General features: G+C 43.5%; 7 protein-coding genes across 10 annotated transcripts; 4 read left to right on the top strand and 3 right to left on the bottom strand.

The window, feature by feature from the left end:
* Positions 1-7,066: 7,066 nt before the first annotated feature.
* On the top strand, positions 7,067-22,492 carry LOC106569401 (cytochrome P450 2J2). 2 transcript variants are annotated; one of them, XM_014140737.3, is made up of 9 exons: positions 7,067-7,543; positions 15,484-15,646; positions 15,747-15,896; positions 16,101-16,261; positions 17,286-17,474; positions 19,633-19,771; positions 21,025-21,209; positions 21,465-21,606; positions 21,812-22,492. In XM_014140737.3, the coding sequence occupies exons 1-9, from the start codon at positions 7,367-7,369 to the stop codon at positions 21,988-21,990; spliced, it is 1,485 nt and encodes a 494-aa protein (XP_013996212.3). In that variant the 5' UTR covers positions 7,067-7,366; the 3' UTR covers positions 21,991-22,492. The 2 variants fall into 2 exon arrangements, with proteins under 2 accessions (XP_013996212.3, XP_013996211.3); XM_014140736.3 differs by having other exon boundaries at positions 7,070-7,543; positions 19,630-19,771.
* A 14,443-nt stretch (positions 22,493-36,935) lies between these two features.
* fzr1b (fizzy/cell division cycle 20 related 1b) lies at positions 36,936-44,865 on the top strand. Its single transcript, XM_014140738.3, has 13 exons — positions 36,936-37,242; positions 37,617-37,775; positions 38,005-38,106; positions 38,279-38,470; positions 38,580-38,662; positions 39,847-40,030; positions 41,594-41,659; positions 41,834-41,936; positions 42,601-42,782; positions 43,077-43,310; positions 43,575-43,679; positions 43,987-44,079; positions 44,192-44,865. The coding sequence occupies exons 2-13, from the start codon at positions 37,701-37,703 to the stop codon at positions 44,231-44,233; spliced, it is 1,461 nt and encodes a 486-aa protein (XP_013996213.3). The 5' UTR covers positions 36,936-37,242; positions 37,617-37,700; the 3' UTR covers positions 44,234-44,865.
* LOC106569400 (importin-13) lies at positions 44,831-63,979 on the bottom strand. Its single transcript, XM_014140734.3, has 21 exons — positions 63,651-63,979; positions 62,867-62,992; positions 62,042-62,715; positions 61,754-61,894; positions 61,416-61,557; positions 61,036-61,202; positions 60,667-60,787; positions 54,255-54,402; positions 53,915-54,096; positions 53,740-53,766; positions 53,478-53,612; positions 53,109-53,240; positions 52,855-52,935; positions 52,482-52,619; positions 52,177-52,273; positions 48,952-49,004; positions 48,561-48,627; positions 48,408-48,466; positions 46,313-46,402; positions 45,781-45,962; positions 44,831-45,561 (listed from the first exon to the last, which is right to left on the bottom strand). Exons 1-21 carry the CDS (start codon positions 63,723-63,725, stop codon positions 45,462-45,464), a joined length of 2,937 nt encoding a protein of 978 aa, XP_013996209.1. The 5' UTR covers positions 63,726-63,979; the 3' UTR covers positions 44,831-45,461.
* A 506-nt stretch (positions 63,980-64,485) lies between these two features.
* On the top strand, positions 64,486-68,680 carry LOC106569405 (uncharacterized). Its single transcript, XM_014140742.3, has 5 exons — positions 64,486-64,688; positions 66,114-66,440; positions 67,158-67,691; positions 67,805-67,962; positions 68,106-68,680. The coding sequence occupies exons 1-5, from the start codon at positions 64,622-64,624 to the stop codon at positions 68,154-68,156; spliced, it is 1,137 nt and encodes a 378-aa protein (XP_013996217.1). The 5' UTR covers positions 64,486-64,621; the 3' UTR covers positions 68,157-68,680.
* Positions 68,681-71,857: 3,177 nt separating this feature from the next.
* LOC106569406 (glutathione S-transferase 3, mitochondrial) lies at positions 71,858-75,400 on the bottom strand. Of its 3 annotated transcripts, none has more exons than XM_045694241.2 (6): positions 75,286-75,400; positions 74,278-74,409; positions 74,090-74,163; positions 73,909-73,966; positions 72,251-72,323; positions 71,858-72,155 (listed from the first exon to the last, which is right to left on the bottom strand). In XM_045694241.2, exons 2-6 carry the CDS (start codon positions 74,392-74,394, stop codon positions 72,025-72,027), a joined length of 453 nt encoding a protein of 150 aa, XP_045550197.1. In that variant the 5' UTR covers positions 74,395-74,409; positions 75,286-75,400; the 3' UTR covers positions 71,858-72,024. The 3 variants fall into 3 exon arrangements, with proteins under 3 accessions (XP_045550197.1, XP_013996219.1, XP_045550198.1); XM_014140744.3 differs by lacking the exon at positions 75,286-75,400 and adding an exon at positions 74,935-75,077; XM_045694242.2 differs by lacking the exon at positions 75,286-75,400 and adding an exon at positions 74,769-74,923.
* A 6,073-nt stretch (positions 75,401-81,473) lies between these two features.
* On the top strand, positions 81,474-96,691 carry LOC106569407 (leucine-rich repeat-containing protein 52). The gene is made up of 3 exons (XM_014140745.3): positions 81,474-81,934; positions 82,098-82,728; positions 94,906-96,691. The coding sequence occupies exons 1-3, from the start codon at positions 81,881-81,883 to the stop codon at positions 95,250-95,252; spliced, it is 1,032 nt and encodes a 343-aa protein (XP_013996220.3). The 5' UTR covers positions 81,474-81,880; the 3' UTR covers positions 95,253-96,691.
* A 9,968-nt stretch (positions 96,692-106,659) lies between these two features.
* LOC106569408 (protein zyg-11 homolog) lies at positions 106,660-136,632 on the bottom strand. The gene is made up of 14 exons (XM_014140747.3): positions 136,343-136,632; positions 135,566-135,734; positions 134,515-135,326; positions 134,163-134,306; positions 133,826-134,002; positions 112,778-112,842; positions 112,544-112,643; positions 112,294-112,344; positions 111,024-111,185; positions 110,894-110,941; positions 110,117-110,317; positions 109,963-110,015; positions 107,503-107,600; positions 106,660-107,278 (listed from the first exon to the last, which is right to left on the bottom strand). Exons 1-14 carry the CDS (start codon positions 136,343-136,345, stop codon positions 107,088-107,090), a joined length of 2,274 nt encoding a protein of 757 aa, XP_013996222.2. The 5' UTR covers positions 136,346-136,632; the 3' UTR covers positions 106,660-107,087.
* Between the last annotated feature and the right edge of the window lie 6,696 nt (positions 136,633-143,328).

Genomic DNA, 143,328 nt, shown 5'->3' with positions numbered 1-143,328 from the left:
CAACCTCTCCCTCTCTCTCTCTCTAAGTAAATGAACGACATGATCCGGAAATAGGGTTCCAGCAGGAGACGTTGGGAAAGAAAATCCCTCCATTACACAAAGAGGAGGGTGGGAATGAATGTCACAACCCGCTGTTCTCCTCCTGTGTCTGGTCAAATACAACCATATATCAGCTAGAATCTCAGACATAATGACGCTTTAACTATTCATCTAAACCTACATTTTAAATCAAACCATTACCTAATTATTATAAGTCAAAGTCATGTTTATAAGAATTATGTTTTTACAAGTTTTTGTTGTATGTAGGACATGTCTGTAACTCAATCACACTGCTTACACAGCTCCTTGTGGGATAAATAAAGTATTTTCTCTCTCTCTCTCTCGCTCTGTATATACACTACATGACCAAAAGTATGTGGACACTCGTCAATCATGGGCATTAATATGGAGTTGGTCCCCCCTTTGCTGCTATAACTGCCTCCACTCTTCTGGGAAGGCTTTCCACTAGATGTTTGAACATTGCTGCAGGGACTTGCTTCCATTCAGCCACAAGAGCATTAGTGATGTCGGGCAATGATGTTGGGCGATTAGGCCTGGTTCGCAGTCTGCGTTCCAATTCATCCCAAGGGTGTTCAATAGGGTTGAGGTCAGGGCTCTGTGCAGGCCCGTCTAGTTCTTCCACTTATCTTGACAAACCATTTCTGTATGGACCTCCCTTTGTGCACAGGGGCATTGTCATGCTGAAACAGGAAAGGGCCTTCCACAAAGTCGGAAGCACATAATCGTCTAGAATGTTATTGTATGTTGCAACCGAGGGCAGATGATTTTTACTCGCTACGCGCTTCAGCATTCGGCGGTAGTGTTCTGTGAGCTTGTGTGGCCTACCATTTCGCGGCTGAGTCGTTGTTGCTCCTAGACGTTTCCAATTCACATTTTACATTTCACAATAACAGCACTTACAGTTGACCGGGGCAGCTTTAGCAGGGCAGAAATTTGACGAACTGACTTGTTGGAAAGGTGGCATCCTATGAATGTGCCACGTTGAAAGTCACTGAGCTCTTCAGTAAGGCCATTCTAATGCCAATGTTTGTCTATGGAGATTTCTCGATTCTATACACCTGCCAGCAATGGGTGTGGCTGAAATAGCCGAATCCACTAATTTGAAGGGGTGTCCACATACTTTTGTATATATAGTATATGTAATTTGGATAGTAGTGATGGCCGGTGGGTCACTCACCACCATACCTTTTACATAAATCAGTTTTATCACGTACCCTAGATGTATTACATATATGCCACAATGCTGCGCTGACAAGGAGTGAGTGTCTGTTTAATGACATTGCACTGAGGTTATCTATAGCCTCTGAGGGGTCAAGGGTCATCTCCACAGGGTGCACAACTGTCTACTAATAGGTGGGCTAGGGGGAGAGGCAATTCCTCAGGGCGCTGAGTAAATGTGTTTGGATTGGGTGTTCGGTCTGACGGAGAGAGGGGGTGTGGTGACGACAGGACTTGGGCTAAAAGGTTAAATCTGGGGTCAACTTTATAACCAGGGTGTTATCTGGCTGTCCTGTCAGCTGTCAATCATTCTCACTCCATGCCATGACAGGAGCATTGACCTATAGCTTTATATTTGGATAAAGTGAGTGGAGAGGGTAAAGGGGCGAGAGTAGAGATAGCATATAAATGTACAGTGTATCTCTACATGGTGCGATTCTATACTGCTGATGTCCTCTCCAATATCTCGAGAACTTGGGAACATCATCAGGTTCTGTTTTGGAATGGCCCCAGCAACCATAGCATTTCACTTGATGTTTATTCAATGGCCAACAAATAGCCTGTTAAATTTGTATTTAAGTTTTTTATTTCACCTTTATTTATAATATAGCAAGTATATGCATATTCTAGTTACTGGGTAGGATTAGTAACCAGATTAAATCGGGTACATTTTTTTATCCAGCCGTGCAAATACTGCCCCCTAGCCCCAACAGGTTAACTTGGCTTTCGAAGACCTTAGAAAGACAGGGTAGGATAGATATAGGTCTGTAGCAGTTTGGGTCTAGAGTGTCACCCCCTTTCAAGAGGGCGATGACCGCGGAAGCTTTCCAATCTTTGGGAATCTCAGACGATATGAAATAGAGGTTGAACAGGCTTGTAATCGGGGTTGCAACAATTGCAGTGGATAGTTTTAGAAAGAGAGGGTCCAGATTGTCTAGCTCGGCTGATTTTTAGGGGTCCAGATTTTGCAGTGCTTTCAGAACATCAGCTATCTGGATTTGGGTGAAGGAGAAATGGTGGGGGCTTTGGCGGGTTGCTGTGGAGGGTGCCGGGCAGTTGACCGGGGTAGGGGTAGCCGGGTGGAAAGCATGGCCAGCCGTAGAGAAATGCTTGTTGAAATTCTCAATTATAGTGGATTTATCGGTGGTAACAGTGTTTCCTAGCCTCAGTGCTGTGGGCAGCTGGGAGGATGTGCTCTTATTCTCGATGGACTTTACAGTGTCCCAGAACTTTTTTGAGTTTGTACTACAGGATGCAAATTTCTGTTTGAAAAAGCTAGCATTATCTTTCCTATCTGCCTGTGTATATTTGTTCCTAACTTCCCTGAAAAGTTGCATATCATGGGGGCTATTCGATGCTAATGCAGAACGCCACAGGATGTTTTTGTGCTGGTCAAGGGCAGACAGGTCTGGAGTGAACCAAGGACTATATCTATTCCTAGTTCTACATTTTTTGAATGGGGCATGCTTATTTAAGATGGTGAGGAAGGCACTTTTAAAGAATAACCAGGCATCCTCTACTGACGGGATGAGGTCAATGTCCTTCCAGGATACCCCGGACAGGTCGATTAGAAAGGCCTGCTCGCAGAAGTGTTTTAGGGAGCGTTTGACAGTGATGAGGGGTGGTCGTTTGGTCGCAGACCCATTATGGATGCAGGCAATGAGGCAGTGATTGCTGAGATCTTGATTGAAAACAGCATTGGTGTATTTGGAGGGCGAGTTAGTTAGGATGATATCTATGAGGGTGCCCGTGTTTACGGATTTGGGGTTGTACCTGGTAGGTTCATTGATAATTTGTGTGAGATTGAGGGCATCAAGCTTAGATTGTAGGATGGCCAGGGTGTTAAGCATGTCCCAGTTTAGGTCACCTAGTAGCAATAGCTAAGAAGATAGATTGGGGGAAATCAATTCACATATGGTGTCGAGGGCACAGCTGGGGGCAGAGGGTGGTCTATAGCAAGTGGCAACAGTGAGAGACTTGTTTCTGGAAAGGTGAATTTTTAGAAGTAGAAGCTCGAATTGTTTGGGTACAGACTTGGATAGTAATACAGAACTCTGCAGGCTATCTTTGCAGTAGATTGCAACACCGCCCCCTTTGGTAGTTCTACCTTGGCAGAAAATGTTATAGTGAGGGATGGACATTTCTGGGTTTTGGTGGTTTTCCTAAGCCAGGATTCAGACACGGCTAAGACATCCGGGTTGGCAGAGTGTGCTAAAGCAGTGAGTAAAACAAACTTAGGGAGTAGGGTTCTAATGTTAACATGCATGAAACCAAGGTTTTTACGGTTACAGAAGTCAACAAATGAGAGCACCTGGGGAGTGGGAGTGGAGCTAGGCATTGCAGGACCTGGATTAACCTCTACATCACCAGAGGAACAGAGGAGAAGTAGGATAAGGGTACGGTTAAACGCTATACGAACTGGCCGTCTAGCACGTTCGGAACAGAGAGTAAAAGGAGCAGGTTTCTGGGCACGATAGCATAGATTCAAGGCATAGTGTTCAGAAAAAGGTAAGGTAGGAAGTGAATACATTGGAGGTAAACCTAGGCATTGAGTAATGATGAGAGAGATATAGTCACTAGCGACGTTTAAACCAGGTGATGTCATCGCATATGTAGGAGGTGGAACAACATGGTTGATTAAGGCATATTGAGCAGGGCTAGAGGTTCTGCAGTGAAATAAGACCGTAATTACTAACCAGGACAGTAATGGACGAGGCATATTGATATTAGAGAGAGGCATGCGTAGCCAAGTGAAAATCTGGGTCCAGTGAGTGGTTAGGCTGGCTGGGGACACGGCGATTCAGACAGTTAGCAGGCCGGTGCTAACAAGCTAGCAGATAGCAGGCCGGGGCCAACAAGCTAGCAGTTAGCAGACCGGTTTAGCAAGCAAGAAGTTAGCAGACCGGGGCTAGCAAGTTAGCAGAAGGGCCTTTGGGGGACGTCGCGATGGAGGTAAGTCTGTTTTTGCCTCTTCTTGCGGTGACGTCGATAGACCAGTCGTGGATTAGTAGGGTTCCAAGTAGCTCTAGGTAGCTAGCAGGCCGCGGTTAGCAGAATGGGCCTTCAGCGGACGTCGCGCCTGATGGGCCTGTTGGAATCCTTGGGCAGATTATGTCAGAATTCCAGTCGTAGAGGATTGGCGGGGTTCCGTGCCCCGTACCGGCAGTAGAAGGGGTCCGGATATTGTAGCCCAGGAGTGGGCTTCGGTGGTAGCCCAGGAGTCCTAGCCAGGTTAGCTTCAGGCTAATTGGTGCTTGCTCCGGGATGGAAACGCTAGCCAGGACTAGTCACCCGGGATTGTGGTTAGCTAGTTGCGAAGATCCAGATGAAAATGTTCAGAGTTTGCGGTAGGAATCCAGGGATATGGAGAGAAAAATAATAGGTCCGTTATGCTCTGGTTTGAGTCACGTTGTACGGACTGGCGAGAGCTTTTCGAGCTGAAGGTTAGCTGATGACTGCTAGCAGTGGTTTGCTGACTGATATCTGGTAGGTAGTTAGCTGTCTAGCTTCAGTTGAGGGATTCCAGATCCGAAGTAAATAGAAATACTTTAGAAAAAAAAACAGATCCACGCCACATTGGGTGGGGCTGGTTGCAGGAGAGTATTTAGAAGTTTAGGAAGATTTATTTAGTTAGGAAGATTTATTTAGTATTTAGAAGTTTTAAAAAGATATGAAGAAAAATATATAAAACCCCAAACAGCAAGCAATGCAGATGTAGAACCATGTTGGCTAGGAAAAACGCCCTAGAAAGGCAGGAACATAAGAAGAAAGGAACCAGGCTCTGAGGGGTGGCCAGTCCTCTTCTGGCTGTGCCGGGTGGAGATTATAAGAGTACATGGCCATTTAAACCCAGATTGTTCTTCAAGATGTTCAGACGTTCATAGATGACTAGCAGGGTCAAATAATAATCAGTGGTTGTAGAGGGTGCAACAGCTCAGTACCTCAGGAGTAAATGTCACTTGGCTTTTCATAGCCAAGCATTCAGAGGTCAAAACAGCAGGTGCGGTAGAGAGAGAGAGAGAGAGAGTCAAAAACATCAGGTCCGGGACAAGTTAACACGTCCAGTGAACAGGTCAGGGTTCTCTAGCCGCCGGCAGAACAGTTGAAACTGGAGCAGCAGCACGACTAGGTGGACTGGGGACAGCCAAGAATCATCGGGTCAGGTAGTCCTGAGGCAAGATACTAGAGCTCAGGTCCTCCGGGAAGGAGAGAGAGAGCGAGAGAATTAGAGGGAGCATACTTAAATGCACACAGGACACCAGATAAGACAAGAGAATTACACCAGATATAACAGACTGACCCTAGCCCCCCGGCACATAGACTATTGCAGCATAGATACTAGAGACTGAGACAGGGATGGGTCGAGGGACACTGTGGCCCCGTCTGACGATACCTCAGGACAGGGCCAACCAAGCAGGATATAACCCCACCCACTTTGCCAAAGCACAGCTTTTGATGATCATTGGTTGGGGTCGAAGCAGCTTATTTGTTGTGATTGCAAATGTAATAAGATGGTGGTCCGTTTCTCCAGGATTATAAGGAAAAACATTTAGATCCACAATATTTATTCCACGGGACAAAACTAGATCCAGGGTATGACTGTGGCAATGAGTAGGTCTGGAAACATGTTGGACAAAACCCACTGACTCGATGATGGCTCCGAAAGCCTTTTGGAGTGGGTCTGTGGACTTTTCCATGTGACTATTAAAGTCACCAAAAATGTGAATATTATCTGCCATGACTACAAGGTCCGATAGGAATTCCAGGAACTCAGTGAGGAACGCTGTATACGGCCCAGGAGGCATGTAAACAGTAGCTATAAAAAGTGTTTGAGTAGGCTGCATAGATTTCATGACTAGAAGCTTGAAAGACAAAAACGCAGTGATTTTTAAAAGTCTTATTTCAATTTGCTGTCATAAATGTTAAGCGAAAACAAAACAGAGTAACTTAAGAGGGGGAACTACACAACCACTAAATCTGGCGAAAGGGAACCCAAAGTCACTGTAATTTGGGAGTGTGGTTAACCGCTTTAAATAATGGATGGTTTTTCTGTTTAGCCTTAGGCGTTGGAGCTGAGGTCATATGCAAACAAGGCACAGCCTAGGTCACAGTTTTTATATGCTGAAATATAACTAAGGGACAGATTCCTTGCTCACTTTTTTTTCTCTCTCTCTCTTTCGCTTATGCATACACATTCACCTAGTGCACACACTCGTTCGCACACATGCAAGCACACGCATATTCCTGATGAGTTTTCCCCTCTAATACTGCCACCTAAATATTTTCTTAACTCTTCTTGAACTGCGCTGTTGGGTTAAGGGCTTGTAAGTAAGCATTTCACTGTAAAGTCCACACTTGTTGTATTTGGCACATGTGACAAATAAAGTTTGATTTGATTTGACCTCCTGGTTCAGAGCTCTAAATTCAACAGAGAGGAAGTCACCATCATTCTAGAGATAGAGTGCCACCAAGTGGTAGGATTTGAATATGCATGGGTACATGTCTGCAGGTGCCTCCTCAATAGAACTTTGTGAAATCGCCCATAAAACTCCATGGGCCCAAAACGTGAAAATCTTCCAACGTATAGAGGAACCAGACAAGTATGTATACTATTGTATGTTTTTCTGTAGTGCACCCATTGAAAGGAATCAAAAATAATCTTTGCTAATGGAACTTTTCCCACTTTCTCTTTTCCTCCTTACTTTCCCTCCTTTTTCTGCCATTCCTGTTTCAGTGTTGCTGGCTGTTTGTTCTGCAGCTCTTACATAAGGGTTTGAACTCCTGAATAGTTGGCAACAAACTACTGAAGGAAAGGACAGAATAAATAAAAGAGGGAGAAATAGAGAAAAAATAAAGAGGGGAAGGGGAGTAGCACAAGCAAATATTTAATTACGGAAAGAGAGGGAGAGAGAAAGAGAAACCTCAAATATCATAAATCTTTAAGTTAATTTCGGATTTGATTCGAATAGCAAAACAAAACTCTGGCTTGAAAGAATTTAAACCGGAGGTGAACTTTGGAAGGAGCATGCTGCCAGTGTCCCACAGCCTCCTAGTGTCTGTCACAGTCCTGCTGTAGCTGCCTCCTACCATGCTACTATCTCTGGATTGTCTGGACCTGAAGAGCTGCCTGCTTGTGATCTTTCTGTTCCTACTGCTGGTGGACTTCCTGAAGCACAGAAACCCACCTGAGTTCCCTCCTGGACCATGGCCTCTACCTTTCCTGGGAAATGTCTTCATTGGGTTTGGCTACCAGGACATCGACAAGGTAACAGTTGGATACTATATTACACGGACTTATACCTTAGGCTATACGGTAATGACATATACAGTACCAGTCAAAAGTATGGACACATCTACTCATTCCAGGGTTTTTCTTTCTTTTTACTATTTTCAACATTGTAGACTAATAGTCAATCAATCAATCAAATGTTTTTATAAAGCCCTTCTTACATCAGCTGATGTCACAAAGTGCTGTACAGAAACCCAGCCTAAAACCACAAACAGCAAGCAATGCAGGTGTACAAGCACGGTGGCTAGGATAAACTCCCTAGAAAGGCCAGAACCTAGGAAGAAACGTAGAGAGGAACCAGGCTATGAGGGGTGGTCAGTCCTCTTCTGGCTGTGCCGGGTGGAGATTATAACAGAACATGGCCAAGATGTTCAAATGTTCATAGATGACCAGCAGGGTCAAATAATAATAATCACAGTGGTTGTCGAGGGTGCAACAGGTCAGCACCTCAGGAGTAAATGTCAGTTGGCTTTTCATAGCTGATCATTCAGAGTATCTCTACCGCTCCTGCTGTCTCTAGAGAGTTGAAAACAACAGGTCTGGGCAGGTAGCACATCCGGTGAACAGGTCAGGGTTCCATAGCCGCAGGCAGAACAGTTGAAACTGGAGCAGCAGCACGGCCAGGTGGACTGGGGACAGCAAGGAGTCATCAGGCCAGGTAGTCCTGAGTCATCATCCTAGGGCTCAGGTCCTCCGAGAGAGAGAAAGAAAGAGAGAAAAAGAGAGAGAGAATTAGAGAGCATACTTAAATTCACACAGGACACCGGATAAGACAGGAGAAAAACTCTAGATATAACAGACTGACCCTAGCCCCCCGACACAAACTACTGCAGCATAAATACTGGAGGCTGAGACAGGAGGGATCAGGAGACACTGTGGCCCCGTCCGACTATACCCCCAGACAGGGCCAAACAGGCAGGATATAACCCCACCCACTTTGCCAAAGCACAGCCCCCACACCACTAGAGGGATATCTTCATCCTTACCATGCTGAGACAAGGCCGAGTATAGCCCACGAAGATCTCCCCCACGGCACAACCCAAGGGTGCGCCAACCCGGACAGGAAGATCACGTCAGTGACTCAACCCACTCAAGTGACGCACCCCTCCTAGGGACGGCATGGAAGAGCACCAGTAAGCCTCTGACTCAGCCCCTGTAATAGGGTTAGAGGTAGAGAATCCCAGTGGAGAGTGGGGAACAGGCCAGGCAGGGACAGCAAGGGCGGTTCGTTGCTCCAGTACCTTTCCATTCACCTTCACACTCCTGGGCCAGACTACACTCAATCATAGGACCTAATAGTGAAGACATCAACACTTTGAAATAACACATATAATCATGTAGTAACCAAAAAAGTGTTAAACAAATCAAAATATATTTTATACAGTTGAAGTCAGAAGTTTACAAACGCCAAATAAACTCAGAATAAAAAGAAACGTCCTCTCACTGTCAACTGCGTTTATTTTCAGCAAACTTAACATGTGTAAATATTTGTATGAACATAACAAGACTCAACAACTGAGACATAAACTGAACCAGTTCCACAGACATGTGACTAACAGAAATGGAATAATGTGTCCCTGAACAAAGGGGGGGTCAAAAACAAAAGTAACAGTCAGCATCTGGTGTGGCCACCAGCTGCATTGAGTACTGCAGTGCATCTCCTCCTCATGGACTGCACCAGATTTGCCAGTGTTTGCTGTGAGATGTTACCCCACTCTTCCACCAAGGCATCTGCAAGTCCTCCGATCCAACAGGTCCCAGACGTGCTCAATGGGATTGAGATCCGGGCTCTTCGCTGGCCATGGCAGAACACTGACATTCCTGTCTTGCAGGAAATCACACACAGAACGAGCAGTATGGCTGGTGGCATTGTCATGCTGGAGGGTCATGTCAGGATGAGCCTGCAGGAAGGGTAGCACATAAGGGAGGAAGATATCTTCCCTGTAACGCACAGCGTTGAGATTGCCTACAATGACAACATGCTCAGTCCGATGATGCTGTGACACACCGCCCCAGACCATGACGGACCCTCCACCTCAAAAATCGATCCCGCTCCAGAGTACAGGCCTCGGTGTAACGCTCATTCCTTCGACGATAAATGACAATCTGACCATCATCCCTGGTGAGACAGAGCCGCAACTCATCAGTGAAGAGCACTTTTTGCCAGTCCTGTCTGGTCCAGCGACGATGGGTTTGTGCCCATAGGCGACGTTGTTGCCGGTGATGTCTGGTGAGGACCTGCCTTACAACAGGCCTACAAGCCCTCAGTTCAGTCTCTCTCAGCCTATTGCGAACAGTCTGAGCACTGATGTAGGGATTGTGCGTTCCTGGTGTAACTCGGGCAGTTGTTGTTGCCATCCTGTACCTGTCCCGCAGGTGTGATGTTCGGATGTACCGATCCTGTGCGGTTGTTGTTTTTTATTTTTATTTTTATTTCACCTTTATTTAACCAGGTAGGCAAGTTGAGAACAAGCTCTCATTTACAATTGCGACCTGGCCAAGATAAAGCAAAGCAGTTCGACACATACAACAACACAGAGTTACACATGGAGTAAAACAAACATACAGTCAATAATACAGTAGAAAAATAAGTCTATATACAATGTGAGCAAATGAGGTGAGATAAGGGAGGTAAAGGCAAAAAAGGCCATGGTGGCAAAGTAAATACAATATAGCAAGTAAAACACTGGAATGGTAGATTTGTAGTGGAAGAAAGTGCAAAGTAGAAATAGAAATAATGGGGTGCAAAGGAGCAAAATAAATAAATAAATACAGTAGGGGAAGAGGTAGATGTTTGGGCTAAATTATAGATGGGCTATGTACAGGTGCAGTGATCTGTGAGCTGCTCTGACAGCTAGTGCTTAAAGCTAGTGAGGGAGATAAGTGTTTCCAGTTTCAGAGATGTTTGTAGTTCGTTCCAGTCATTGGCAGCAGAGAACTGGAAGGAGAGACGGCCAAAGGAGGAATTGGCTTTGGGGGTGACCAGAGGGATATACCTGCTGGAGTGCGTGCTACAGGTGGGTGCTGCTATGGTGACCAGTGAGCGGAGATAAGGGGGGACTTTACCTAGCAGGGTCTTGTAGATGACCTGGAGCCAGTGGGTTTGGCGACGAGTATGAAGCGAGGGCCAGCCAACGAGAGCGTACAGGTCGCAGTGGTCGGTAGTATATGGGGCTTTGGTGACAAAACGGATGGCACTGTGATAGACTGCATCCAGTTTAATGAGTAGGGTATTGGAGGCTATTTTGTAAATGACATCGCCGAAGTCGAGGATCGGTAGGATGGTCAGTTTTACAAGGGTATTTTTGGCAGCATGAGTGAAGGATGCTTTGTTGCGAAATATGAAGCCAATTCTAGATTTAACTTTGGATTGGAGATGTTTGATGTGAGTCTGGAAGGAGAGCTTACAGTCTAACCAGACACTAGTTGTCCACATATTCTAAGTCAGAACCGTCCAGTGATGTGTAGTGATGTAGTAGTGATGCTGGACGGGCGGGCAGGTGCAGGCAGCGATCGGTTGAAGAGCATGCATTTAGTTTTACTTGTATTTAAGAGCAGTTGGAGGCCACGGAAGGAGAGTTGTATGGCATTGAAGCTCGTCTGGAGGTTAGTTAACACAGTGTCCAAAGAAGGGCCAGAAGTATACAGAATGGTGCCGTCTGCGTAGAGGTGGATCAGAGACTCACCAGCAGCAAGAGCGACATCATTGATGTATACAGAGAAAAGAGTTGGCCCAAGAATTGAACCCTGTGGCACCCCCATAGAGACTACCAGAGGCCCGGACAACAGGCCATCCGATTTGACACACTGAACTCTATCAGAGTAGTAGTTGGTGAACCAGGCGAGGCAATCATTTGAGAAACCAAGGCTATTGAGTCTGCCGATGAGGATGTGGTGATTGACAGAGTCGAAAGCCTTGGCCAGGTCAATGAATACGGCAGCACAGTATTGTTTCTTATCGATGGCGGTTACGATGTCGTTTAGGACCTTGAGCGTGGCGGTAATCTGTTTGTTGACTTGGCTTTCAAAGACCTTAGAAAGGCAGGGTAGGATAGATATAGGTCTGTAGCAGTTTGGGTCAAGAGTGTCCCCTCCTTTGAAGAGGGGGATGACAGCAGCTGCTTTCCAATCTTTGGGAATCTCAGACGACACGAAAGAGAGGTTGTACAGGCTTGTAATAGGGGTTGCAACAATTTCAGCAGATAATTTTAGAAAGGGTCCAGATTGTCTAGCCCGGCTGATTTGTAGGCATCCAGATTTGGCAGCACTTTCAGAACATCAGCTGACTGGATTTGGGAGAAGGAGAAATGGGGAAGGCTTGAGCGAGTAGCTATGGGGGGTGCAGTGCTGTTGACCGTGGTAGGGGTAGCCAGGTGGAAAGCATGGCCAGCCGTAGAAAAATGCTTATTGAAATTCTCAATTATAGTGGATTTATCGGAGGTGACAGAATTTCCTATCCTCAGTGCAGTGGGCAGCTGGGAGGAGGTGTTCTTATTCTCCATGGACTTCACAGTGTCCCAGAACTTTTTTGAATTTGTGTTGCAGGAAGCAAATTTCTGCTTGAAAAACGTTTCTCCCGCTGTACCTGTATCGATAAGTCGTCACTCTCTTACTTTTATAAAGACATCTGGCATTCCAGACTTTATTCACCGTTTTATTTCTTCACTGCGAGGACGATCAGCTGTCCATCCTGTCTCCCTGTAGTGCTGTCTTAGTACGGACATTGCAATTTATTGCCTTGGCCACATCTGCAGTCCTCATGCCTCCTTGCAGCATGCCTAAGGCACGTTCACGCAGATGAGCAGGGATCCTGGGCATATTTCTTTTGGTGTTTTTCAGAGTCAGTAGAAAGGCCTCTGTAATGTCCAAAGTTTTCATAACTGTGACCTTAATTGCCTACCGTCTGTAAGGGTTAGTGTCTTAATGACCGTTCCACAGGTGCATGTTCATTAATTGTTTATGGTTCATTGAACAAGCATGGGAAACAGTGTTTAAACCCTTTACAAGGAAGATCTGTGAAATTATTTGGATTTTTAAGAATTATCTTTAAAAGATAGTGTCCTGAAAAAGAGACGTTTCTTTTTTTGCTGAGTTTACATTTAAACTTTTTTTTTTTTACATTTAAAAAGTTTATATTTCCATTTTTCACAATTCCTGACATTTAATCCTAGTAAAAGTTTCCTGTCTTAGGTCAGTTAGGATCACCACTTTCTTTTAAGAATGTGAAATGTCAGAATAATAGTAGAGAGAATTATTTATTTAAGCTTTTATTTCTTTCATCACATTCCCAGTGGGTCAGAAGTTTACATACACTCAATTAGTATTTGGTAACATTGCCTTTAAATTGTTTAACTTGGGTCAAACATTTTGGGTAGCCTTCCACAAGCTTCCCACAATAAGTTGGATGAATTTTGGCCTATTCCTCCTGACAGAGCTGGTGTAACTGAGTAAGGTTTGTAGGCCTCCTTGTTCTCACACACCTTTTCAGTTCTGCCCACAAATGTTCTATAGGATTGAGGTCAGGGCTTTGTGATGGCCACTCCAATAACTTGACTTTGTTGTCCTTAAGCCATTTTGCCACAACTTTGGAAGTATGCTTGTGGTCATTATCCATTTGGAAGACCCATTTGCGACCAAGCTTTAACTTCCTGACTGATGTCTTGAGATGTTGCTTCAATATAGCCACATAACTTTCCAGCCTCATGATGCCATCTATTTTGTGAAGTGCACCAGTCCCTCCTGTAGCAAAGCACCCCCACAACATGTTGCTGCCACCCCCGTGCTTCACGGTTGGGATGGTGTTCTTCGGCTTGCAAGCCTCCCCCTTTTTCCTCCAAACATAACGATGGTCATTATGGCCAAACAGTTCTATTTTTGTTTCATCAGACCAGAGGACATTGATCCAAAAAGTACGATCTTGGTCCCCATGTGCAGTTGCAAACCGTAGTCTGTCTTTTTTATGGCGGTTTTGGAGCAGTGGCTTCTTCTTTGCTGAGCGGCCTTTCAGGTTATGTCGATATAGGACTCGTTTTGCTGTGGATATAGATCATTTTGTACCCGTTTCCTCCAGCATCTTCACAAGGTCCTTTGCTGTTGTTCTTGGATTGATTTACACTTTTCGCACCAAAGTACATTAATCTCTAGGAGACAGAACGCGTCTCCTTCCTGAGCGGTATGACGGCTGCGTGGTCCCATGGTGTTTATACTTGTGTACTATTGTTTGTACAGATGAACGTGGTACCTTCAGGCATTTGGAAATTGCTCCCAAGGATGAACCAGACTTGTGGAGGTCTACAATTGTCTTTCTGTGGTCTTGGCTGATTTCTTTTGATTTTCCCATGATGTCAAGCAAAGAGGCACTGAGTTTGAAGGTAGGCCTTGAAATATATTGTAACGGCCGTCGTCAGAAAGAGACCAAGGTGCAGCGCAGGATGTGTTCATCATTAGGAATTTTAATAAATGAAAGAACACTACAAACGAAACACGAAAAGAAACGACAGCCAAACCGTCCTGTCAGGATTAACTCTACACAGAAAACAATCACCCACAAACCCCAAAGGAAAAACAGGCTGCCTATGTATGACTCCCAATCAGCAACAACGAACTACAGCTGTTCCTGATTGAGAGCCACACACGGCCAACCAAAGAAACAAACCAACATAGAAAAATAAACATAGAACGCCCACCCATGGAAAACCCTGGCCTAACCAAAATAGAGAACTAAAAACCCCTCTCTGTGGCCAGGGCGTTACATACATCCACAGGTACACCTCTAATTGACTGAAATTATGTCAATTAGCCTATCAGAAGCTTCTAAAGCCATGATATCATTTTCTGGAATTTTCCAAGCTGTTTAAAGGCACAGTCAACTTAGTATATGTAAACTTCTGACACACTGGAATTGCGATACAGTGAATTATAAGTCAAATAATCTGTCTGTAAACAATTGTTGGAAAAATTACTTGTGTCATGCACAAAGTAGATGTCCTAACCAACTTGCCAAAACTATAGTTTGTTAACAAGAAATTTGTGGAGTGGTTGAAAAACAAGTTTTAATGACTCCAACTTAAGTGTATGTAAACTTCCGATTTCAGATTCTTCAAAGTAGCCACCCTTTGCCTTGATGACAGCTTTGCACACTCTTGGCATTCTCTCAACCAGCTTCATGAGGTAGTCACCTGGAATGCATTTCACTTAACAGGTGCCTTGTTAAAAGTTAATTTGTGGAATTTCTTTCCTTCTTAATGCGTTTGAGCCAATCAGTTGTGTTGTGACAAGGTAGGGGTGGTATACAGAAAAAGCCCTATTTGGTAAAAGACCAAGGCCATATTATGGCAAGAAAAGCTCAAATAAGCAAAGAGAAACGACAGTCCATCATTACTTTAAGACATGAAGGTCAGTCAGTCAGTCATTTCAAGAACTTTGAAAATTTCTTCAAGTGCAGTCGCAAAAACCATCAAGCGCTATGATGAAACTGGCTCTCATGAGGACCGCCACAGGAAATGAAGACCCAGAGTTACCTCTGCTGCAGAGGATAAGTTCATTAGAGTTACCAGCCTCAGAATTTGCAGCCCAAATAAATGCTTCATAGAGTTCAAGTAACAGACACATCTCAACATCAACTGTTCAGAGGAGACTGCAGGAATCAGGCCTTCATGGTAGAATTGCTGCAAAGAAACCACTACTAAAGGACCCCAATAAGAAGAAGATACTTGCTTGGGCCAAGAAACACGAGCAATGGACATTAGACCGGTGGAAATATGTCCTTTGGTCTAATTTGAGATTTTTGTGTCCAAACTGTTGACTGGTACTGTACATACAACATGAAATAATTCAAGGCCGATCAATTTATGCAAATAATGTTTTGTTTCTTGTTACAAAGATCCTTCTTTAAGTTTTTCTGCGATTGTTTTTAGGTTGCTGAACAGTTCGGCAATATTTTCAGCCTTCGGTGGGGTGGGGAGAAGGTGGTGTTTGTGTCTGGGTACAAGATGGTGAAGGATGTTTTGATGACTCAGGGAGATAACTTTTTAGACCGACCTGCATCCCCTCTCTTTAGTGATGTTTTCAAAGACTGTGGTAAGATCGGCTATTTACATTTTCATATATAATTTCACTCACCATTGTTACTGTTTAATTAAAATTATTTTCAAGTAACCATGCATCTCTATTTCAAAAGGAATCTCTGTAAGTAATGGATACAGATGGAGGAGGCAACGGCAGTTCTTGGTGGCCCACCTAAAACACTTTGGTGAGGGGAAGAGAACCCTGGAGCTTCATGTGCAGCAGGAGTGTAGCTTCCTGTGTCAGGCCTTCCAACAGGAAATGGGTGAGCTGCTGTAAACAAACCAATCCCAATTTACAGTGAAAAATATTAAAATACGATTTCTGGTTGTGACTTTACAATACAAATTAAGAGTCTTCAGTGCATTTTCCTTATTCTTGTAACTGTACATTGTGCATTTCAAGTTCTACGTAATACAAAGTTAACAAAGTGTCTACTTAAGAACAGTACTTAAATGTAACCCAACAGGAGGGCCCTTCAACCCCCAACTCATAATAAACAGTGCTGCTGCAAACGGCATTGGATTCTTGGTGTTTGGAAAGCGATTTGACTACAACGCTACAGACTTCCAGAACCGTCTGCGACTGAGCAAGGAGTCCATGCTATTGATAGGCAACCCTCTGGTTCAGGTGGGTTCCCCTGTGCTGATGAGATGATGCAACAAGGCTATAGGAGGAGGATGGGCTCATTGTAATGGCTGGAATGGAATAAATGGAATGGTACCAAACACATCAAACACATGGAAACAACTTGTTTGACTCCGTTCCATTGATTCCATTCCAGCCATTACAATGAGCCAATCCTCCTATTGCTTCTCCCACCAGCCTCCTCTGCTATATGCAGCTCAGTAAAGTGATACACGTATTAGTTGTGTTTACCATACACCATACCTTCTCATTAGCCCCTAGTATACATCTGACATTTTTCTTTGAAGCACAACTTCAGGATATATAATTATCAAATCAAAAATCAAATCAAATGTATTTATATAGCCCTTCTTACATCAGATGATATATCAAAGTGCTGTACAGAAACCCATCCTAAAACCCCAAACAGCAAGCAATGCAGGTGTAGAAGCACGGTGGCTAGGAAAAACTCCCTAGAAAGGCGAAAACCTAGGAAGAAACGTAGAGAGGAACCAGGATATGAGGGGTGGCCAGTCCTCTTCTGGCTGTGCCGGGTGGAGATTATAACAGAACATGGCCAAGATGTTCAAATGTTCATAGATGACCAGCATGGTCAAATAATAGTAATCACAGTGAACAGGTCAGGGTTCCATAGCCGCAGGCAGAACAGCTGAAACTGGAGCAGCAGCACGGCCAGGTGGACTGGGGACAACAAGGAGTCATCATGCCAGGTAGTCCTGAGGCATGGTCCTAGCGCTCAGGTCGTCCGAGAGAGAGAAAGAAAGAAAGTGAGAAAAAGAGAATTAGAGAGAGCATACTTAAATTCACACAGGACACCAGATAAGACAGGAGAAATACTCCAGATATAACAGACCGACCCTAGCCCCCGACACATAAACTACTGCAGCATAAATACTGGAGGCTGAGACAGGAGAAATACTTCAGATATAACAGACTAACCTAACCCTAGCCCCCCCGACACATAAACTACTGCAGCATAAATAATTATGTCTCCTTTTTCTCTTAGCTGTATGATGTATTTCCATGGCTGTTCAAGCGTTTGCCTGGGCTGCGTTCTGGTCCCCATGTGACGATTCTTTCCAACTATGCAAAGATTGTGCCATTCCTGAGAAAAGAAATAGAGAAACATAAGAAGGACTGGGATCCCTTTGATCACCAGGACTACATTGACTCCTACATCGGCGAAATAGACAAGGTGATGCCTGTATATCAGTTTGTTTGTCTGTGTATGTACAGTATATTGTCACTTTTATTGCCTGTGCAACATGTTCAGTCATGAAATTAACTTGAATATTGACTTGCCATCTTTAACCTCTCTGGGCTAGGTGGGACGTTTGCATCCCACCCTAGTCAACAGCCAGTGGAATCGCGTGGCGCGAAATACAAATACCTAAAAAATGCTATAACTTCAATTTCTCAAACATATGACTATTTTACACCATTTTAAAGACAAGACTCTCGTTAATCTAACCACATTGTCCGATGTCAAAATGGCTTTACAGCGAAAGCAAAACATTAGATTATGACAGGAGAGTACCCTGCCAAAAATAATCACACAGCCATTTTCAAAGCAAGCATATGTGTCACAAAAACCAAAACCACAGCTAAATGCAGCACTAACCTTTGATGATCTTCATCAGATGACACTCCTAGGACATGATGTTATACAATACATGCATGTTTTGTTCAATCAAGTTCATATTTATATCAAAAACCAGCTTTTTACATTAGCATGTGATGTTCAGAACTAGCATACCCACCGAAAACTTCCGGTGAATTTACTAAATTACGCATGATAAATGTTGACAAAATACATAACAATTATTTTAAGAATTATAGATACAGAACTCCTTTATGCAAACGCTATGTCAGATTTTAAAATAGCTTTTCGGCGAAAGCACATTTTCCTTATTCTTGTAACTGTACATTGTGCATTTCAAGTTCTACGTAATACAAAGTTAACAAAGTGTCTACTTAAGAACAGTACTTAAATGTAACCCAACAGGAGGGCCCTTCAACCCCCAACTCATAATAAACAGTGCTGCTGCAAATGGCATTGGATTCTTGGTGTTTGGAAAGCGATTTGACTACAACGCTACAGACTTCCAGAACCGTCTGCGACTGAGCCAGGAGTCCATGCTATTGATAGGCAACCCTCTGGTTCAGGTGGGTTCCCCTGTGCTGATGAGATGATGCAACAAGGCTATAGGAGGAGGATGGGCTCATTGTAATGGCTGGAATGGAATAAATGAAATGGTACCAAACACATCAAACACATGGAAACAACTTGTTTGACTCCGTTCCATTGATTCCATTCCAGCCATTACAATGAGCCAATCCTCCTATTGCTTCTCCCACCAGCCTCCTCTGCTATATGCAGCTCAGTAAAGTGATACACGTATTAGTTGTGAGTACATAGCTCGGCCATCACAGGCTAGCTAATTTGACACCCACCAAGTTTGGGGCTCACTAAACTCAGAATTACTATTAGAAAAATTGGATTACCTTTGCTGTTCTTCATCAGAATGCATTCCCAGGACTTCTACTTCAACAACAAATGTTGTTTTGGTTCCAAATAATCCATAGTTATATCCAAATACCTCCGTTTTGTTTGTGCGTTCAGGTCACTCTCCGAAGGGTAACGCGCGAGCGCAATTCTAAATATTCCATTACCGTACTTAGAAGCATGTCAAACGCTGTTTAAAATAATTTTTTATGCTATTTTTCTCGTAGAATAGCGATAATATTCCAACCGGGCAACGTTGTATTCATTCAAAGACTGAAAGAAAAAAAATGGAGAAGTCTCGTGAACGCGCATCTCAGTCTCACTGTCCCCAGGCTGACCACTTACAAACTCTGCTGCTGTACTTTGCCCAGAGACAGCAGACACCCCATTCCACTTTCTGGCGGCTTTAGAGAGCCAATAGAAGCCTTAGAAAGTGTCACGTTATAGCACAGATGCTGTATTTTCGATAGAGATGCAACAGAAGGACAACAAATTGTCAGACAGGGCACTTCCTGTATGGAATCTTCTCAGGTTTTGGCCTGCCATATGAGTTCTGTTATACTCACAGACACCATTCAAACAGTTTTAGAAACTTTAGAGTGTTTTCTATCCAAATCTACTAATTATATGCATATTCCCGTTTCTGGGCAAGAGTAGTAACCAGTTTAAATTGGGTACGTTTTTTATCCGGCCGTGAAAATACTGCCCCCTAGCCCATACAGGTTAATGGTCTCAACAGTCATAAAAGCTTTTGACTACTGCCATGGGCCTTTTAGGTACAATATCTGAGACAGTTGATAGCAATGTTTCATCCTGTCCTTGTATTTGATAATACCTCCTTCAGAAGAAGAGGGACATCGAGGCTGGGTTCCATTCAGAGAACTTGGTGTACTGCAGTCTGGACTTGTTTGAGGCTGGAACAGAGACCATCACCAACACTTTACGTTGGGCTCTGCTCTACATGTTGAAGTACCCTGATGTTCAGGGTAGGTATAGTGCTCTATAGAATAGAGTCATACAGTGAGCTCCAAAAGTTTTGAGATAACAACAAAAAATTGTCACTGTTTTGGCTCTGAACTCCAGCACTTTGGACTTCAAACGATATAATTGCTATGAGGTTAAAGTGCAGACTGTCCGCTTTAATTTTAGGGTATTTTCATTCATATCGGGTTAACCGTTTAGAAATTACAACACTCTTCATACATAGTCCCCCCATTTTAGAGGGCCAAAAGTATTGGGAGAAATTCACTTGTGTATTAAAATAATAAAAAGTTAAGTATTTGGTCCCGTATTCATAGCACGCAATAACTACATCAAGCTTGTGACTCTACAAATTTGTTTGATGCATTTGCTGTTCGTTTTGGTTGTGTTTCAGATTATTTTTTGCCCAATAGAAATGAATGGTCAATTCATTTCTATTTCTATTGTGAATAATGATGAGAAAGTTAGACTCACAAATATCATACCCCCAAGACATGCTAACCTCTCACCATTGCAATAACAGGGGAGGCTAGCATTTGTGTGTGTGTGTGTGGGGGGGTATGATATTTGTGCGTCTGCAACGTTCTCACTCATCATTATTCACAATTCATTGAGGAATATCTGTAAGCATGGTAGCATCCACATGAATGTAGACATGTTTAGAAACATATTCTATTCTTATTTACAATAAAAGTGACTCCAAAATTACATAATACATTATTTACCATTAATTTCTATTGGGCACAAAATAATCTGAAACACATCCAAAATAAACAGAAAATGCATCCAACAAATTAGTACAGTCACAATCTTGATGTAGTCATTGCATGCTATGAATATGAGACTAAATACTTAAGTGAATTTCTCATAATACTTTTGGTCCCCTAAACTGGGGGGACTATGTACAAAAAGTGTTGTATTTTTCAAACTGTTCACCCGATATGGATAAAAAATACCCTCAAATTAAAGCCGACAGTCTGCGCTATAACCTCATTGTATCAAATCCAAAGTGCTGGAATACAGAGCCAAAAAAAGGAATAATTATCTCTGTCCCAATACTTTTGGAGCTCACTGTATACAGTATATCCAATTCTTAAAGCTATGCTATACACCAACCAACCTACAAACAGCCTCTGAATAACTAAGCAGCTACAGCCAACCAACAAACAACCACTTTCTGACCAAACAGCACATCAACAAAACTAAGTTGAGTCATAACTGAGTTCTAAGCCATTTGAATCCCTCTTCATCTTCCCAGAGAATGTCCAGGAGGAGATCAAAAGTGTGATTGGCCAGTCTCGCCAGCCCTGCCTTGCTGATAGGGTGAGCATGCCCTACACAGACGCTGTGATCCACGAGACACAGAGAATGGCCAACATACTGCCTCTCAATATCAGGATGTCAAGCAAAGATGCTACCATGGGGGGATATTTCATACCCAAGGTGAGATAGACTGTACAGTATCACCTAAATTCATTTCTCTGTCGGGGAGTTAGAAGATATGCTCATTTGTCCTGAACTTCCGCACTTTCTTTAGTGCTGTTTTAATGCGAGAGCTCTGGTGAATAAAATGTTGTGTATTTGTTACATTATGGAAAATACCACCATCCCATGGAAGTGATGTTTACATTTTTTGTTTGAAGTTCTATGGTTTCAAAAGGTTATTTCAAGCATGCTTTCTCATCATCCCCTCCATAGGGCACTAAAGTGATAGTCAACCTCTCCTCAGTGTTACGTGACCAGTTAGAATGGGAGACGGCAGACCACTTCAACCCACAACACTTCCTGGACGTGCATGGTCACTTCCGGAAAAGAGAGGCTTTTTTCCCATTTTCTGCAGGTCGGTCCCTAGATTCAATTTCATCCGCTCTTGCTCTAAATTCCACCCACATACAATGTAGCTCTACTAACTCTACTCTAGCTTTCACAAAATGGAAAAAACCAGCCTGCCTACAAAGCCTGTGTTATGTGATACAGTAGCAGTAATAATAACTCTGTCCCTGTACCCTGCGTATACCCGTTTCTCTCCCTCTCTCTGCTCCTAGGAAAGAGGGCTTGTCTGGGGCAGTCGCTGGCCCGCATGGAGCTCTTCCTCTTTTTCACCTCCCTCCTCCAGAGGTTCACCATCTCTTCATCCCCTGGAGAGGAACCACCAAGCCTGGAGCCCCAGGGAGTGGCCATCCAGTCCCCTAAACCCTTCACTATCTGTGCCTCCACATGGTGATGGATCACCACCACTTTAGTTCCGTTTTGGAGAAGAAGAGGAATACATTTTATTGTCCATTTTCCTACAGTCCATATGGAAATCTGTCTTTTTGCTTTTAACCCTACCCCCTCCCAAGTCAAACACACACACCCTCGAGGGGTTGGAAGCACAGGGTCAGCCATGGTGCAGCGCCACTGGAGAAGTTTCAGGTTAAGGGCACAACGGCAGTTTGTATGATACACTGACTTACTGAGCACTGTCTGCATGCTTAACATAATGCATACACAGTATTATAGTTACAGTGCCCCCACTTTCTTAAAGGTCCAATGCAGCCATTTTTATCTCAATATCAACTAATTTCTGGGTAACAATTAAGTACCTTACTGTGATTTTTTGTTTTCAATTAAAATGGTGAAAAATAAACATAGCACCTTAGCAAATAGCAATTTCTCAAGCAAGAATTTTGCTGTTATTGGCAGAGAGGTTCTCTTATTCTCTTTCTTATTGGTCTATTAACTAATTTACTGAATGGTGATGTCACCATGGAAAGCCAAAACTCTCTCCCACCAAAACAGGCTGAAATTTCAGGCGGTCTTTTCAAACAGCTCTCACACTAAAAGGGCATTATCATAATTTTCACAATATCATCCCAACATACATAAATCACATTATTGACTGCAATGGGCCTTTAATAGTTTAATTCAGGGGCGCAAATTTCACTGGGAACAGCTTCAATGTGCCCACATTCTGAAATTACATTTTTGTTCCCCCAGTTTTATCATTGGAATGTGATACAAAATGAGGCAACGGTGTGTTTTAGGACCATGCGGATGCCTCCGAGCGGTCGGATAGACTTTTTGGAGTGTTTATCCGACTGGATAAAAAATATAATAAAAAAAAGTTGTCCCCCCCACTTCTAAAACCAAAGTTGCGCCCCTGGTTTAAGTAATTTGTACTTTGAACCTAACCCTTCTAGCATTTTGAAAATATCCAGTCTTACAGCATTGTTTGATTAAAGTCACAATTCTGTACAACAGAACAAATGTATGTCTTATTTACATTTCATGCTAGTTCATCTCGTGTGATCACTTCAGCTATTCGGACAGCACAAGAATGGGGCTCCACAAACACAGGTGCTCTGGACTTTGGCCATCACTGATCAATCCCATGTGATTCTTCTGTATGGCTCTTTATTGGTTTCTCTCCCTCCAATCAGTTTGATAGTGGAGTTTTGAATCCACCGACCCCAGCAGTCATTGAGGAATCTGTAAGTGGGAAAGAGGGACGGTTTATTCTTTTTAAAAAGCATAACGTCACGGTTTACATTTTTTTTCAAGGATTTTACTTTAACCTTGATCTTCCTTCTGTTTTTAAGCCACCCTCACCATGTTACTCCAGTCTGTGATGGAGGGACTGGACATTAAGGGTATACTGGTGTTCCTCTGCATCTTCTTTCTGGTCACTGACTACCTAAAGAACAGGAAGCCCGCCAACTTTCCTCCAGGACCACGAGCTATGCCTCTCATGGGCAATTTATTTGATATGGATGCTAAACTCCCTCACATGTATCTACACAAGGTGAGAAGGCGTTTACCCTTTCAAGAGCTTTTTATTAGTTGAAAAAATAAAATGAGAGATACTGTGAACACAATGACTAGGTAAGGAAAGTGTATTTCAATCGAGGACAGGCTAACTGAATGAAGAACAGAGACAAAAGGCAAGTATAAACATTTATTAAAATAGTTGGGGAAGGGCCTCGTCTCTGGGGGATTATCCTGAGAGCCAGATGCTTTGATCGCAGGTCGCCATATGTGGGGAAGCTGGCATCGAAACTCAGAATACCTTACTGATAGAACCAACATAAAGTGTCTTAATAGGGTGTTGGGCCACCACGAGCCGCCAGAACAGCTCCAATGTGCCTTGGCATAGATTCTACAAGTGTCTGGAACGCTATAGGAGGGATGCGACACCATTCTTCCATGAGAAATTCCATCATTTGGTGTTGTTGAGGGTGGTGGAAAACGCTGTCTCAGGCACCGCTCCAGAATCTCCAATAAGTGTTCAATTGGGTTGAGATCTGGTGACTGAGACACACACACACTTTAAACCCCCTATGCTCCTTTGAGACCCCTCTTTCAAAGTCACTGAGATATCTTCTAGCCATGAGGGCCAAAATAATGGGTAACTGGGCTTTTTTTATACTTTTTTTTTTATAGGTTTTTCCTCATTGAGATAACATCTCTTTTCCAAGAGAGACCTGGTCCAATAGCAGCAGGGGAACAATGTTTCAGACAAAACAACTTACATACACTAACACAACATTAAACAAAACTATAAACACACATACAGTACAACAAAAACATTTTATGTTAAAAACACGAAAGTCTTGACTAAAAACAGCTGGCCTAAAAACAATTGCACTCTATGATATATACATCAAATCAAGTGTTTAAACTCCACCAACGAAACTAGATCATCACATTTTAAATGTTCAGGAGAGAATTCCAGGACCATGGAGGTGAGTAACTAAAACTATTTCTACCATGACCTGTTCTAATTTTTGGTACTGTTAGAAGCAAATGAGAGTGGGACCGTAATTGGTATTTATTTACCACCTGACTAAAAAAGAACAGAGATAAAATGGCATTTTACCCAATATGGCCTTATAAATCAGGGTATACCAGTGTTTAAGCCTACGCAAGGTCAATGACGACCAGCCAACAGTGCTGTAGAGATCACAATGATGTGTTAGACGTTTCTGATTTGTCATGAACCTGAGGGCTGATTGATACACTGAATCAAGTGCTCTCAGGGTAGTGGCTGAGGCCTGCATATATATAACATCACTAAAATCTAAAACTGGCAGTAATGTACATCGTACCAGCTCCTTCCTGGCCTCAAAAGAAAAACAAGCCTTATGCCGGTAATAAAAACCTATTTTCAGCATGAGCTTCTGTAACAGTGTAGGTTCCGTCCCTCTCTTTGCCCCAACCTGGGCTCGAACCAGGGACCCTTGCACACATCAACAACTGACACCCCACAAAGCATCGTTACCCATCGCGCCACAAAATCCGCAGCCCTTGCAACGCAAGGGGAAACCCTACTTCAAGTCTCAGAGCGAGTGACGTCACTGATTGAAATGCTATTAGCGCGCACCACCGCTAACTAACTAGCCATTTCACATCGGTTACACTTCCTTATCAAGTTCTCTACATGCACAGTGAAGCTCAGCGTATCATCAACCCACACACCCAAATATTTGTACACTTTAACTTGCTCTATAGTATGTCCAGCCAATGTAGCAATGACATGATTAGTAACATGCCTGGCATTTGAAAATACCATGCATTTTGTTTTACCTGAATTTAGAACCAGCTTTAAAATCATACAGATTCTGTTGTATGATGTTAAATGCTCTTTGGGCATCTTCAAAAGCTAAAGATAAACTACTACCACTTGAATAAAGAACAGTATCATCTGCATAAAAATGAACATCTGCTGTTTCAATAAGATCCCCAATGTTGTTGATATACAAAATGAACAACAGTGGGCCCAAATTGGAACCTTGCGGAACACCTGAGCGCACCTCTATGGACTCAGATTTACAACCATCCGCCATTACACATTGTGTACGGTTTGATAGGTAATTTATAAACCAATCTAGAGCATGACCAGTAATTCCACAACATTTTAACCTTTGCACTAACACAGCATGGTCCACAGTGTCAAAAGCCTTCGACAAATCAATAAAGACAGACGCACAATGTAACTTCTTATCAAGAGCACAGTGGATGTCATTTAAAACCTTCAATGTTGCTGAGACAGTGCTGTGGCCAGACCTAAAACCTGATTGCATTCCATTTAAGATGTTGTTTTCTTGGAAGTAGGCCTTTAGCTGCCTACTAAGGACTCCAGTACCTTTGACAGTACAGACAATTTTGATATGGGTCGATAGTTGTCAAGTAGCGAAGGATCTCCACCTTTCAGGAGAGGCAGTACAAAAGCAGATTTCCATAACTTGGGGATTTCCTTAACATAAAGCGCGAGGTTAAAAATACATGTTAAGGGGGAGCAATGATGTCTGCAGCTAGGTGTAGGAAGCAGGGTCTAGTTCATCAGGGCCATGGGGATTTTTTCCATCAATTTCTTTCAGGGCTTTACACACTTCTGAAACAGAGAAGGATGAAAAGGAGAACCTGGTGAAGGAGTATACAGGGATGTCAGGTAAATTCATAAGGGGCACAATTATACCTTTGACCTTTTCAAATAAACTGCCTTTATCTAAAAAAATGCTGATTCAAGGCTTTCAGAATGGAGGTTCTCTCAGTTACAATCTGTGTGTCTACCAACAATTATTTAGGAAGCTGTGTATCTTTTTTGCACTCCAAACCCTTCACAACTTGCCAACATTTGGATGGATTACTTAAATTATGTGAAGTAGATTTCAGGTAGTGGTTGGCTTTCAATTTACGGATCATAGCCACACCCATATTTCGAAGACGTTTAAAAGCCATCCAATCATCTGCCAAATCAGTCCCTCTTGATTTAGCCCACATAGCATTTCGTTCCCTTATGATTTAAGTTCCTTAGTAAACCAAGGGTTCTCTCTGCCATTAATCCTGAATTTTTTTAAAAGGGACATGCCTATTGCATACATCCTGGAATGCGTTGTGGAAGTAAGAAAAGGCTAGTTCAACATCAGGGATTAATTCCATTATATTCCATTCAATGCTAGATATATAATGTAAAAAACCTTGAATATCAAACCGCTTCCAGTTTCTTTTCGTAATGACACGTGGAGATTTAGGAATTTTACCATCTCTTACACAGACAATAGCACGGTGATCACTTATGTTATTTGCAAAAATACCAGAAGCATTAAAACAATGAGTATTGGTTAAGATCAAATCAAAGAGGATATTTTATATTCAACCTAGTTACACTGTTGACAATCTGAGTGAGATTATAGGTATTGCATAGGATTTTGAGTTGATCAGAGCTAGATGTTAATCAATCCTGATTCAGATCACCCATCAGGACAAACTCAGAATTGACATTCTGTGATAGGAATTCGAAAATACAATCCAGAGAGCCAACAGTAGCAGATGGAGGTCTATAACAACAAGATACAACAATATTTAAAGATGAGCCAAGGTTTAGGTTCAAAGACAGATATTCAAATTGCTTAGGTTTAGAAACAGAAGTCAGAACGACCACCGAGAACTTGTCTTTTATGTATACAGCAACACCACCACCCGTAGATTTACGATCTGTACGAAAAACATTGTAACCATTTATGCCAATATTTTTGTCTGTAACAGGTTTTTTAAATCAGGTTACAGAAAGCATAAATACATCAGGGTCGGCAGTTTTTATCCATATATTCACAAAATCAAGCTTCGGCAGAAGACTGCTTACATTCATATGAAAAAACTTCAGGCCACTCTGACTACTTAATTCGGCAGGGGTAACAATATCAGGACCTGGGTTAGACTGCACATTTTCAGACAATAGAAGCAGCAAGATAATGGAAAGTCTAGATCGAGGGTTACAACATTTGGATTGACAGACAGCACTTGAACGAGAATCCATAGTCACCAGAGTCTTTAACGTAACATATTTCAGGAGATGTGTAAAGTCCAGAGGCATGGTTAAATACCAAGAGAACAGTCCTGACATGTAAACGCAAGAGTCTGATTTCTCCAATATTGTTTGGGAGAAATGTGCATAGTTCTCACGTGCATTTCCGGAGCAAGCGTGGGGTTTCTCACAATACTCGAGGGAGAAACAATCATATATTTCCTCATTCACAGTGCAACGGGCTCTAAAAATATCGGCAAAATTGTAAAAGCCCAACAAAATGAACAACAGCATCATGTTTGTTTATTGCCCTAAAAGTCACTCATCTAATAGTCCAACCACTGATCAATAAAAAGTCAGCGATGTATGCGTATGTGAGAGAGAGAGCGAGTTTACTGAAACATTCTCATTTAAAACTCACCACCCCCCCTTAAAAATTAAACCAAAAATACATCCCGTAATGCATACATGTACCATACTCACCTTTCCAGCTACCACATGATACAAACCAACATCACAATACTCAAAACAATACCCACTCCTACAACCGTATATCCAAAACATCTTCCCCAGCTATACAGACAGCCCCCCCAACACACCATATCTCCACACTTTTTATCATTTTATAGAACTCACACTCAACCCTAAGGCGCGCAGAGACCATCCCATTAAACAATAGTAAAGGGTCTGTTATCCCCCTACCTTTGACCCTGTTCCTCCTTGTTAGCCAAATAGCTAACTTTGCCTGAGCAAACAGAAAATTCAACAAAACACATTTTCCCTTCTCCTTACTTGAATACCTGTATCCCATTATAAACACCCCAACAGTAAAGACCACCCCCAACCTCTCACACAGACATTCCAACAGAGACATTAGTGACATTAACCTAGTGCACACAGAAAACACATGAATCACAGTTTCTTTCATTTTACAGAAAGGACACCCCTGCCCGATTCCCGGTTCAACCCGTGCCAGCCAGCTGTTAGTGGCCAGGGCTCCATGAAGGACCCTCCACTGGAGGTCCCCTGACCTCTTTGGTACTGGGGGTTTGTAGAGCCCCCTCCATCTAAAACCCACCATACTCTCTGCCCCACATACCCCCTGCCACTGATGCGCCTTCACTCCTGTTAGGCTCCTAATATTCCTAACCTTAACGCAGAGGTTGTAGAGGGCTTTACCTCCCACCCCTTCAAACTCCCCCAGGCTCGGAGTGTTAAGATCTAACAAGTCCTCCAGACCCCCTTGCCAGTCTCCAGTCTCTGCCGTCACCTGCAGTGGCGGAAAACCTGGTGGCCCCTCTCCCTTTGGCTGCTCAAACATCCCCCTTACCGGCTCAGACAGTGCCTCCTGGACCTCCTCCAGGAATCCCTCCAGCAGCCTAAGAGACGTTATTCCTGTTTGCTGTGCCAAGACTTCCGGGCTTTTCCACCCCTCCTCTCCCAGCAGTCTCAGGTCACCCAGCCTTTGTACACCCCCTGCCATCAGTTGCCTCTGCAGGGTGGCCGACAGGACCGATCGCAAAGGAATGGCTGGGTTGTGGAATATAGGCTCCTCCCACACCCACAGCCCAGGCTCCACACCCCCTTCTCGTATGTGCCTTAGCAGCTGCCAGGCCCTCAGCATTGCAGAGTAAAAATCTGAGAGACCTGCTGTACTCAGCCTCTCCAGCTTCATGAGGAACAGCTGCCGGTCCAACCCTAATCCGCCAGCTCTCCTCAGCAGCGCGCATGCTGGTTCCCTCCAGCCAACATCAGTATGGTACAGCAGTCTCTGCACCGCCTTTAGCTGGAAAGCAGCCATCCTGCTCTCCAGTTCCACCAGGCCCTGTCCTCCTTCGTGGACGGTCATGTACAACACTGCCGCCCTCAGCCAGTGATGGCCCGACCAGAAGAAGTCCACCAGCTTGCGTTGCAGGTCTGCGAGCAGACCGGCGGGGGGGGGGGGGTTGAGGACAGCCAGTTTATGCCACAGGGAAGATGTCACCAGATTGTTAATTATCAGCACCCTCCCTCTATATGACACTTGGGACAGGAGCCACCTCTACCTGGCCAGTCTTGACACCACTGCCTGTGACAGCCCCTCCCAGCTCTTCCTGACCCACTTCTCGGAGCCCAGGTACACCCCCAACACTAAGCCCTTCACAACCCCACTGCAAACCCCCTGGAAGCAGAGGAGGAGCCCTATCCCCCCATGCCCCACATAACAGAGCTTTGCTCTTGCCCCAGTTCACCTTAGCTGATGAAGCTCCCTCGTACACCTTCAGACTGGTCTCTAGTGCCTGCATATCCTGACCATCCCTGACCATCACAGAAACATCATCTGCATACGCTGACACTGCTATTCCTGTCACCATTTCCATGCCTGTCCAGCACACTCCCTGCAGCCTCCTGAGTAGCAGTCCTAAAAAAGGCTCAATGGCTAGTGTGTATAACTGCCCAGAGAGGGCATCCTTGTCTAATCCCCCGTCTCACCCAGACTGGCCTACTGAGCCCCCCTTCCACATTAACCATACATGACGCCCCATTATACAACAGCTTCACACATGTCAAAAAAAACTCTTCCCAAACATCACATTAAACAGATAGTCATGGTCCACTCTATCAAAAGCCTTCTCTTGATCTAAAGAGACCAGTCAAAAGTTCACATTAGAACCTCTCGACAAGTCCAACATGTCCCTAATTAAGAACAAGTTGTCCGTGATTGAGCGTCCCGGTACACAATATGTTTGGTTCTTATGTACTATCGAGTCCAAATGGGACTTCAGTCTGTTAGAGAGGACCTTGGCAAATATCTTGTAGTCCGCACAGAGTAATGCCACAGGCCTCCAGTTCACACAAGTCCCCTTTTTTGGGCAGGAGAGTCAGAGCCGCCCGACGGCAGCTCATCGGTAACTCTCCTACCCCGACGCACTCACGCAAAAGAAGTCCTGTCCAATTATTCCCCAGAATTTTTTATAAAACTCCACTGGGAGTCCATCAACCCCCGGTACACGACCGGGGACACCTGGGTTACGGCCTCTGCCAGTTCATGGGACAACAGAGGAATGTCATTTTCATCCCTCTGTGCCAGAGAGAGCTTAGGGAGTCCTGCGAACAAGACCTGAGCGTACAAAGGATCACACACTTCTGCCCTATACAACTCAATATAAAACTCCACAGTCCGCTCCCGCATCTCACCCACCACAGAGGTCACCCGCCCATCAGACAGCCGTAGACAATGCATACCCTTGGCTTCACTGCTCTGTCTTTCCAAACCAAAGAAGAAGGAGCTGGGAGCATCCATCTCCTTGAGCATGGAGAATCTAGCTCTTACAAGTGCTCCCTTTGCTTTAACCTGGAAAAAACTGCCCAGGGCCCTGCGTAATTCAGCTAAATTAGCCTGGAGGCCTACATTGCCTTGCCCCACCATCTGTACCTCCATCTCGCTAATACACCGCTCTAGTTCCCCCAATACTCTCCTAGCCTCTGAGGATGAGAGAGCTGTGTACTGTTGACAGAAAAGCCAAATTTGGATCCCACCATTGGCTCAGACTCATACTCCTCTCTTCGCTGCCTCCACCTTTCCCAGAAGGTCTGGAAACCTGCGCAAAAAGTGGCATCTTGTAAGAGCTTTACATTGAACTTCCAATAGGATGCCTGCTGGGGCCCTGGTGAAATAGACAGCCGAGCCATGGTTATGTGATAATCCGAAAACCCCACTGGGAGAATGGTAGCGCCCAACAGCCTATTGCTCCGATTCCTAGACATATAAAAATGATCAAGTCGGGCTGCACTCACCCTAGCCCCAAAAACCTTCACCCATGTGTACTGTCTTGTGTTTGGATGTTTAGTTCTCCAAACATCCACTAGGTCAAACTGATTAATAATGTCCCTTAACACTCCCACTGACACTGAATGAGGCTCCTCCCCATTTCTGTCTTTTGTCAAATCCATTGTACAGTTCCAGTCCCCTCCGACCACCAGCGTCTCCTCAGGCGCTACCTGTGAGAGTTCCTGTCTAAGACTCCCAAATAGAACCCCTCTTTCTCTCCCTGTGTTAGGCGCATACACATTTATAAAGACAAAACCCATGTTGTTAATTTCTGCTTTAACAACAAGGAGCCTACCCCTACACACCTCCTTTGAGGAGCAAATTTTTACAGACAGACCCGGTGCAAAAAGGACTGCCACTCCTGCACTAAGATTTGTCCCATGGCTCAACACACTTGCCCCTTTCCACCAGAGCCCCCAATCGACTTCATTCAACACATCGCTATGTGTTTCCTGCAGAAACAGCACCTGTACTTTTTTTGTTTTACATATTCACCCAACACGCTCCTCTTTCCCGCATCTCTGGCACCATTTACATTGAGCGAGCCTATCTGTAGAGTCTCCATAAGAAGTGGGAGAAAAGCCAGCAGAGAAAAAGACCAATAGCAAAGCTCAAAAAGCCCCAGTGTCAGAAAGAAGTTATACATCTAAACAGTGTCTGAAGGTAAACCCTTACGCACTGTTGTGACCCACTTCCTCAACCTAAACCGTTTCCTGGGTGAGAGGACACCATGCCCCTCATTTTTTACAGCATGTTGTACTGATCGTACAAACTTTCTTGGATCAGAGAAGAAAGCCTCAAGATTAACTTTTTTCCCTTTGGTCTCATTCAGGAACCTTGTCAGTTCTCTCAATGTATACTTAGATCCCTCTGCTTGACTGGCTGTCAGCTCCAGGCCCATTGAAGAGGAGTCTGAAAAAAATAACTCCTCATCCTCTTCCTCACTTTCCTCCTCATCTCTATCTCCCACCCTGAACACTTGCCCTTCCTCTCTGGTCAGGGCATCCCCCCCAGCAACAGGCAAAGTTTCCATGGTGCCTTTGACCACACCTTTTTTCCTTTTCCGCTTGACACCTTCATCCCCCCTAGTCTCTTACACTTCCCCACTATACTCTCCTCATCCACTAGCATAACCTGACTAGACCCAGCATCATCTACACCCCCCTCCATAGCATGACTAGGCCCAGCCTCAGCTACCCCACCCTCCATAGCATAACTAGGCCCAGCCTCAGCTGCCCCACCATCTCTAGCCTGACTAGACCCAGCCTCAGCTACCCCACCATCTCTAGCCTGACTAGACCCAGCCTCAGCTACCCCACCATCTCCAGCCTGACTAGACCCAGCCTCCGCTACCCCACCATCTCCAGCCTGACTAGACCCAGCCTCCGCTACCCCACCATCTCTAGCCTGATTAGACCCAGCCTCAGCTACACCACCATCTCTAGCCTGACTAGGCCCAGCCTCATCTACACCACCATCCCTGGCATGACTAGGCCCAGCCTCATCTACACCACCATCCCTGGCATGACTAGGCCCAGCCTCATCTACACCACCATCCCTGGCATGACTAGGCCCAGCCTCATCTACACCACCATCCCTGGCATGACTAGGCCCAGCCTCATCTACACCACCATCCCTGGCATGACTAGGCCCAGCCTCATCTACACCACCATCCCTGGCATGACTAGGCCCAGCCTCATCTACACCACCATCCCTGGCATGACTAGGCCCAGCCTCATCTACACCACCATCCCTGGCATGACTAGGCCCAGCCTCTGCTGTCTGCATCTCATTGCCCCCTGCACTTTGACCTCGATTTCCCCCACTGGCACTTTTACCCTCACCTTGTCTACGGCCTTTATGTGGGCACGCAAAGCTCTTATGCCCCAAATCCCCACACTCAAAACACCGTAGACTGTCTGTACTGGCAAACCCTGCATAGAGCCCCTCCCCATGCCTCACTTTAAACTGCACATTTAGCTGTTGCTCATTGTTATTCAGGAACATGAACACTTGCCTTCGGAACGAAACAACGTGCTTAACGGCATCTGCCTGAAAACCTGCCGACAGTGCAGGAAAACCGCTAGCAAACTTACCAAAACGACACAGCTCTTTCCTGATTTGATCGTCCGTAACAAACGGAGGCAAATTTGCAACAACCACTCTTGTCGAAGGGGTAGAGAGGGGCGAAACTGTCACCAACACATCCCTTACAAAAATTCCGCTAGCAATTAGTCTACCAACCAAATTAGCTCTTTTCATGAACACAACCACAGCTTTTTTCATTCTAGAAGCAGAATGTATAAATTCAGCTCCTACCTGTTCACCGACCGCGAGCAGAACCTCCACCTTAACTCCATTCTCAGGAACACACCTGAATCCATGCCGTATCGACAGCGTCTCCTCCACGCTAGGCTGAGAAGCCATCGCGCACACCACACCTTCCAAACCCCAGGAAACTCTGTCCTCTTCCACCCTAACTTTGTAAAAAAGACTGTGGATACCGCTAAAACAAATATTGCGTTAACCGTACACCATAGAAAAGAAAAGACCAAGAAATGAATCTAGAAAGTTAGTTAGGACAGAGCCCTCCACACCAAACACTCAAAACTCCAAAAAACTCCCAGCATGCACTGCAAGAGCGAGCGAGAGAGATCAGTTCTCTGGCCAACAGCGCACATGTATCACACTGTATTGACGTGAAATGGAACCGCTGGCCAAATGATCAAACAGTGAGTTCTCATTAATGGAAGGAAAACAAATGTCTCTAAAACGATTTTCTTTGCTCATCATGTTGTTGGCCCTAAGCATGATGGGATGTTAATTGCTTAATTAACTCAGGAACCACATCTGTGTTGAAACACCTGCTTTCAATATACAGTACTTTGTATCCTTCATTTAATCAAGTGTTTCCTTTATTTTGGCAGTTACCTGTACTTTATCAACTACATTATAAAGAATCTATAAATCCACACTGAAGGTACCACATTTCACCTGGTCGTAATACAGTAAACAGCAATTAGACATAAACGACAGTAAAGCACCCAAGCTAACTGGCTAAAGTTGTCTAGCTTGCTAGCTACTTCCAGACACAAATGAGAGAACACCTCACTTGCCCTAATATAGCTGGTTAGGGTGTTTTCATGTTATCCAGAGCTTTGGTGACTAACTGTGCTGCTGACAACAATTTAATAGCGCTTTTTGCCGACGTTTACTGATACCGGCCATATTCAAAGGGTGTTGAGTGTTCGTAAATTCAACAGTTATTCTGCACTCTGACACACTCAGACGAGAGTGCTCTGAAATCGGAGTAGATAGCCAAAGCGAATTTACGAACGCACCCGAATGAACAATGTCCATTGAGAACACAAAACAATTATACGTGGATGTTGATTAAGGCAGCCCCCCGCACCTCTCTGATTCAGAAGGGTTAAATGCGGACGACACAGTTCAGTCGAAGGCATTCAGTTGTACAACTGACTAGGTATCCCCCTTTCCCTTCCCTTATTCCACATTTTGTTACGTAACAGCCTTATTCTAAAATTGATTAAATTATTTTTTCCCCTCATCTATCTACACACAATACCGCATAATGACAAAGTGAAAACAGGTTTTTAGACATTTTTGTAAATGTATTAAAAATAAAAAAATTAAATACCTTATTTACTTAAGTATTCAGACCCTTTGCTATGAGACTCGCAATTGAGCTCAGGTACATCCTGTTTCCATTGATCATCCTTGAGATGTTTCTACAACTTGATTGAAGTCCAGCTATGGTAAATTCAATTGATTGGACACGATTTGGAAAGGCACAGACCGATCTATATAAGATCCCAAAGTTGACAGTGCATGTCAGAGCAAACACAGTGGCCTCCATCATTCTTAAATGGAGTAAGTTTGGAATCACCAATACTCTTCCTAGAGCTGGCCGCCTGGCCAAAAAGAGCAATCGGGGGAGAAGGGCCTCGGTCAGGGAGGTGACCAAGAACCCGATGGTCACTCTGATAAAGGACACCTAAAGGACTGTCAGACCATGAGAAACAAGATTCTCTGGTTTGATGGAACCAAGATTGAACTCTTTGGCCTGAATGCCAAGCGTCACGTCTGGAGGAAACCTGGCACCATCCCTACGGTGAGGCATGGTGGTGGCAGCATCATGCTGTGGGGATGTTTTTCAGCGGCAGGGACTGGGACACTAGTCAGGATTGAGGGAAAGGTGAATGGAGCAAAGTACAGAGAGATCCTTGATTAAAAACCTGCTCCAGAGCACTCAGGACCTCAGACTGGGGTGAAGGTTCACCTTCCAACGGACAACGACCCTAAGCACACAGCCAAGACAACGCATGAGTGGCTTCAGGACAAGTCTCTGAATGTTCTTGAGTGGCTCAGCTAGAGCCCGGACTTGAACCTGATCGAACATCTCTGGAGAGACCTGAAAATAGCTGTGCAGCGACGCTACCCATCCATCCTGACAGACCTTGTGCGGATCTGCAGAGAAGAATGGGAGAAACTCCCCATATACTACTGATCATGATGAGGATGATTATAAGGTCCTGCTGTATTTGGTGTGAAGGGTACTATGGTGGTGTTCCTCCTCTCCTCTGTATTGGCTGATCAGAATGAATGGAAGACGCCAGACAGCTTCGAACCTGAGAACTTCCTGGTGGCTGATGGGAAATTTGTGAGGAAGGAGGCTTTCACGACCTTTGCTGCAGGTACTTATACATTAAGCCTTCTTCTGGACTAAAACCCACACTCATTGGAGTATCTCTATTGAAAGTGTGTTTTAGTCCAGCAATATGTCTTAATAATATGCGTCCAGGAAAGAGTCAGGCACTGAAAGATACATGCATGTTGCTGATACAATTGCACACATAGACCTGGGCCTCATAGACACAATCCATTGGATACAGCAGCACGTTTCTGTGCAGATTGGAGTTTTCCTTATTCCATCTCATTCCAACCAATCATATGAATTCCAACCAATCACCCTAAGCAGAGCTGCCCTCAGAACAAGATGGAATAAGAAAAACTGAACTTGTGGGTGTGTTTTTGTGTTACACTCTAGGGAAGAGGGTGTGTCGAGGGAACAACTGCCCCGGATGGAGCTCTTCCTCTTCTTCACCACCCTGCTCCAGAAGTTCAACATCTCCTCCCCAGAGGAAGTGGAGTCCAGTCTGAACACCGAGGTTGGGGGCACTAATGCACCGCTTCCTTTCTAAATCTGTGCATGCACTTGATGAGCCTCCTCTTGCTTATGCAATAAAGCTGCCTAAAACCCTGAGGGAATGTGCCCCCACCCTATGGGAATTTGAAAAACTACAAATACATTTACACCAAACTGAAATCTTTGACTATGATGAAGGTTAAATAAAATAAATCAGGAGAAGGAAGGGGGTGTCAGGATTAGGATATGTTGGTTTAGTGAAATCATTATGATGGTTTACTTTTTGCAATAGACTACCACACTTTAAGTATTTTGTGTGCATTCCCATGTTTGTCTTTTCATGAACAATTTCTCATAACCTACCTCAGTGCTTATAACATACGCCACGTGTCGCTGTTGAGCTCTGCGTCTATTGCAGTCCAGCTGATCGTCGCCATCTTGATTCAGACATAAACAACACCCAAGAGTTGCGATCTTTATAGCTCAGTCACAGATAGAGCAATGCAAGGTTTAGTTATAAAAATCGTTGGCTCAGTGGTTGCGATGGCAATTTGATGGTGTTGGTATCTTCAGGACAAAAATCAGGAATTATCCTTGTCATTGGGAAAACGTCAACAAACTCGTGGGCGATTGAGGCATTTTAAAGGCTATGGGTGGTCTGTCCAGAACTAAACATGGCGATACGTCTGTTTTTTACTTGCGCTAACCAGTAGTAAGAAAGACCTTTCTTGTATTGTGTGTCGTCAGCTGATTATTGCTGCTAGCAGCCAGAGTTTGTTTGTAGGGGGATGATACCATGACAACGGTGTGACTGACATCAGCACACATTTTTGAAGAGTTATTGCACAGCGACGATATTTATTTTACCCTGAAACGTCACCATAGTTATTCTCTAATTTACCAGTCGAAATGTGGTTAGTTATCTGGCATTCTTGCAGGAGCTAACTAGTCAATCAGTGCAGCTTCCTGGTGTGCAGTCAGGGCAGCTTGCCTTGCTACTTTTCATTTGTGTCAGTCAGAAGTGTGGTTGACCACTAACCAGGATAACTGTCTTACACCTCTACTCTGACATTTTATTTCCTCCAGGGATGGGAGGCCAGTGACGTGTAAGGGGGGAGGGTGGGGGGGGGGACTGGACAGAGTTGCTGGTAGTGGTGGTGCTCTTGTAAAATGGACCAGGAATATGAGAGAAGGCTGCTGAAGCAAATCAACCATCAGAACCTACCAGTCGGCCAGCTGGCTAAGGTGAGTAAGGCGATCAGCTGTATTTCTGGTATTAAAAACAGAATTGCCGGCAAAAGGATTGGGGAGAGAACAGAAACAGATGTGTTTGGATAGATACTAACAAGTAATCCATTTTGAACCAATCTGGATGGTTGTCATGTATGGAGAGTGAAAAGCTTTGTGTAGTAGTGCATTCAACAAAATGTTTTGCCTATTGCACATGTTGACACTGTTTGTTTAACCATTTCAGTCTGGAGGTGCAACCTGCAGTCCTCTCAGTGTCAAATCTGGGGACCGATTCATTCCTATCCGTGCTGGAAGCAACTGGTGTATCAACTTCCACTATGCCAATGTAAGCAACACACCTTTCCTCCAATTGTGTACCTCAAATGATATACTCTCTCAGCCACTGTCTCTCTCTCACATACTCATTGATATGTCTGTTTGTGCACGCATGTGCATTGGTTTTCACAACTTTGGCAATACCATTTTCAACCCCTTATTTACCTGCTCATTCTCCATAGGAGAACTGTCAATCTCCCAACCATAACCACAGGTCGAAGGATGCTGGGTCAGACACGGGGAAAGACACTGTGGCATATGCTGCACTGCTGAGGAACGAGTTGCTGGGGGCGGGGATAGAGAGCGTTCCAAACCTCCACACTGAGGACCGCCGCCACACCGTCTTCTCCCAGGACACACACAGCCTCTTCAGGGTGAGAGACGGAGAGAGAGAAACCCTGAGCCCCAGCACAAAACCGCCGATATACAGTGAGGCAAACTATCCTCACAATTAACATTCTGATTTGAATTATTCCTCCATAGTACACAGTCCACACTAAGAGAGTGCCTTTCGACAGTGGCAATGAAGTCTCGCCATACTCGCTCTCCCCACTCAGCAACAAGAGGTACGGATGAGTCCACTCTATGGACTAGTGACAACCACTGTCCTTAAAGGGACATTTCACAATTGTTCAACCTCATATTCATCATCTCCAGCATTTTCACATATGGTGGTGCTGAAGATGATGAATATGAAGTTTATATTTTTTTAAATGTCCCTTTAAAGCTAGAATCTGCATTTGGTGAAACAGCACCCAGACAGCACCCAACTGTTTGCCCCAGACCCTTTGTTATTGTTTTGTTGATGAAACCGAGGAGAGGAGTGTCTGGCAGCGTGGGCGTTGTAAAAAAGAAATCTGTATATATTTTCTGCTGTTCTATCCCACGTGCGACAATCTACGAGTGGGGGGGGGGGGGGGGGATTTGAAGTAACTTCTTTGTTGTTGTTGTAATGTCCCAAATGGACATGGAAGTTTCACCAAATACGGATTCTAGCCTTAACTGGCTTTAAGTGTGATGTTGGGTTTTCTATCCATCCAATATACAGGCACAGTTACTGTATGTTACATCCATCCAACATACAGGCATAGTTACTGTATGTTACATCCATCCAATATACAGGCACAGTTACTGTATGTTACATCCATCCAATATACAGGCACAGTTACTGTATGTTACATCCATCCAATATACAGGCACAGTTACTGTATGTTACATCCATCCAACATACAGGCACAGTTACTGTATGTTACATCCATCCAATATACAGGCACAGTTACTGTATGTTACATCCATCCAATATACAGGCACAGTTACTGTATGTTACATCCATCCAACATACAGGCACAGTTACTGTATGTTACATCCATCCAATATACAGGCACAGTTACTGTATGTTACATCCATCCAATATACAGGCACAGTTACTGTATGTTACATCCATCCACAACATACAGGCACAGTTACTGTATGTTACATCCATCCAATATACAGGCACAGTTACTGTATGTTACATCCATCCAATATACAGGCACAGTTACTGTATGTTACATCCATCCAATATACAGGCACAGTTACTGTATGTTACATCCATCCAATATACAGGCACAGTTACTGTATGTTACATCCATCCAATATACATGTCTGCTAATGCAAAAATACCATACACACCAATCTTTTTATAAACTTCCATAGCATATGGACCTCTATCGCTGGAACTTACCCCTCCCTCACTCCCATGTTTGTATAGTCACAAGCTCCTTCGTTCCCCTCGGAAGCCAGCCCGTAAGATCTCCAAGATCCCCTTCAAAGTGCTCGATGCCCCTGAGCTGCAGGATGACTTCTACCTCAACCTGGTAGACTGGTCTGCAGGCAACCTGCTGTCTGTGGGCCTGGGGGCCTGTGTGTACCTGTGGAGCGCCTGCACCAGCCAGGTTAGAGTGAGGGAGGGGCCAGGGGAGAGTGAGGGAGGGGCCAGGGGAGAGTGAGGGAGGGGCCAGGGGAGAGGGAGGGAGGGGCCAGGGGAGACTGTCGTGTCTTTGGCATCATTAAAACCGAAGACATGTTTATCAAATAACTCTCTGTAATTATTATTACGCGATTAAACTGATTAATCGTGTAACTGTAATTAACTAGAAGGTCGGGGCACCAAGGAAAATATTCAGATTACAAAGTTATAATTTTCCTAATATAACTTTCAGATATTAATATCTGATCGATTAGTCTCCTTTAATGATGTTAGTTTACCTCCCGTCAATCTCATTCCAAACGTCGTAAATTGTTGGTTATCTGCACGAACCCAGTCTTCACTATGAGTCATCCATACATCAATTGTCTTAAAATCATTTATTTATTAAACAAAATAATTCACAGAAATGCATAACAAACAGATATGGTTACAAGGAAATGATAGGAGAATGTGCCCTAGTGGGCTAAACCGGCATGGCGGCTTGTTACACAAAGAAAGGGGGTTGGGCTTGAATGAAAGAGCGGGAAGACTGAGGAACAGAGAAAGCAGCTATGCCATTTTAAATACAGTATCGTATGCGTTCTAAATTACCGCCCATTTGGAAAAGGAAAATGCAATAAATATTTACTCTGAGCTGCGCTTCGGTAGGTTGGTCGTAGATGCTGGCCGTGTTGGCCAACAGAGATCTTCCTGTCCTCGGGAAGAATGTCACTGGTGGTAAAATGGATATGTTGTAGTATCTTCGTTGTGTGTTAGACTGGATACGTCGTCCGTCCTTTCCTAGCCCACGTCTACAGCGGCCGCTGCTAACTCAACGGCTAGGAAGTATCACTTCTGTAGTGAATCAGAGTTCAAAGTTCATACCATTCACAACCAAAGCTCATGCCGAGGTTGGCTTAGTTCTGTACTTGACATGTGTGTCCTTTTAACGCAGAGGCTGCAGACCTCACGTACCCGGAACAGACTGGTTACATTTCGTCACTGACTTATATAGTGGCGAGGGGAGAAGGGTGTGTTTCATCGTTTATAACCCCTGTCTCTTCACAGGGGCGGGCCACTGATTGGTCAGGGCTTTCCTTATGAAAACCCAATTCTCTCATTTGGAAGCTAAAATTACATTTAATCTCCTAACAAACAGTTTCAATATCAAACATTTAAATTGCACAACAATTCCATGTGAATCTGATAACTATAATGTGTAGACTTTCCCAGATACAGTTTGTCATCCTGTCATCAGTCATAATGTCTTAGATGACAACTGAACAGACATCATATTCATTAAGTACCTGGTATATTTCCAACTGGTTCTATTACTGAAATATGATTCCTTTCCCCCCACTTGTTTGATGTTCCCAGACTCTCTATATTTAACAAAGGCTATTCAAAAGTCCTTCAGTAGGGTCAGAGAGGGAGGGGAAGGGAGAAAGGTATTTATGGGGGGGGTCATAAACCTTACCCACAGGCCAATGTCAAGACAACACAAACCTCTATTATTGCTTATTTTCTATCCATGTATTTATCCCTGCAGGTGACAAGACTGTGTGACCTGTCAGTGGACGGGGACTCTGTGACATCAGTGTGTTGGAATGAAAGGGTGAGTTTACAGCCCTGCTCAATATCTGTGATCATTCTGTTGATAAATACTTTTATGAGGAAAAAAACAGGGACATTTAGTTTTCATAAAGGAAGACTGACACTCTTAACAAGACATGTATCATCTACCTTACATCTAGTCACTCACTGGCCTGGGTTGTATCCATCCTCTCAGGGGAGCCTCGTTGCTGTGGGAACCCATAAGGGTTATGTTCAGATCTGGGACGCAGCTGGAGGGAGAAAGCTGACCAGTCTGGAAGGCCACTCGGCTCGCGTCGGTCAGTGATGCATGTCGATTTAGGAGTCGATTTGATATGTTTTTGTATCCGTGTGTATATGTTCATGTGTGTGACAAGATCTATCCTTTGAGAGGACTTGGTTTTTACAATTTGATATTTGCCTTGTATTTCTTTATCCATTATCCGTACTTGCGTAAATAGTGGATGATTAGGTATGTTTAATAGAATGTTTTATAGTACTACAAAAATGAAGTATGCTTTAAATGCCAGGATGTCATACTCATTTAGATTTTCATTGAGTACGGTACAAATTTGTTGCATGTTATTGAGGAAGAGAAGAGTATTTTCAGACCCATGTGTGTTTGACAACAGTTGATAATCAGCTAATAGTCATATAGGGGACACTGTACCAAAATTAACGAATGATTTAAAATTCCATGTTAGAAGACATTCTCACTATTGGTAAGCCTGGTATGTTAATCGTTTTGCTTACTGCATACATTTTTACTAAACAGTACGTTCTAATTAGTATGTAGTACAATTAGTACACAGTATGTAGTTTTAGTAAGTAGTAGGCAAGACAGATTCTGGACACGGCCTGTCTATTGGATAAAAAATAAATAAAACATATAATTGCTTAGGTAATACCAGATGGAATGGGACTGTAACATGGAGGATGTACTCTCTCTCTCCCACTCTCCAGGAGCACTGGCGTGGAATGGAGAACAGCTGTCTTCAGGCAGCAGGGACCGTGTGATCCTTCAGAGGGACGTCCGCACCCCTCCGTCCGCTGAGAGGAGGCTCCAGGGCCACAGGCAGGAGGTGTGTGGCCTCAAGTGGTCCCCCGACCACCAGCACCTGGCCTCTGGGGGCAACGACAACAAGGTGAGCAGGACCACTTCAGGGTCATATTCACATCACTGGCTCCTGTTCAGTAGGGAGAAACTTAGTGAGACAGCGGGGAGGTACTACATGATTTTCTCCAATAATCCAACACCGATGTTTGTTTTCAAACAGTTTCAGACAGTCTCTCAACACTGTGAATCTAACCCCCCCCCCCTTGCATTCAGTTCAACTCGACTTGTTGCAACATTTACAATACTGAACGGGATCCGTAACTCTCTTTCAAAACATTTTAACGACATTTGTGATACTGAACACACCCTCCCTTATCCTCAGCTGCTGGTGTGGAACAGCTCCAGCCTGCTCCCGATGCAGCAGTACAGTGACCACCTGGCTGCAGTGAAGGCCATCGCCTGGTCACCCCACCAGCACGGGCTGCTGGTGTCCGGAGGGGGCACGGCCGACCGCTGCCTACGCTTCTGGAACACCTTGACAGGCCAGCCCCTGCAGAGCACTGACACAGGCTCCCAGGTCTGCAACCTGGCCTGGTCCAAGCACGCCAATGAGCTGGTGAGGCACTACTTACTTAATACCTGCTCCCAAAGCAACAGCTTTTCTGTGTATCCGGTCCTAAGCGATTTTCTTTCATCACAGAGTAGAATTATGTAGTCAAACGTCGCACATCACTTTTCATTGAACACTAGGCTGAAATAAATATTGTAATAGTGAAGTAAGGATTGCACACTCAACACTCAGTGTTTTGATCGTAAAGGATTTTAGTCAGGTCGGTGTTCATAAGTAGTGAATGGGTGTACACTCGATCATGTGTTTCAGGTGAGCACCCATGGCTACTCTCAGAACCAGATCCTGGTGTGGAAGTACCCGTCTCTGAACCAGGTGGCCAAGCTGACGGGACACTCCTACAGAGTTCTCTACCTGGTGAGACTGATGGAGGGGAGTAGTTGGGTGTCTGTAATGTTGAATAACACAGCAAATCATCATCATCACCACCACCAATTTGCCACCTTCCTCAGTATGTAGAAAGTAAGGTTGCAAAATTCCTGGGACTTTCATTAAATTCCCTGGTTTTCCCGAAATCCCGGTTGGAGGATTCTCTGAATAAGCAGGAAATCTGGAACCAGGATTTCTGTAAAACCAGGGACTTTTTTGACAGTTCCTAGAATTGTGCAACCCTAGTAGAAAGTACAAACTCGATATTCAACTCTTTCTGTTCCCTCTCCTCAAGGCTGTGTCACCAGACGGAGAGGCCATTGTGACGGGAGCGGGAGACGAGACTCTGCGTTTCTGGAATGTTTTCAGTAAGACACGCTGCACCAAGGTTAGTGAACAGAACACATCTTGTCATTGCTCTTTTTCATTTGGCCAGTCACAGGTTTGCTGCTTGATTATGTCAAATAAAGAACTTCCTTGTTGTTGTGTTCTTCCTTCAGGAGTCCAAGTCGGTGTTGAATCTCTTTACCAGGATACGATAGTGAAATGGGAGGAGGACTAAAGTAGAGGGGGTCGGGGAGACATCACCTTGAAACCCACATAAACCCCCCTTTACCACTCCACTGTAACTCAGTACACCACAGCACCAACCATCACTACGAGCAAACTCCTCACTTCTCAATTCCACCTTTTTTACAGAGGACAGCTCCAACCACCACCAGCCTGCGAGCAGCTGTCCCACTAAAGTGATGTCATTGATTAAAAACGAACACAGCCTTAGAGTGAGGGGCTTGTTGTCTCTGTACAACGTCTGTCCTATATTTCTGTCGTGGATGTCCTGAGATGTTTTAGAATTATCATTAGGGCCAGCAGTTATTATTTTATCTGACCATGTGACCTGACCAGGGCCCAGAGTTTCTACTGGTCAGGAAAAAAGTCCTGTCTTTAGACATATACCTCCACTAATATAAAATCGAAAATAGTTGAATATATAAAATCCTCTCATCACGGTGTATCGTTTCTCAGCCTTTCCTACATAACAGAGAGAGAGGCCTGGGGGACTTTCTATATTTTGATAATATGTATCTGAACTACCATAGAATCCAACAGAATGTCATGATAATAAACGAGTACACCAATACAGTCAGCCTGCCCGAGCAGCTGCAGAGACTCAGATCTGTTTATTATTTTCTTTCTAAACATCCCTACAACGTTCTTATACATCCTTATAACACAATCTTAACATGATTATAACATGATCATAACATGCTTATAACATGATCATAACTCTCAGATCCCACTAAATACCTGGGTGAAAATCGGCTTTAAAAAATATATATTGGATAGTATCACCCTTCAAAACAGACAGGTTTGTATCGCCCACCACAACCCAATGTTTTCACTGGTCTCTTTGGGCCGGATTAGAGTTTTCTTCCCTCTGTACTGCCTACGCCATAGAGTCCAGAGCAGGATATAACTTGATCAGACAAACAACTGTTAATCACTATTCTGAAGAAACCACGATGCCTTTCTTCACATGGCCATAACAATAGTAACATCCCATGACATTAACACAGGGACAGTTTTACCTTGGTACTTCAACCCCCCACAGAATACATACTACTGCAGCCATGTGAGTGCACCACCAGCATAAAGTTGATCCAATTCACACAAAGTCCTTGTCGGGGGACTCCAATCCTCTGGGTTCCCCTGAACAGGTCCTGGGTCTCAGGAGGTCTTGGTTCAGACAAGGCAAGTACTGCAGCCACACTAGTAATCTGCAGAGTAGCCAGTAGTGCCCTGCAGACCTCGACACAACAGCGAGAACTCCTTCACGATCTCCTTAACACGCCGCTTGTTTGTCTGTTCCCTGGGAAAAATAGGGTGAATGAGATAGATGTATCTTGAGTAGATCAGAAAGGGTTCAAACAGGTACATAGCTGTTTGCGCATCTTGGAGGACTGCTACATAATGATATTGTTCCTGAGACATTAAATTCATCTGTCACAGTGAGATCTGAAGGTCAGAGCAGTGTGACTACAAAGAACCTGGAACGCCAAATGAGTGCATGAATGGATGTGTAGACTACCTGAGGAGTTGCTGGCTGAAGGTGTCCTTCTGCTCCATGGAGACCTGGGCAGAGGGGAACCCTGGGACATGTAGTCCTTCCTTCAGCCACTGGGCCAGCAGCACAGGGCAATGTCTGTTCAGACAGAAAAGCACCTCAGAGAAGTGCTCCGTCAGACAGCAGAAAGACTGACTTCCAACCATCTGGTGATGACACAGAGGGAGAGAAAGATGTAACAAGAATCCCAAGGGTGAGCACTGACTGAAACATAATTATACCCATTCATTGGCCACTATTGTTCTTAGAGCAGTGGTTCCCAACCTTTTTCAGTTACTGTACTACCAACTGAATTTGACTGCCCGGAGTACCCCCTCATTTGTATTTTACCGGTAAGCCTATGGTCTCATGAGTCTTCTCAAGTACCCCTTGTGGATAGTCCAAGTACAGGGGGTTGGGAACCACTGGTCTGGAGGACTGAGTCACTGACTGCAGTCTTGTCCTACTCGTGAGGGTATTTCTTTCCCACACACTAACAGAGATACCAGTTGGTTACCTCCAGGATGGTGTGTACGAGAAGCTTCCCGTCCCTCTGTAGCACCTGACCAATAGGAGGGATGTCTCCACAATGACAGACCAACTCCATCTGATGGGGAGGTATGGAGGAAGGATGTATGGAACAGCCACATTATGACATGAGGGGTGCAGAATAAACAGGAGTTATGCAGGGATGCAAACTAGTCACCTTTCGGGGATATTCGCGTTTTTGAATCCAAAATAGGTGACCTACGTGCTTTGTGTAGATCTGAGAACAGTTTGGGTGGGGGCTTTGGGTCACTACTGGTTGTAGGACGAACAAGTGATACGCGTTTGGAGCAATACTGGCTGTTTCCAAGGCTCAGCCAATCGTTCACATAACAGAATGCAGCACGCGACTGAAGAGAGAAAAGACAACCAATTTGCTAGTTACACCATCAGTGTGCACTCTGGAAAGACAGCGGGAGAGTGGAAAGTATGGAGTTAACATTTCACACAGATTGCCAGGGTCCAGTAAACAACTAACGCGTTATAGGAAAGGCAGTTTGCTCGTCTCCTGAATGATAATGAAGAGGTAGGTGAGAAGGTGATGAAGCGTATTTCATGAACCGAAAAACAACTGGCATTTGGACATTTTGAGGTGAGGGAGAAAGTGTGGTGGAACAAGTATTGTTAGCATTAAGTATCTTGCTAGCTTGATTGAATTCTCCGTTAGCTAGCCAGAGAAATGTTGAGCAACATTAGCCAACTTAACTGATCAAATAATTGAGTTTATGGTGTGAAATTAGCTGGCTAATAGTCAGACAGCTAACGTTATAACATCAGATGCGCTAATGTTAGTAACCTAACCAATTCGCTATAGTATTAACTGGTATACAACTCCTTGCCTCTCCTCAAGTTATAACGCGTTAGTTGCTTACTGGACCCTGGCAATCTGTGTGAAATGTTAACTAGCTAATGAACTATCTGAAATGTTTTCCCTCTAAAATATGTGGTTCATTTTCCGAATGAGATAATTAGGTGAATAATTAAAAAATATATATATTTAACCTTTATTTAACTAGGCAAGTCAGTTAAGAACAAATTCGTATTTACAATGATGGCCTACTGGGGGAACAGTGGGTTAACTGCCTTGTTCAGGGGCAGAACGACAGATTTTTACCTTGTCAGTGTAACCGATGTGAAATGGCTAGTTAGTTAGCGGTGGTGCGCGCTAATAGCGTTTCAATCAGTGACGTCACTCGCTCTGAGACCTGAAGTGGTTGTTCCCCTTGCGTTGCTAGGGCCGTGGCTTTTGTGGCGCGATGGGTAACGATGCTTCGTGGGTGTCAGTTGTTGATTTGTGCAAGGGTCCCTGGTTCTCATTTTCAGTCAGGGGTATGCCAGGTGTACTCTCTGCCTGAAAGGGTAGCATGCTCTGCTGGCACATCGTAGAACAGATGTCCACAGGTAGAAAGTGTACAATGTAACAATGTGTAGCCCAAAGATATTTATTTTGTTGTGTTGAACTTGACAGTAACATGTGTGAGTGAAGGGGCATTATTACATTTTTTACTCAGTGAACGTTATTTTTGCACACATGTAGCCTTGTGTACTTGATCGATGTCTATAGTGGCCACTATAATAGAGCAAAGATAGAATGCATGTTTGTTTCATTCTATTTCTACTTTAAGGTGTTTTTTTCCCAAGTGCAACATTTATGTGTGTGGTCACAAACGTTCTATTATAAAGGCTGTCATGGCTAACTGCAATATTAGTGTATTGTTTTTTGCAGTAAAGTGTATTGTCATTTGCAGTAAAGTCTAGGCAACAAATAACATTGGATTCCTTTCTTTACATTTTTTAGCTGTGAGTTAGGTTCACATTAACCACTTTTTATTTTACACACAGAGACTGATAATGGAGATCATATTATTTGTTGTTTAATTAGTTAAAACCTGCATTTCCCCCTAGCAGGGATTTATTGCATGTTTCAGTGAAAAACAAGTGTAACCTGTTTGGGCCCTCAGCAGTTTGCATCCCTGGTTATGACTTCCGTTCATGGGATAGTACAAGACGTAAAGTTATTTGTGAAGTGATTGGTAATGTGTCATCATCGCACCTACTTAACTTACAAAGAACATACAGGCTGACTTCGCTGTAGGTGTCTCTGGGAACTTCAGTGACAGGACCCCTGAAAAAGAGTTGGTGCAGAACCAGTTGTATACACCTACCACATTACAGTGCACTTGGAATTACAATGTGGGTTACATGGCAAAGTCGCTCACCGCAGTAGAATAGAGCCTTTACATCTTGATGGTCAGACAGGTAGAGGTCAGGCTTCCTTTTGAGGGCCTATGGAGTCAACAACACACACATAAGCCACCTTTTTACCTGATTCTAACATGCGTCCTTTGTCCTGATCTTGTCCACATTCTGATTGTGTCCACATTATTTGACAGGTGTAGATGATTCAAATATGCATTGTGATTTGATTGTGATCATATACACCTGTCAAAAATGTGGGGACAATTGGAATCTGGACAAGATCAGGACAAAGGACACATGTTAGTGCCCGGTATAAATGATGCTAAAGATACACACACACATAGACACACAAATATTTATCCAGAATGTAATCTCCGAGACAGAGAATGGGACTATAAGAATAAGACAGACCTGGGCATGGAGTTGCATGAATGACTCAACAATATCAGGATGTTCCCTTGGGCCTGAAAAATAGATGGAATAGAGAACACACAAAAAGATGTCAAATAGGAAATACAGTTGAAGTCGGAATATTACATACACCTTAGCAAAATACATTTAAACTCAGTTTTTTACAATTACTGACATTTAAAATCCCTGTCTTAGGTCAGTTAGGATCACCACTTTATTTTAAGAATGTGAAATGTCAGAATAATAGTAGAGATAATTATTTATTTCAGCTTTTACTTATTTCATCACATTCCCAGTGGGTCAGAAGTTTACATACACTCAATTAGTATTTGGTAGCATTGCCTTTAAATTGTTTAACTTGGGTCAAACCTTTCGGGTAGCCTTCCACAAGCTTCCCACAATAAGTTGAGTGAATTTTGGCCCATTCCTCCTGACAGAGCTGGTGTAACTGAGTTAGATTTGTAGGCCTCCTTGCTCGCACATGCTTTTTCAGTTCTGCCCACAAATATTTTATGGGATTGAGGTCAGGGCTTTGTGATGGCCACTCCAATAACTTGACTTTGTTGTCCTTAAGCCATTTTGCCACAACTTTGGAAGTATGCTTGGGGTCATTGTCCATTTGGAAGACCCATTTGCGACCAAGCTTTAACTTCCTGACTGATGTCTTGAGATGTTGCTTCGATATATCCACATAATTTTCCATCCTCATGATGCCATCTATTTTGTGAAGTGCACCAGGCCCTCCTGCAGCAAAGCACCCCCACAACATGATGCTGCCACCCTCGTGCTTCACGGTTGGGATGGTGTTCTTCGGCTTGCAAGCCTCCCCCTTTTTCCTCCAAACATAATGATGGTCATTATGGCCAAACAGTTCTATTTTTGTTTAATCAGATCAGAGGACATTTCTCCAAAAAGTACAATCTTTGTCCCCATGTGCAGTTTCAAACCGTAGTCTGTCTTTTTTATGGCGGTTTTGGAGCAGTGGCTTCTTCCTTGCTGAGCGGCCTTTCAGGTTATGTCGATATAGGACTCGTTTTACTGTGGATATAGATAATTTTGTACCTGTTTCCTCCAGCATCTTCACAAGGTCCTTTGCTGTTGTTCTTGGATTGATTTGCACTTTTCGCACCAAAGTACATTAACTTGTTATGGATAGGGGGCAGTATTTTCACGGCCGGATAAAAAACGTACCCGATTTAATCTGATTATTACTCCTGCCCAGAAACTAGAATATGCATATAATTATTAGCTTTGGATAGAAAACACCCTAAAGTTTCTAAAACTGTTTGAATGGTGTCTGTGAGTATAACAGAGCTCATTTGGCAGGCCAAAACCTGAGAAGATTCCAAACAGGAAGCGCCCTCTCTGACCATTTCTTGGCCTTCTTGATCATCTCTATCCAAAACATGGGATCTCTGCTGTAACGTGACATTTTCTAACACTCCCATAGGCTCTCAGAAGGCGCCAGAACGTTGAATGATGACTTTGCAGGCCATGGCTGAAAAACAGTAGCGCATTTGGTAAGTGGTCGATCTGAGAACAATGAGACTGGCGTGCACGAGACGACTCCATGTTTTCATTTTCAGTCTTTGAACGAAAACAACGACTCCCGGTCGGAATATTATCGCTTTTTTACGAGAAAAATCGCATAAAAATTTATTTTAAACAGCGTTTGACATGCTTCGAAGTACGGTAATGGAATATTTTGAATTTTTTTTGTCACGAAACGCGCCGGGCGTGTCACCCTTCGTTACCCTTCGGATAGTGTCTTGAACGCACAACAAAACGCCGCTATTTGGATATAACTATGGATTATTTGGAACCAAACCAACATTTGTTATTGAAGTAGAAGTCCTGGGAGTGCATTCTGACGAAGAACAGCAAAGGTAATCCAATTTTTCTTATAGTAAATCTGAGTTTGGTGAGTACCAAACTTGGTGGGTGTCAAAATAGCTAGCCCGTGATGGCGAGCTATCTACTCAGAATATTGCAAAATGTGCTTTCACCGAAAAGCTATTTTAAAATCGGACACCGCGATTGCATAAAGGAGTTCTGTATCTATAATTCTTAAAATAATTGTTATGTTTTTTGTGAACGTTTATCGTGAGTAATTTAGTAAATTCACCGGAAGTGTTCGGTGGGAATGCTAGTTCTGAACGTCACCTGCTAATGTAAAAAGCTGGTTTTTGATATAAATATGAACTTGATTGAACAAAACATGCATGTATTGTATAACATAATGTCCTAGGAGTGTCATCTGATGAAGATCATCAAAGGTTAGTGCTGCATTTAGCTGTGGTTTTGTTTTTTGTGACATTATATGCTAGCTTGAAAAATGGGTGTCTGATTATTTCTGGCTGGGTACTCTGCTGACATAATCTAATGTTTTGCTTTCGCTGTAAAGACTTTTTGAAATCGGACAGTGTGGTTAGATAAAGGAGAGTCTTGTCTTTAAAATGGTGTAAAATAGTAATATGTTTGAAAAATGGAAGTTTTCGGATTTTCGAGGAGTTTGTATTTTGCGCCACGCCTATCATTGGATATTGGAGCAGGTGTTCCGCTAGCGGAACGTCTAGATGTAATTAACCTCTAGGAGCCAGAATGCGTCTCCTTCCTGAGCGGTATGATGGCTGCGTGGTCCCATGGTGTTTATACATGCATACTATTGTTTGTACAGATGAACGTGGTACCTTCAGGCATTTGGAAATTGCTCCCAAGGATGAACCAGACATGTGGAGGTCTATAATTGTCTTTCTGAGGTCTTGGCTGATTTCTTTTGATTTTCCCATGATGTCAAGCAAAGAGGCACTGAGTTTGAAGGTAGGCCTTGAAATACATCCACAGGTACACCTCCAATTTACTCAAATGATGTCAGTTAGCCTTTCAAAAGCTTCTAAACCCATGATATAATTTTCTGGAATTTTCCAAGCTGTTTAAAGGCACAGTCAACTTAGTGTATGTAAACTTCTGACCCACTGGAATTGTGATACAGTGAATTATAAGTGAAATAATCTGGCTGTAAACAAGTGTTGGAAAAATTACTTCTGTCATGCACAAAGTAGATGTCCTAACTGACTTGCCAAAACTATAGTTTGTTAACAAGAAATTTGTGGAGTGGTTGAAAAACGAGTTTTAATGACTCCAACCTAAGTGTATGTAAACTTTCGACTTCAACTGTATGTGGAAGATGATGTGAGAATCAAATCTCAATTTACTTTCTCTTACCTTGCTGGAAGATAGATAGGGTGGTGGATGTGACCAGCTCAATAAGGGCCTGGATGGGGCTGAAATGATCTTTCTCACCCGCAAATATGTGGACCATCTGAAAGAGATTCAGTAATTCATAGAAATCCTTGTGGGCACATTTTTCAAGTGTAAGGCAAGCTATCAGTGACTAAATCCATTCAGCCATTGTTTTATATGGGGTCTTTTCAATGAAATGTAGTAAATTATTCTGAGTTGAAATGGGATTCACCCCGACCCTGTGGAGCATTGAATCTGATTTGGATGGTTGGTCTGTGGCGGCCCACCTGGCGTGTGAGGTCGAGAGCAGAGGCTTGTGGGAAGGCGCTGTAGATCTGTCCCAGCATCTCACTGAGCTGTTGCACCATGGGAGCAAAGTCATTGAGGAGGGTCTTTACGGACCTCTCAAACACCCCACACACTGCCTACGGGAGAAGACATGCTGTGAGAGAGTGCGAATCTAGTCTGGAATCCAATCTGAATATCACTTCGTTTCACTACTGCTTCAGAAGTTAAACAATCGTGAAATGGAGCAATATTCACTTCGGATTCCAGGCTAATGAAGAACATTATGACTATGTACAGTACATATTCAGATAGACATAGAGAACCATTTAAATGTTGCAACATTCTCATGTACATATAGATTACATTACTTACCTCCACCACTTCTGAGTCACTGAGCCACTTGCTGAGGATTGTCTGGATCAATGTGAAGACCTGCTGTAAGACCACCACCACCTGACAGAGCACAGACAAAGTAAACAGGATGACAGTAGTAATGGGTGGTGAGAGAGGTTCTGAGACAGAGAGAGCGAAAGAGGGAGGCAGGGAATGAGAGAAGGTGGGAGAGTGTAGAAAGATAGAGAGAGGGCAAAATAATGTGAGGAAGACAGAGTTGGGAGGAGACTCACTGGGTTGGGCCTGGCCTGAGCTGGGGTGGTGCCCTCTGACCCCTCGTCCTGCCTGCTGATGTCCAGCGTAGTAAACAGACTGGACAGCATACCCAGGATGTGGATGATAGACAGCTTGGCAGTGGGGCTGGGCTACACAAATGGAGAGGGAGATGGTTAGATCCAGACAAACTGAATACAGAGATACATTAGGAGCAAAGGTTACAGTAAGAGTGGGTGGGAGGATAAAACAGGCAGGAAAGAGACCCACAGTATGGAACCTATTTACATTGTATTTTACTGTATTGTAAGTCTGTGTCCAACACATGTATCTTTTAGGTGGTTGCATAGACCAAGTGCACTGTATAAGCATAATTTCCTTGTTCTTACCTCCTGGTGTGCCAGCGTGTCTAGCCTCTGGATGTGGGGGGTGATGAGGGTGGTCAGGCTGCCCAGGATCTCCTCCATTGGCAAGGCAGAGAGTAGGAAGCCCAGGCCCTGCATCAGCCACATGCACTGGCTGCTCTGCACACACACATGGATTCACAAATATAGTTTTAAATTCCATCCCTATATTTACAGAAAATAAACAATCAGCAGCAACAGTCTAAAACTTGATAATTTCTTTCAAAGACAAAGAATTTATACTGACCTTGTGGATATCTTTGACCAGTACGTCCTGTGAAAGGAAGAGAATGCTTGACATGAGTGTAAAAAAAGAACCAAAGCAACATTGAACGACAGCACAGTTACCACGCACCACATTTTGAGCTACAGTACACTGCATCTATCATCACATGCTTTGTGAATCTTATTGTCACAGAGACCTGTGACACGGTCATGATGTCATGGGTGTAAGGGGCAAGGTCGTGACGACACTCTCTGCAGATTCTCTTCAGAGTGGACACGCTGGACACGGACAGCTCAGCCTTCACCAAGCCCTGGAGCACCATGGGTAATACATTGCCTAACATCATCGGATGGTCCGCCAGCCACTCCGCTAGAGAACCTAGACAGCGAGAGAGAGGGGGTGGGAGATAAAGGAAAGAGACAGAGAAAGGAAGATAGACAGGAAAAGAGATTGTAGGGAAAAGAGGGACGGTCAGAACAAACAGAAAGGTAGCAAAGAAAACTATAATACAATTGGATTAAGATGTTGGCTAGCACCTATAGTGTACATGACGGTGTCAGCTAGCTGAATGTTGCTTATACTGATCCGTGGGATCAGACCGATGAGGCCTGGGATGACATCAGAGTAGTTGACGTCTATGGTCTCTGCTATAGCCTGGAAGCCAAAGAGAAGGGCCTCAGTGTCCTGGAAAAATACAAAAGAAAAATAGAAAACATGTCCCAGAAAGAGGAAGCTAGTGTCACGTCCTGATCCTAGTAAGATGTCATTTTCTATAGTAGAGTAGGTCAGGGCGTGACAGGGGGTGTTTTGGGTTGTTCTATGTTTTCTATTTCCATGTTTAAGTTCTAGTTTTTCTATTTCTATGTTGGGATTGTTTGGGTTGATCTCTAATTGGAGGCAGCTGATCCTCGTTGCCTCTGATTAGAGATCATATATAAGTAGGGGTTTTTCTTCCTGGGGTTTGTGGGTAGTTGTTTTCTGTTGAGTGTATGTCACCTGACGGAACGGTTGTCTTGTTAAAAAGTATATTCATTAAAAGTAAATATGAGCACTCTACACGCTGCGCCTTGGTCCCCTTTATACGACCCACGTTACAGAACTACCCACTATGATTGGATTAAGCGGCGTGCCCGGGCAGAAATGGACACCTGGTCACATCAGGAGTCGATTGAGAGGAGAGACTGAAATGGGGCCAGGTAATCGAGCAATATCGGAGCCTACCTGGGAAGAACGAGAGGCAGCCCCCAATTTTTTTCCATGGCGCGGAACCTGTAGAGATGATCCATGGCATGGAGCAACGGTCACTAGTCCGGAACCTATTATGACACCTCCCAGTCCGGAGCCTCCGGCGACGCTCCCCAGTCCGGAGCCTCCGGCGACGGCCTGCAGCCCGGAACCTCCAGCAATGATCTACAGTCCGGTTCCTTCGACGATCCACGGTCAGGTGGTAATAAAGCAGAAGGATCAGCGGGTGGAGCGGGGAGTACGCCCAGAACCGGAGCCGCCTCCTATGCTGGAAGTTAAGGTTACGTGGACTGCATTTGAGCCGCCATAGACTTTTGTCACCCTCCCTACCCTCCCTTTGTGTTTTGTGGTTGTTTTGATTATGTTGCATTCGGAGTCTACACCTTTTGGGGGGGGGGGGGGGGGGGGGGGTACTGTCACGTCCTGATCCTAGTAAGATGTCATTTTCTATAGTAGAGTAGGTCAGGGCGTGACAGGGTGTTTTGGGTTGTTCTATGTTTTCTATTTCTATGTTTAAATTCTAGTTTTTCTATGTTGGGATTGTTTGGGTTGATCTCTAATTGGAGGCAGCTGATCCTCATTGCCTCTGATTAGAGATCATATTTAAGTAGGGGGTTTTCTTCCTGGGTTTGTGTGTCACCTGACGGAACTGTTGTCGGTCGTTTTGTTAAACAGTATATTCATTAAAAGTAAATATGAGCACTCTACACACTGCGCCTTGGTCCCCTTGATACGACCCACGTTACAGCTAGAGAGTGAGATTTCTATTTGTATTTATTATGGATCCCCATTAGCTGCTGCCAAAGCAGCAGCTACTCTTGCTGGGGTCCAGCAAAATTAAGGCAATTTATACATTGCCTTAATTTAAGGCAATTTATACATTGCCAAAATTAAGGCAATTTATACATTGCCTTAAAACATTACAATACATTCACAGATTTCACAACACACGGTGGGCCCTCAGGCCCCTACTCCACCACTACCACATATCTACAGTACTAAATCCATGTGTATGTATAGTGCGCGTATGTTATTGTGTGTATGCATGTGTCTGTCAATATTTGTATTGCTTCACAGTCCCCGCTGTTCCATAAAGTGTTTTTTTTTAATATTTTTTTTTATCAAATTTTACTGCTTGCGTCAGTTACTTGATGTGGAATAGAGTTCCATGTAGTCATGGCTCTCTCATCACACCTGCGGGACAGGTTCAGGATGGCAACAACAACTGCCCGAGTTACACCAGGAACGCACAATCCCTCCATCAGTGCTCATAGGCTGAGAGAGGCTGAACAGAGGGCTTGTAGGCCTAGTGTAAGGCAGGTCCTCACCAGACATCACCGGCAACAACGTCGCCTATGGGCACAAACCCATCGTCGCTGGACTAGACAGGACTGGCAAAAAGTGCTCTTCACTGACGAGTTGTGGTTTTGTCTCACCAGGGGTGATGGTCAGATTCGTGTTTATCGTCGAAGGGATGAGCGTTACACCGAGACCTGTACTCTGGAGCGGGATCGATTTGGAGGTGGAGGGTTCATCATGGTCTGGGGCGGTGTGTCACAGCATCATCGGACTGAGCTTGTCATTGCAGGCAATCTCAACGCTGTGCATTACACGGAAGACATCCTCCTCCCTCATGTGGTACCCTTCCTGCAGGCTCATCCTTACATGAACCTCCAGCATGACAATGCCACCAGCCATACTGTTCGTTCTGTGCATGATTTCCTGCAAGACAGGAATGTCAGTGTTCTGCCATGGCCAGCGAAGAGCCCGGATCTCAATCCCATTGAGCACGTCTGGGACCTGTTGGATCGGAAGGTAAGGGCTAGGGCCATTCCCCCCAGAACTATCCGGGAACTTGCAGGTGCCTTGGTGGAAGAGTGGGGTAACATCTCACATCAAGAACTGGCAAATCTGGTGCAGTCCATGAGGAGGAGATGCACTGCAGTACTTAATGCAGCTGATGGCCATACCGGATACTGACTGTTATTTTAGATTTTGACCCCCCCTCCCCCCCCCTTTGTTCAGGGACACATTATTCCATGAATGTTAGTCACATGTCTGTGGAACTTGCTCAGTTTATGTCTCAGTTGTTGAATCTTGTTATGTTCATACAAATATTTACGTGAAGTTTGCTCTAAATAAACACAGTTGACAGTGAGAGGACGTTTCTATTTTTGCTGAGTTTATTACTGTGTGCCTCCCATAGTCTGTTCTGGACTTGGGGACTGTGAAGAGACCTCTTGTGGAATGTCTTGTGGGGTATGTATGGGTGTCCGAGCTGTGTGCCAGTAGTTTAGACAGACAGCTCGGTGCATTGAACCTCATAAATAAAAGTAGTGATAAAGTCAATCTCTCCTCCACTTTCAGCCAGAAGAGACTGACATGCATATTATTAATATTAGCTCTATGTGTACATCCAAGGGCCAGCCGTGCTGCCCTGTTCTGAGCCAATTGCAATTTTCCTAAGTCCTTTTTTGTGGCACCTGACCACACGACTGAACAGTAGTCAAGGTGCGACAAAACTAGGGCATGTAGGACCTGCCTTGTTGATAGTGTTGTTAAGAAGGCAGAGCAACACTTTATTATAGACAGACTTCTCATCTTAGCTTGTACTGCATCAATATGTTTTGACCATGACAGTTTACAATCTAGGGTTACTCCAAGCAGTTTAGTCATCTCAACTTGCTCAATTTCCACATGATCTATTACAAGATTTAGTTGAGGTTTATGGTTTTTTGAGTGTTTTGTTCCAAATACAATGCTTTTAGTTTTAGAAATATTTAGGGCTAACTTATTCCTTGCCACCCACTCTGAAACTAACTGCAGCTCTTTGTTGAGTGTTGCAGTAATTTTAGTCGCTGTAGTAGCTGACGTGTATAGTGTTGAGTCATCCGCATACATAGACACTCTGGCTTTACTCAAAGTCAGTGTCATGTCGTTAGTAAAAATTGAAAAAGCAAGAGGCCTAAACAGCTACCCTGGGGAATTCCTGATTCTAACTGGATTATATTTGAGAGGCTTCCGTTAAAGAACACCCTCTGTGTTCTGTTAGACAAGTAACTCTTTATCCACATTATAGCAGGGGGTGTAAAGCCATAACACATACATTTTTCCAGCAGCAGACTATGATCGATAATGTCAAAAGCTGCACTGAAGTCTAAGACAGCCCCCACAATCATTTTATCATCAATTTCTCTCAGCCAAGCTGTGCTTGTTGAGTGTCATTCCCTATAAGCATGCTGAAATTCTGTTATCAATTTGTTTACTGTGAAATAGCATTTTATCTGGTCAAACACCATTTTTTCCAGAAGTTTACTAAGGGTTGGTAACAGGCTGGTAACAGGCTGATTGGTCGGCTATTTGAGCCAGTAAAGGGGGCTTTACTATTCTTGGGTCCCTCCAGGCCTGAGGGTACACACTCTCTAGTAGGCTTAAATTGAAGATGTGGCAAATAGGAGTGGCAATATCTTCTGCTATCATCCTCAGTAATTTTCCATCCAGATTGTCAGACCCCGGTGGCTTGTCATTGTTGATAGACAACAATAATTTTTTCACTGCTTCCACACTGACTTTACAGAATTCAAAAGTACAATTCTTGTCTTTCATAATTTGGTCCGATATACTTGGATGTATAGTGTCAGCGTTTGTCATCCCTAAGTTTTCTTATCTTGCCAATGAAAAAGTAAATAAAGTAGTTTGCAATATCAGTGGGCCTTGTGATGAATGAGCCATCTGATTCAATGAATGAAGGAGCCGAGTTGTCTTTTTTTCCTAAAATGTCATTTTAGGTGCCCCAAAGCTATTTACTATCATTCTTTATATAATTTATATTTGTTTCATAGTGTAGTTTATTTTTATTTAGTTTAGTCACATGATTTCTTAATTTGCAGTACGTTTGCCAATCAGTTGGGCATTGCCATATCTTTTGCCTCATCCCTCTCAACCATACAATTTTTCAATTCCTCATCAATCCAAGGGGACTTAACAGTTTTTACAGTCATTTTCTTCATGGACGTGTGCTTATTAGTAACTGGAATAAGTAGTTTCATAAATGTGTCAAGTGCAGCGTCTGGTTGCTCTTCATTACACACCACAGACCAGCAAATATTATTTACATCATCAACATATGAATCACTACAAAACTTATTGTATGACCTCTTATACACTATATAAGGCCCAGCCTTTGGAACTTTGGTTTTCCTAGATATGGCTACTATATTGTGATCACTGAATCCTATGGATCTGGATGCTGCTTTAAAGCAAATATCTGTAGCATTAGTAAATATGTGATCAATACATGTTGATGATTTAATTACTGTGCTGTTTGTAACTACCCTGCTAGGTTGACTGACAACCTGCTCCAGGTTGCAGGCACTGGTTACAGTTTGACGTTTTTTCCTGAGAGGGTAGTTTGATGAGATGGAATCACACAGGAAAAAACATGACAAAATAGCTTTGGGATGTATACATACACTACCGTTCAAAAGTTTGGGGTCACATAGAAATGTCCTTGTTTTTGTCTATTAAAATAACATCAAATTGATCAGAAATACAGTGTAGACATTGTTAATGTTGTAAATGACTATTGTATCTGGAAACAGCAGATTTTTTTATGGAATATCTACATAGGTGTACGGAGGCCAATTAGCAGCAACCATCACTCCTGTGTTCCAATGGCACGTTGTGTTAGATAATCCAAGTTTATCATTTTAAAAGGATAATTGGTCATTAGAAAACCGTCTCAACGTCAACAGTGAAGAGGCGACTCCGGGATGCTGGCCTTCTAGGTAGAGTTCCTGTCCAGTGTCTGTGTTCTTTTGCCCATCTTTATCCTTTCTGTTATTGGCAAGTCTGAGATATGGCTTTTTCTTTGCAACTCTGCCTAGAAGGCCAGCATCCCGGAGTCACCTCTTCACTGTTGACGTTGAGACTGGTGTTTTGCGGGTACTATTTAATGAAGCTGCCAGTTGAGGACTTGTGAGGCGTCTGTTTCTCAAACTAGACACTCTAATGTACTTGTCCTCTTGCTCAGTTGTGCACTGGGGCCTCCCACTCCTCTTTCTATTCTGGTTAGAGACAGTTTGCGCTGTTCTGTGAAGGAAGTAGTGCACAGCGTTGTACGAGATCTTCAGTTTCTTGGCAATTTCTCGCATGGAATAGCCTTCATTTCTCAGAACAAGAATAGACTGACAAGTTACAGAAGAAAGTTATTTGTTTCTGGCCATTTTGAGCCTGTAATCAAACCCACAAATGCTGACGCTCCAGATACTCAAGTAGTCTAAAGAAGGCCAGTTTTATTGCTTCATTAATCCGAAAAACAGTTTTCAGCTGTGCTAACATAATTGCAAAAGGGTTTTCTAATGATCAATTAGCCTTTTAAAATTATAAACTTGGATTAGCTAACACAACATGCCATTGGAACACAGGAGTGATGGTTGATGATAATGGGCCTCTATACGTCTATGTATATATTCCATTCAAAATCAGCCGTTTCCAGCTACAATAGTCATTTACAACATTAACAATGTCTACACTGTATTTCTGATCAATTTGATGTTATTTTAATGGACAAAAAATGTTATTTTCTTTCAAAAACAAGGACATTTCTAAGTGACCCCAAACCTTTGAATGGTAGTGTATGTCTTTGTATGTGTGACACGTTGTGTGATCGCTGTATTTATGTAAATTGGTGGCTGTACTGACCTGCCATGCTGCCGGTCTCTCTGTGTCCATCAGCAGTCGGCCCAGTCTATCATAGAGGTTACTGAGAAGCTCCGCCCCCAGGATCTCGTACACATACATCAGAGTGTCTGATATGTCGACTCTACCACACAAAACACACATGCAGTATAATCACAATGTGCCTTGGGCACTCTGCTCTATTCAAAATGAAATACTTTGGTCAAAACATTCAACAGATCTGTCGACTAGAAACTAGTGTTGGAAAAAGCATAACATACATCGTACAACAAAATCTTGGGTCAAATAATGTAAAATCTCAAGTGAAAATCAAAGAGCTCCTCCAAGGACTACAACTCCCATCCCTTCTGTAGAAGTAGACTTCCTGTTTACCTGTAGATCCTGAACTGCTCCTTGTCATCTGAGGACCAGGAAGTGTAGTCCTGCTCTGAGGGGAAGTGGGCCTTGTGGAGCAGGACGTCCACCAGCTGGAAGTAGACTGGTCTGTAGACCTGCAGGTAGACTACCTGCTTGTCCTCCTCAAATGACAGGATGTCATCCTGGAACCACAGGAAGTATACATCAGGAAGTGGCCATGCTACAATGTACAGATGAGGTACCTCCTCTCCAGCATTGTAGGTTTAACCACTAACCCTAACCCAAACTCTACACCAATACCTGCAGAGTGTACCAAAAGGTGGAGGAGCTGGTGGTCTTGTTTACTGGGTAGTGTCCAGGATTAGGGTGTAGAGGTTAGGGTGTAGGGTACATACCTGCAGAGTGTACCAGAAGGTGAGTGTGAGGGAGCTGGTGGTCTCATTGACTGGGTAGTGCCCGGGGATGCCAGTACAGAATAGGATCATGTTGACTAGGGCCAGGTATCCCTGCCAGTGTTCCACCTGTTCCAGAAGAGTCCTGTTCCACAAAGTCACACCCAGGGAGATGAGGTGAAACAGGTCCATAATGAGCCAAGAAAACTGGTTATCACTTAATACTAACAACACAGATGGTTCATAGATGTTCAACTAAGTATCAGCAAACTTTAGTTAGATAGTTAGCAAACTAACTATCTAGTAACATAGCCCAAGCCCTAACCTAAAGGTGTGTGTACCTGGAGTGTGTTTCCCCCAGAGCGACAGCGATGCGACAGATGCCATGGGAGGTCTCCATGTCTCCGTCCCTTGCTGCGGCTTTCAGCTGGTCATGGAGACCCAGCACCAGGGGCATCAAGTTCACCAGAGCATCAGTGTATCTGAACACACACACACACGCACAAATGTATGCTGAGTCAATATAATGCGTCTCAACAACAACTCATTATCAAAGTGCTCTGTGTGTGTGTGTGTGTGTGTGTGTGTGTGTGTGTGTGTGTGTGTGTGTGTGTGTGTGTCTATCTCACCTCTGGCAGTCAGGTTGGGATATAGAGCCGACAATGGTCTCCACGGCAGTGTCAAACAGCTCTGGGTCTGACAGAGCAGCAAAACAGTCCTGCAGCAGCCCCTCGCTCTCCCCATGCAGAGGAAAATTCAGTCCCACCCAGCTAGACAAGCACCGTAGGGCCCGCTCCTTCACCTGGCTGTTGCCCTCCTGCCTCTGGAGCAGCTGGCGCAGCAGGGGACATACCGCCGTCCACTCCCCAGCCAGGGCCTCTCTCAGCTGGGCACGACGGGCCTGGGGCAGCCGGCAGCTCTGGAACTCTTCTGGCAGCACGGTGAGGAGCTCCAGCAGGGCCAGGCACTGTGCATGGGCGTTCACTTCCTCCTCTGCCCCACCTCCTCCACCAACCCCAGCCCCACCCTGACTTCCGCCCTGATCCCCAGTCTTCTCTGGCTGGTAGACCCTGACCATGTCAGCCACAGCCTGGGGCCAGCCCTGGGGCATGGTGTGGAGGGCCAGGGAGGCCAGGGCCACACACAGCCTGGTCAGCACCATCTTTGGCCCAGAGGAGAAGTGGGAGATGTGGGAAAGGAGCTGCATCCTCAGTGTCTGGTGTTGGTCTGTGGGGAGGTCGGCCCAGTGACAGGAGATCTTGGTGTGAAGGGTGCTGGCGCCAAAGAACTGGATCTCGGGAAGCTGTTTTGACAATGGTGTAATAGTAAAAAGAATACAGTGTTCTTATGAGTGTCGTCATGGAGTGAAATACAAGCAGGAAAGGAATGATTACTACACAACAGAGTCTGTAGAAAGTACAGGGGAGTTTGTAGGATGGTGCTGTGGAGCGGACCTTGTCTGGGCTGAGCAGAGGCCAGCAGAACTGCCAGGCCTGACGGGAGGTCTGAGCCTGAGTCAGCCACTTCTGGGCCACATTCTTATGCTCCATGTCCGGGTCATAGTACAGTTGCTGGAGGGCCTAGAGGAGGGAGGAGAGGACATTTCCAATTCAATTAATTGAATTTACAATAGGGAGGGAAATTAAAAAGTGACCGGAATCCTTATCATACAATGTGTCCTTGAAGGCATGACTGTCACTGATAAGGAATGTAAGAGGGGAGCAGTGTAGCAGCCTCCAAAGCACACAGGATGGACAACTCTGCATGAGTGAGTGCTGTTGCTAATGGCAACTAATCCCAAGCACATGGTGGTGGTTATAATTAGCACAGTATGTTTGTAACTGATATCATATTACAACAGCCCCCTTCCCTCTATGTCCCATTGAACTAGCTAACTCCATATGAACTGCCCATTGTGAAATATGAATTCAAAAGCTATTCTGTAGCCTATTTGTTAAAGGTCAAAATTCCATTGTAATTAGTCTGTGCATTTTTCCAACTGTCAACCAATAGGCCTACATCTGTGTAGCCTATTTGGGCTATTTGGTAAATAATATGGAGGCCTTATAATTATCATTGTCACAAAGCATAAAACCCCAATGCTGATGAGATATTTAGAAAGACTTGACTGAGAAGAACAAATTGCTTTCAGACTTAATGAGAGCTGTCATTGTTGGTAGCCTACTGCATCAAACGAACCACTTCTCTTTCGCGCACTGTATGAGTTTGACAACTTACTGTTTCGACGTTTTCCACGGTTAATTCTAACGACACGAGGTCGGGGCTCTGCATGGAGCTGTCAGGGGGCTCCATCCCGTAGATGACAAGCTGTATAATGGGAACTCTTCTTTTAATGTCCGCTCTTAGATTTTTGCGCTTGCTGCCCGCGATCCGTGGGCTTTAAAAAGTCTCCCTCTATCAGACAGTGCTGTTGATGACACAGAGGCGGCCCCTGGCAGAAGGCCAGCCTGCTACTTGTTAAAAGTTAGTTGTCGTTAACGGATTCAGCATTCATTGTCGTTTTGTGACTGACACCTGTGCTGACCGTAGTGCTGACCACAAACCAGAGGTCTAGCAGCGTGTGACAGGAGCCTATTGAAACACTGACATCTGTTGGTAGATTAGGCTAATTCGGGAAATGTTTAAGAGGGAAATGTTGGTCTTTATAATTTTCTCATAAGCATAAGAACATAGTGAATCTTTAAAACAGATCCATAACTCTACCTGTGTAGGGCCTATCAGTTTTTCTGATAAAGGAATGACTAGAAATGCTTGTTTTAATCAGGGAGCAACGAGGAGCGCACGCAGCATGCAGTGACAGCTGACTGAGGTGCAGCGTGCCCCCCTTTAATGGGAAGGGCGGTCGCGGGCAAGCAATGGAAGTGAGACCGTGACAGTGACACATTCAGAATACACTGTGGGCCTTTAACATCGACAGACATCGTCCTGACGGAGCTGGGCAGACACTCACTTTGTGTGTTACGCGGTGCGTTAGTCCTACATTGCGCACCGCGCGTCATATAGGCATTTCAACCCCACCCCTTCTTTCATATCCTCTAATGCCAGACCCTTCTGTAGTTTTAGCAATGCTGTTCTCTGTCAGATAACCAACCGAAAGAACAGCAAAGAATACGCTCTAGCAAAGACGAGAACGGGCGTTAAAAGCCGTTGAACGTTTTATCATCGTATCCACGAAAGCGGCACATGAAATGAACATTGAAATGCATCTAGTGGTTTGTGCTTTGGTCATCCTTACCAGATCATCGCAGACAAAGGGTAGGTGTCGGTGTGTGTGCTGTGTTTAGAATAGACAGCTCGCTGAGAATATATATTTTGTGCTCGTCATTCAGCTTACTTTATCATCACAAAATATTCTGATGACAGTTATTCTGATATTCTGATGACAATTTGTATAATGTAGGCTAAATGTAAATGTAATGTTACCAATCTCATTTGGCAGTGTTTATCGACTGGTCATACACTTGGGCTACCTGTCAGTGCGGGTTATTATGAGGTTATTATAGGTAAGGATATTTTTACTGACATAAGAGGCCAATAGGAACATTCTTTGAATTTCTCAACATATTTTGCCTGATATTTTGCTTGATATCAGGGTTGGGGTTAATTGCCCAAATTATATTCTAATTTTATTACCTCTCCCCGTAAATTCCATTTAATTAAATTCAAATTCCAGGCCAGTCTTTGAATTCAGAGATAATTCAATTCCGTACAATTACAATATTAGGTAAATTCCAATAATTACATTCCTAATTCAATATTATGAACAAAACAATTCCACAAATTTGAATTCAATTCCCTCAGGGTTTGAGGCTGATCATTTCACTGTTCAGACAGCCTCGCTATAATGGAAATATAGAAATACAAGTTAAAATTATTTAAAACAAATCCTCTAGTCATTTTTTTATACTAAGTGGATTAATTCCATTACCTGGGAAATGTACAAATATTGAATTCCAATTCAATTCCAAAGATTAAATGTGTTTACAATTCAAATTCAATTTAAATTCCTTAGTGAATTCAATAATATCATTGGAATTTCAAATTAAATTGGAATTTAACCTAACCCTGCTTGATATACTTAATCAATTATTCTTGTGAGTATTGCATTCTTATTTAAATGCATACTCGTTCAGTACTGTAGTCTCATATTCCAGTAAGCCAATGAAAACATGTTTTTGTACAGCCTATTGCATTTGGATTGTTTGCCCACTGCTCTTATTAGGAATATTTCATAACATAAGTATATCATATGACATGATCAACAAGCAGATCAATGAGTATTGCTGATAAGAATGGAAGATGAAATGATGTACCCCCTCTCAGCATTAGCCATGTATGCTCACCAGGCTACAGATGCCTAATTATATAACACCACAGTGTTACAGGCCACTGGCACATTATCTATTCAACACTCAATACTCTAAAACAATGATCAATTCAATGGCATTTGAACATACACTAGACATACATGAAAATGCCAAAAATCATGACTAGGGCCTGACCAGAGCCCTGACTTTTTCCTGCTCAGGTTAAATGGAAAGGAAAAAGAATCAATAAATATTTATTTCCCAGTTATGCTTTTTGAATTGTCTTCCAGTATCAGTAATTCATCTATTCACAACAACATGGAGAACCAGGACATTATATTTATACTGTGACATCATCATTATTTTCTTGTAGGTCAGAGCACTGCTTTGCCCCCTGTCTTCATCCCAGTTGCCCTCCAGCGTGAGGGTGTGTCTACTGCATCCCAAGCCCTCCCAATTATCAATGAAGATGGGGATCCGGGGCCAGAGCCAGGTCCTGCCAATCAGACCTCACCAGACCAAGCGGATAGAGCCCCAACCAAACCAGCTGTTACCAACAGCGACAAGCTGCACCAATCAGATTCTGTTACAGACGCTGGTGACAGCGATGACATGGCTGTGACCAATCAGATGACCACATCTCCACCTGCACACACAGTCAACACTGTTACCACCACCCAAGACAATGCCACTCTCGCAGGTACTGTAACCCAAAGGATATTTCACTTCTATCAGCGTCATTAAGCCTGTCTATATTCCCCATGGTTACCCTGAGGTAGTCCTGTTTATGTAATACTATAGTAATTATATTACTCTGTGACTTTCTCTCAGCCACCACTCAGCTGGTAGCTTGTTTATATAGTGTTCAGTCTGAAAATAGACAGCCGCATTCTGCAAAAGCTGCTTGTTTGTACATACAGAAGCTTGCCTCAGGCTCCACCCACCATCAGGCAGCTTACCAGGGGAATAGAAAGTCTCCATCTTTCCCTTCTATCATGGTATGCCCTGGGCCTGGCTACCTGTGTGCCTTGGCAACAGGGAGTAGAGGGTTGTTGAGCGGTATAGAGGGGGATGTGGCAACCTGATGTAGGAGGTGTCGTTTTAACAAATATAACTATCTCTGTCAATGCTGAGCGAGTCTGCTGTATCTGATGCCTCTTCTGCCTGACAAAACACACAATATGACATAATACCATCCAGATTTCAATATATCTGTCTCCCTCTCATTCTTCTCCTTTTGCTTTCAAATAACAATGAGTAGAACCTCATTTAGGAGAAGCAGAAATGATGGTACATGAAAAAAGACTCATTGCAGAACCTTTATCTGTATCTTCCATTGAGATACTGTATGTACAGTGTGTAATACTGTCTGTATGTAATACTGTTGTAATTATATTTCTATGTGATTATCACTCAGCCGCTCCAGATGGCTCCTCCTCCTCATCCCCTGTGAAGAGCACATCCCCTGCAGGACTGCCCTCCAACCTAGGGGACACTACTAGCCACCCCTCCACCCTAGGGGGCACTACTAGCCACCCCTCCACCCTAGGGGGCACTACTAGCCACCCCTCCACCCTAGGGGGCACTACTAGCCACCCCTCCAACCTAGGGGACACTACTAGCCACCCCTCCAACCTAGGGGACACTACTAGCCACCCCTCCACCCTAGGGGGCACTACTAGCCACCCCTCCACCCTAGGGGGCACTACCCACCCTGGTTTCGCTGTAGGCCACCTCACCACCTCTACTCCTCCTGCCTTAGATACCAACCTACTTCCATCCCATGTTTTAATACCGATCCAGTCCTCTGTCCAACCCAGCACCCTTGCCCTGATCCCTCCCCCAACCCAACCCCTCACCATGGAGCACCCCCAGACCACTGCCCCAGTCCATGTCCCTGTCAGCCCGCCTCAACAGGAGGTTCCATCGGAGCTCAATGTTGGAGATGAGGGTACGGTGATAATATACCAATTAACCAATCAAATTATTCACTCATTATCCAGTTAACAAATTACAAAACTAATTAGCCAATCAATCACTAAATCAGTTAACGTGTTGTTCCAGACAAAGGGCCACATCTCCACTCTCCTCTGGACCCTGTGCTGGCTGGCCTGGTCTCTGTCTTCATCGTCACCACAGCCGTAGTCTCTGTCATCCTCTTCCTCAAGTTCCGCCAACGGACCGACCACCCGGACTTCCACCGGCTGCAGGATCTACCCATGGTGACCATACTATACTTGACATGTTAGATTCAGGTCTTCTGTGGCATGACATGTTGTTAATGTGAGATATATGATTTCAATTAATTTGAAGTGATATAGTGTTTGGCAACATTATGACTCTCTTGTTTTGTCTTCCTGTCCAGGACGACTTGATGGAAGACACGCCACTTTCCAGATACACTTACACTTACTGATGGAAACTTTTCATCAACAACAGTCAACCTTTCTTTTAACACAGCTACACAGCAGACACCCAATGGGCTGCCATTTTGGATCCTGGCAAAGCTTTTGACTGGACTCGAGGCCCTCCGCCAGCGCCCATGTTGACTCCCTATGATTCCCCCTTCTGAGCAGTTTCCAATTTGATTGTGTTCTGTTAACAATGAGAGGGCTTTCAATACCCAATGAGGAGTTTCAAATCTAGGCCAACATGAAAGGTTTCAACATTAGGCCAACATCAGAGGTTCCGTTTAAACATTAGGCCAACACCCTCAATATTCCCTTTGAAACTCTTGGACGTCTCATCTGCACAGGGGTCTGTTTTGTTCTTCAGAGACGAGTTCCCTTTGTAATGCACCCCCTCCTCCTGATACAGGTCATGCACAGCACAGGCTGCACTTTAATGTGTTATAGAAACAGTCACAGTGCTCTCAGTCTCCAAAGCCCCTAAATGAGTTGGTACTGTATGAAGAAGACACAATGCCACGTTGGATGTTGTTGCCTGAGTCCAGGATCGAGGGAAAATGGAATGGGAGTGAATGATGCTTACTGTAGAGGTACTTGATTTAAATGTTTATCAGTCTCCAATAAACCATGTTATAGAACTATTCTAATCATTGAACTGACCAAATATGATTGAAGTGCTCTTTCAAACCAGAATGCCTAGTGGGTTGAAAAACACCCATCCTTGGTCTTACTTGATAGCCAGTAAACATTCTGTAAATGTAACCCAAAACAGTCAGAAAAACAGTCAACCAACGAATGCAGAGAAGCTAATTTGATTGGGGGTGTAGAAAGGCAGGGGCGGCTGGTCCATTTTTAACCCAGTGGGCCTGTCTAACTTGGGGGGGTTTTTTGCGCAAAATGATGATGATCTGGCTAATAATGGGGGCCTCAAGGTAAAAAAATGGGCTGGTGTGTTAGAAATACCAGTGGCCATTTCTGGTCTCAGTCCACTCCTGCAAAAAGGAGGTAACCTCCAATAAGCGTGACTTGATTCAAAGCCATATAGATACAGATCCAATTCATAGACTACTTTGAGGAGAAAGGTTAAGGGTTAAAGGTTCACCAATGGTGATGAGACGGCGGTGCTTCAAGTGGAAGTGATCAGCTAATAAACATTGTTAAACACAAATGGTGCAAAGTATAGTATTATCAAAATGTAAATGCAAAATGTATGCTTAGTATTTCTTTACAAGCCATAGGAAATGATGTAATTAGATATTTATTAACTATTTACTTGATATTTCTGAGTGTCTCAGAAAATGATCCTTAAGTTAATTGGAAATAATAAAATGCAGAAACAACAGAGTATGTATTAGAACTATGAGATTTTAAGTTACATTTAGATTGAAAATTACCTTTAGAAAATGTATTTTTGTCGTGCACTGCAACAAATTATATTTACAGTGTTTAAGTGTTTTACTTGTGATTTACCTGTAAGTGCCAAAAGTGATGTAAGAGGTTGACATACAGATGCAGGGTTAACTGTAAAAAATGAACGTTATAAGGACTTTTTTAAATAATAAAACCTAAACCCTTTTTGCTGTGTGCCTCTGACTCTACAGCATAATGAGGAAGTGATTCACAAGTTCAGAGAGCTATTGTATTGTTAATTATACTGAAGAAAATATAAATGCAACAATTTCAAAGATTTTACATAAGGAAATCAGTCAATTAAAATAAATTCATTAGGCCCTAATCTATGGATTTCACATGATTGGTAATACAGATTGGCATCTGTTAGTCACGGTACCTTAAAACAGGGATCATCAACTAGATTCAGCCGAGGGCTGATTTCTTCTTGAGCGGAAGGTTGGGAGGTCCGGGACATAATTACAAATAATTTGTAGACTACTAATTGACCACAAGAAACCCAAACACATATCATGTTTGACTAAAACATACTCATTATAAACCTTCCTTACATTTGTATAAGATCGAATATGTCTCTCTATTATGTGTGAGAATACTTCTGAATAAATGTCCCACTCCTCTTCAATGGCTGTGCGAAGTGGCTGGATTTGGCGAGTACTGAAACACGCTGTCGTACACGTCGATCCAGAGCATTCCAAATATACTCAATGGTTGACATGTCTGGTGAGTATGCGGGCCATGAAAGAACTGGGACATTTTCAGTTTCCAGGAATTGTATACAGATCCTTGCAACATGAGGCTGTGCATTATCATGCTGAAACATGAGGTGATTGCGGCGGGCTAAATGGCACGAGAATGGGCCTCAGGATCTCATCCCGGTATCCCTGTGCATTCAAATGGACATGAATAAAATGCAATAGTGTTCATTGTCCGTAGCCTGTGCCTGCCTATACTATAACCCCACCGCCACCATGGGGCACTCTGTTCAAAACGTTGACATCAGTTACCCGCTCGCCATCACGACACCATACACGTCGTCTGCGGTTGTGAGGCCGGTTAGACATACTGCCAAATTCTCTAAAACGACACTGGAGGCAGCTTATGAACATTCAATTCTTTAGCAACAACTCTGGTGGACATTCCTGCAGTAAGCATGCCAATTGCATACTCCCTCAAAACTTGAGACATCTATGGCATTGTGTTGTGCGACAAAACTGCACATTTTAGAGTGGCTTTTTATTGTCCCCAGCACAAGGTGCACCTGTGAAATGATTATGCTGTTTAATCAGCTTCTTGATATGCCACACCTGTCAGGTGGATGGATTATCTTGGCAAAGGAGAAAATTCTCACTAACAGAGAAATTAGCTTTTAGTGTGTATGGAACATTTCTGGGATCTATTATTTCAGCTCATGAAACCAACACTTTACATGTTGTGTTTATATTTTTGTTCAGTGTAGTACAATCCCCAGCCCTAACCCAACCACGAACAGAACATTGCCTAATGGCTAAGATAATAGTAAAGTATTTATTGTGCCTGCATGTAGGCTTAGAGGTGATGGGGCAGCAGGTAGCTTAGCGGTAACAAAAGTTTTGCCAATAACCAAAAGGTTGCTGGTTTGAATCCCTGAGCCAACAAGTTGAAAAATCTGTCAATATGCCCTTGAGCAAGGCACTTAAACCCTAATTGCTCCTGTAAGTCGTTCTGGATAAGAGAGTCTGCTAAATGACTAAAAGTTGTAAACTTAGGACAACTATGCAGATCAATGAGGACAACCACACACATTAACCTCTTGGTTCACTCTGGTTCTTCTGAAGCAATAACATCTCCCTATTCTCCACACACACATCACACCCATGGATACAAACATTAAAACACAAGTCCATGATACAACCTAGAAATGTTACTTAAGCCCATTTTCCATGGTCATTTTCTACATTAGAATTTAATTTAGAATACAGCACAGGAGGATGCTGAGGGTAGGACGGATCCTAACTATGGCAGTTATGGAGAGAATGGAATGGCATAAAACACCTGGAAACCATGTGTTTGATGCCATTCCAAATAATTCTCCTCCAGCCATTAACACGAGCCTGTCCTCTCCAATGAAGGTGCCACCAACCTCCTGTGGAATACAGTTTTGGCAACATTATGCATAAAAAAATACCACACTCTAACAAAGAGTAGCTGGTGAAGCACCATGAACAGCTTATCTGGGCCTATCAGTGTTGAGGAGGGGGTCTGGGAGGAGTTGGTGTAGTGTGGTAGTTATGGGATGATAAACTAACAGCCGTGGTCATCTCTTTCCAAATGTTTACTGAACTCTGTCTGTACATATCATACACAAGTACGGATGCCCACAAAGGACATCCTACAACTACTAATAGACTGGGGTCAGGTGGGGTTGCAGTGCCTCTCACTGAAGAATGGTAGCAGGAATGGCAGCGGGAAAGGGAGCTAAGAACCTCATCCTGGTCTCATCCCAGGCCTCACCCAGTCACCACAGCCTAACAGGGTTCTGCCAAAGTTGGCTACAGTCAGAATCATGCCCAGCAGAGCAATGTTCCCGGATAACCCTGGCATCCTTTTTTTAGGATCTGAAAGGAATACATAGAACAAAACCCTTGAGTAAAGGCTGCCATATTGTTTTAATAAATTATTGTATTATAAGCATATTTATCAATTGTCTTACCTCCAGTGGAGTATCCGTATGCATAGATCTCCCTGCTTATAACCCATGTCATTCCAAGTCCACTGACTAGGCGCTGTAACACAAATGGCTCCCTGTTAAACAAAAGACTCTTAAAGAGTCTTAATGTCTTAATAAAAGGGAATCCAGATGAGTGTCTTTATGGAGTACTCTGACTATCTAGCTGTAAAGTCTGGGATGCATGGTACGCAAATCTAACATACACTGCTCAAAAAAATAAAGGGAACACTTAAACAACACAATGTAACTCCAAGTCAATCACATTTCTGTGAAATCAAACTGTCCACTTAGGAAGCAACACTGATTGACAATACATTTCACATGCTGTTGTGCAAATGGAATAGACAACAGGTGGAAATTATAGGCAATTAGCAAGACACCCCCAATAAAGGAGTGGTTCTGCAGGTGGGGACCACAGACCACTTCTCAGTTCCTATGCTTCCTGGCTGATGTTTTGGTCACTTTTGAATGCTGGCGGTGCTTTCACTCTAGTGGTAGCATAAGATGGAGTCTACAACCCACACAAGTGGCTCAGGTAGTGCAAGGAGGAGCAGGAGAAGCACTGCCAGAGCCGTGCAAAATGACCTCCAGCAGGCCACAAATGTGCATGTGTCTGCTCAAATGGTCAGAAACAGACTCCATGAGGGTGGTATGAGGGCCCGACGTCCACAGGTGGGGGTTGTGCTTACAGCCCAACACCGTGCAGGACATGTGGCATTTTCCAGAGAACACCAAGATTGGCAAATTCGCCACTGGCGCCCTGTGCTCTTCACAGATGAAAGCAGGTTCACACTGAGCACGTGACAGACGAGAGTCTGGAGAGTCTGGAGACGCCGTGGAGAACGTTCTGCTGCCTGCAACATCCTCCAGCATGACCGGTTTGGCGGTGGGTCAGTCATGGTGTGGGGTGGCATTTCTTTGGGGGGCCGCACAGCCCTCCATGTGCTCGCCAGAGGTAGCCTGACTGCCATTAGGTACCGAGATGAGATCCTCAGACCCCTTGTGAGACCATATGCTGGTGCGGTTGGCCCTGGGTTCCTCCTAATGCAAGACAATGCTAGACCTCATGTGGCTGGAGTGTGTCAGCAGTTCCTGCAAGAGGAAGGCATTGATGCTATGGACTGGCCCGCCCGTTCCCCAGACCTGAATCTAATTGAGCACATCTGGGACATCATGTCTCGCTCCATCCACCAACGCCACGTTGCACCACAGACTGTCCAGGAGTTGGCGGATGCTTTAGTCCAGGTCTGGGAGGAGGTCCCTCAGGAGACCATCCACCACCTCATCAGGAGCATGCCCAGGCGTGGTAGGGAGGTCATACAGGCACGTGGAGGCCACACACACTACTGAGCCTCATTTTGACTTGTTTTAAGGACATTTCATCAAAGTTGGATCAGCCTGTAGTGTGGTTTTCCACTTTAATTTTGAGTGTGACTCCAAATCCAGACCTCCATGGGTTGATAAATTGGATTTCCATTGATTATTTGTGTGATTTTGTTGTCAGCACATTCAACTATGTAAAGAAAAAAGTATTTAATAAGATTATTTCTTTCATTCAGATCTAGGATGTGTTGTTTAAGTGTTCCCTTTATTTTTTTGAGCAGTATATATATAGTAAATTAATAAATGGTGGAACTCACAGGACTATGCAGACCACCAATGGCCAGACTGAAGAGGAAAGCAGGGTAGCTCTCCAGGCTGTAAAGTAAAAAAATAATAACTTTGACCTAATATTACAAGAAATGTTTGGTTTTTATAACAAACATCTGGTTGCTTCCTCTGTGAAGTACATACTAAATGTTCATACTACATAGTACATACGTGTTCTGATGGGCTCGCTGGATGCAGTTGAAGATATTTCCAGAGTCTGGATCATTGCTGTACATCTGAGGGTACTGTCCAACAGAGAAAAGAAAATCAGGGGAACCATCCTGAGTTTTTATAGCCTACTTTAAGCTTTAGATGATTCATTGGCTGACACACAGTGGGCCAGGTCCCAGGCAACTCACATTGATCTTGTACTTCTTGCGAGCTTTGCCAACTTTCACGGCGAGGTGGGCGACCATTACCATGCTGGCAACACCAGTGAGAACCACATACCCATATTCTTTAGACAGCACAACCATTCTGGCACTGATCTGCTGCAAGAGAAAAACACATAGCCTACAGGTGAGTTGGTCAATCCCACTTTCACATTCACCTTAGATAAAATACTGGTTGAAAGTCCAATAAGTAAACTGATTAGTTAGTAGGCCCTACATTAATAAATGACATTAGATCAATGCCAAGTCGTTGAAACCATAATATACTCCATTGTCTTGGAAAATAGGCTTCATGCTAATATGGAATGTGCTTATTCTTCCTATTGTAGCCTATTGTTAGGATACTAAACTGCAAAAACCCTTTCCCTCAGCAAAGTTCTCAAAATGTGACACAAAATAAAAACCATCTATGCATGTAGTACAGCGCACAAAAAAGTTACAAATAAACAATAGCCTACGTAAAAGGCGCATATCTTCGCATTTTCAAGCGAGTAATTCAGTTGAACTTGATGCGCTAAAACACATGCCTAACTCCACCCAGGGCCAAGTGTCTGCGGGCTTTCACTCGTCCCATGTAACTGATTTACGAATTAAGGTCACTGAATAGTAAGGAACTCTCCTCACCTGGTTGTCTAGGTCTTAATCGAAAGGAAAAAAACAAAAACCGGAAGACACGACCAGTTCCTCCATGGAATGAGTTTGACACCCCTACGCTAAAAGCTCCCAAAACAAAAGCCGTGTTTGAGAGCATCAAAACGATTGCAGGCGACTGCCGACTGACTGATTTACAAATCACCTTGCATCATAAATAACTACTCATTAGTATTTGTAGATCAGTCAATCAATATATTGCGTTGTTGATCCTCTCGAACACGGCCAACGTGAAGCCAATGGAGAACTAGAAGTGCAACATTATAAGCTATCCAGCAACAATACGTAACGTTGAATACTGTTTGTAAAATAAGTGTTATTTACCTGTTAATGACGATCTGAATAATGTTCGCAATTGAGTCAGTAATCCTGTGTCGTCTACTCGTAAGGGAGTCAGTCCTATATATAAACACACAGAAGAGGCGTGGTGCCTCCCCCTAGTGGGGAAGAGTTCATTTGGGCTGTATCAGATCGTAGGACTACTACCAACAATTCTGTTTTAGCATGACATTGAGTAATATAATAAAACAGAGTGAAATTAATAGAATAACTTTATTTACAGTTAGTGTTTCACAAGCCTATTTAAAGTATGTTTATGTGAGTGCAACCTCTTCATTTTCCTATGTGAGTTCAAACAGGGCCATATCTGACTCACAAACCCCTTGAGCTCTCTGTTCAGCCTAGTCATTGTGACAATGTCGTGCGTGAGGGAAGTTCCCTTATGTTCACTACAGTTTTTGATAGAAAGTAATCAATCTGTAACCAGTTTTACTGCCCTTGTATATCACTCATAGAGTCCCATTCCCATTCATTCATCACTCATAGAGTGATTCTGCTGGCTCTTATCTACAGAAGGTAATTTCATCCGTCTATAAAGTGTGGCCATGGATTAGAGGGGGTTTAGTCATAGGACCATTTCATTATTCACTTCTGTTAATTCATTTGTGTTAAGATAAGTGTTAATTCCAAGATGGCATAGCAGTCAGACGTCCGTTGTTCTCCTCTTGTGTGTCCCGTGTATATATATATTTACATATTTTCTTCGTATATCTTTTTATATATTTTTTTCTAAAAACTCAACCTCAAAACACTCTCCTGCAACCCGCCTCACCAATTTAAAAAAAAAGTATTATTTACCTCAAATCTGAAATCCACAACAGAAGCAAGCCAGATGTTAGCCAGAGGCTGGCCAGTTCACTGGCTAACGGTGGAGTTCAGCTAGCCACGGTTGGCGGTCATCAGCTATCCCTTAGCTCGAAAAGCTATCGCCAGTTTTGTACAGTGCGACAGAGCATACCGGACCTATTTCTCTCCATATCCCCGGATTTCTACCGCAGGCTCTGGACATTTACACCTGGATCTTGCAGCTAGCTAGCTGCTACCCGAGTGACTATTGGCTAACGTCGGTCCCGGAGCTAACATCAATTATTCCGGAGCTAGCCAACTGAAGAGTTCCATCAGCCACTCCTGGGCTACGTTCACCTATCCGGACCCGTTTTACTGCCAATGCGGAGCCCCATCGGGCCTTCACGACTGGACTACCGACGTTATCTGCCCGAGGGAGTTATCCAACTGGCCCCTCCGTCGCAACGTAATCTGAACGCCCATCTGCGGCCGGCTAATCGTTAGCTGTCTTATCGGCTGCTATCTTAATAGGTCTATCGGACAATTTTCTTGGGCCACTATAACTATAACTATTTTGCCAATTGGACTGGTCTCCCCTACCACACGGAACCTCACTAATCAACAGACGGAAACGCACGAGGTGGCTAAAAACAGACCTCCCTCCATCTTCTGCCAGCTTGCTACCTATGGCCCGGCTAGCTGTCTGAATCTCACTTGGACATTTATGATCACTCGGCTAAGCATGCCTCTCCTTAATGTCAATATGCCTTGTCCATTGGTCTTCTGGTTAGTGTTTATTGGCTTATTTCACTGTAGAGCCTCTAGCCCTGTTCATTATACCTTATCCAACCTTTCAGTTCCACCACCCACACATGCGATGACATCACCTGGTTTCAATGATGTTTCTAGAGACAATATCTCTCTCATCATCACTCAATGCCTAGGTTTACCTCCACTGTGTTCACATCCTACCATACCTTTGTCTGTACATTAAACCTTGAAGCTATTTTATCGCCCCCAGAAACCTGCTCCTTTTACTCTCTATTCCGGACATCATAAACGACCAATTCTCATAGCTTTTAGCCGTACCCTTATCCTACTCCTCCTCTGTTCCTCTGGTGATGTAGAGGTGAATCCAGGCCCTGCAGTGCCTAGCTCCACTCCTATTCCCCAGGTGCTTTCTTTTGATGACTTCTGTAACCGTAATAGCCTTGGTTTCATGCATGTTAACATTAGAAGCCTCCTCCCTAAGTTTGTTTATTCACTGCTTTAGCACACTCTGCCAATCCGGATGTCCTAGCCGTGTCTGAATCCTGGCTTAGGAAGTCCACCAAAAACTCTGAAATCTTCATCCCGAACTACAACATTTTCAGACAAGATAGACGGCCAAAGGGGGCGGTGTTGCAATCTACTGCAGAGATAGCCTGCAGAGTTCTGTCCTACTATCCAGGTCTGTACCCAAACAATTTGAACTTCTACTTTTAAAAATCCCTCTCTCTAAAAACAAGTCTCTCAGTGTTGCCGCCTGCTATAGACCACCCTCTGCCCCCAGCTGTGCTCTGGACACCATATGTGAACTGATTGCCCCCCATCTATCTTCAGAGCTCATGCTGCTAGGTGACCTAAACTGGGACATGCTTAACACCCCAGCTATCCTACAATCTAAGCTTGATTCCCTCAATCTCACACTAATTATCAATGAACCTACCAGGTACCACCCCAAAGCCGTAAACACGGGCACCCTCATAGATATCATCCTAACCAACTTGCCCTCTAAATACACCTCTGCTGTTTTCAACCAAGATCTCAGCGATCACTGCCTTGTTGCCTGCATCCGTAATGGGTCAGCGGTCAAACGACCTCCACTCATCACTGTCAAACGCTCCCTGAAACATTTCAGTGAGCAAGCCCGGGTATCCTGGAAGGATATTGACCTCATCACGTCAGTAGAGGATGCCTGGTTATTTTTTTTAAATTCCTTCCTCACCATCTTAAATAAGCATGCCCCATTCAAGAAATGTAGAACCAGGAACAGATATAGCCCTTGATTCTCTCCAGACTGACTGCCCTTAACCAACACAAAAACATCCTGTGGCGTTCTGCATTAGCATCGAACAGCCCCCGTGATGTGCAACTTTTTAGAAAAGCCAAGGCTAGCTTTTTCAAGCAGAAATTTGCTTCCTGCAACACAAACTCAAAAAGGTTCTGGGACACTGTAAAGTCCATGGAGAATAAGAACACCTCCTCCCAGCTGCCCACTGCACTGAGGATAGGAAACTCTGTCACCTCTGATAAATCCACTATAATTGAGAATTTCAATAAGCATCTTTCTACAGCTGGCCATGCTTTCCACCTGGCTACGCCTACCGCGGTCAACAGTACTGCACCCCCCACAGCTACTCGCCCAAGCCTTCCCCATTTCTCCTTCTCCCAAATCCAGTCAGCTGATGTTCTGAAAGAGCTGCAAAATCTGGACCCCTACAAATCAGCCGGGCTAGACAATCTGGACCCTTTCTTTCTAAAATTATCTGCCGAAATTGTGCAAACCCTATTACTAGCCTGTTCAACCTCTCTTTCGTGTCGTCTGAGATTCCAAAAGATTGGAAAGCAGCTGCTGTCATCCCCCTCTTCAAAGGAGGGGACACTCTTGACGCAAACTACTACAGACCTACATCTATCCTACCCTGCCTCTCTAAAGTCTTCGAAAGCCAAGTCAACAAACAGATTACCGACCATTTCGAATCCCTCCGCACCTTCTCTGCTATGCAATCTGGTTTCAGAGCTGGTCATGGGTGCACCTCAGCCACGCTCAAGGTCCTAAACAATATCTTAACCGGCATCGATAAGAAACAATACTGTGCTGCCGTATTCCTTGACCTGGCCAAGGCTTTCGACTCTGTCAATCACCACATCCTCATCGGCAGACTCAATAGCCTTGGTTTCTCAAATGATTGCCTCGCCTGGTTCACCAACTACTTCTCTGATAGAGTTCAATGTGTCAAATTGGATGGCCTGTTGTCCAGGCCTCCGGTAGTCTCTATGGGGGTGCCGTGCCACAGGGTTCAATTCTTGGGCCAACTCTTTTCTCTGTATACATCAATGATGTCGCTCTTGCTGCTGGTGAGTCTCTGATCCACCTCTACGCAGACGACACCATTCTGTATACTTCTGGCCCTTCTTTGGACACTGTGTTAACAACCCTCCAGACGAGCTTCAATGCCATACAACTCTCCTTCCGTGGCCTCCAACTGCTCTTAAATACAAGTAAAACTAAATGCATGCTCTTCAACCGATTGCTGCCTGCACCTGCCCGCCCGTCCAGCATCACTACTCTGGACGGTTCTGACTTAGAATATGTGGACAACTACAAATACCTAGGTGTCTGGTTAGACTGTAAGCTCTCCTTCCAGACTCACATCAAACATCTCCAATCCTAAGTTAAATCTAGAATTGGCTTCCTATTTCGCAACAAAGCATCCTTCACTCACACTGCCAAACATACCCTCGTAAAACTGACCATCCTACCGATCCTCGACTTCGGCGATGTAATTTAGAAAATAGCCTCCAATACCCTACTCAATAAACTGGATGCAGTCTATCACAGTGCCATCCGTTTTGTCACCAAAGCCCCATATACTACCCACCACTGCGACCTGTACGCTCTCGTTGGCTGGCCCTATACTCGTCGCCAATCCCACTGGCTCCAGGTCATCTACAAGACCCTGCTAGGTAAAGTCCCCCATTATCTCCGCTCACTGGTCACCATAGCAGCACCCACCTGTAGCACGCGCTACAGCAGGTATATCTCTCTGGTCACCCCCAAAGCCAATTCCTCCTTTGGCCGTCTCTCCTTCCAGTTCTCTGCTGCCAATGACTGGAACGAACTACAAAAATCTCTGAAACTGGAAACGCTTATCTCCCTCACTAGCTTTAAGCACCAGCTGTCAGAGCAGCTCACAGATCACTGCACCTGTACATATCCCATCTATAATTTAGGCCAAACAACTACCTCTTCCCCTACTGTATTTATTTATTTTGCTCCTTTGCACCCCATTATTTCTATTTCTACTTTGCACTTTGTTCCACTGAAAATCTACCATTCCAGTGTTTTACTTGCTATATTGTATTTACTTTGCCACCATGGCCTTTTTTGCCTTTACCTCCCTTATCTCACCTCATTTGCTCACATTGTATATAGACTTATGTTTCTACTGTATTATTGACTGTATGTTTGTTTTACTCCATGTGTAACTCTGTGTTGTTGTATGTGTCGAACTGCTTTGCTTTATCTTGGCCAGGTCGCAATTGTAAATGAGAACTTGTTCTCAACTTGCCTACCTGGTTAAATAAAGGTGAAATAAATAAAATAAATAAAAATTTCACTGGTGTGTTTTTTTTCCAGTTACATTTGTTTTCATCCGTTTGGTTTTTGTTTCAGTTTGACACATTATGTCATACTAATTCTTCTCAATATCAAATGTAAACAATTGCTAGGCCCAACATTGAATATACGTTCCAAGTGTTGGTCATAGGGAAGGGAATCCTGTTTAGCAATATTTTAACAATACTACATCACTAGATGGCACTATATCTTTAGTAAACAGCAGCCATAAGTACACTTTCTGAATGGCAGAAGCTTTGACTTTGGTCTCAGAGAAAGGATCATGACTATATCCCATTATGAAAATTGTGAATAAATGCTCTCAGATTGGTTATGCTTCTTTGTTCTTTTTTGAAGCAGGGACATAATTGTGGATGAAGGCTTGATTTCATGCATTGTCCCTGACGTTATTATCTCTTGCTGACACGGTCTGTCTCTCTTTCGGTTGTTGACAGGCATTTTTCTGTCAAGTGCTTTGAGATTATTTTTGTAATGAAAAGCGCTATAGATGTTGAATGAATTATTAATTATTATTATAATCCGGCATCACATCTGTCCTCCCACCATGCTGCTGAATCTGAATCAGCACTTCAACACCTACACATGAATACAGGGAGAGAGAGAGATGCAATGGGAAATCCATGTGTATGTGCGCTTGTGGGAGAAAAGTTGTGTGAACTGGCTCTTGCCATGTCAATGTTATAGGTTATATAACAATAATATTGAAATAGTGGCATGTGGCTCCATGCCCAAGTAGACTGGCACTCTAAGTTTATGACCCTGCATCTGGCTAGACTGAAATATGACACACACACACACACACACGACAGTTCATGACAGTGTAATAACCATCATACCATCTTTAAATAGGCACTAGGTAATTTCATTTCATTGATAAATAAATACATTGAGATAGAGTGTTCTGTTGGGCCATTATAGTGTCACAATTGGCTATACCCTGGGCATTCCATTTCCAGAACGATTTGGGTACATTGGTAGAATTAGGTAACCTCTCCTAGCTTGTGCGACTGCTTGACTCCAGTTGTTTAGGCTTTCTTTAGCTCCGTCCTCTCTCTCCTCACACACTCGATCCAACGCGTGAGCAGTGAGAGATCACCATACCGCCCACATTCTCATTCGCGGCTCAGTTTCAGAGAGGACAGTCAGACCACCACACTTGCAGGAGACCAAAGACTATTATAACACTAGGCTAGGACGCGCGAACGAACTCTCCTGCATATTAAGTTCAAATGGCAGTTGTTACACAAAAATGATTGATACTAGAAGAAACACTCTAATCGACCAAATCGAATTACAGAGAATTGGAACTGAGAGGGCGCTTGGGCGTCTGGAGTCCATCAGTTCCACTATAATGGATACGCACGGGAACCAAAACGTGAGGCGACTCTCGGAATGAACAACACAAACTTGCAAGGACAAGTGGCCAACGTCAAACCTCATTATCAGGTAACTATAATTTAATAATTCGAAATAGTTAATAGCATTTACGTTAGGCTAACTGATAGGCCCTAACTGGCAGAGGATATAGGCTATCAATGAATAATGTGGCGTGGTTTGTCCAAACGTAATTGATGAAGTCCTCACCAGTGTCATGCGTCTTGCTCCGCAGCCCAGCGCGCAATCCTTGCGGCTCATCATTCTGCTGATCCTAGTCATGGGGGTGGCCCCATCCCCAGCTCTGACAGCGGGATGCCCGGCACGATGCGTATGCGATGACCAGCTGGTGGTCCAGTGCGCCGGGCAGCACCTCACAGCCTTCCCCACTGACTTGCCGCTGGCCACGCGGCAGCTCATCATCTCCAACAATCGCATCGTGGAGCTGCCGCCGTTGCAGCTCAACTACCTGTCGGACTTGGTGTACTTGGACTGTAGCAACAATTCCTTGACGGAGATTTCTATGTCCACATTCGGGAACCTGGGGAAGCTTGCTTACCTGGACTTGTCCTTCAACACCTTAACGCGGATAGAGGACAGGACGTTCGGGCCGCTCTCCAGCCTCGTGATGCTGAGAATGACGGACAACCCCGGCCTGTTGGATATTCACCCGGACGCTTTCGCAAAGAACTCGGCGCTGCAGGTGCTGGACGTGAGCCGGAACAACCTGACGGTGCTCAACATCAGTTCTCTCATCGCGCTGCCCACCCTGCGCTCGGTCGGCCTCAGCGGGAATTCCTGGAGCTGCGACTGCGATAACGAGGACCTCTGTCTCTGGGTTCACATCGAGGCATTCAAGTTTCAAGGTAAAACTAGCTGCACCTTCAGATATAAATATGAATCCAGATAATTCCCTCTTTCTATATGGTTTGTGTAAGTTTGGTGGTTTTGTCTTACCTTTCTCATTTGTGTGAGGGTTGTGTTAGATGTGCTGGCCCATAGGACATAGCTACTACGGTACTATGATTATATTCTGTGATATGCTGTACAAATCATACCAACATCATACACATTGATATACAATATGGATTTGCAAAGTCAGTATGGGGGCTGGACCAATAGCAGGAGAGGACCACCATTCTCTCCAGCTCTGCACTTCCCAGGTCTCTCTCAATGAATGTTTCCATGTTCACACGCTCCTGAAATGCTCACTGAAAGCATTTCACTTTCCCAACCACATGCACTTCATATAACATAGGTCAACTACATGTTTCATTTATGAGTTCATGAATGAGATCTACTACACTAAGACAATTAAGACATTTAGGAAAGTCATTTCAAATAGAATATGTGGAAAGACTGATATGAATATTGTTTATGCAGTAGTGGTGCGTGGGTAAAATCACAGGGGAAGCCAATCCAGGAAAAAAAGCCATATTACAACCTATGTGTTGTGATAATTGCGTTGTTTACCCTATAAACTATTAGTTCATATGCCTTGACACCGTGATATATATATATATGCTTAAGGCTGAGACATTAAGAAGAATATATTCAACCACACCTTCACATTTGTTTCATTACAAAACCGGAGAACAAGTCCACAAAACATATTGCATGCAACAAACAGTATATGACCTACAACATGGTCAAGGAAAGTAATGTTTCCCACATTTTCGGACTATTAAACAACTATTGATTTAGAACCACTGAGAGTTACCGCAAGTCGCAAAGAAAACAGGAGCTGACTCCACTATTCCAGCACCATTTACACTTCAACATTTCAACATTATCTAATCACCTCTGCTTAGTCTAATACAGAAACAACTAAAAGATACCAAAAACGATTTAGTTCAATCAACGTTAGCTAAATATGATGTGGCTGTCCAAGGTACTGATTTGTGTGTGTGTGCGTGTGTGTGCAAGTAGAACACACATGTTGACTCACTCTGCTTGTAAAGAAACGCCAATGCCATTCTCCTCTTTCATGTTGCCTAAATGGTCTATGACTGTCATACATTACATGCTTTTAGTTTTTGTTGTCATACTCCTAGGCTACCTGGCTGAAATACTTCCTCGCTAGCCTAACTTCCTTTCATGGGCAACGATAAGCCAGGCCAGATAGTTATCATTAGCATACTACATCTAGCAAAATGTTGATCTTCCATGCTCTCATGCCAGGGGCACAATGTATTATTTTATGGTTGGATCAGAATCTCTTTATAATCATTGGCCAGTATGGAGAATGAAGTAAAACCACAAGTCCAAATCCCCATCTACATCCAGGTTCATTTAGGAAAGGGATGATTTTATCTAGCTAGCTAGCTAGCCCCCTGAGGACAACCAAACTAGATGCAACAATGAACGTTTTTCAATAATGACATTTGGCCTGTGATGTGATTGGTCTGAAGTCAAATCCAAACTGGCTTCCCTTGACACTTTTTTTGGTGCGCCAGGACTATTCATAGCAGAGCTCACTCAGTTTAGCTCAACACTGATTGGCTATTATTTTATTCATTTTTTATCAAGGGAAGCCAAATCCTCGCTGGCTTCCATTGCATTTAATGCTACGTGCGGAAACAACTCTTTCTGACCAGACAGCATCAGATAGAGACACTACACATACTGAGACAGAGCGGTGCTGTTTCCTTCGCTCTGATGCTTTCTCCAGTGAGATACATCCAGCCTCTTGCGAAATGAAGGACATTTGTGACACACAGAGAGAGGAACGATAAATTATTCGTTTTTTTTCCTTCTTGGCATCCAGGAATACACGCCACCGTGTTTATGACAGCAGCAGTAAAATAAACTTAATGAAAAAACTTAAACGTGTTAATGTATATATTCCTACATTTCATGTGCAGTTGCCTGCATCACAGGGCCTAGGGTGTCTTAAAATCAAAATCAAATGAAATTGTATTTGTCACATGCGCCGAATACACCTTATAGTGAAATGCTTATTTACAAGCCCTTAACCAACAATGCAGTTAAAAAAGAAGAAGAAACCTACAAAAAAATAAGAATAAGAAATAAAGGTAACAAATAATTCAAGAGCAGCAGTAAAATAACAATAGCGAGGCTATATACAGGGGGTACCGGTACAGAGTCAATGTGTGGGGGCACCGGTTAGTCGAGCTAATTGAGTTAACAGGTGACAGTGGAGGCTAATAACCATAACAGCAATTGAATATGATCTGATAACACAGGACTGAAATGAGATACATACTGAGGAGCCTTTCTCTTATTCCTTTATTCACTCATGCAATTAAGGCTTAATCCAAAAAACCCAGGGTCTAGATGTCAAATGACCAGTGAATGTCATCTCCCCGTGTTCACCTGCACATGCTCCACCAACCGCTTCCACTTTAATCAACAAACTATATGCCTATGTAATGAAGGTGGCTCGGGGAACCACACTCATGTGATCAGTAACCTTGCCTGAGACCTAAAGATTTTGGTTAGCTCCATAGGCCTTTAGATAGGCTTTAGCTCAGTGGACTAACAGTCTTATGGTGTGCAATAGACCTCAGTTCAAATCCAGCCGGTTACATAATGCAACAAAATTCTGTTTGGAATAAGGGTCGATTCTTTTTTTTGTTACATTCTCGTATTTTGACAGATTAATGCATTTGGAAAGTATTCAGAACCCTTGACTTTTTCCACATTTTGTTACATTACAGCCTTATTCTAAAATGGATAGCATGTTTGTCTTCTCATAAATCTACACACAATACCCATAATGACAAAGCAAAAACGGTTTGTAGAATGTTTTGCAAAAAAAAAAAAAAAAATGAAATATCACATTTACATAAGTATTCAGACCCTTTACTCAGTACTTTGTTGAAGCACCTGTGGCAGCGATTACAGCCTCGAGTCGTCTTGGGTATGATGCTACAAACTTGGCACACCTGTATTTGGGGAGTTTCTCCAATTTTTCTCTCAAGCTCCGTTAGGTTGGATGGGGAGCGTCGCTGCACAGCTATTTTCAGGTCTCTCCAGAGTTGTTCGATCTGGTTCAAGTCCAGGCCCTGGCTGGGCCATGCAAGGACATTCAGAGACTTGTCCCGAAGCCACTCCTGCGTTGTCTTGGCTGTGTGCTTAGGGTCATTGTCCTGTTGGAAGGTGAACCTTCACCCCAGTCTGAGGTCATGAGCTCTCTGGAGCAGGTTTTCATCAAGGATCTCTCTGTACTTTGCTCCGTTCATCTTTCCCTTAATCCTGACTAGTTTCCCAGTCCCTGCCACTGAAAAACATCCCCACAGCATGATGCTGCCACCACCATGCTTCACCGTAGGGATGGTGCCAGGTTTCCTCCAGACATGATGCTTGGCATTCAGGCTAAAGATTTCAATCTTGGTTTCATCAGACCAGAGAATCTTGTTTTTCATCGTCTGAGTCCTTTAAGTGCCTTTTGGCAAATGCCAAGCGGGCTGTCATGTGCCTTTTACTGAGGAGTAGCTTCTGTCTGGACACTCTACCATAAATCCTGATGGGTGGAGTGCTGCAGAGATGGTTGTCCTTCTGGGAGCTTCTCCCATCTCCACAGAGGAACTCTGGAGCTCTGTCAGAGTGACCATCGGGTCACTCTGACAGAGTGACCAAGGCCCTTCTCCCCTGATTTTTCAGTTTGGCCGAGTGGCTAGCTCTAGGAAGAGTCTTGGTGGTTACAAACCTCTTCCATTTAAGAATGATGGAGGCCACTGTGTTCTTGGGGACCTTCAATGCTGCAGAAATGTTTTGGTACCCTTCCCCAGAGCTGTGCCTCGACACAATCCTGTCTCGGAGCTCTACAGACAATTCCTTCGACCACAAGGCTTAGGTTTTGCTCTGACATGCACTGTCAACTGTGGGACCTTGTATAGACAAGTGTGTGCCTTTCCAAATCATGTCCAATCAATTGAATTGACCACAGGTGGACGCCAATCAAGTTGTAGAAACATCTCAAGGATGATCAATGGAAACAGGATGCACCTGAGCTCAATTTCAAGTCTCATAGCAAAGTGTCTGAATACTTATGTAAATAAGGTATTTCTGTTTTTTTTATTTTTTATAAACGTGCAGAAATGTAAAAAAAAAATCTGTTTTCGCTTAGTCATTATGGGGTATTGTGTGTAGATTGATGAGGAACAAAATGTTGGAAAAAGTCAAGGGGTTTGAAGACAACGAATACTTGATTTGGATTTGTTCAGTTTGGAGTCTTCTGCTGCATTTTTGGGATGTGTCAATACACAAAAGAGCAGCTATTTATAGTGCACCTCACTGAGCAAGAGCCAGCCATATTACTAAAACCATGATACACTTACTAATGGGCATCCCCCGCACACACATGCACATGCGCACACACACGCACACCAGCTCATCATCCTCTCCCCTGCAGCTCAGGCAGAATCCTAAACTAGTCCTGTAAGAGCTGTCCTATTTTCATGCTGCTCATTGCCTTTGTCTGCTTTAATTTGGAGTGTCCTTTGAAGCGAAAGCTTGCAGCAAGGGAGAACACACACACACACACTCCAGACTGCAGTGTTTTACGCAAAGAGCTCATCTGGAGCTCACCTGTTCTGAGAGGCACTGTCTGTCTGTCGTCTCAGCAGTTTAGAAATAATGCATTGCTAGAAGGAAGGGAAGAAAAACCCACAGAAAGAACTAACAGATTCTCCACTGCTGTCTCACCTCCTAAAGATTAGCATACTGCCTGTAGTTAGCAGTTACATAATGAAGGGGTATTTTAGGGTGGCAGGTAGCCTAGAGCGTTGGGCCAGTAACCAAAAGGTTGCTGGTTCAAATTCCTGAGCTGTTTAGGCGAGATATATTTGCCAATGTGCCCTTGAGCAATACACTTAACCCTAATTTCTCCTGAAAGTTACTCTGGATAAGTGTCTGCAAAAAAAATCATAGAAACAGCGTGGTGTGGGGATGGGACGGGGAGAAGAACCCTCTCCTTTGATGTTGGACCCTGAGGGGGAGGCGCCGGCGGCTTCCATGCCTTGGGGAGAGAGAGGGCTCTAGCTAAATAGAGGGAGAGAAGTAGAAGTAGTACAGTGTTCACTGAGAAGAGGAGGGTGGTGTGTTGTATTATTAAAAGGAGTGCTACTATAGTGGTGTCAGGAGGTCTGAGGCGAGATCAGATAACTATTGAAGTGTATTGTGGTGTGTATCTCTTTCATGAAAACTCCCCACATCTGTGCTGCTAAATTAGTTTGAAAACTCTCAGGGCATCTGAAGACAAAATGGAATGTCTTTGGAGACAACAGGAGATCCAGGCCCATCTCTGTCATGATCCTATATCCGTCATCCCTAAAAGTCAATTTGTGCTTGATCTGAAAATGTGGTCGGAGGCGCCGTATGGAGGGTGTGACGCAATTGCGGATCCTCTGGAGGCATGCAGAGGCCAAATTGAGCTCCGTACCGCATTGCTGTGTGCCTCCCAAATTTTGTAACAATGCGGAGGGCTCCGTAAATCTCCGCATTGACATAATTGGTTGACGGTAGGTGGGGGCGAGAGGTCCTGTATAAACCCAAACTCACTTCCTTGACAACTTCCTTCATAATATCTCTGCGCTGCTCCGTGGAGAGCAAGAAGTATGAATGCCCTGACTTCTGCAGAGGCAGTATCAACGTAAATGCTGCCGATGCAGACGTAGGATTGACCATGCAGCACCTTCTACTCTATCGTCAGTGATGCACCTGCTTATTTACTGTGTTCAGTTCTGCCTCTCCCCTGCTTTTATTCATATCACCAGACAGAGAGCATAGGGTAAATTGCGACTGTGATGTAGACTAAGACAAATCAAGAGAATACTGTGTGTGAATTCCTAAAATGGAACACTAATTAAGTATTCATTTGATGTTAATCAAAAATATCTCTTCCTACTATTAAACATTACATTACTGTTATTTGATCTGTATCTTCCAATACACCATATAATCCTCTGCAGCTCCAATCAGATTTGTACTCAATAGATTAGACTAGTACAACATACACTACATGACCAAAAGTATGCGTACACCTGTTCGTCGAACATCTCATTCAAAAATCATGGGCCTTAATATGTAGTTGGTCCCCCCGTTTGCTGCTATAACAGCCTCCACTCTTCTGGGAAGGCTTTCCACTAGATGTTGGAACATTGCTGCGGGGACTTGCTTCCATTCAGCAACAAAAGCATGTCATGACGTTGCCCTCTTTGGGTTTTCTATGCACCATCCCCCTACCTCCCCCTACCCAGGCTCTGTGAGAGCGGTCGTAAATTCCTAAAAGAATGCCCCGCCACATGGCCGCAGTTTTGAGACAGAGTGGGTTTCATAGAAATAACCCAGGAATTCTTCCACCTCACAGGACTGGAGAACCGAACAACATTTATGTTCTGGAGAAGGTATAAAAGATCGGTGAAGAATCCAGCTACGAACTGGTCCGTTTGGTACAATTTTGTGAAATTCATGAGAGACAATACGGCCACATTACCATGGCGCTGTTTATATAATAGCCTCAGTTGTGAGACTTGCATCTAATGGTTGTATAAAATGAATGAATAAGGATAAAGCTATTTGGAATATGTTGGGATGCTTGTAAGATGTTAATGTGAGAGAATTGTATTTCTGTTTAAAGTTTCACCAAGTCATCGGCACGCCCCCATGAACAGGCGGGACCTGGCGTCATGAGACAGCCCTTTTCTGTTATTCCGAATATAATATATTATAATATATATCTAGAACGAGACCGAGGATTCCTCCATTACGAATGGCTAAAGGTTGGAGACCAGCTTACCTCGATAACCAGAGTGTAACGGCTGTCTATGGAAGAAGTGGACCAAAATGCGGCGGAGTTAGGGTTCGTCATATTTAATGTCACGCACACTATGCATTTACAAAAACAACAAAAACTGACAGCCAACACAGTCCTGTCAGGTGCAACCACATTGACAAGCACAATTACCCACGAAACACAAAGGAAACGTAGGCAACTTATGTGTGACTCCCAATCAACCACAACCCTCTACAGCTGTGCTTGATTGGAAGTCACACGGCCAAAATCAATGAAACAATAAAAAAACACACTCCCTTCTGCCACGTCCTGACCCAACTACACCCTCTACTGGTCAGGACGTGACACAGAGGGCCAAGTTTTGACCATGCATTCCTCGTTCTGAACTTTAACCATACCACGTGGTTAAACTCTTAGACTATTGATACCGACAGAATAATAACAAGTCTTTGATATTAATTACTAGTCTGCAGCTAGGAATTCGGTATCATTGAACGCGAAGACCGACGAAACATCTGTCCTATAATGACATTAATGAATGACACTTTGAAATATCCATCCTAACCGAGAGAGAGAGAGAACGCGAGGACAAAACTCTCCAACAGAACAAACTTTTCAACAAAGATCCCGACGACACACTGAGCGTAAATATATATATTGATTGCAATTGTTCCCAAATGAGTGAGCGTTCATGTGCAAAGGTTTAGCATATCAATTGTTAGAATTATCAACCCTTTTGTCTAACAAGCCGCCATGCCGGTTTAGCCCATTAGGGCACATTCTCCTATAATTTCCTTGTAACCATAGCTACTGTTTGTTATGCATTTCTGTGAATTACTTAGTTAGTAAATAAATGATTTTAAGACAATTGATGTATGGATGACTCATAGTGAAGACTGGGTTCGTGCAGATAACCAACAATTTACGACATTTGGAATGAGACTGATGAGGTAAACGAATATATCATTAATCCGAAGACTAATAGATCAGATATTATGATATCTGAAAGTTATATTAGGAAAATTATAACTTTGTAATCTGAATATTTTCCTTGGTGCCCCGACTTCCTAGTTAATTACCGTTACACGATTAATCAGTTTAATCGCGTAATAATAATTACAGAGAGTTATTTGATAAATATGTCTTCAGTTTTAATGATGCCAAAGACACGACAAGCATTAGTGAGGTCGGCCACTGATGTTGGGCGATTAGGCCTGGCTCGCAGTCAGCGTTCCAATTCATCCCAAAGGTCAGGGCTCTGTGCAGGCCAGTCAAGCTCTTCCACACCGATCTCGAGAACAAACATTTCTGTATGGACCTCACTTTGTGCACGGGGGCATTGTCATGCTGAGGAAAGAGACTTCCCCAAACTGTTGCAACAAAGTTGGAAGCATAGAATCATCTAGAATGTCATTGTATACCGTAATGTTAGGATTTCCCTTCATTGGAACTAAGGGGCCTAGCCCAAACCATGAAAAACAGCCCCAGCCCATTATTCCTCCTTCACCAAACTTTACAGTTGGCACTATGTATTCGGGCAGGTAGCGTTCTCCTGGCATCCGCCAAACCCAGATTCATCTGTCAGACTGCCAGTTGGTGAAGCGTGATTCATCACTCCAGAGAACGCGTTTCCACTACTCTAGAATCCAATGGCGGTGAGCTTTACACAACTCCAGCCAACGCTTGGCATTGCGCATGGTGATCTTAGGCTTGTGTGCGGCTGCTCGGCCATGGTAACCCATTTCAATAAGCTTCCGCCGAACAGTTCTTGTGCTGATGTTGCTTCCAGAGGCAGTTTGGAACTCAGTAGTGAGTGACGCAACCGAGGACAAACGATTTTTACGCGCTGCACGCTTCAGTACTCGGCGGTCCCGTTTGGTAAGCTTGTGTGGCCTACCACTTCGCAGCTGAGACGTTGTTGCTCCTAGATGTTTCCACTTCACAATACCAGCGCTTACAGTTGACCGGGGCAGCTCTAACAGGGCCGAAATTTGACAAACTGACTTGTTGGAAAGGTGGCATCATATAACGGTGCCACGTTGAAAGTCACTGAGCTCTTCAGTAAGGCCATACTATTGCCAATGTTTGTCTTGGAGATTGTGTGGCAGTGTGCTCGATTTTATACACCTTTCAGCAACAGGTGTGGCAGAAATAGCCAAATCCACTCATTTCAAGGGGTGTCCACATACACGATATACAGTTGAAGTCGGAAGTTTACATACACTTAGGTTGGAGTCATTGAAACTTGTTTTTCAACCACTCCACAAATTTCTTGTTAACAAACTATAATTTTGGCAAGTCGGTTAGGACATTTACTTTGTGCATGACACAAGTAATTTTTCCAACAATTGTTTACAGACAGATTATTTCACTGTATCACAATTTCAGTGGGTCAGAAATGTACATACACTAAGTTGACTTTGCCTTTAAACAGCTTGGAAAATTCCAGAAAATGATGTCATGGCTTTAGAAGCTTCTGATAGGCTAATTGACATAATTTGAGTCAATTGGAGGTGTACATGTGGATGTATTTCAAAGCCTACCTTCAGACTCAGTGCCTATTTGCTTGACATCATGGGAAAATCAAAAGAAAACAGCCAAGACCTCAGAATAAACATTGGAGTCCTCCACAAGTCTGGTTCATCCTTGGGAGCAATTTCCAAACGCCTGAAGGTTCCACGTTCACCTGTACAAACAATAGTACTCAAGTATAAACACCATGGGACCACCCAGCCGTCATACCGCTCAGGAAGAAGACGCATTCTGTCTCCTAGAGATGAACGTACTTTGGTGCGAAAAGCGCAAATCAATCCCAGAACAGCAAAGGACCTTGTGAAGATGCTGGAGGAAACAGGTACAAAAGTATCTATATCCACAGTAAAACGAGTCCTATATCGACATAACCTGCAATGCTACCAAATACTAATTGAGTGTATGTGAACTTCTGACCCACTGGGAATGTGATGAGAAATAAAAGCTGAAATAAATCATTCTCTCTACTATTATTCTGACATTTCACATTCTTAAAATAAAGTGGTGATCCTAACTGACCTAAGACAGGGAATTTCTACTAGGATTAAATGTCAGGAATTGTGAAAAACGGAGTTTAAATGTATTTGGCTAAGGTGTACATAAACTTCCGACTTCAACTGTATACAAATGTATGTCTCAATTTCCTCAATAAGTCCATCCATGCACAATATATGGACAAAACCGGCCAATTCTGTGGTGAAAAATATGCCAGTGTAAATAGTGCGTGAACAAAGTCTGCTGGCATGAAACACAGAATACAGAGCAGAGCACAGCCAGTCAGCCAGGCAGAAACAGTAAAAGCCTTTTGAGCTGATCCCGAGAGAACCCCCTAACACAAAAATTGCGAAAACAAAAGCAAATTAATGTCTGTTGAAATTCTCCAACACTCTGGTTATTGCAATCACATTTCAGGCATTGTTCTTCTTCAGAAAATGACCCCTAACAAACCAAGACTTCTGGATGATATCCAGGCAGCCATACACACAGTATGATCATCTTTGAGTCTTTAGCATCTATGATTAGACCATAATAATGTATCAAATGATTTGCTCCCCAAAACCCATTTATAGTAGTCTATTCCTCTTCCACAGCAGAGTAGGAGTAAGCTGTCTGGTCTTTGATGCTACAGCACAGGAGTTCCCGGTTCTGACAACCGAAACAAAAATCCCCTTGTCTATTGACATTCATGATTTCTGAGTGAGTGAGGGTCTTAGTCATGATCCAGGAGCCTGCTGGATGCATGCAGCTTAGCAGAAGAAAATCCCTTCTATCTGATTACTGTACGAGTCAGGCACAAAAGACAGAATTACCCAGTGAAATCCAGTAGGGTTTGAAATGTGCTTGAATTATTCAAAAGCTTCGGATTTGGTGTAATGTAATATCAACAACACACCAATAACAGACAGCAGCTCCTATTCTGTTATTTTCTGATAAGGGAAACAAAACTATTTAGCACGTGCTGTTTTCTTACATGGTATTTTATTTATATTTTTTGCTGGAAATTGAAAGATATTTCAGGAGGGAGTGTGTGTTACCTAGCTCTCATGAAGGTTATGTAAAACGATATCGTGTAATGTGTTTGAATTATTCAACAGGCCACAACTCCCTATTTGATGAAATATAATATTGATATCACCTTCCCTGGGTGGCTTACCTACGCACTTCAACACTTCAAATAACATTTCCATCATTATCCAGGTCGCAGTTGCAAATGAGAACTTGTTCTCAACTAGCCTACCTGGTTAAATAAAGGTGAAATAAAAATAAATAAATAACAATCATTATGTGTATGCAGAGTACCGACTAACGCAAATGCACCTGATTAAGAATATTTTCCACATCAGCTTTATATAGAAAAACAAAAAACAAAGTCATGCTCAATAGAAATGCTGAAGTTGTTGGTTGGGGAATTGATAATAATAGTAGCAGTAAGTTGTTCTTATGTTGGTAATACTGTATGGGCTCAGTACTAATTGTAATGTCTACTAGGATGGTAATACTTTTTGGATAGTCCCAAGTAGATGTTCAATAACTGTGAACAACATTTCAACTATCTACTAACCACAGGAGGCTGCTGAGGGGAGGACGGCTCATAACAATGTCTGGAACGGAGCATATTGAATGGCATCAAACACATGAAAACCATGTGTTTGATGTATTCGATACCGTCCCACTCATTCCACTCCAGCCATTACCACGAGCCCGTGCTCCTGTGCTCCTGTGCCCTAACCTTAACCCTAACCTTAACCCTTATCCCAACCCTGAACTTAACCCTAACCGTAGCAAGCAGTTACTTATCAACAGATGGTCATACTATCACCAAACTATCTATATATCATCTATATGGGACTATCCAAGTAAAGTGTGACCAAAACGGTCTTCACTAATATAACTAGGACACAGAGTTTTTACTGGTCAGGTGACATGGTCAAGAAAAACTCTGGAGCTCCAATCATTACAACTACTGATAGGCTCCTAGTGTATCACCAATAAAAATACTAGTGTGACTTTTTATTTAACCTTTATTTTATCAGAGAGTCATACTGAGACCAAGTTCTCTTCTACAGATGAACCCTGAATTACAGAAATGACAGAAAATAGACACATCGAAACACATATAGACACATATAAATTCAAAATGCAAGCAGAAAGAAAAACACGGTAACAAAAAACAAACACACTCATTAGTAATAAGGTCAGGACTTATGAGAGTACTGTAGTTAACCCCCACCTGTGCTGTGTTCTCTTCCAGATGAGGGCCAGACGGTGTGCCGAGGTCCTCCTGACCTGCAGGGGCAGCGTCTGGGTGAGCTGGGGCTGCAGCTGCGGTCGCGGTGCCACCAGGGCCTGGGTTCCTGGGACTACCTGTTCTTCCTCGCCATCGGCTTCGTCATCTTCGCAGCCGGAACGGTGTCAGCGTGGGCCATCGGCGTGGTCATGGTACTGTACGAACGCTATGTCAAGAAGAAGAGCGAGCAGATGGACCCCGATGACGAGGTTGAGCAGGACACAGGACCTGGCACGGGGGGCGGAGGTGGTCACCATGCCAACCCACGAGGTAATGGGAATTTGAAAAACACTGGTCACATGGTGGTATGACTCCCCCCTGTCCCACAGCCTCCCTACCGACTGTGCCTCGGAACCTACAGAACTACAAAACCTTTGATGTCATCAAATGGCAGAGGTTAAGAAGAAACTACAAAGCAGAGCACACTGGGATTAATAAAATACAGAAGAGAGACAACGCAGAAATGTGCCTGATTTTCATGGTGATTGAGAGTTGAATGGTCATAGTTCCTTAAAGTCCCAGTGCACAGTGTTTTGTATCATATTGTACAACAGCTGATGAACCTAAGTTTGTAAAAGTGTGACAAAATGTGATCAGTGTTATTTACTGATAGTTGAAAATGCAATTTAAACAGGACCTTCTAAATCAGCATGGATGGAGTTTTGGCTTGCTTGGTGACATCACCAGATGGTGTAAGTTATAGACCAATAACAAAGTGACTTCCAAACCTCTCTGCCAATAACAGCTAGTTCAGGTTACATATCCCTCCCATTAGGTCCCGCCAATTAGGCCCCTCAATCAGACCACTCCCAGACAGTTATGGAAAAATTCTTGCTTGAGAAATAGTTTTTTGCTAAAAAGCTATTTTTGTTTCTTTTTGACCATTTTAATGGAATACTATTACAGTAAGGTACTTAACTGTTACTCAGAAATGATTTAATATTGAGATAAAAACAGCTGCATTGGGCCTTTAATATACTATAATAATAGGATTCAATTCTTTGGTCCTGTGTGTGTGTGTGTGCTCACTTTGGTAGCCTGTGTGTGTGTGTATCGGGAGTTTGACTCCCCTCTACTATTAGCCAAGAGATCCTCTCTAAGTAGAGCCCTGTCTGCTGAGGGACTTGGCTTTAACCCAGCTGGCTGTTGGAGCTATTCTGACCGGCCTCTCAGTGGGGCCAGGGAACTACAGGACATGATAATTGATTTCCAGCCTTCCTGCTGTCCGTGTTTAGTAGGATGCAGAGTCCCGTCCACTCCACCTGTCTCTTCATGCACTGACTGCACCAAAAATCTTACAGTACCTACTGAATTATAGAACAATTCTACAGCAATAACACAAAACACTTCTACTGTGAAGCGTAATGATTATTATGAAGCACAGTACTAGTCCTACTATGGGACAGTTGCTTTCATCTGACCCAACCCCCTTAGAATAGTACTGACCATCCATCATTCTATATCCCACGACGTTAGCACTGGCTTCTTTTAAAGCTAAATGCTATTCAGATCAGGTGGATCAACACTTTCTCACTGTCCTGTCCTGTTGGTCCTCTGGCTGCACTATGACGTTAATCCTGACTCGAATGTTATAAACTTAGTAGAGGTGAGTCTCTCCATTCATCCCAACAACAGCAGCTGCTCTAAGGAGAGGCTTGTGGCTGGATTACAGTGGCTCTGAGGGGCTGTAAGAGGACATATCCATTACACACAATGGATTGATCAGCTGGAGAGGTTGTGTGAGAAGGAAGGAGGGAAGGAGAAAGGGAGTAACACACACACACACACACACACACACACACACACACACACACACACACACACACACACACACACACACACACACACACACACACACACACACACACACACACACACACACACACACACACACACACACACACACACACACCACCCCTAGGATGTGGCGCACATGGGTGTTAGAGAGATAAACTTGGGTCCAAGGTGCCCCCCCAAGATGAATGCACTTCATTAATGTATAGACAGGATTCAGAAGTTCTGTTCTGATACATCTAAGCGACTGGGAGCATGTTCTCTAGGAATACTAGAGGTAGTGTTGGCTGTTGGGCTGGTTTCCTGATCAAAGCAGAGATGTTACTACAGTTATCTGACCTTTATAGTGACACTGTTTATGTCTCTCTCTAGTCAACACCAGGCGAGTCTGAACAAGGAGATATGTTGGTGCTATGAACATAGTACTGTAACCCTCAAATAGGAGACTCAGGAATGTGTGTTTCTTTTGAGGGGGGGTGAGAAACTTTATCTCCCTAGCTTTATGCATTTCATTTAAATGATCACCCACTGTATGCCAACAGACATTAACATATTGTTAGTCTATCTAGGAGGTTGGAGGGTGCTCATGGACATTTAAAAAAAAAACTTTTGCCTTTATTTAACTAGGCAAGTCAGTTAAGAACAAAACCTTATTTACAATGACGGCCTACCGGGGAACAGTGGGTTAACTGCCTTGTTCATGGGCAGAAGGACAGATTTTTAACTTGTCAGCTCGGGGATTCGATCCAGTAACCAACGCTCTAACCACTAGGCTACCTGCCGCCCCAACATGTAGGCTTGCTTGGATGCCTCAATGCACATTTTCAAACACAGGTTTCTGGTTGCTATCATACTTGCATGTCATACAACAGCCATAGTATGTGGCTACAGTACCATACCTGCATGGTCCCTACAGTACACATATAATCATGCATTCACTATGCATGTTTAGTCCAAGGTCTGTTTATTCACTTTTTAACCACATACCAGGCGTAATAACCCAGATATGCTACAGTATGAGGACATCACGTTCTGGTAAACTCTCTGTTTAGGCAATAGTAGGGTAGGCACGAGGTGCACTTGGAGAGGGGAAGGGTAGGGCCAGGGTGCTGCAACAGAATACCTGCTATAACTCTAACTTATATCGCCACGACAACCCTGCAGGAATGTCAAGGAATAACCACGTCTGCCCCTGTTTTAATAAACCACAGAACGACCCTCTCCCTTTTCAACCAGTTTCCCTCCAACACAAACGCACACACTCTGACCCCAATCCAGCTACACACCATCTTCGTCATTCACTGGACGGGGTACTGTGAATCTTCCAAGATAGCTTAGAGGTCCATTTATGTTGATTACTGAATATTGCGCTCACATAAAACACGGGTCTTGTTTGTGGCTTCATTGATTGGGTGGGTGAGAGGTTGAGCAGCATGTGATCCAGGAAGGAGCAGGCTGTTAGAGTTAGACACAGTCACAGCTGTCTCTCTGAGCTAGCTAGTCACGTGGGTTACGGCGGTGTGGCAGGCGGAATGACATCATGCACCCATGTGTTTGTGTTCTTATATGGAGCCAGCAAGGGCCAAGAGTTAGATTCACTGCCTTGCCTATACATATGTCCCCCCCCCCCTCCAATACACACAAACACACCTGCACACCCACCCACCCGCACACACCCACCCCAACTAAGAACTGGGTGCCGACTTTTTCATTATTTCTTCATAACAATTCCTTGGATAGAATCAAAATTAACACTATAGATTTACCGTAAGCTGGGGTCGGGACAGAAGACAACTACTGTAACTTATATTAAGTGAACATCTCTTACGCTTACAATTGTAAACATATACAACGGTATATAATGAGTGTTCTGTACCTGTTTTGTACCTTTCTGATGTGGTTGTGTCTGTCTGACTTATTCTGACAGCACAAAACCATGGGAATCTGAAAAAGCACAGGTTGATTAATCAAATGAACGACTGATTTACAGTATGACTGATTGATGTAGTAGGGCAGGACAGACCCAGTTGGTTCCTCTGTGGTATAACTGCTCAACAGGCTCAGGGGGCCTGCCAACTCTGTACCCTTCCACAGCAATAAAAGTCATTGGATCGGAGATGTGGTGTCCTTTTGTGCATCACAGAACAGCCTGTGGAGGTTTCCTGCTTTGTCTTGTGAACAACTGCCCACTCTCATTGAAGCAACGGAAGTTCAAGGCTGACCACGGTACTGCAGGCATTGTTAGCAGAAAACAGGATCCCCATGATAATGAATGAAAAAAATGGCAATCTTTGTGTAAATAAATACAAATTTGAAGACAATAATAGTACTAATAATTGCTTCTAATACACCAGATGTATGTCCTTGAACCGATTATTATAAAATCACACACAGAAGAAGTTATGAGGATAATTACCCCGTTCGGCCTTCAACTTGAGTTACTCAATGAGAGCGGGCAGCACTGAGCTAGCCTGCAACATCATCCTGGAGTAGCTTAAACTGTACATGTTATGTCTCCATGAGACACCATCTTAACCGACTTCATGGCTTCAATGCGTTATTGAATCTTCACATAGAAATGAATGGTGTCCCGTGATCGATGGCTTTGTCCATCCATATATACAGTCATTCTAACTCCCACGGTATCCATGTCTGACTGTCCTCTGTCCTTTAACTTCCACGGTATCTGTCTATAACTGTCCTCTAACTCCCACTGTATCTGTCTCTCTGACTGTCCTCTCTGTAATTCCCACTGGATTGGTCTCTCTGACAGTCTTCTGTAGAGGGACACTGGCTGTTTGATTAACACTAAAATAAGTTACACGTGTTGTTGACCTAATGGTGTAAACACACACATACACACACACACACACAGATATATCCCTCTCTGTCTTTCAATGTAGAGTATTCTGAAATATTGGATAGAGTATTCTGGGTGTCCAGACTGGTCCAGAATGATGTTAATCCAATGGGGTTGGCTGGGAGAGGGAGATAACGAGATGCTTACTCACGCTAAGCTCTCACAGAGGAGTGAGAAGTACAATTATATTTCAGTCTGGAACAGACAGAAATCTGCAATTTCCTCTGTGGTATTTGTGTGTGCGGGCGAGAGCCTAAAACATATTTGCGGAGTCTTTTTTCCTCACTTTGTCTGTTCTGTCTGTTCCACTTCCTTATCTCCAATCAGTCTCTCTCCTTTATCACTCTCACTCTCTTTATTCCTCTCGCTTTTTGTGATATTTCTGACTGGGGGCCATGGACCCTGCTTTTTCAACTGTCGTTTTCCCTCTGCCTTTCTTTTTATGAGTCTCTCTCTCCCTCCATCTCTCTCTCTATCCATCTGTCTCAGGTATCACTTTAATATTGATCACAACAGGCTATTAGCTATCAGTGGGCATAATGTACAGGCTAACAGCTATCAGTGGGCATAATGTACAGGCTAACAGCTATCAGTGGGCATAATGTACAGGCTAACAGCTATCAGTGGGCATAATGTACAGGCTATCAGCTATCAGTGGGCATAATGTACAGGCTAACAGCTATCAGTGGGCATAATGTACAGGCTAACACCTATCAGTGGGCATAATGTACAGGCTAACAGCTATCAGTGGGCATAATGTACAGGCTAACAGCTATCAGTGGGCATAATGTACAGGCTAACAGCTATCAGTGGGCATAATGTACAGGCTAACAGCTATCAGTGGGCATAATGTACAGGCTAACAGCTATCAGTGGGCATACTGTACTAGTTACATATCTAAACTTCTCATGCATCTGTATAACAAATAGCAGTCCAACAGGACTTTCTCACTCAGAACAATTAATAATATACTCAAATCAAATTTTATTTGTCACATACACATGGTTAGCAGATGTTAAGGCGAGTGTAGCGAAATGCTTGTGCTTCTAGTTCCGACCATGTAGTAATATCTAACAAGTAATCTAACAATTTCACAACAACTACCTTATACACACAAGTGTAAAGGAATGAATAAGAATATGTACATAAAAAGATATATGGATGAGCGATGGCCGAAAGGCATAGGCAAGATACAGTAGATGGTATAGAGTACGGTATATACATATGAGATGATTAGTGTAGGGTATGTAAACATTATATAAAGTGGCATAGTTTAAAGTGACTAGTGATACATTTATTACATCCAATTTTTTATTATTAAAGTGGCTAGAGATGAGTCAGTGTGTTGGCAGCAGCCACTCAATGTTAGTGATGGCTGTTTAACAGTCTGATGGCCTTGAGATAGAAGCTGTTTTTCAGTCTCTCGGTCCCAGCTTTGATGCACCTGTACTGACCTCGCCTTCTGGATGATAGCAGGGTGAACAGGCAGTGGCTCGGGTGGTTGTTGTCTTTGATGATCTTTTTGGCCTTCCTGTGACATCGGGTGGTGTAGGTGTCCTGGAGGGCAGGTAGTTTGCCCCTGGTGATGCGTTGTGCATACCTCACTACCCTCTGGAGAGCCTTACGGTTGTGTACAGTTGCCTTACCAGGCGGTGATACAGCCCGACAGGATGCTCTCGATTGTGCATCTGTAAAAGTTTGTGAGTGTTTTTGGTGACAAGCCAAATTTCTTCGTTGAGTGTGAGGTTATTTTCCTGACACCACACTCCGAGGGCCCTCACCTCCTCCCTGTAGGCCATCTCGTCGTTGTTGGTAATCAAGCCTACTACTGTAGTGTCGTCTGCAAACTTGATGATTGAGTTAGAGGCGTGCATGGCCACGCTGTCATGGGTGAACAGGGAGCACAGGAGAGGGCTGAGAACGCACCCTTGTGAGGCCCCAGTGTTGAGGATCAGCGGGGTGAAGATGTTGTTTCCTACCCTCACCACCTGGCGGCGGCCCGTCAGGAAGTCCAGGACCCAGTTGCACAGAGCGGGGTCGAGACCCAGGGTATGGGAACAGCAGACTGGGATAAGGCTTGATTCAATATGTCCGTAAACACACCAGCCAGCTGGTCTGCACATGCTCTGAGGACGCGGCTAGGGATGCCGTCTGGGCCGGCAGCCTTTCGAGGGTTAACACGTTTAAACGCTTTACTCATGTTGGCTGCGGTCAAGGAGAGCCCGCAGGTTTTGGTAGCGGGCCGTGTCGTTGGCACTGTATTGTCCTCAAAGCGAGCAAAGAAGTTGTTGAGTTTGTCTGGGAGCAGGACATCGTGGTCTGCGACGGGGCTGGTTTTCTTTTTGTAGTCTGTGATTGACTGTAGACACTGCCACATACCTCTTGTGTCTGAGCCGTTGAATTGCGGCTCTACTTTGTCTCTATACTGACGCTTAGCTTGTTGATTCCCTTGCGGAGGGAATAGCTACACTGTTAGTATTCGGTCATGTTTCCGGTCGCCTTGTCCTGATTAACCTGTTAGGGCTAGGGGGGCAGTATTTACACGGCCGGATAAAAAACGTACCCGATTTAATCTGGTTATTACTACTGCCCAGAAACTAGAATATGCATATAATTATTGGCTTTGGATAGACAACACCCTAAAGTTTCTAAAACTGTTTGAATGGTGTCTGTGAGTATAACAGAACTCATATGGCAGGCAAAAACCTGAGAAGATTCTGTACAGGAAGTGCCCTCTCTGACCATTCCTTGGGCTTCTTGACTCTTTTTATTGAAAACTTAGGATCTTTGCTGTAACGTGACACTTCCTACGGCTCCCATAGGCTCTCAGAACCCGGGAAAAAGCTGAATGACGTCTTTGCAGCCCCTGGCTGAAAAACATTAGCGCCTTTGGTAAGTGGTCTATCAGAGGACAATGAGACTGAGGCGCGTGTATGAGGCGACCCCATGTTTTTATTTTCTCTCTCTTTATACTAAAACACGGTTTCCCGGTTGGAATATTATCGCTTTTTTACGAGAAAAATGGCATAAAAATTGATTTTAAACAGCGGTTGACATGCTTCGAAGTACGGTAATGGAATATTTAGAATTGTTTGGTCACGAAACGCGTCAGGCACGTCACCCTTCTTTACACTTCGGATAGTGTCTTGAACGCACGAACAAAACAGAGGATATTTGAACATAACTATGGATTATTTTGAACCAAACCAACATTTGTTATTGAAGTAGAAGTCCTGGGAGTGCATTCTGACGAAGAACAGCAAAGGTAATAACATTTTTCTTATAGTAAATCTGACTGGTGAGGGCTAAACTTGGTGGGTGTCTAAATAGCTAGCCCTGTGATGCCGGGCTATCTACTTAGAATATTGTAAAATGTGCTTTCACCGAAAAGCTATTTTAAAATCGGACATAGCGAGTGCATAGAGGAGTTCTGTATCTATAATTCTTAAAATAATTGTTATGTTTTTTGTGAACGTTTATCGTGAGTAATTTAGTAAATTCACCGGAAGTTTGCGGGGGGTATGCTAGTTCTGAACGTCACATGCTAATGTAAAAAGCTGGTTTTCGATATAAATATGAACTTGATTGAACAAAACATGCATGTATTGTATAACATAATGTCCTAGGGTTGTCATCTGATGAAGATCATCAAAGGTTAGTGCTGCATTTAGCTGTCTTCTGGGTTTATGTGACATTATATGCTAGCTTGAAAAATGGGTGTCTGATTATTTCTGGCTGGGTACTCTGCTGACATAATCTAATGTTTTGCTTTCGTTGTAAAGCCTTTTTGAAATCGGACAGTGTGGTTAGATTAACGAGAGTCTTGTCTTTAAAATGGTGTAAAATAGTAATATGTTTGAGAAATTGAAGTAATAGCATTTCTAAGGTATTTGAATAGGATTCAGGATTCCACTGGCTGTTACGTAGGTGGGACGATTTCGTCCCACCTTCCCTAGAGAGGTTAAAAGCAGTGGTTCGTCCTTTCAGTTTTGCACGAATGCTGCCATCAATCCACGGTTTCTGGTTGGGGAAGGTTTTAATAGTTGCTGTGGTTACAACATCACTGATGGACTTGCTAATAAACTCGCTCACCGAATCAGCGTATTCATCAATGTTATTGTCCGATGCTATGCGCAACATATCCCAGTCCACGTGATCAATGCAATCTTGAAGCTTAGAATCAGATTGGTCGGACCAGCGTTGAACAGACCTGAGCACGGGCGTTTCCTGTTTTAGTTTCTGTCTACAGGATGGGAGCAACAAAATGGAGTCGTGGTCACTTTTTCCCGAAAGGAGGGCGGGGCAGGGCTTTGTATGCGTCACGGAAGTCAGAGTAACAATGGTCCAGAATTTTTTCTGCCCGGGTAGCGCATTCGATATGCTGATAAAATTTAGGGAGTCTTGTTTTCAGATTAGCCTTGTGGCAAGATAGTATTATTAGGGGAAAAGGGATCAAATCACAATAACCAAATCCACAACAAGTTCTGTGTTACTCTAAGTCTGTATTAACTTTTTTTTCACAACCTTCTCGCGACTTGAACTTCTCTGTAATGTCACACTCCAGGGGGACGTGACCTTTGACCCCCCCAAGACTGTCCCCCAGAGTTCCAATGACCTCTGGCAAGTTCACTATAGTACACCACTCCAGAGGGTCATATTTCAAGGTACACTATATATACAAATGTTTGTGGACACGCCTTCAAATTAGTGGATTTCGCTATTTCAGCCACACATTGCTGTCAGGTGTATAACATCGAGCTCACAGCCACACAATCTCCATAGACAAACATTGGCAGTAGAATGGCCTTACTGAAGAGCTCAGTGACTTTAAACGTGGCATCGTCATAGGATGCCACCTTTCCAACAAGTGAGTTCGTGAAATGTCTGACCTGCTAGTGCTGCCCCGGGCAACTGTAAGTGCTGTTATTTTGAAGTGGAAACGTCTTGGAGCAACAGCGGCTCAGCCGCTAAGTGGTAGGCCACACAAGCTCAAAGAACGGGACCGCCGAGTGCTGTAAAAATTGTCTGTCCTAGGTTGTAACACTCACTACCGAGTTCCAAACTGCCTCCGGAATTAACGTCAGCACAAGAACTGTTTGTCGGGAGCTTCTTGAAATGGGATTCCATGGCTGAGCAGCCACACACAAAACTAAGACCACCATGTGCAATGCCACGTGTCGGCTGGAGTGATGTAAAGCTCGCTGCCATTGAACTCTGGAGCAGTGGAAACGTGTTCTTTGGAGTGATGATTCAAGCTTCTGGCAGTTCGAAGGACGAATCTGGGTTTGGCGGATGCCAGAAGAACGCTACCTACCCCAATGCATACTGCCAACTGTAAAGTTTGGTGGAGGAGGAATAATGGCCCGGGGCTTTTTCATGGTTCGGACTAGGCCCCTTAGTTTCAGTGAAGGGAAATATTAAGGCTACAGCATTCTAGACGATTCTTTGCTCCCAACTTTGTTTGGGGAAGGCCCTTTCCTGTTTCAGCATGACAAGGTCCTTACAGAAATGGCTTGTCGAGATCGGTGTAGAAGAACTTGATTGAAATGCACAGAGCCCTGACCTCAACCCCATCGAACACCTTTGGGATGAATTGGAACACCGACTGCGAATAGAGTGCAGAGGCAGCCACATCCTCTGACAGGAGAGTGGAGACCGGTATAGACCAATGATTTATATATACACTAGATGACTGATAGGGGCACTGTGTTAAAGCCACCATGCCTCCATCTTGGCACTCCTCCCCTTTAACTAGGCCACACAGGAACATTCAATGTTGTCTTGGTAAGAAACTCCTGTGTATATTTTGCCTTGTGATTTAGGTTATTGTCATGCTGAAAGGTGAATTTGTCTCCAAGTGTCTGTTGGAGAGCAAACTGAACCAGGTTTTCCTCTCTGATTTTGCCTGTGCTTAGCTCTATTCCATTTATTTTCATCCTAAAAAAACTCCAAAGTCCTTGCTAATGACAAGCATACCCATAACATGATGCAGCCACCACCATGCTTGAAAATCTAAATAATGGTATTCAGTGATGTGTTGTGTTTGGCCCAAACATAATGCTTTGTATTCAGGACATAAAGTTAATTTCTTTGCAACATTTTTTTCAGTTTTACTTTACTGCCTTATTGCAAATAGGATGCATGTTTTGGAATATATTTATTCTGTACAAGCTTCCTTCTTTTCACTCTGTCATTTAGGTTGATATTGTGGAGTAACTACAATGTGGTTGATCCATCCTCAGTTTTCTCCTATCACAGCCATTAAACTCTAACTGTTTTAAAGTCACCATTGGCCTCATGGTGAAATCCCTAAGCGGTTTCCTTCCTCTCCGGTAACTGAGTTAGGAAGGAACGCCTGTATCTTTGTGATGACTGGGTGTATTGATACACCATCCAAAGTGTAATTAATAACTTCACCATGCTCAAAGGTAGATTCAATGTCTGCTTTTTTAATTTTTACCAATAGGTGCCCTTCTTTGAGAGGCATTGGAAAACCTCCCTGGTCTTTGTGGTTGAAAACCTCCCTGGTCTTTGTGGTTGAAAACCTCCCTGGTCTTTGTGGTTGAAAACCTCCCTGGTCTTTGTGGTTGAAAACATCCCTGGTCTTTGTGGTTGAAAACATCCCTGGTCTTTGTGGTTGAAAACCTCCCTGGTCTTTGTGGTTGAAAACCTCCCTGGTCTTTGTGGTTGAAAACCTCCCTGGTCTTTGTGGTTGAAAACCTCCCTGATTTTTGTGGTTGAAAACCTCCCTGATTTTTGTGGTTGAAAACCTCCTTGGTCTTTGTGGTTGAATCTGTGTTTAAAATTCACTCCTCGACTGAGGGACCTTACAGATATTTGTATGTGTGGGGCACAGAGATGATGTAGTCATTCAAAAATCATGTTAAACACTATTATTGCACACAGAATGAGTCCATGCACCTCATTATGTGATTTGTTACACAAATGTTGTATCAGCAATCCAGGGTTTATATACATCATCGGTATAGACTCAGCAACGCAGCACCTCAGAGCCCTCTGGTGACAGAGACTGGATTTTAAACTCCAAACACACAGTACAACGGTTTGTTGTTACATTCCTGTTTAATTAGGAGAGCTGATTATTCTAGTCTCTTTGAAAGTTGTTTTAATTATCTCAACTAAAAATAGCTCTGCTATTCTTTTTAAAAGCAGCAACTATGCAGTTATCCAGGTCACTTACTTCTAGAACAACTCCAGTGATTTTTTAGAATGTTTCTACAGCTAGGTATTGAGGAGTCTGATGCCAAAAAGTGTCTTTCTGAGCATTTAAACAAATATATTAATATATATTTATTTACCTAATTCCCACCAATGCAACTACTATAAAATACATATAGTAGACTGTACACAGAAAGAGAGATGCCAGATATCCAATTTATATTTAAACACACCCTTTCCTAATACCCAATTAAGAAAAAAAATTAAAATCCTCCTCCCACCTGTGACTAAGGGGTCAAGGGTCACAGATCCATCATGACCTCCCATGATGTCCCTTTTCTGTCTGTGTTCTCAGGGGATTGCTGGTGGTCTGGTGGCGCTCCACCATACCCAGGATGCTCTCTGCCATCCCTCTGACGTTGCTGTGGGTGTCAAGGTCAAAGGACAAGGTCTTCAGGAGTTCCACTGCCCCCTCCACCTGGAGCATATGGCAGTACTGCACACCTGGAATGAAATATAATCACACATTATATACAATGCATTTAAAGCACCTCAATAATATAGACCAACTAGTGAGAGAACACCTCCTCAGGCCACAAACATTCTATGTGATCAAAGGACTATGCATGTGCCTACAGCCCAGTATCTTACAGCTATCTTCAAGTTATTGAAATAGTTCCCCAAATGATACCATGTACTGTAAATGACACACACACACACACCCTCACCATTCTGAGTGCAGACGAGACGCATAGCCCAGACAGCCCATAGCTGCACTCCAGCAGGCTGAGAGGTCTGAAGCAGGGAGAAGAATGGCCGGAACGACCTGAGGGAGGAAGGGAAATAAGTAAGGAGGAAGGAAGAGAAAGAGAGATGAACAGAGAGAGATGAACAGTGAGAGAGAGAGATTAACAGAGGGATTAACAGAAAGAGAGAGAGAGAGAGGAACAGAGAGAGAGAGGAACAGAGAGAGAGAGGAACAGAGAGAGAGAGGAACAGAGAGAGAAAGGAACAGAGAGAGGAACAGAGAGAGGAACAGAGAGAGAGAGAGAGATTAACAGAGAGAGAGAGAGAGAGAGAGAGAGAGAGAGCGAGAGAGAGAGGAACAGAGAGAGAGGAACAGAGAGAGGGAGAGGAAGAGAGAGAGGAACAGAGAGAGAAAGAGTAAAAGCCAAATTGGATTTATACCAAAACATCGCACGACTGATCATATTTACACCCTACACACCCTGATAAACATGTCCACCAAAATAATACCAAAATATACGCTTGCTTTATCGACTTCAAAAAGTATTTGATTATATTTGGCATTACAGGACTGTTCTACAAAGTCATTGAAAGTGGTGTAGGGGGTAAAACATATGACATAATTAAATCAATGTATACTGGCAATACGTGCAGCATTAAAATTGGCAAGAAAATAACAGAATTCTTTAACCGGGGTGGGGCCTTCGCCAGGGTTGCAATCTGAGCCCTGTACTCTTCAATATTTACATAAAAAAAAAAAAAATCCTCAGCCCCTGGTGTTAGTCTCCACAATTCAGAGGTTAAATGCCTACTCTTCACAGAGGACCTATGCCTGCTGTCACCCACAGCACATGGCCTACAGCAGAGCCTGGACCTGCTAGAGCAGTACTGCCAGACCTGGGCCCTGGCAGTAAACCCCAAAAAGATGAAAATAATGATTTTCCAGAGAAGATCCAGATCTCAGGGAATTAGACCAAAGTTCTCAATTGGTACACAATATATAGAGTACTGCACACAATACAATTACTTAGGTTTAAAAATCAGCTCAACTGGACACCTTAATGAGGCAGTGAATGAACTGAGAGAGAAAGCATGCAGGGCATTCTACGCCATTAAAAAACAAATTCAAATTGAAATTCCTATTAAAATTTGGCTAAAACTAATTGAATGTGTCATTGAACCAATTGCACTTTATGGCAGCGAGGTGTGGGGTCCACTTGCAAAACAAGATTTCACCAAATGGGACAAACACCCCATTGAAACCCTGCATGCAGAGTTCTGTAAGATTCTCCTACATGTCCAGAGGAAAACTACAAACAATGCATGCAGGGCAGAATTAGGCCAATATCCACTAATAATAAAAACTCAAAAAATAGCAAATAAGTTTTGGAAATCTAAAATACAGTGACCTTCTCTCATATCATTACTAAGCCTTGCAATGCCAAGAGCCGAGCAAAGAAAAGAGTCCCCTCATCCAGCTGGTACTGGGGCTGAGTTCACAAACCTGTTCTACTAACACACTGAAACCTCAGGACCAGAACATCCAATCAATCAGAATAAACCAAATTACAACACAGTCAAAACAAAACTACATTGCTTATTGGGAAACACAAGCACAAAGCAAAATGCAGTGCTATCTGGCCCTAAATCGACAGTACACCGTGGCTAACTATTTGACCATGGTTACTGATCAAAACCGTAGAAAAACCTTGACAAAGTACAGGCTCAGTGAGCACAACCTTGCCATTGAGAAGGGTAGACACAGGAAAACCTGGCTCCCTGTAGAGGAAAGGCTGTGCAACCACTGCACCACAGCAGAACCTGAGACAGAGCTGCATTTCCTGACAAAATGTAAAAAATATAAAACAATTAGAGAGTGTAATTTCCTCACATTTGAAACCCTTATTCAGGGTTTCAAATACCTCTCTGATGAGGATAGGCTACCCGTCCTGTTGGGGGAGGACACAGAGAGCTGTGGGTTGGCAGCGCACTACATTGCTGCCTGCCATAAGATGAGGGACAGTGTCTGACAGACCAATCAACCTGCACATGTCCTCTACTGTATGCTTATTGTTATTGTTCAATGTATGGTTATTTTGACCCTTGGTTACTGTTGTTACTGTTGTCCCATTGACAATTTTGATTCTTATTATCTTAATATTGTAAATATCCAAGGTAAGCTTTGGCAATATGTACATTGTTACGTCATGCCAATAAAGCAAATTGAATTGAGAGAGAGGAACAGAGAGAGAGAGAGAGGAACAGAGAGAGAGAGAGAGGAACAGAGAGAGAGAGAGAAAGGAAGAGAGAGAGAGAGAGAGAGAGGGGAACAGAGAGAGAAAGAGAGAGGGGACCAGAGAGAGATGAAGACGCTGATCAGATATATGATATATATGGCTTCTCTGAGTAGCTCAGACAGACAGACAGGCAGTCAGTCTTACCTGTAGGACACCATCTCACGCTCAGGGAGGGCCCAGGTCAGTATGGCAGCATGCTGTAGAAAGTAAAGACAGGTAATTGGAGTAAAGAAAACACTTAAGAGAACACAGATATGCACACACACCACACACACACACACACACACACACACTGTACCAGCTGTTCCAGTATGGTTTGTCGGAGCCCCTGGTCTAGGGTCCATGCATCCTGTCTGGAGGTGAGGTGGGCCAGGATGCCCCCAGCAAAGTAGCTGACCCCCACCTCCACCTGGGGCCCCTGGAGCAGGGTCACTACATGCTCCAACATGTCCTCCTGCATCATGTCTGCCTGCAGCTCCTCCACCTCTGCTATGTTGTTCTGGACCACAGAGAGACCAGGAACCATACTCATCAAGCGACTCAGAGTAGCAGTGCTGAACTAGGAGCAGGTCCCCCTGTCCATATAATCGTATTCATTATGATCTAAAACACAAAACTGATCCTACATCAGCACTCTCACTCTGAAATGCTTTATAAATACTGGCCCTGAGTAGTGTTCAGTAGAAATGAAACAGAAGAAAACGCTCCCAAACAGAGTAAAATAGGGATGTACTATCTGATCCTATTACAAATGCTTTCAAATGTTTGGCTGTGGTGTGCCCTAATGAACCCAGGCGCAGGGTGGAGGGAGACAGAACACCATGGAACATCAACAGATATATGCTTCCAGTTTTTATCATGTGGTTGTGTCTGTCCCTTGTTTATCTTTACTGGCTCAAACAAAACAGAAGTTGTTTTGATTACAGAAACATGCATTTTCTCTGTGCAATTATGACTTGAGCATACAACCCAAAGGGTAACACATGTAAATAATATGCACAATGATAATGTAGAAAATCAGAGCACTGACATACACAAACAAACAACTGCAACATGTTGAAACAGAAAGACCTACCAGAAGACCTAGAACTTTCTGCTGTATAGAAGATTCAGAAGAGTAAGTCTGCAAGGCAAGAGGGAGAGGACAATTCATTGAATGCTTCCACTATTTCAACTATAAATGTGTGTGTGTGTGCTTCTCCTACCTCCAGCACCTCCTCGTACAGCTCCAGGCCCTGACACTGGATGAAGTGTCGCGAGGCAGTGGGTGTCTCATCAGTCAGGTTCCACAGAGCACTCAGGGCAAACTTCAGAGTGGAGTCCACTACTCCTGCCATGGCTTTCTGTTGCACTATACCCAGCAGCTGCTGTTAGAGGTAAGACGGAGAGAAAGAGATGGAGAGAGAGAGAGAGAGAGAGAGAGAGAGAGAGAGAGAGAGAGAGAGAGAGAGAGAGAGAGAGAGAGAGAGAGAGAGAGGCGAGGTGGAGAGAGAGGAGGGTGAGAGAGAGGAGGAGAGATAGAGGTGAGGGTGAAGAGAGGAATAGAGAGAGAGGAGTCAGGGGGAGAGAGAGCGAGAGAAGGAGAAGGAGAGAGGAGGAGAGATAGAGGTGAGGGAGAGAGGAAGAGGGGTCAGGGAAGGGGAGAGAGAGAGGAGAGAGAGGTGAGGTGAGGTGAAGGGGGGAGGGAGAGAAAGGGTGAGATGAGGTTAGGGGGGAAGAGGATGAGATGAGGTTAGGGGGGAGAGGGTGAGGTGAGGGGAGGAAGAGGGTAAGATGAGGTGGGGGGAGGATGAAATGAGGTGGGGGGAAGAGGGTGAGATGAGGTGAGGGGGGAGAGTGAGATGAGGTGGGGGGAGAGGGTGAGGTGAGGGGGAAGGGGGTGAGATCAGGTGAGGGGGGGGTGAGATGAGGTGGGGGGAGAGGGTGAGGTGAGGGGGGAAGGGGGTGAGATGAGGAGAGGAAGAGTGTAAGATGAGGTGGGGGTGAGGGTGAAATGAGGTGGGGGGGTGGGTGAGATGAGGGAGGGGGGGTGAGATGAGGTGAGGGGGGGAGATGAGGTGAGGGGGGAAGGAAAAGAGAAGGTGCGGGGGAGAGAGAAAAAGGTGAGGGGGTGAGAGATGAAGAGAGAGATAAAGGTGAGGGGGAGAGGGGAGAGATAAAGGTGAGGGGGAGAGAGATGAAGAGAGAGATAAAGGTGAGGGGGAGAGGGGAGAGATAAAGGTGAGGGGGAGAGAGATGAAGAGAGAGATAAAGGTGAGGGGGAGAGCGATGAAGAGAGAGATAAAGGTGAGGGGGAGAGCGATAAAGGTGAGGGGGAGAGGGGAGAGATAAAGGTGAGGGGAGAGGGAGAGAGATAAAGGTGAGGGGAGAGATAAAGATGAGGGGGAGAGGGGGAGAGATAAAGGTGAGGTGAGGGGTAGAGAGATAAAGGTGAAGCAAGGGAGAGAGGAAAATGGAGGGATACGGATTTCTTACCTTCATAATAAATATATCAGCCCCCAGCTGTGTGGTCTGCTCTGTGGACAGCTGCAGACAGACAAACGGTTTCAACAAATGATCTTAGCAACATAAGCCACGGCCAACTGCCCATGGAGTCCAGTACATCAACCCTATTCCCAGTCAAAAATTCAGGTCCATGGGGGGTATGGGGTGAACTACTTTGCCAACTTGTATGGAGATGTTAAGGTTGAGGAAATAATGCATTTAAAAAAGGGTGGGGACCTACTTTGGCCACTAGTATGGAGATGACGGCCACAGCCATCCTCTGCAGGGTCCGGTCCACGTGACCGCTGAGCCAGTTCATCACCAGCTTGGCTGCTTTGAACCTGACAGGGACACAGCAGTGAGATCCTATAACACCTAGGACTTAACCCTAACTTAAGATCTGTACACATAACTCAAGGTTTCAATTTAATTGATTTAGATTGATTTCAATTCACCAGGCTATGGACAGACTGACCTGTCAAAAGGGACGTCCTGAAGGATGGTGTCACTGCAGAGCACCAGCAGGCAGTTCTTCTGTAACTGGAAAGGGGGAAGCACAGGCTGTGGTTATAATAATTCTTTATTGTGTCCCTTTCAGGAAACTCATCAGCAAAACATCACCACATAATGCATAAATAAATAAATATACTGAACAAAAAATATAAACGCAACATGCAACAAAGTTACAGTTCATATAAGGAAATCAGTCAATTGAAATAAATAAATTAGGCCCTAATCTATGGATTTCACATGACTGGGCAGGGGTGCAGCCATGGGTGGGCATAGGCCCACCCACTTGGCAGCCAGGTCCACCCACTGGGGAACCAGGCCCAGCCAATCAGAATGAGTTTTTCCTCACAAAAGGGCTTTATTACAGACAGAATACTAAAACTCACAAGTTGAGAAACAGGTGAAATCACATATGATTCTATATCTCTCATCCCCTTTGAATGAGCGCAACCAAACAAAACTAATCTCCAAAATATCAAAACGTGCAGTCAAAATAAATTGTGAGCTTGGGCTACACACTGGCTAAATGCAAAACACAAAACTTATCGACTGCCCACCCTTGAAAGACAATCAGCAACCATGTTGTCCTTACCACGGACATATCCGATCTCAAGTGGAAACTCCTGCAATATCTGTAGTAATTTTCCTCTGGTGATTTTCCTGAGTGGAATAGCCTCAGGGAAACGAGAGACAGCGCACATAATGGTTAACAGAAACTCTTTGGTTTGGACAAAGGACCAACACAATCCACCAGAAACTCTTTGGTTTGGGCAAAGGACCAACACAATCCACCAGAAACTCTTTGGTTTGGACAAAGGACCAACACAATCCACCAGAACCCTGCTGAAAGGTTAGTCAAAAGCAGGAATAGGCTGCAAAGTGGCAACTGGCACAGCTTGGTTTGGTTCACCCATGTGTTGGCAAACATAACAGGATTTATAGTAAGACACACCATTTTGTTTCAGACCAGGCTAGAAGAAGTTACACAAGATACAGTCAAAGCGTAATTGGAACTACAATTTGAGATACACTGGGCCAATCGTCTTGCCCAGAAGTGATGCGAGAATGCCATGTCCTCATTAGAACACCATCTCTGTCAAAGTAACCCACGCAAACTTCATAAAACTCCACCTCTGGACACATCTCAGCAAAAAGAGGGGAGAGTTAAACATCTTTAACCTGTTGGGGATAGGGGGCAGTATTTGCACGGCCGGATAAAAAAAGTACCCGATTAAATCTGGTTACTACTCCTGCCCAGTAACTAGAATATGCATATAATTAGTAGATTTGGATAGAAAACACTCTAAAGTTTCCTAAACCGTTTGAATGGTGTCTGTGTGTATAACAGACCTCATATGGCAGTCAAAACCCTGAGACAAATCCTAACAGGAAGTGGAAATCTGATGTGTGGAATCACTTTCAAGCTTTGCCATTGAAACACACAGGGACTTATTAATCATTTAGCACTTCCTAAGGCTTCCACTAGATGTCAACAGTCTTTACAAAGTGGTTTGAGTCTTCTATGGTAGAAACTGACCCAAAGAGAGGCTTGGGAAGTTGGTCACAGAGGGCGAGCCATTACTACTATGACGCGGGCGCCCATGGGAACCCTTTTGTTCCAAAACGTTTAGTAAGACAATGCAATCGTCCGCCTTGAATATTATTCAAGCTCTGGTTGAAAAAGGCCCTAAAGATTTATGTTATACAACGTTTGACATGTTTGAACAAACGTAAATATATATTTTTTGCACATTCGTGACGACAAGTCCCGCCCGCTTCAGTACATTATGAGTAGCCTTCGGAACGCGCTAACAAGAAGGAACTATTGGGACATAAATTATTAACTTTTTCGAACAAAACTATATTTGTTGTGGACCTGGGATTCCTGGAAGTGCCTTCTGATGAAGATAATCAAAGGTAAGGGAATATTTACAATAGTATATTTGATTTTAGATGGTTCCAAGATGGCGCTAACATGTATCGCCTAGCCTATTTTTCTGAGCATACCACGTCGTTTATTGCAAAGTGTGATTTCCCAGTAAAGTTATTTTTAAATCTGGCAATGCGGTTGCATTCACGAGATGTTAATCTATAATTCTTTGAATGACAATATTACATTTTAACAATGTTTTCGAATAGTAATTTTGTAAATTGTAGCGCTGATCACCGGAAGCATTTGAGGGAAAATATTTTCTGAACGTCACGCGCCGATGTAAAATGCTGTTTTTATATATAAATATGAACTTTATCGAACAAAAAATGCATGTATTGTGTAACATGATGTCCTAGGAGTGTCATCTGATGAAGATTGTCAAAGGTTAGTGCTGCATTTAGCTGTGTTTTGGGTATTTGTGATGCATGCTAGTTGCTTTGAAAATGGCAGTGTGATTTTTTTTGGCAGGGTACTCTCCTAACATAATCTAATGTTTTGCTTTTGCTGTAAAGCCTTTTTGAAATCGGACAACGTGGTTCGATTCAGGAGAGGTGTATCTATAAAATGGTGCAAAATAGTCATATGTTTCAGAAATTGAAGTTATAGCATATAGAGGTATTTGTATTTCGCGTGACGCGATTCCACTGGCTGTTGACTTGGGTGGAACGCAAGCGTCCCACGTTCCCAGACAGGTTAATATGTTCCACAATCAACTGCTTCCTAAACATTGTATCAACTGTAGGGACCCTCTCTTCCTTCAGTGGTCCTACAAACTCGCTCACCTTTGGGGTTTTCAAAGGAGAGGTCAACTCAGGAGGTTTACTGAAATCAGGATCACTCATAAACGTCTCAGATAGATTGACCATTGTGGGATCGCTGACATCCTCCTCAACACTAGACTTGCTCCTGGTGATTTTCTTAGACATAGTATATGTAACCGCACATGCTGGGAACACTCTAGGGTACTTTTCTGATAACATCAGGTTCCTCTACTCTGGGTTCTTTACGATTGACAGGACTTGGCACGACATTCCCTCCATACAAATTGTTTCCCAAAATGAATGAGACCTCCATCACCGGTAGGCTAGTCCTCACCCCAATGACGACAGAACCAGAAATAAGACCAGACTCAAGTTCCACATTATATAACGGAACCTCCATATAACCCATCTCCACGCCTTGCACCAACAAAGGCAAAACACCCTCCAAAATGAAGGACTGGGCTTCCCCAGTGTCTCACAGTATCTTCACCGGCTGCTTAACCTGTTGGGGCTAGGGGGCAGTATTTGCACGGCCGGATAAAAAACGTACCCGATTTAATCTGGTTACTACTCCTGCCCAGTAACTAGAATATGCATATAATTATTGGCTTTGGATAGAAAACACCCTAAAGTTTCTAAAACTGTTTGAATGGTGTCTGTGAGTATAACAGAACTCATTTGGCAGGCCAAAACCTGAGAAGATTCCTTACAGGAAGTGGCCTGTCTGACCATTTCTTGCGCTCCTTGATCATCTCTAACAAATACAGGGGATCTCTGGCATGACGTGACACTTCCTACGGCTCCCATGGGCTCTCAGAAGGCGGGAAAAAGCTGAACGATGTAATTCCATCCCCAGGCTGAAACACATTAGCGCGTTTGGCAAGTGCTCCATCAGAGGGCCATTAGACTGAGGCTCGTGCATGAGGGGATAGCATGCTTTTACTTTCACTCTTTGTAATAAAAAACGATTTCCCAGTCGGAATATTATCGCTTTTTTACGAGAAAAATGGCATAAAAATTGATTTTAAACAGCGGTTGACATGCTTCGAAGTACGGTAATGGAATATTTAGAAATTGTTTGTCACGAAATGCGCCATGCTCGTCACCCTTATTTACCCTTTCGGATAGTGTCTTGAACGCACGAACAAAACGCCGCTATTTGGATATAACAATGGATTATTTGGGACCAAACCAACATTTGTTATTGAAGTAGAAGTCCTGGGAGTGCATTCTGACGAAGAACAGCAAAGGTAATAACATTTTTCTTATAGTAAATCTGACTTTGGTGAGTGCTAAACTTGCTGGGTGTCTAATTAGCTAGCCCTGTGATGCCGGGCTATCTACTTAGAATATTGCAAAATGTGCTTTCACCGAAAAGCTATTTTAAAATCGGACATATCGAGTGCATAGAGGAGTTCTGTATCTATAATTCTTAAAATAATTGTTATGTTTTTTGTGAACGTTTATCGTGAGTAATTTAGTAAATTCACCGGCAGTGTTCGGTCGGAATGCTAGTCACATGCTAGTCACATGCTAATGTAAAAAGCTGGTTTTTGATATAAATATGAACTTGATTGAACAAAACATGCATGTATTGTATAACATAATGTCCTAGGGTTGTCATCTGATGAAGATCATCAAAGGTTAGTGCTGCATTTAGCTGTGGTTTGGGTTTATGTGACATTATATGCTAGCTTGAAAAATGGGTGTCTGATTATTTCTGGCTGGGTACTCTGCTGACATAATCTAATGTTTTGCTTTCGTTGTAAAGCCTTTTTGAAATCGGACAGTATGGTTAGATTAACGAGAGTCTTGTCTTTAAAATGGTGTAAAATAGTCATATGTTTGAAAAATTGAAGTTTTTGCATTTTTGAGGTATTTGAATATCGCACCACGGGATTACACTGGCTGTTGAGTAGGTGGGATGCAAGCATCCCACCTAGCCCATAGAGGTTAAAAGCATCACCACTCTGCAGAGACACAAACTCATCTGAAACAAAGGGTTCATACACATCTGATCCAAAATCTTGTTTAGGAGATACACCAGTCCCAACCAGAGACTTAATGGGCTGGAGTGCTCCCACAAGAAGAAATGGCCTTTTCTCCCGCTTATTTTTCTATTTCAACTTAGGACACAGAGACGATGTCTCCTTTCTCACGGCAATGTGTCCTTTCTCAATGACAAACTGGCGGATATGAAAAAACTGTTTTCTGCCAATCTTTATCTTTGGGCACTGTAGAAAAAGACTGTAATCTTGCAGTAAGAGGTGACTTCTTGGGATTGCTTTTTACGTATGGATAACTACTGGGTGCTTTGTTTGTGAAGGTAGCTTTATGTGTCAACACAAACTCATCTGCAAGAACTGCAGCTTTCGCAAGAGTGAGATCCTTGTGCTCATAAATGTAGGTAGCAACCCTTTCATGAAGGTAATTCTTGAACGGCTCGAGAAGTACAGTGGTTGCTCCTTTAAAAGTTGTGTCATACTGCAGCACACCTTGCGGGCTGCTGCAGCATTCTGTGGCACATTAACTAATTGTCAGCCATTTTTTCTGTTAATGCATGTTAGTGCTAGTTTGACCACCAGAGGGCATCTTTCAGAAGCATTTGATAGTATTCCATATTGGCATTACCAGATAATTAAAAACTTTTTTTGTAATAACATAGTATATGGGACTGATTTCCAGAAATTTGGCTTAATTCATTTGATTAATATTATGGTGTTTCTATTCCAAGAAAAATAAATAAATAAACCCTCAGTGTTTCCATTAGGATGGAATGGAAAATATGGCGCTGTACAACGTGACGGTCGGGAGTAGGCTACAGCCTAAGAGGATTGGACGATTCTAAATTGTTTGCCTTCATTAGACAACTTTGTTCCAATATTTCTGTAAATCAGTGATATTTATTCCCATAGTAATTCGTTATGGATCCATAACTAAATCAACATCTGCATTTTGAAACTTCTCTAGTGCCAGTGGGACGATTTCGTCCCACCTACTCAACAGCCAGTGGAATCCCGTGGCGCGTTATTCAAATACCTTAGAAACGCTATTACTTCAATTTTTCAAACATATGACTATTTTACACCATTTTAAAGACAAGACTCTCGTTAATCTAACCATACTGTCCGATTTCAAAAAGGCTTTACAACGAAAGCAAAACATTAGATTATGTCAGCAGAGTACCCAGCCAGAAATAATCAGACACCCATTTTTCAAGCTAGCATATAATGTCACATAAACCCAAACCACAGCTAAATGCAGCACTAACAGGTTAAAGCATTTCAGCAACCATCACTCCTGTGTTCCAATGGCACGTTGTTTTATTTCACCTTTATTTAACCAGGTAGGCCAGTTGAGAACAAGTTCTCATTTACAACTGCGACCTGGCCAAGATAAAGCAAAGCATTGCGACAAAAAAACAACAGTGTTACACATGTGATAAACAAAAGTACAGTCAATAACAATAGAAAAATCTATATACAGTGTGTGCAAATGGAGTAAGGAGGTAAGGCAATAAATAGGCCATAGCAGCTAAGTAATTAACATTTTGCAAACTAACACTGGAGTGATAGATGTGCAGATGATGATGTGCAGGTAGAAATACTGGTGTGCAAAAGAGCAAAAAAAAAGTTAATAAAAACAATTAGGGGATGAGGTGGGTAGTTGGATGGGCTATTTACAGATGGGCTGTGTACAGCTGCAGCGATCGGTGAGCTGCTCAGATAGCTGATGCTTAAAGTGAGTTTGGGAGATATAAGTCTCCAACTTCATAGATTTTTTGCAATTCGTTCCAGTCATTGGCAGCAGAGAACTGGAAGGATAGGCGGCCAAAGGAAGTGTTGGCTTTGGGGGTGACCAGTGAGATATACCTGCTGGAGCGTGTGCTACGGGTGGGTGTTGTTATGGTGCCCAGTGAGCTGAGATAAGGCGGAGCTTTACCTAGCAAAGACTTATAGATGACTTGGAGCCAGTGGGTCTGGTGACGAACATGTAGCAAGGGCCAGCCGACGAGAGCAGACAGGTCGCAGTGGTGGGTGGTATATGGGGCTTTGGTGATAAAACGGATGGCACTGTGATAGACTGCATCCAGTTTGCTGAGTAGAGTATTGGAAGCTATTTTGTAAATGACAACGCCGAAGTCGAGGATTGGTAGGATACCCTCGTAAAAATGACTATGTTTGGCAGCGTGAGTGAAGTATTCTTTGTTGCGAAATAGGAAGCCGATTCTAGATTTAATTTTGGATTGGAGATGCTTAATATGAGTCTGGAAGGAGAGCTTACAGTCTAGCCAGACACCTAGGTATTTGTAGTTGTCCACATATTCCAAGTCAGAACCGTCCAGAGTAGTGATGCTAGTCGGGCGGGCAGCGATCGGTTGAAGAGCATGCATTTAGTTTTATTAGCGTTTAAGAGCAGTTGGAGAACATGGAAGGAGTGTTGTATGGCATTGAAGCTTGTTTGGAGGTTTGTCAACACAGTGTCCAAAGAAGGACCAGATGTATACAGAATGGTGTCGTCTGCGTAGAGGTGGATCAAGGAATCACCCGCAGCAAGAGCGACATCATTGATATATACAGAGAAAAGGGTCGGCCCGAGAATTGAACCCTGTGGTACCCCCATAGAGACTGCCAGAGGTCCGGACAACAGGCCCTCCGATTTGACACACTAAACTCTATCTGAGAAGTAATTGGTGAACCAGGCGAGGCAGTCATTTGAGAAACCAAGGCTGTTGAGTCTGCCGATAATGTCACGACTTCCGCCGAAGTCAGTCCCTCTCCTTGTTCGGGCGGCGTTCGACGTCACCGGCTTTCTAGCCACCGCCAACCCACTTGTCATTTTCCATTTGTTCTGTCATTGTCTTATCACACCTGGCTTCACTCAACCAATTACTTATTTATTATTTAACTTCTCAGGGCTGCGTGGGACGCTACCGTCCCACCCACGGTTCACACTATTCAACAGCCAGTAAAAAAATCAGAGTGCCAAATTCAAAACTACAAAATTTCCTAATTCAAAGTTCTCAAACATACAACTATTTTACACCATTTAAAAGATAAACCTCTCCTTAATCCAACCATATTGTCCGATTTCAAAAAGGCTTTACGGCGAAACCATAAAGTTAGATGATGTTAGGACAGTGCCAACACAAGAAAAACCACACAGCCATTTTCCAAGCAGGAGAGGGGTCACAAAAACCATAAATACAACTAAAATTAAGCACTAACCTTTGATGATCTTCATCAGATGACACTCCTAGGACTCAATGTTACACAATACATGTATGTTTTGTTCGATAAAGTTCTTATTTATATTAAAAAAAAAAAAAATTTACATTGACGCGTGATGTTCAGAAAATATTTTTCCTCCAAAACTTCCGGTGAATCAGCACAACAATTTACAAAAATACTCATCATAAACGTTGATAAAATATTAAACTGTTTTTCAAAGAATTATAGATAAACATCTCCTGAATGCAACCGCTGTGACAGATTTCAAAAAAGCTTCACGGGGAAAGCACACTTTGCAATAATCTGAGTACGGCGCTCAGAAAAATACAACAGGTAATACAGATACCCGCCATTTTGGAGTAATCTAAAATCATAAATAGCATTATAAATATTCACTTACCTTTGATGATCTTCATCAGAAGGCACTTCCAGGTATCCCAGGTCCACAATAAATGTTGTTTTGTTCGATAAAGTCCATAATTTATGTCCAAATACCTCGTTGTTAGCGCATTCAGTAAACTACTCCAAATGTAGGAGGCGCGCCCAAAATTGCACGGCAAAAAGTCAAAAAAAGTTATATTTACGTTCGCTGAAACATGTCAAACGTTGTATAGCATCAATCTTTTTAACATAAAACTTCAATAATATTCCAACCGGACGATTCCAATGTCTTGAAAAACGTTATGGAACACAGCTACCTCATCACGTGAACGTGCGCCATAAAACTCATGTAATTTTCTGAGTCACCAACTTCCCGGCCTTCTTGTTCGCTCTGTGTTCACCGCAAAAGCCTGAAACCAGGTTCTAAAGACTGTTGACATCTAGTGGAAGCCTTAGGAAGTGCAAAATTAACCCTAAGTCACTGTGCGTTAGATAGGCAATGACTTGAAGACTACAAGCATCAGATTTCCCACTTCCTGGTTGGATTTTTCTCAGATTTTTGCCTGCCATATGAGTTCTGCTTTAAACTCACAGACATCATTCAAACAGTTTTAGAAACTGCAGAGTGTTTTCCATCCAAATCTACAAATAATATGCAAATATTTTACTCTGTGCTCGAGTATTAGGCAGTTTACTCTGGGCACGTTTTTCATCCGAAATCGAAAATACTGCCCCCTATACCTTGACAGGTTCCCCATGTTGTATTTGTGAGTTATTGTTTATTGTTATGTGGATTTTTATCAGGCGCTGCACTTTTGTTTTAGACCGTGTTATTGGCACTAGTATGTGTTAGTTGCTGTCATATGTTAACCGGTATTAAAGTGCGCCTGTTTATTATACTCCGCTCTCCTGCACTCTCCTGCACTTCGCCTCCCATATACAAGCCTTACAGATAAGAATACAGTGATTGACAGAGTCGAAAGCCTTGGCCAGGTCGATGAAGATGGCTGCACAGTACTGTCTTTTATCGATGGAGGTTATGATATCGTTTAGTACCTTGAGCGTGGCTGAGGTGCACCCGTGACCAGCTCGGAAACCGGATTGCACAGCGGAGAAGGTGCAGAGCTGTTGGCCGAGGTTGGGGTAGCCAGGAACAAAGCATGGCCGGCCGTAGAGAAAAGCTATTGAAATTCTCGATTATCATGGATTTATCAGTGGTGACAGTGTTTCCTAGCTTCAGTGCAGTGGGCAGCTGGGAGGAGGTGCTCTTATTTTCCATGGACATTACAGTGTCCCAGAACGTTTTGGAGTTTGTGCTGCAGGATGCAAATTTCTGTTTCAAAAAGCCATCCTTTGCTTTCCTAACTGACGGTGTGTATTGGTTCCTGACTTCCCTGAAAAGTTTCATATCGCGGAGACTATTCGATGCTAGTGCAGTACGCCACTGGATGTTTTTGTGCTAGAAAGGCCTGTTCGCAGAAGTGATTTAGGGAGCGTTTGACAGTGATGAGGGGTGGTCATTTGACAGCGGACCCATAACGGATGCAGGCAATGAGGCAGTGATCGCTGAGATCCTGATTGAAAACAGCAGAGGTGTATTTGGAGGGCAAGGTGGTCAGGATAATATCTATGAGGGTGCCCATGTTTACGGATTTAGGGTTGTACCTGGTGGGTTCCTTGATAATTTGTGTGAGACTGAGGGCATCTAGCTTAGATTGTAGGACGGCCGGGGTGTTAAGCATATCCCAGTATAGGTCACCTAGCAGAACGAACTCTGAAGATAAATGGGGGGCAATCAATTCACATATGGTGTCCAGGGCACAGCTGGGCACACAGGGGGGGTCTATAACGGGTGGCAACAGTGAGAGACTTATTTCTGGAGAGATTAATAAAAAAAATTAGAAGCTTGAACTGTTTGGGCATAGACCTGGAAAGTATGACAGAACTTTGCAGGCTAACTCCTCCCCCTTTGGCAGTTCCATCTTGATGGAAAATGTTGTAGTTGGGGATGGAAATCTCTGAATTTTTGGTAGCCTTCCTAAGCCAGGATTCAGACACGGCTAGGACATCAGGGTTGGCGGAGTGTGCTAAAGCAGTGAGTAAAACAAACTTAGGGAGGAGGCTTCTGATATTAACATGCATGAAACCAACGCTTTTACGGTTACAGAAGTCAACAAATGAGAGTGCCTGGGGACACACAGGGCCTGGGTTAACCTCTACATCCCCCGAGGAACAGAAGAGGAGTAGGAGTAGGCTAAAAAAACTGGTTGTCTAGTGCGTTGGGGACAGAGAATAAAAGGAGCAGATTTCTGGCCGTGGTAGAATAGATTCAGGGTACGTTGTGTAAGCTAATCTAAGGTTATCAATTTAAAAAGGCTAATTGATCATTATAAAACCCTTTTGCAATTATGTTAGCACAGCTTAAAACTGTTGTTCTGATTAAAGAATCAATAAAACTGGCCTTCTTTAGAGTAGTTGAGTATCTGGAGCATCAGCACTTGTCGGTTCCATTACAGGCTCAAAATGGCCAGAAACAAAGGACTTTCTTCTGAAACTTATCAATCTATTCTTGTTCTGAAAAATGAAGGCTATTCCATACGAAAAATTGCCAAGAAACTGAAGATATCGTACAACACTGTGTACTACTCCCTTCACACAACAGCGCAAACTGGCTCTAACCAGAATAGAAAGAGGAGTGGGAAGCCTCGGTGCACAACTGAGTAGGAGGACAAGTAAATTAGAGGGTTTAGTTTGAAAAACAGAGGCATCACAAGTACACAACTGGCAGCTTCATTAAATAGTACCTGCAAAACACCAGTCTCAACATCAGCAGTGAAGAGGCGACTCCAGGATGCTGGCCTTCTAGGCAGAATTCCTCTGTCCAGTGTCTGTGGTCTTTTGCCCATCTTAATCTTTTCTTTTTATTGGCCAGTCTGAAATATGGCTTTTTTTCCCCAACTCTGCCTAGAAGGCCAGCATCCCTGAGTCGCCTCTTCACTGTTGACGTTGAGACTGGTGTTTTGCGGGTACTATTTAATGTAGCTGCCATTTGAGGACTTGTGAGGCGTCTGTTTCTTAAACTAGACACTAATGTACTTGTCCACTTGCTCAGTTGTGCACAGGGGCCTCCCACTCCTTTCTATTCTGGTTAGAGCCAGTTTGCGCTGTTTTATTGCTTCTGAAATCAGCACAACAGTTTTCAGCTGTGCTAACATAATTGCAAAAGGGTTTTGTAATGATCAATTAGCCTTTTAAAATGATAAACTTGGATTAGCTAACACAACGTGCCATTGGAACACAAGAGTGATGGTTTCTGATAATGGCCTCTGTATGCCTACGTAGATATTCCATAAAAAACTACCGGTTTCAGCTACAATAGTCATTTACAACATGAACAATGCCTACACTGTATTTCTGATCAATTTGTTGTTATTTTTAATAGACAAAAAAGTGCTTTTCTTTAAAAAACAAGGACATTTCTAAGTGAGCCCAAACTTATGAACTGTAGTGTATATATTTTTTGCAATACACGTGTATATGTATGCATGTACAGTTGAAGTCGGAAGTTTTACATACACCTTAGCCAAATACATTTAAACTCAGTTTTTCACAACTCCTGACTTTTAATCCTAGTAAAGATTCCCTGTCTTAGGGCAGGTAGGATCACCACTTCATTTTCAGAATGTGAAATGTCAGAATAATAGTGGAGAGAATAATTTATTTCAGCTTACATACACTCAATTAGTATTTGATAGCATTGCCTTTAAATTGTTTAACTTGGGTCAAACGTTTCAGGTAGCCTACCACAAGCTTCCCTCAATAAGTTGGGTGAATTTTGGCCCATTCCTCCTGACAGAGCTGGTGTAACTGAGTCAGGTTTGAAGTATGATCTTGGTCCCCATGTGCAGTTGCAAACCGTAGTCTGGCTTTTTATGGCGGTTTTGGAGCAGTGGCTTCTTCCTTGCTGAGCGGCCTTTCAGGTTATGTCGATATAGGACTCGTTTTACTGTGGATATAGATACTTTCGTACCCGTTTCCTCCAGCATATTCACAAGGTCCTTTGCTGTTGTTCTGGGATTGATTTGCACTTTTCGCACCAAAGTACATTCATCTCTAGGAGACAGAATGCGTCTCCTTCCTGAGCAGTATGACGGCTGCATGATCCCATGGGGTTTATACTTGCGTACTATTGTTTGTACAAATGAACGTGGTAACTTCAGGCATTTGGAAATTGCTCCCAAGGATGAACCAGACTTGTGGAGGTCTCCAATGTTTTTTCTGAGGTCTTGGCTGATTTCTTTTGATGTCAAGCAAATAGGCACTGAGTTTGAAGGTAGGCCTTGAAATACATCCACAGGTACACCTCCAATTGACTCAAATTATGTCAATTAGCCTATCAGAAGCTTCTAAAGCCATGACATCATTTTCGGTAATTTTCCAAGCTGTTTAAAGACACAGTCATACATACATACATACATACATACATACATACATACATACATACACATACATACGCATCTTTAAAAAAATATATTTCCTTTATTACCCTCCAACCCTACCACCCCTCCCCCAATTGGAGCAATCTAGTGAACAACAACGCTTAGGCCTGTATTTCCAGCTTATACATACTATATAAATGTTATGGACACAGTCTATTTTACAATAGATTTATTTTGTTTGTTTTTAACTCTTGTCCTTCCTCTACCCTCAACCTCTCCCATACATTTATGATGTCCATCTGGTTTGATTTCTATTTGTCATATCTTTCAAACTGTGCTCTTTCAAAAAAGTTCTTAACCTATATACGTTTTACGGCACAGTATGTTTTAGTTATCTTGTTGTTATTTGTCCCAACTTTCAGCTCCATTCAACCCCTCCCATCTATCTCTTAACACATCCATATTGGATTTCTATTTGCCATATATTTTTCAACTGTGCTGAGATGTTTCACAAAAGTTCTGAACCTTTCTATTTTCATAATTTCTACAGATTGTAAATTAAAAATAATTTTTTACAGCAGACATTTCCATATGTTTTAGTTAGCTGCATGTATGACATAACTCCACCAGTGGTATTTATGATATCATTTACGAAGATTATACCTTTTTTTATACACTGCTCAAAAAAATAAAGGGAACACTTAAACAACACAATGTAACTCCAAGTCAATCACACTTCTGTGAAATCAAACTGTCCACTTAGGAAGCAACACTGATTGACAATACATTTCACATGCTGTTGTGCAAATGGAATAGACAACAGGTGGAAATTATAGTCAATTAGCAAGACACCCCCAATAAAGGAGTGGTTCTGCAGGTGGTGACCACAGACCACTTCTCAGTTCCTATGCTTCCTGGCTGATGCTTTGGTCACTTTTGAATGCTGGCGGTGCTTTCACTCTAGTGGTAGCATGAGACGGATTCTACAACCCACACAAGTGGCTCAGGTAGTGCAGCTCATCCAGGATGGCACATCAATGCGAACTGTGGCAAGAAGGTTTGCTGTGTCTGTCAGCGTAGTGTCCAGAGCATGGAGGCTCTACCAGGAGACAGGCCAGTACATCAGGAGACGTGGAGGAGGCCGTAGGAGGGCAACAACCCAGCAGCAGGACCGCTACTTCCGCCTTTGTGCAAGGAGGAGCAGGAGGAGCACTGCCAGAGCCCTGCAAAATGACCTCCAGCAGGCCACAAATGTGCATGTGTCTGCTCAAACGGTCAGAAACAGACTCCATGAGGGTGGTATGAGGGCCCGACGTCCACAGGTGGGGGTTGTGCTTACAGCCCAACACCGTGGAGGACGTTTGGCATTTGCCAGAGAACACCAAGATTGGCAAATTCGCCACTGGCGCTCTGTGCTCTTCACAGATGAAAGCAGGTTCACACTGAGCACATGTGACAGACGTGACAGAGTCTGGAGATGCCGTGGAGAACGTTCTGCTGCCTGCAACATCCTCCAGCATGACCGGTTTGGCGGTGGGTCAGTCATGGTGTGGGGTGGCATTTCTTTGGGGGGCCGCACAGCCCTCCATGTGCTCGCCAGAGGTAGCCTGACTGCCATTAGGTACTGAGATGAGATCCTCAGACCCCTTGTGAGACCATATGCTGGTGCGGTTGGCCCTGGGTTCCTCCTAATGCAAGACAATGTGGCTGGAGTGTGTCAGCAGTTCCTGCAAGAGGAAGGCATTGATGCTATGGACTGGCCCACCCGTTCCCCAGACCTGAATCCAATTGAGCACATCTGGGACATCATGTCTCGCTCCATCCACCAACGCCACGTTGCACCAAAGACTGTCCAGGAGTTGGCAGATACTTTAGTCCAGGTCTGGGAGGAGATCCCTCAGGAGACCATCCGCCACCTCATCAGGAGAATGCCCAGGCATTGTAGGGAGGTCATACAGGCACGTGGAGGCCACACACACTACTGAGCTTCATTTTGACTTGTTTTAAGGACATCAAAGTTCATCAGCCTGTAGTGTGGTTTTCCACTTTAATTTTGAGTGTGACTCCAAATCCAGACCTCCATGGGTTGATAAATTGGATTTCCATGGATTATTTTTGTGTGATTTTGTTGTCAGCACATTCAACTATGTAAAGAAAAAAGTATTTAATAAGATTATTTCATTCATTCAGATCTAGGATGTGTTATTTTAGTGTTCCCTTTATTTTTTTGAGCAGTGTATATATTTAAAAAATAATGTTTTTTTTTATCAATTAGCATATTTGAGTTTAACCACAATATTTATTGTATTATTTGTTCTGTCTTTTCTGGTGGATTAAATTGAAATTGCAACCAACTTTCTATGGCTTGCTTTAAAAATAGCGATATTTGGGAGATTATTTCCTTTTCAAATAACTGAAAGTGAAAGGTTGTAATCTGACTAAAGGGAAAAAGGCCTTTCTTCAACATAGGGTGAAACATTTTTACTAATCCGCTAGAGAACCAGCTTGGATTTAAGTTTAACTTTTGAATGACTGAAACCTATAGTGAGAGGTCTAATGTTTTAATATTTAATAATTTCTGCCCTCCAAATTCATATTCATTATATAAATAGGCCTGTTAAATTTTGGCTCGCTTGCCATTCCAAAATAAAATGTTATATTTTCTCATATAATACAAAAAACGGTTTGCTAGGTTACTTATTTGCAAGACCATAAGCAAATAGGTAAACTGGAATATGACTAAAGAGTTAATCAGGGTGATTTTTCCACAAATAGAAAGGTATTTACCTTTCCATGGTAGCAAGATCTATTTTTGCTAACTTTCTATAAAAATGTATTGGCGTGAAATCATTTCTTTCTTTCAGGATATGTATACCGAGTATATCCACATCACTATTAGACCATTTTATTGGTAAACTACATGGTAAAGTAAAAGTTTTTTTGTGATCAAATACGTAATATAGTACACATTGTCACGTCCTGACCAGTATAAGGGGTTATTTGTTATTGTAGTTTGGTCAGGACGTGGCAGGGGGTATTTGTTTAGAGTGTTTCGGGGTTTGTTGAGCTATGTGTTTAGGTAGAGTTGTGTTTGTTTAGATTGTTCCGGGGTTTTTGGTTATGTTTTATGTTAGTATATTTCTATGTTCTGGTCTAGTCTTTTTAGTTCTATGTTTAGGGTTATTGGATGGACCTTCAATTGGAGGCAGCTGTTCCTCGTTGCCTCTGATTGAAGGTCCTATATAGAGGGGTGTTTTGTAATGGGTTTTGTGGGAAGTTGTTTTTGCACTGCTGTGTTTAGCCTGCAATACTGTGCGTTCGTTCGTTTTCTTGTTTTGTCATTTAAGTGTTCTAATAAACGTTAAAATGAGCACTCAACCCGCTGCGCCTTGGTCTACTATATACGACGACCGTTACACACATCATAATTTGGTTGTAATCCAGAGAGGTTAGAAAAATTATCTGGCTGTGGAGGGATCCAAGTTGTGGATTTAAAAGAAAACATGAATCACCCGTGTACAATGACACCTTAGTTTTTAAGCCCTGTACTTCTAATCCATTGATATTATTGTTGGATCTGATTTTAATAGCTAATATTTCGATGGCCATAATAAATAGATATGCCGATAGTGGATAACCTTGCTTTACTCCTCTTGACAGTTTAAAACTTTCTGAGAAGTAGCCATTAATTACAATTTTACACCTAGGGTTACTATACATTATTTTAACCCATTTTTATAAGAGATTCTCCAAAATTGAAATGTTCCAGGCATTTATACATAAACTCCAGTTGTACTTTATCAGAAGCCTTTTCAAAGTCCGCTATGAATAGCAGGCCTGCTTTCCCAGATTTTTCATAGTGTTATATTGTTTCCAGTACTTCCCTTATATTATCTCCAATGTATCGTCCATGTAAAAAACCTGTCTGATTAGAATGAATAATGTCAGACAATACCTTTTTAATTCTATGCGCTATACATTTTGCGAGAATTTTTGCATCACACATTGAAGTTTAAGGGGCCTCCAATTCTTTATATTTCCCACTTGTATCCTGTTTCAGTAATAATGGAATCAGACCTTCTTGTTGAGTGTCTGATAATCTACCATTTACATAGGAGTGGTTAAAACATGCTAATAACGGTCCTCTGAGTATATAAAAAATTGGTATGCCATCCAGCGCTGGAGTTTTCCTGGACTTAAAGGCTTTAATTTCATCAAGAAGTTCCTCCTCTGTAATTTCACCTTCACATGTGTCTTTCTGTATGGCTGTTCATTTTACATTATTTATAGAAAAAAATCCATACAATTAGCTTCAGTTAGAGGAGATGGAGGAGACAAACGAAAACATATGCTTATAGTACTTTACTTCCTCTTTCAAAATATAATTTGGTGAATCATAGGTGACTGTCATTTGTAACAAGTTTCAGTAAACTCTTTTTAGTAGCATTTCTATGTTGAAGATTTTACTCGCTGTTTATTATCTATGCATAGTCACTTTACCCCTACCTATATGTACAAATTACCTCGACTAACCTGTACCCCCTCACATTGACTCATTACCGGTACCCCCTGTATATAGCCTAATTATTGTTATTTTATTGTGTAACTTTATTTATATTTTTTACTTTAGTTTATTTAGTAAATATTTCCTTAACTCTATTTTCTTAAAACTGCATTGTTGGTTAAGGGCTTGTAAGTAAGCATTTCACGGGAAGGTACCTGTTGTATTCGGGGCATGTGACAAATACAATTTGATTTGATAATCAAAAAGACATGCTTCTTCCCTTGCAAACTCAACATGGCTTTGTGATTCTGTCTTTAGTCATTTACAGAACCGTTGTCTGTATGCCTCTGTTACCAACTCGTAAGCCCGAAGGAAAGCAGCTTTAACACTGTCATAATCTGAACTCTGGTCAAGAATTAAAGCGGCGTACACTTGCGGAGCTTTCCCCAAAAGAACACATTGGAGGAGCAGTGACCAAATATCTCACAGCCATTTTAGGGATGTGGCAATCAGCTCAAACAGAGTAAAATACACATCCACCTCCTTTTCGTTGAAAGGCGGTACAAGTCGGCTGTTTCGACCAAGATCAAACTCTGTTGAGGGTGCAGGATGGCCTGAATGGATTTGGAGTGCTTCCAGATCCATCTCCCTTTGTCGCGCTGCCAGCTCCATCTCTTTTAATCAAATGGCATGCGCATGTTATTCTTGTTCTAGTCTGGTTGCACGTTCTCATTCTTGTTGTTTGGCTGCACGCTCATTTTGTCTTTCCCTGTGCTCCAACTTTAATTTCTGTTGTTCAAGCTCAAATCTTTGTTGCTCCAACTTTGCCATTAGTTCTAACTCCCTTAGTTGCACCTCGACGGGATGTACTCTACTACCCATAGCTCCCTTTTCATCAGCCTCTCTCTCCAAGAGGATTTCCTCCTCCACCACAGCAGTACCAATAAACTCTGACTACTGCTTTTGGACTGTCAGATTCGGCTTTGTACATTTATCTAGCATCTCCCATGTAGGGTTTTCCACAAATGCTTCCAGCTTAAAGTCCATGGCTTTATGTTTATTTTACAAGCCTGTGTTTTTATTCAACTATCAAAATGATTCCACCAATCTTATAACTCCTCTGGGTAGAAACTCTACCACAAAAGTGTATTTTGAACACTCAAATATCTGGGCACAGCACATACTCATGGGAAACAAGGTCCCGGATGAGCCCCCATTTTGTTATGTTCCCCAGCTAGAAAACCAAATAATGTTGCTCAAACTGAAGGGGGAACTAACGAAGAGTCACAGTTGGGGTTTTAGGAGGGGTTCTAAAAGACACTCATGGGGGTGTCCACTGAAAGTTGACTACTGTAGCAACAACAACTGGAACCTAAAAGACACCCCCCGTGAGTGCCCACTAAATTTTCCCACTAAGAAGCAAACAAAAGAAAACCCCACACCAAACTTAAAGACAGGAAGCAAACCAAAATGGTGGAGCAAAACAAAATCAGAAAAAGTATTTGCTTGTCTAGAAATCTAAATAGGGCGAGCCAACTAAAGGTGTTAACCCTCCGCATCTATCAAGACAACTGGAGAACTGGGCCAGCCACTCTTAAATAGCATCTGGGCCAGCACAGGTGAAACACCTTCCCACTATTGAGATGGCAACCAGCCCAGGAATAACACATACTGACTAACGAGGTGACACCAATTGTTGCGCCCTACGTGCTAATGAGCTATATGTGCTAAAAGTCCAACCTCAAAACATAAATGGAAAAACCCAAACCTGTAACAACAAAACAATGTAAATCACAAGCAATACAACAAGAAACAACTATTGGGGACGAGCGCATTCAGGAAACTATTTAGACGGAAATTATTTAGACCCCTTGACTTTTTCCACATTTTGTTATGTTATAGCCTTATTCTAAAATTGATTAAATTAAATTGTTTCCTCAATCGACACACAATACACAATAAATGTGATATTTAAGTTTTTCATTTTGAATACATTTGCTAAAATCTCTAAGAACATGTTTTTGCTTTGTCATTATGGGGTATGGTGTGTATATTGATGAGGGGAAAAAACGATTTAAACAATTTTACAATAAGGCTGTAACGTAACATTTGGAAAAAGTCAAGGGCTCTGTACGTACTGTACAATCCATTGGATGAGGAACATTTCATACAGTTCAGATAAATGAGAGTGGGGGGGGGGGGGGGGGGGGGTTGAGCAGAGTTATTTGTTTAACTGTCTGATACTGGTGGGGACAAATGATTTCTGGGCTCTGGCAGGTTTTCTGTACATAAGATCTGTATCGTGGCCTGCATCCCACTGCTGGCTTGCTTCTGAAGCTAAGCAGGGTTGGTCCTGGATGGGAGACCAGATGCTGCTGGAAGTGGTGTTGGAGGGCCAGTAGGCCGCACCCTTTCGTCTGGTCTAAAAAGATATCCCAATGCCCCAGGGCAGTGATTGGGGACATTTCCATGTGTAGTGTGCTGTCTTTTGGATGGGACGTTAAACGGTTGTCCTGACTCTTTGTGGTCACTAAAAGATCCCATGGCACTTATTGTAAGAGTAGGGGTGTTAACCCCGGTGTCCTGGCTAAATTCCCAATCTGGCTCTCATACCATCACAGTCACCTAATCATCCCAAGTTTACAATTGGCTCATTCATCCCCCCTCCTATAACTGTTCCCCATGTCATTGCTGTAAATGAGAATGTGTTCTCAAGTCAACTTACCTGGTAAAAAAAAGTCAGAGCTGGTAGGGTACTCCTGGTTGAGTGGGTATGTGAGCTCGGTGGCAATCCTTACTGCCGTCCGGTACACAGTAGAGTATTACTTTATATTGTATTTGGGTTAGATTTTTTTTATGGGTACAGGAGAGAGAGTAGCCAACTCTGTGTAATAATTTGTGTTTTATGCTTTAAGATTAGCCCAGTATTTGTTATTTATTAGTTATTATTTTTTCAAGTAATTTTCTAATGGTTGGAGATATGCACAGCTTCCTTCACGTTGCTGTGTTTGGTTGATTTCAGCGTCATGAGTAAGCCTAAAGGATTTCAGTGGTGGTTTAGAATGTTTTTAATTGTCCCTTAAAGAGACCTGTCCCTTACATGGATTCTCCTGTACTTTTGTATACTTTTTAGCCAGTAGTTCTTAAAGTAGAGCTCACAAGCCAAAAGTGGTCCCCGAAAATGGTGTACTACATCACATATGTGCAGATATGTGCACCACGTCATTGCTCTCTCCCTCTGCTGTGTGTGCATCATGCTAGCTGTTACTCAAATGAAGAGAGGCTGAAGCTCATCGACTGGAACTCAAATTGCTAGGGGGCTGGCCTTGAGGTAATACAGTTATTCTGCTCATAGATCATGACAAAACCCCATGCACAAAGAAAGGTCCATATATAAATGACTGGCCTGCATATAGCCCTGACATCAACCCCATCGAACACCTTTGGGATGAATTGGAACACTGACTGCAAGCCAGACCTAGTCATCCAACATCAGTACTCAACCTCACTAATGCTCTTTTGGCTGAATGGAAGCAAGTCCCCACAGCAATGTTCCAACATCTAGTGGATAGCCTTCCCAGAAGAGTGAAGGCTGTTAAAGCAGCAAAGGGGGGGACCAACTCCATATTAATGCCCATGATTTTGGAATGAGATGTTCGACGAGCAGGTCTCCACATACTTTTGGTCATGTAATGCATGTTAAAGTGTGTGTGTGTGTGTGTGTGTGTGTGTGTGTGTGTGTGTGTGTGTGTGTGTGTGTGTACCTGTTGGTGGCTGGGGAAGCTTCTCATGGCTTCCAGCACCTGATGCACAACTGCGCTGAGCAGGGGGTGGGGCATGCCCACAGCCATGTCCTGATTGGTCAGGTTGAAGACGCAGGCTGAGGCCACCAGCTGGACATGGAGAGACTCTGAGTAGTTCTGCATCCCTCCCAACACCAGCTACAGAAAGGAGAGAAGGGTACCTACATAAGGACTTCATAACACATTCCTGACCCATACATAACACATGTATAAGCAGTACATAAGCTTTTTGTATAAATGCTTATGTCAACAACCACAATTTCAGCCATTTCATATGCAGACATATTCCGATCGTTACCTTCAGGATGTCTGGTCTGGTCTGGTCGTACATGTCGTTAGTTAGCTGGTAGAGATGGACCAGGGCCTCGCGTGTGAAACACTCTCTCTCTCTGTACCTCCTCAGAGATTCACAGATCTGTTTCTCATTGGCCTCGCCGGTCACCTGGAAGACAAACACAAGAAGATTATTCGTCAGTCACTTACTCCTCATTCCTCTGCACATATCTGATAGGCCTGGATAGGTCATAGCTGAAACTACTGCTTACACCTTCACAGCTGTCTCAGATCCACCAAAGCAAGTAAATGACAGCAGGAAGTAGGAGGCATTTTTTGTAATTAACAATAAAATCCCCCCCAGGCGGTCACCTCACCATTAAGTTGTCCTTCCCAGACAGAACGTCACAGGAGCCAGCCCCAGTAGCCAGAAGCCCCAGGAACAAAAGCCCTCTCCTCCCCTCGACGAAGGCTGTGACCGCCCCTTCAGTCACCTTCTTCCTTCCAGACACATCCAGAGACACAAGTGCTGGGAGAATCCCAGAACCCCCCTCCAGAAGCAGCCTCACCGCTTCATCCCCCTCCCCCCCTTCGTCATTCTCTGCGGATGGCGGTACAGAGGCGAAGCGGTCGTCAGAGAGGTCCAGGTGCCTGAGGGCGTGGAGCTGGCTAAGGATGGAGATCACCCTGGCGGGTGACATGTCCAGCTGCCTCAGCCCGTGGGCAGTCAGGGATCTCAGGGTAAGCCGGCAACCCAGCAGGGCGCTCAGCTCCGTGACGGGGGTGCTGGAGATGTCCAGGACCTCTAGCCGTGGGAGAGTACAGATGTCCTCGAGGAAGGGGTCTGTGAGGTCTGTGTTGGCCAGGTTGAGTGTCCTCAGGCCCTGCAGAGAGCTGAAGCCCACCTGCTCTTCCTCCACCTCCAGGGACGTCCAGCCCAACTGGAGCCTGCTCAGTGTGAGCCTCTGCAGGCTGGCTCTGCACTCCGGGTTGGAGGCCAGGCCTGAGAGGATGTGGGCACCAGTGAGGCCCCCAGGGACCCCGGAAGCATCCAGCTCCTGCAGCCGGTGAGGGCAGAGAGCCAGACGGAAGGCCTCTGCAGAGAGGGGGGAGGAGCGGACACAAGCTCTGCGCAGACGAAGTTGTTCACAGCTGCGGAAGATACCGACTGTTCTGTCGTTTAGCGTGCCTAGGGGATGAAAAAAGACGTGAAAATTTGAGGTAAGGCTGAAATGTGGACAAGAACAGTGATGACCAGGAGGTTGACACAACAATATCTTGCTTTAAAAAATTACGTAAAATCAACCCATTGTATAGAAATTCCCTTCTTTAAACCCATAAAAGGTTTGTTAACCATTACATTTATTTAATTCCATTTGTGTGTGTTTTGTTGTTGAACATTCTCTGGCGCCCTCCCTCCCTACTCACCCTGGGCAGCCATCTTGTGCAGTAGCTGATCAGCCATTTCCTGTGGGAGCAGTGGGGCCCAGCTGAGCCTCAGGGAGCCATCTGGTTGCTTACTGCAGAGGGAGTCCAGGCTGAGACACACCTGGGCCAGACACAGCTCAGACAGGGCCACGGGACAGGACTCCTCAGCCTGCAGTCAAACACAGCTGGCTTTGGTTCTGCAGTGCATGACATTGCACCTGATGCAACCACATTTGACATGAATGGATACTTGGTATGTTTCATTTCCATACAGCAATGATAAATGGATGAAAAATGATTAGGCTTTTAGGTACCTGAATCTGTCACTCTGTTTGAAGTGTTTTGTAAGCTAAATAGTTTTCAGAATAAACCTTTTACTCAATCAATATTTGATAACTCAAAACTTGTAAAATGTGTAAATATATATATATATATATATATATATATATATATATATATATATATATATATATATATATATTCAACAAGTACTTAGTTATGACTTTCTCATGTCGAAACAACGAGAGTACGTTCAGAGCCAATGACACTGTGAGTGACACAGTAGGATATGCGATTGCGACATGGCTTGTTTCTAAATTTAACCAGAATAGAGTAATGGCGCATTAGTTAGTCCTTTTAAATCACCCTCTAATCCTACAGATCTCTTGACCAACCAAGGTGAACAAAAGCAATGCCCTTGCTATTTTACTATTTGACAGAGACAGCAAGGCAATACGAAAAGGAACTGGGAAGGGGGTAGCCTAATAACTCACTCACCATTTTTTTTTTAAATACAAATATTTCCCATCACTTTGCAATATCAAATGACTTTCAGAACAAGCATTGTGGTTCAAATTGCAAGACTATCTTCTGTCGTGGATATGCACATGTATCTTCCGTTCTTTTTCCGTCAGTTGACATTGGTAAAATCAAGCTACAAAGTACAGTGTCTACTGCTAGTCAAATTACTGTTGCTACAGCGACAGCAGTTGATCGATAGTTAACGGTGTGTAACTCCAGACCTCCACGATGTAGACCCATAGAAATAGTTGATCCACTAGCCGTCGTACTGTAATACCACTTTGTAATTGGTCGGCAGAAGTCAAATGTCATCCAATGGCAACTTCTCTTTCAAGCAGGTGCTATTCCCCTATAACGTTCTATGTTACATCATGATCGATTAAATGGCATTTGATTTGCATTCGATAATGAAATGCACAATAATTTAGTCTTTGACATTTTAGTACATTTAACTTAGTTTGTAGCAATCTTTTACATTTTTTGAAGAAGGGATTAGTAACTAGTTTTGCCACAAGGAGGGGCCACTGGCCTCGGGAAAAATATTACCGGTAAACTACTGTTGATTCCCCTTCATGACTGCAAAAAGATGCTCAGTTGCTCCCAATACATAACTTCAAGAACTGTCTCTTTGTTGAAGATTTTAAATGAACAATATTACATCTAGAAATACTCTCCCGCATCCTTTAATTGTGTTGGGTTTAGAATATTATATCAAATAATTTAGATTTAAGTGTTCCAAGGTGGTTGGATGAATATATGCACTGGGTGGGGATGTCAGTTTACTATAATATCACTTCTCATAAAATAATTATACAATTAGATTTTTCTATGGCTCCCCTTAAACCCTTTGGTACTGTTCCCTTTACTTTCAACTCCAGCAGCAGCAGTAGCCTAACCCCTAATTCAGCACATTAGCTCATGAGTTTTCCTCTCCAGGCCAGGGCTGGCCCATAAGGCCCACACTGTTGTTTTCCAGACTTAACTAGTCCATAAAATCAGCTGAGCGCTGAGCAGGAGGGCAGTATTGGGTCTATTACCAGGGGCCAAACAGACATCTTGCCCCAAATTTGAGTCCTTCCTATTATGTCACACATTAAGTAGTCACATTTGGGGCAGGCAGACACATAAGCCACTCCCAAGTGACAAAGCTGGCTCCATAAAAGTAATGGTTTGGTGGGGGGGATTGGCAAAAGAGAGAAAAATGATTTATCTATCTAGAATCTAGAATCATCTACAAATGCATGCCACACTTTGGTTGATGAGGGAGCAAACACAATACCTATGTTTAAGGACATAGGGACTGTGGAAAGCTCTTGCTGACAACTGATATCCTCTGAAGGACAGCTAATAGACGTCTAATAGACTAAATACCTGCTAAACTACAGCTGAAACTTGGTTTTAAGATTTAAGACAGCTCTTTTCATGGCTCAAGTCTCGCTTTTATTTGTTATCCCTGGATTCGTTTTCTGTGCTCAGATTTGCTCTTGTGTGCTATTAAAATACATTTCATTAAGCCTTGGCAAAGGCTCCTGTGTTCCACGTCTCACTGAAATACCATACCACGTTTTAGAGTTATTTGAATGAGAGAGGCAAACTCCTCCAGCTGCCTTTGATCCAGTGAGACTTTACAGCTCTCACTGGTGACGATCAATCTAAAAACGTTATGTCTTAGTGGAGGAGTTACTTATCTCAACTGGCTCAGTTCAGACTCCAGACAGACATGAGCTCTATTAGCTAAATGGTTCTATTTTTATTCAGGGTTATTTTCTTCTCATCTGTATGGATTTGCATCCCTGGTTAATATCATTAGCTGGTTGTGGGTGTGTTGTGACACGTTTGAGGACTGCGTTGGTAGGGATAGATAAATGGACCTCTATGGAGATTCCCAACAGTGTATGTCTCTCTGAGCAATTGTCGTCATCAGGAACCTGGTGGTTGAAGGTTCCACACATTTTTTCCGAAAGTCTTCCGAGTTTAGCACCGTCATGGTGGTCAAAGACTCCTTTCACCCCTGATGATCCCACAGAGGACCACCAGCCGTCCCCAGAGCCAGGCTGTGGCCAGTGCCTGAGTGTGGTCTCCTCACTGGGGCCAAAGATCTCACCTTCTCCCTTCCAGCTCCTGCATTGGTGGCTCTCTTGTCGGAGGGCGGCAGGTGTGTGGCTAACTGGCTATGTAAAGTTTGAGGGTTTATAGTGCAGACAGAGTGACGGGAAGACTCAGGGTGGATCCACTGCGTCTGTTTTACATAAATGGCGGACGTGAGCACACACACACACACACACGCACACACACACACACACACACACACACACACACACACACACACACACACACACACACACACACACACACACACACACACACACACACACACACACACACACACACACCACACACACACACACACAAATGTAATACAGTGATTTTAATAGTAGTGTAGGCAGGGGAATCAGAGCATTTTAACAGCTGCAGAAAGAGCTCTATGTGGTCGGTCCATCTCTCTCCACCACCCTCCTTCATACATAGTTACACACCTTTAAGAGAGGCCCCAGCGCCATCCAATGCAAATATTAGAGAATCTGTAAAGAATGTACCTCAGGCCTCCGGTGGAAAACTCTTTCTCTCTTCCCCACTGTACCATAACATAGCACACGGCCCACAAAAAGACTCAAGCCATGCAAATCAGTTGAGGGACAGAAAGTCTCATACTAATGAATGTATGCTAGATCATATTAATTCTCAATCGGCTTATACATATAGACCACTGACATCTTTCCTTTTCTCACATAAAGAGAATGACCTTGGATGACCTCTTTTTGCCGTCCTCTCCCTAGTTGTCTCCCTAGTTAATAAGCTGCTGAATTGTTCAATTTTGCCCATTACAAGCAAAGTGTCCAAAGTCAATTGTTCCAATAGGCTTTTAAGGTCTCAGTAATTGTTGTAATAGTTAGTGTGTGTGTGAACATGTTTAATTGGCTCAGTTTTATAAACATGCCTTTAAAACAGTAAATAGAGTTGTGTTTTGTTTCTTCCAACTGGTTTCTTTATGTCACTTTTATATTAAACCCTGATGATTGGGCGTGTGCTGTTTAGTCTCTGGCTGTAGTGTATAGTAGTTATATAATACTATGTATCAATGATTCTTCAGACCAACGTGATATCATAGGAAAATGTCATCCTGGCAAGTGTTAGCAAAAAGGTAAAATGTCACAGTAGCTGATGTTTTTCTCAATACAATGCAATCAATGAGAAAATATGTGTGTCATGGGTTTGATGTTTTTCTAAGTACATTGCAGTCAATGTGAATAGATGTGCCACAGGGTTGATGTTTTTCTCCATACATTGGAGTCAATGGGAAAAGATTAGTGTCACAGGGTTGATCTCTTGTCTGTCTCTCTCTCACTCTCTTCTTTATCCCCCTCATTCTCTTCTTTCTCTCTACTTCTTTCACCCCCTTTCCTTCTCTTTCACCCTCTCTGTCTCTCTCTCTCCATCGCTCACTCTCCCCTCCTTCTTTACCTTCCTCCACCTCCTCTCATCTCTTTCTCCCTCTCCCTTCTCTCTCCTTCCTCTCTCTCCTCGTCCCTCCTTCACCCTCTCCCCCTCTCTCTCCCCTTGCCTCACTCTCCCCCTTCTCTCTGTCCTTCCTCCCTCCATTCTCTCTACCTCCTTCTTTCCCTGCCTCCCCCTCCTCTACTCTATCTATCCCCTCTCTCTCTCCCTCCTCCCTCCCCATCCCTCCTTCACCCCTCTCTCTCTCTCTCTCTCTCCCCCTCTTTCCCCCTTCCTCACTCTCCCCCTTTTCTCTCTCTCCTCCCCCCTCCTTTCGCTCTCCCCCTTCTTTCTCTGCCTCCCCCTGCTCTCATCTCTCTCTCTCTCCCTCACTCCCACAAACAGACAGACATACTCCGACAAACAGCCACAGACATGCAGACAGACTTGCAGGCAGATACAGACAGTTTCAAATGAATAAGAATGAATTCAAGAATTCATAACAAGGCTCTTAGTTTCTAGAACTGCAAGACCATTGTGTTCAATGGAGGTCAAAAATGCTTTTGGGTCTATTAACTTCAAAGTTCATAGGCCGGGTCCCGCGGTCACAAATGATCTACAATTTGGGAAGATTAAACCGCCCATAAGACCCCAATTAAGTAACTTTCTGTCAAATCTGAAATTTAATGTATGGCCCCTAGGGACCTTCCTTAACAATGCAAATCTTTACATTAAGAATAGAACGTTCTAGAGGATGGAAGACAGTGTTTTTGTGTAACTGCAGGAAGAGAATAAAGGACAATGTTGAGGATTAATTAAGACACTCCCTGTTGCCACAGGAAGCTGAACCTCAACACAGGGCATCTCTATAAGGTCACGATTGGTTGTGTGCAAAGACAGTTAGCTAGCTCAATCACGGGGGCGTCATGGTTATGTGAGGGCTGTAGGTAATGCTTTTCTATAGAAGAACAGCCTTGTTCTCTATGAAACCAAGTTTTCACTGTGAAGAGTTAAGTTCACCTGGTCAGATGTAGGCTTGCATTTTGGGAGTGTCTGTTGAACGATCCCATGAGTAAATTTTGTTTGTAGCCTCGAAAGCACATTAACTCAAGGTCGGGCTTCAAGTGGGGCCTACTTGTCTGCCATGTAGTGGGGGGATGTATAAATTGTTCAGAGGATTAAGGCTAGGGTTATGTCAAGGATTGAGGCCCTAACCCTCGCTTCATCTCTAACTATCTTATACTAAACCTAGCCCTAACCCTAACCCTCGCATCATCTCTAACTCTAGCTTATACTAAACCTAGCCCTAACCCTAACCTTCGCTTCATCTCTAACTCTAGCTTATACTAAACCTAGCCCTAACCCTAACCCTCGCTTCATCTCTAACTCTAGCTTATACTAAACCTAGCCCTAACCCTAACCCTCGCTTCATCTCTAACTCTAGCTTATACTAAACCTAGCCCTAACCCTAACCCTCGCTTCATCTCTAACTCTAGCTTATACTAAACCTAGCCCTAACCCTTGCTTCATCTCTAAATCTAGCTCATACTAAACCTAGACTCAAACCTAACCCTAACCCTCGCTTCATCTCTAACTATCTTATACTAAACCTAGCCCTAACCCTAACCCTCGCTTCATCTCTAACTCTAGCTTATACTAAACCTAGCCCTAACCCTAACCATCGCTTCATCTCTAACTCTAGCTTATACTAAACCTAGCCCTAACCCTAACCCTCGCTTCATCTCTAACTCTAGCTTATACTAAACCTAGCCCTAACCCTAACCCTCGCTTCATCTCTAAATCTAGCTCATACTAAACCTAGACTCAAACCTAACCCTAACCCTCGCTTCATCTCTAACTCTAGCTTATACTAAACCTAGCCCTAACCCTAACCCTCGCTTCATCTCTAACTCTAGCTTATACTAAACCTAGACTCAAACCTAACCCTAACCCTCGCTTCATCTCTAACTCTAGCTTATACTAAACCTAGCCCTAACCCTAACCCTCGCTTCATCTCTAAATCTAGCTCATACTAAACCTAGACTCAAACCTAACCCTAACCCTCGCTTCATCTCTAACTCTAGCTTATACTAAACCTAGCCTCAACCCTCGCTTCATCTCTAACTATAGCTTATACTAAACCTAGCTGCAACCCTAACCCTAGCTTCATCTCTAACTCTAGCTTATACTAAATCTAGCCTCAACCCTAACCCTCGCTTCATCTCTAACTCTAGCTTATACTAAACCTACCCTCAACCCTAATCCTAACCCTCGCATCGTTTCCACATCTTGGCTCAAACCTAACCCTCGCCATAACCCTAACCCTAACTTCTTGTCCACATCTCCGAGCCAAGATGTGAAGGGCTAGAGTTATGGCTAGATTTGGGTTGAGCCGGGATGTGGACATGAAGCTATGGTTAGGTTTACGGTTGAGTTTAAAGTTTGTCTGTCTGTCTCCCTGCCTGTCCCCCTGCCTGTCCCCCTGCCTGTCCGTTTGCCTGTCCGTCCGTCTGTCTCTTTCTCTCTCTCTCTCTCTGTCTGTGAGTGGATATGTCTGTCTGAGAAAGAGATGAGGGAGGGAGAGAGAGAGGAGGGTGTCATGTCTGTGATGCATTGCTCTATGTATCCATATTGTGATGCTAATCTTCCCCCATTGAACATGATGTATTCATTTGTGACACTTATTTTTTTCCCATTGACTGCAATGTATTGACACACGTGTCAACACTGTGACACTCACCTTTTCCCATTGACTGCAATTTATTGACATCAGATTGAATTGGTAGACACTTATCTTTCCCAGTTTACTCCAATGTATTGACATAAACGACAACCCTGTGACACTCATCTTTTTCATTGAATGCAATGTATTGAGAAAAACGTCAGCTACCGTGGCCTTTGGATGACGTTTTCAGGCTGATAATGGGCTGTTCAGGCAGCATCAAAACTCATGATAATACTTTTTTTCAGTCATGAGTCAGTCCCTTTTATTAATTCCCACTGACTTTCAAGTTTTGTGACATGGATGTGTATGTAGTGTGCCGTGTGTTGCAGACCAATCAGTGAGAGGAACAAGCTGGTCTCCTCTTCTGGGATCGGTTTCCCTCCAGATACAGCCTGTTCTACCGGTGATTACAGACCACAGGGAGTCGTGACTTTTTCAATGAAATATATTCCAAAACATATAGCCCAAGCACTTTTATATGGAAAGAATGTACATTTCTCTGTAAAGGAAAAAAAGATCCCTTGGAAATTTGGACAGATTCCATTCCAGTTCCCCCCTCCCCCTCTCTCCCACTTTTCTTTCTCTTTCCCTCTCCCCCAACCTTCCCTCCCCCTCTCCTTCTCTTCTTCCCTTCTCTCTGTCCTGTATGGCTTTCAGCAATGCGTTTCTCGCTGGCTGTTCCAATGCCTATCACTAACTCTCTGCTTCGTCTGCATTTTTTATGTCTCCAAAACCACACAAA

This window comes from Salmo salar, chromosome 14 (genome assembly GCF_965601325.2).
Source record: "Salmo salar chromosome 14, fSalSal1, whole genome shotgun sequence".
Classification (NCBI taxonomy): domain Eukaryota; kingdom Metazoa; phylum Chordata; class Actinopteri; order Salmoniformes; family Salmonidae; genus Salmo; species Salmo salar.
Note: the sequence above shows the minus strand (reverse complement) of the source record. Positions and strands in the feature narration are given on the sequence as shown.

What these genes read in the sequence shown, in the direction of transcription:
- LOC106569401 (XM_014140736.3), top strand. Translation starts at nt 7,367, where the DNA reads ATGCTACTATCTCTGGATTGTCTGGACCTGAAGAGCTGCCTGCTTGTG. An exon ending in TGATGTTTTCAAAGACTGTG is followed by an intron (nt 15,647 to 15,746) that starts GTAAGATCGGCT and finishes CTATTTCAAAAG; the next exon opens with GAATCTCTGTAAGTAATGGA. An exon ending in GGCCTTCCAACAGGAAATGG is followed by an intron (nt 15,897 to 16,100) that starts GTGAGCTGCTGT and finishes GTAACCCAACAG; the next exon opens with GAGGGCCCTTCAACCCCCAA.
- fzr1b (XM_014140738.3), top strand. Translation starts at nt 37,701, where the DNA reads ATGGACCAGGAATATGAGAGAAGGCTGCTGAAGCAAATCAACCATCAG. An exon ending in TCAACTTCCACTATGCCAAT is followed by an intron (nt 38,107 to 38,278) that starts GTAAGCAACACA and finishes CATTCTCCATAG; the next exon opens with GAGAACTGTCAATCTCCCAA. An exon ending in AGGCCACTCGGCTCGCGTCG is followed by an intron (nt 41,937 to 42,600) that starts GTCAGTGATGCA and finishes CCCACTCTCCAG; the next exon opens with GAGCACTGGCGTGGAATGGA.
- LOC106569400 (XM_014140734.3), bottom strand. Translation starts at nt 63,725, where the DNA reads ATGGAGCCCCCTGACAGCTCCATGCAGAGCCCCGACCTCGTGTCGTTA. An exon ending in TGGTCAAAGATATCCACAAG is followed by an intron (nt 53,613 to 53,739) that starts GTCAGTATAAAT and finishes GTGTGTGTGCAG; the next exon opens with AGCAGCCAGTGCATGTGGCT. An exon ending in AAAGGCTCTATTCTACTGCG is followed by an intron (nt 48,467 to 48,560) that starts GTGAGCGACTTT and finishes ACTCTTTTTCAG; the next exon opens with GGGTCCTGTCACTGAAGTTC.
- LOC106569405 (XM_014140742.3), top strand. Translation starts at nt 64,622, where the DNA reads ATGAACATTGAAATGCATCTAGTGGTTTGTGCTTTGGTCATCCTTACC. An exon ending in CAGATCATCGCAGACAAAGG is followed by an intron (nt 64,689 to 66,113) that starts GTAGGTGTCGGT and finishes ATTTTCTTGTAG; the next exon opens with GTCAGAGCACTGCTTTGCCC. An exon ending in AGACAATGCCACTCTCGCAG is followed by an intron (nt 66,441 to 67,157) that starts GTACTGTAACCC and finishes ATTATCACTCAG; the next exon opens with CCGCTCCAGATGGCTCCTCC.
- LOC106569406 (XM_045694241.2), bottom strand. Translation starts at nt 74,394, where the DNA reads ATGGTTGTGCTGTCTAAAGAATATGGGTATGTGGTTCTCACTGGTGTT. An exon ending in GCAAGAAGTACAAGATCAAT is followed by an intron (nt 74,164 to 74,277) that starts GTGAGTTGCCTG and finishes TCTGTTGGACAG; the next exon opens with TACCCTCAGATGTACAGCAA. An exon ending in TTGGTGGTCTGCATAGTCCT is followed by an intron (nt 72,324 to 73,908) that starts GTGAGTTCCACC and finishes TTTGTGTTACAG; the next exon opens with CGCCTAGTCAGTGGACTTGG.
- LOC106569407 (XM_014140745.3), top strand. Translation starts at nt 81,881, where the DNA reads ATGAACAACACAAACTTGCAAGGACAAGTGGCCAACGTCAAACCTCAT. An exon ending in ACGTCAAACCTCATTATCAG is followed by an intron (nt 81,935 to 82,097) that starts GTAACTATAATT and finishes CTTGCTCCGCAG; the next exon opens with CCCAGCGCGCAATCCTTGCG. An exon ending in CGAGGCATTCAAGTTTCAAG is followed by an intron (nt 82,729 to 94,905) that starts GTAAAACTAGCT and finishes GTTCTCTTCCAG; the next exon opens with ATGAGGGCCAGACGGTGTGC.
- LOC106569408 (XM_014140747.3), bottom strand. An exon ending in CGTGAGATGGTGTCCTACAG is followed by an intron (nt 107,601 to 109,962) that starts GTAAGACTGACT and finishes TTCCTCCCTCAG; the next exon opens with GTCGTTCCGGCCATTCTTCT. An exon ending in TCTCGTCTGCACTCAGAATG is followed by an intron (nt 107,279 to 107,502) that starts GTGAGGGTGTGT and finishes ATTTCATTCCAG; the next exon opens with GTGTGCAGTACTGCCATATG.